Consider the following 144,179-nt stretch of genomic DNA (forward strand, 5'->3'; position numbering starts at 1 on the left):
AGATGTAAGGGGGCAAATTTCCACCGCCAACGTATGTGGAATTGTGCATTATTGGACCGCAAAAAAGCCATATACTGTTCTTTCACAATGACCCTCCTCTATTAGGCCGGCTTCTCACTCAGCGTATAAAAATACGGTCTGTAATTTACGGCCGTAATACGCTGAAAAGTCCCCAAAATAGTGGTCCGTATCTCTTCCGTAGGCAGGGTGTGTCAGCGTATTTTGCGCATGGCATCCTCCGTATGTAATCCGTATGGCATCCCTACTGCGAGATTTTCTCGCAGGCTTGCAAAACCGACATACGGACATACAAGGGATCCATCTGCTCAAAAAATAATAAAAACATATGTACTGTCTATATATATATATATATATATATTTAGTGAGACACATTAATATATATATGTATATATATTAATATTTGATCCAGCGCGAGATAGCTTTAAAGCCGGTAACTCAATTGCCGGCTTTTGCTATCTCCTTCCAAAACCCGACATGATATGTAACATGGTTTACATACAGTAAACCATGTCATATTCCCATTTTTTTTGAATATTCCACTCTACTGTTAGTAGTGTGTATGTGCAAAATTTGGCTGTTCTATTAAATTAAATGGTTAAATGGCGGAAAAAATTGGCGTGGGCTCCCGCGCAATTTTCTCCGCCAGAGTAGTAAAGCCAGTGACTGAGGGCAGATATTAATAGCCTGGAGAGGGTCCACGGTAATTCCCCCCCCTGGCTAAAAACATCTGCCCCCAGCCACCCCAGAAAAGGCACATCTGGAAGATGCGCCTATTCTGGCACTTGGCCACTCTTCCCATTCCCGTGTAGCAGTGGGATATGGGGTAATGAAGGGTTAATGTCACCTTGCTATTGTAAGGTGACATTAAGCCAGATTAATAATGGAGAGGCGTCAATTATGACACCTATCTATTATTAATCCAATAGTCTGAAATGCTTAAAAAAAAAAACACATTATTAAAAAGTCTTTTAATGAAATAAAAACACAGGTTGTTTGAATATTTTATTATTCTGGTAATCCACCTGAAGACCCTCGCTCTGTGACAAAGAAAAAATAATAAACCAACAATATACATACCTTCCGAGGATCTGTCACGTCCCACGATGTAAATCCATCTGAAGGGGTTAATTTTTTTTACAGCCAGGAGCTGTTGTGAATTCTGTTGTCGAACTCCCTCCTGTGGTCGTGAATGGTACTTCGGCGAGTTCTGTCTATGGGCTCCCTCTGGTGGCTATGAGTGAAGCTGCTGCTTCTGAGGTTCCTTACACAGGTGACGTGGCTTATCCTTTGGTTGGCTGCTCTATTTAACTCCTCTCAGATCGTTACTCCATGCCAGCTGTCAATGTTTTTGCATTGGTTCAGTTCGCTCCTGGATCTCTCTGGTGACCTGCCTTCTCCTGCAGAAGCTAAGTTCCTGATAGTCATTATTTGTTCACTGTTTTCTTGTCCAGCTGGTTATCATGATTTTGTCTTGCTAGCTGGAAGCTCTGGGATGCAGAGTGGCACTGTGAGTCGGTGCGGAGGTCTTTTTTGCACACTCTGCGTGGTCTTTTGTAGGTTTTTGTGCTGATCGCAAAGTTACCTTTCCTATCCTCTGTCTATTTAGTAAGTCTGGCCTCCCTTTGCTGAAACCTGTTTCATCTCTGCATTTGTGACTTCCATCTTTACTCACAGTCAATATATGTGGGGGCTTCCTTTACCTTTGGGGAATTTCTCTGAGGCAAGGTAGGCTTTATTTTCTATCTCTAGGGCTAGATAGTTCTTAGGCTTTGACGAGGCGCCTAGGTCTGGTCAGGAGCGCTCCACGGCTATTTTTAGTGTGTGTGATAGGATTAGGGCTTGCGGTCAGCAGAGCTCCCACATCCCAGAGCTCGTCCTGTATGAGGTTGAGGTTTAACTATCAGGTCATTCTGGGTGCTCCTAACCACCAGGTCATAACAGTACAGCTGGCCCGATTATTAAGGGCGAACTCCGCCAAAGGCAAGAAGGACACCCAATAATCCTGATCAGCAGAAACAAAGCATCTCAGATATGTCTCCAAAGTCTGATTAATTTGTTCGGTTTGGCCATTAGTCTGAGGATGGAAAGCCGAGGAAAAGACAAATCAATGCCCATCTTAGCGCAAAAGGACCGCCAAAACCTCGAAACAAACTGGGAACCTCTGTCCGAGATGATGTTCTCTGGAATGCCATGCAAACGAACCACATGCTGGAAAAACAATGGCACCAAATCAGAGGAGGAAGGCAATTTAGATAAAGGTACCAAATGGACCATCTTAGAGAAGCGATCACAAACCACCCAAATGACCGACATCTTTTGAGAAACAGGGAGATCAGAAATAAAATCCATGGAAATATGCGTCCAGGGCCTCTTCGGGATCGGCAAGGGCAAAAGCAACCCACTGGCACGAGAACAGCAGGGCTTAGCCCGAGCACAAGTCCCACAGGACTGCACAAAAGAACGCACATCCCGTGACAAAGAAGGCCACCAAAAGGATCTAGCCACCAAATCTCTGGTACCAAAGATTCCAGGATGACCAGCCAACACCAAACAATGAACCTCAGAGATAACTACTAGTCCATCTATCAAGGACAAACAGTTTCTCCGTAGGACAACGGTCAGGTCTATCAGCCTGAAACTTCTGCAGCACCCGCCGCAAATCAGGGGAGATGGCAGACAAAATTACCCCCTCTTTAAGAATACCCGCCGGCTCCGGAACACCCGGAGAGTCAGGCATAAAACTCCTTGACAGGGCGTCAGCCTTCACATTCTTAGATCCCGGAAGGTATGAAACCACAAAATCAAAAAGGGAGAAAAAGAGCGACCATCGAGCCTGTCTAGGATTCAACCGTTTGGCAGACTCGAGATAAGTCAAATTCTTGTGATCCGTCAAGACCACCACGCGATGTTTAGCTCCTTCAAGCCAATGTCGCCACTCCTCGAATGCCAACTTGATGGCCAACAACTCCCGATTGCCCACATCATAATTGCGCTCAGCAGGCGAGAATTTTCTAGAAAAGAAGGCACAGGGTTTCATCACCGAGCCATCAGAACTTCTTTGCAACAAAACAGCCCCTGCTCCAATTTCAGAAGCATCAACCTCAACCTGAAAAGGGAGCGAAACATCTGGCTGGCACAACACAGGGGCAGAAGCAAAACGACGCTTCAATTCCTGAAAAGCCTCCACAGCCGCAGAAGACCAATTGACCACATCAGCACCTTTCTTGGTCAAATCAGTCAACGGTTTAGCAATACTGGAAAAATTAGCGATGAAGCGACGATAAAAATTAGCAAAGCCCAGGAATTTCTGCAAGCTCTTCACAGATGTCGGCTGAGTCCAATCATAAATGGCCTGAACTTTAACAGGGTCCATCTCGATCGTAGAAGGGGAAAAAATGAAACCCAAAAATGAAACCTTCTGAACTCCAAAGAGACACTTTGACCAATTCACAAACAAGGAATTCGCACGAAGGACCTGGAACACCATTCTGACCTGCTTCACATGAGACTCCCAATCATCCGAAAAGACCAAAATGTCATCCAAGTATACAATCATGAATCTATCCAGGTAGGAAGATGTGATGCATAAAGGACTGAAACACAGATGGAGCATTAGAAAGCCCGAATGGCATAACCAGGTACTCAAAATGGCCCTCTGGCGTATTAAATGCCGTTTTCCATTCATCACCCTGTTTAATTCGCACAAGATTATACGCACCACGAAGATCTATCTTGGTGAACCAACTAGCCCCCTTAATCCGAGCAAATAAATCCGACAGCAGCGGCAAAGGATACTGAAATTTGACTGTGATCTTATTAAGAAGGCGGTAATCAATACAAGGTCTCAAAGAACCATCCTTCTTGGCCACAAAAAAGAACCCTGCTCCCAATGGTGACGAGGACGGACGAATATGTCCCTTCTCCAAGGATTCCTTTATATAACTCCGCATAGCGGCGTGCTCTGGCACAGATAAATTAAACAGACGACCCTTAGGAAACTTACTACCAGGAATCAAATTAATAGCACAGTCACAATCCCTATGAGGAGGTAGGGCACCAGATTTGGGCTCTTCAAATACATCCCGGTAATCTGATAAAAACTCAGGGATTTCAGAAGGAGTGGAAGGCGAAATTGACAGCAATGGAACATCACCATGTACCCCCTGACAACCCCAGCTGGACACAGACATAGATTTCCAGTCCAACACTGGATTATGGACCTGTAGCCATGGCAACCCCAAAACGACCACATCATGCAGATTATGCAACACCAGAAAGCGAATATCCTCCTGATGTGCAGGAGCCATGCACATGGTCAATTGAGTCCAGTACTAAGGTTTATTCTTGGCCAAAGGCGTAGCATCAATTCCTCTCAATGGAATAGGATACTGCAAGGGCTCCAAGAAAAAACCACAGCGCCTGGCAAACTCCAAGTCCATCAAATTCAGGGCAGCGCCTGAATCCACAAAAGCCATTACAGAATAGGACGACAGAGAGCAAATCAGAGTAACGGACAAAAGAAATTTAGACTGTATCGTACCAATGGTGGCAGACCTAGCGAACCGCTTAGTGCGCTTAGGACAATCGGAGATAGCATGAGTGGATTCACCACAGTAAAAACACAGCCCATTCCGACGTCTGTGTTCTTGCCGTTCAGCTCTGGTCAAAGTCCTATCACACTGCATAGGCTCAGGCCTATGCTCAGAGTATACCGCCAGATGGTGCACAACTTTGCACTCACGCATGCGCCGATCGATCTGAATGGCCAAAGACATAGACTCATTCAGACCAGCAGGCGTGGGAAATCCCACCATGACATCCTTAAGGGCTTCAGAAAGACCCTTTCTGAAAATTGCCGCCAGGGCACATTCATTCCACTGAGTAAGCACAGACCACTTTCTAAACTTCTGACAGTACACCTCTGCTTCATCCTGACCCTGACACAAAGCCAGCAAGATTTTCTCTGCCTGATCCACTGAATTTGGTTCATCATAAAGCAATCCAAGCGCCAGAAAAAACGCATCAACCTCACGCAATGCAGGATCTCCTGGCGCAAGGGAAAATGCCCAGTCTTGAGGGTCACCACGCAACAAAGAAATAATGATTTTTACCTGTTGAACGGGGTCACCAGAGGAGCGGGGTTTCAAAGCTAGAAACAGTTTACAATTATTTTTGAAATTCAAGAACCTAGATCTATCCCCAGAAAATAAGTCAGGAATAGGAATTCTAGGCTCTAACATAGGATTCTGAACCACAAAATCTTGAATGTTTTGCACCCTTGCAGTGAGATGATCCACACAAGAAGACAGACCTTGAATGTCCATATCTACACCTGTGTCCTGAACCACCCAAAGGTCTAGGGGAAAAGAAAGACAAAACACAGTGCATAGAAAAAAAAATGGTCTCAGAAGTTCTCTTATCCCTCTATTGAGATGCATAAATACTTTGGGCCAGCTGTACTGTTATGACCTGGTGGTTAGGAGCACCCGGAACGACCTGATAGTTAAACCTCATACAGGACGAGCTCTGGGATGTGGGAGCTCTGCTGACCGCAAGCCCTAATCCTATCACACACACTAAAAATAGCCGTGGAGCGCTCCTGACCAGACCTAGGCGCCTCGTCAAAGCCTAAGAACTATCTAGCCCTAGAGATAGAAAATAAAGCCTACCTTGCCTCAGAGAAATTCCCCAAAGGTAAAGGAAGCCCCCACATATATTGACTGTGAGTAAAGATGGAAGTCACAAATGCAGAGATGAAACAGGTTTCAGCAAAGGGAGGCCAGACTTACTAAATAGACAGAGGATAGGAAAGGTAACTTTGCGATCAGCACAAAAACCTACAAAAGACCACGCAGAGTGTGCAAAAAAGACCTCCGCACCGACTCACAGTGCCACTCTGCATCCCAGAGCTTCCAGCTAGCAAGACAAAATCATGATAACCAGCTGGACAAGAAAGCAGTGAACAAATAATGACTATCAGGATCTTAGCTTCTGCAGGAGAAGGCAGGTCACCAGAGAGATCCAGGAGCGAACTTAACCAATGCAAAAACATTGACAGCTGGCATGGAGTAATGATCTGAGAGGAGTTAAATAGAGCAGCCAACCAAAGGATAAACCACGTCACCTGTGTAAGGAACCTCAGAAGCAGCAGCTTCACTCATAGCCACCAGAGGGAGCCCATAGACAGAACTCGCCGAAGTACCATTCACGACCACAGGAGGGAGTTCGACAACAGAATTCACAACAGGAGCTCTGCTATAATGCTGCTGTGTTCCTGACTGTAAAAACCCAGGGAATGAATGGAAACCAGGTCAATGACCTGTAGTTACCTTAATTCGTGGTGAGGCGCCCTCTGCTGGATGTCCTTCGAGCGTGGGAAAAAATCAGACAAGTTCCCAGGCTCGAGTTCATATGAGGACAACCAGCAGAGGGCGCCTCACCGCGAATGAATGTAACTACAGGTCATTGACCTAGTTTCCATTCATTCGCTGGAGTTTTATATATATATTATATACACATTTATTCTACCTATTCTCTTGTAAGCTGTCAGTGTGATATTACTGTACACCGCACTGAATTGCCAGCTTTTCTCTCTAACACTGCTGCGTATTTCTCGCAAGTCACACTGCTGGTTCATGTGTAATCCGTATTTTTCTGTCTTCCATAGACTTTCATTGGCGATTTTTTTTTGCGCAATACGGTGACAAACGCAGCACGCTGTGATTTTCTACGGCTGTAGAAGACCGTATAATACGGATCAGTAAAATACGGCAGATAGGAGCTGGGGCATAGAGAATAATTGGGCCGTGTGTAATGCGTGTTTTATGGACGTATTTTATGCGCTCATACGTCCGTAAAACTCGCTAGTGTGAGGCCGGCCTTAGTGTTCACTCCTCTTGTCAGAGAAAACACTTATTAGATCACTCAGAGCTCACCGCTGCCACCAGTTTGTCAGGATTAACAGCTCCGTTGCACCAATCATCAGGGCAATTACACAATTGATTAAAGAGTGATGGACAAGGCCATGGCTGCATCCATGAAGTAGTCCACAATAACAAAAGGAACTACTGCTGCCACCACCAATCGTTTATACAGGCCGATTGGACACCCGTTACACATAGCATATGGATTCAGGGGTGCGGTTTACAGAGCAAGAGGATCAGAGCTATTAAAAGTATATATTTAATCCAGAAAGGTGGGCAGTGTTAATAAAACAGCTTAAAAAAACTATATTTAACATTAAAAAAAAACCTGATTTCAACAAGAGATCATTTCCTGGTGACACATTCCCTTTAGAAGATTTTTCTTTCAGAGCTCAAAACTAGTTCTATTGTTTGCTTTGCCTGTAGTTACACCCTCTGGTGATATGTTTCTTAGTATATTAAGGCATGTTATTTGTACTTCACTGGAAAACAACCTCAAGGAAACCGGCCAAGTTGAAATGTTCAGGAAAAAAATTTATTTTTTTTAAACTTTGCTCAACAAAACTGGAGTGGTAAAAAACAAACAAAACAAAAACAAAGTGGGGAGGTAGCAGCAGTAAAACAACCCTCCGACTATCCTGTCTCCGAAATTATCAAGTGATCAATACTTGTTATTAAATAAGAGGTATATATTATATTGACAATACACAACATATTAAGAAAAATTATACAGAAATTATATCAAAAGCTATAGAAGTCTTATGTGATTATACTAAAAAAAAGTGGTGCTGTTTATGCCTTACCAGACACGATGTCTAGAGAAGAGTGGCGCTGTTTATGCCTTACCAGACACGATGTCTAGAGAAGAGTGGCGCTGTTTATGCCATACCTGACAGTGTATAGAGAAGAGTGGCGCTGTTTATGCCATACCTGACAGTGTATAGAGAAGAGTGGCGCTGTTTATGCCATACCTGACAGTGTATAGAGAAGAGTGGTGCTGTTTATGCCATACCTGACAGTGTATAGAGAAGAGTGGCGCTGTTTATGCCATACCTGACAGTGTATAGAGAAGAGTGGCGCTGTTTATGCCTTACCAGACACAACGTATAGAGAAGAGTGGCGCTGTTTATGCCATACCTGACAGTGTATAGAGAAGAGTGGCGCTGTTTATGCCATACCTGACAATGTATAGAGAAGAGTGGCGCTTTTTTATGCCATACCTGACAGTGTATAGAGAAGAGAGGCGCTGTTTATGCCATACCTGACAGTGTATAGAGAAGAGTGGCGCTGTTTATGCCATACCTGACTATAGAGAAGAGTGGCGCTGTTTATGCCATACCTGACAGTGTATAGAGAAGAGTGGCGCTGTTTATGCAATATCTGACTATAGAGAAGAGTGGCGCTGTTTATGCCATACCTGACAGTGTATAGAGAAGAGTGGCGCTCTTTATGCCATACCTGACAGTGTATAGAGAAGAGTGGCGCTCTTTATGCCATACCTGACAGTGTATAGAGAAGAGTGGCGCTGTTTATGCCTTACCTGAGTGTATAGAGAAGAGTGGTGCTCTTTATGCCATACCTGACACAACGTATAGAGAAGAGTGGCGCTGTTCCCACCTTTTAGCATATTCACAGAAGATCAGGTTCACTTTTGTTTCAATATCAGACACATCAACAAATAAACACATTTTTGGAATTTTTAACCATTTTGCATACAGAGACCCTAGTAGAGCTCTCATCATCCAGGTCTCTATACCAGCGCCTTTGCTTCCTCCCGACATGTAGTGTAAATGACTTGATGTAACCAATTCCTACACAACATAATCATTTTTATCATTTTACGTTTGGGTATTGTCAGAAGGAACAAAGAGCGAGAGATCCGGCCCCGGTGTAATGCCCGTATCGTTGGCCCGGTGCAGGTCTTTGGATTCACAGTAACACCATCTGAATCTGCAATGTCCGCCCTCGTGTCCTGCTCATGTGGGTCCGAGCTGTATTGTGACCAGCGAGTGGTAGACCCCCTTCATCTGCAGGAGCTGCTGATGTGTCCCCTGTTCTACAACTTTTCCGTTCTGGATGACGGCGATTTTATCTGCGTTCTGAATGGTGGACAGGCGGTGGGCGATAACGATACACGTGCGACCTTCCCGAGCTTTGTCCAGAGCGTCCTGTACAACCTGAGGGGGGCGGGGGGGAACATTATATTGTTAGAGACACAATAAATAGAATGAAAAATCCAAACATAACACAAAAATTAGAATTTCAAGGAAAGGCTCCAATTGGTGCCTATGTTGTGGCTGACCGCTGTTCTTCCAGCCCCACTATAACCGTGCACGTTCAGTATGGCTGAGTGTGCATAGAGGAGGGAGTAAAGGAAATCGCTGCCAAATGCAAATGGTGACTTGCTGCTCTTGAGAGCACAGGACTGGGCATATGGAAATTCAACATGTCCGATTCTTATTTTCATGGCTAGACTATATGCAATGTTTGCTTTTGCAGAGATTGCAGCAGGGGCGACAGTGAGATTCACATGACTCTATTCACCACTTGCTGCCATCCCACTCTGTATAAGGCTACGTTCACATTTGTGTTGTGTGGCGCAGCATCGGCGACGCAACGCACAACGCATGCAAAACGCATGCACAATGCAGCGTTTTGTGACGCATGCGTTCATTTTTTTTTGCATGATTTTCGGCACAGAAAAAACTGCATCATGCAGCGTTCTCTGCGCCCTGACAGTTGCGCCAAAATGACGCATGCGTCACAAAACGCAAGACAACGCATGTCCATGCGCCCCCCATGTTATATATAGGGGCGCCGCACAACGCTAATGTGAACGTATCCTAATAGTGTCCTTCAGCTCGGCGCCCCCTATCTGCACAATATCAAATGACTGCCCCTTTGGTGTCCTTCTGTTTAATGCCCTATTTAACCCAATTGCCATAGATTGCTATGGCCATCAATTTCCCTAAGATAGAAACCTGTTCACCCATGTGTCCTGAGGAGACTGAGTACAAAAATAAAAAAACAATGGGGTGGAGACACCAAAGGATAACTTTGCATAGGGCACCGTTAGGCCAAAAGTACAGTTTTTTCCCTCTTGAGACCATGAAGTTTTGGTGCAATGCAGGGCAGGTAACATTTATGTTCATCATTTTATACTAATTTTACCTTCTCACTCTCTGTATCCAGAGCAGACGTGGCCTCATCCAATAACAGGATTTTGGGTCGACGGACCAGAGCTCGTGCTATGGCGATTCTCTGCTTCTGACCTCCGGAGAGCTGCGTTCCCTTATCTCCAACACGGGTGTTATATTTCTGTAAAATAAAGGGATTTTTAGGACACTTTTAAATTATTTATCAATTCTGCATTATGTATATGGATAATAGTTTGAAGCACCACTCACCGCTAGAGTGGGGCAACTAATCTAAGTTCCCTGACCCTGGTATTATACTCACCAACCGCCGTCCTTAGCTGTTTCCGGCATGGCTCCGGTCTCGCGCCACCAACTTGTGACGGCAACTTCTGACTGGCCGAAAGTCAGAGGTAACGGTCGCAAGATCTCAGTGAAAGTCTATGAGTGCCTCGTTCTGGCCTCGTTCAGGCTCTCATAAACTTACCTTGAATTTTTACTTCTGGCCGGTCATATCTAGTGATGAGCGAATATACTCGTTACTCGAGATTTCCTGAGCACGCTCGGGGGTCCTCCGAGTATTTTTTAGTGCTCGGAGATTTAGTTTTCCTCACCTCAGCTGGATGATTTACATCTCTTAGACAGCTTGATTACATGTGGGGATTCCCTAGCAACCAGACAACCCCCACATGTACTTATGCTGGCTAACAGATGTAAATCATTCAGCTGCGGCAATAAAAACTAAATCTCCGAGCACTAAAAAATACTCGGAAGACACCCGAGCGTGCTAGGGAAATCTCGAGTATATTCGCTCATCACTAGTCATAACTCTAATAAGAATAAAAAGTTACAGTGGGTTCACTGCCATTGGAACAGCTTGACCACAGTGTTCAGAATGATTATCAAAACAGAGGTTATGTAATTTATAATAAATACAATGGGCCCAATTCATCAAGACCGGCGTGTTATGATGGGGTGTTTTGGAGTCAGACGCTTCTGTTTTATTAAGAGGTGCATGCCTGAAACAGCTGAAGAGTGGCGTGTTCCTCTGTGCGCTACACCAGTAATTTACTTGTGTCAGTTTTGGAACACCACAATTCATCATGAATTAGACAAGCTGGGGAGGCGGGTACTTCTTCTCCCTGTATGAGTTACCCAATCATAAGTGGGCAACAACACAGCTTAAAAAAAACACGGCCCCACCATAGCTTAGGTTCCACAATGTGTCAGATGAAAGGATATCCCTGATCTCCTAGTCTAACCTCCTGCATGGCTAGAAAGTGCTGTAAAATTGGAGCAGATAACTATCCCTTTTCACATAATGTGAGTGTGAGGGAAAGGTCAGCACAGCTGAGTTTAGCAGTGTTACATTGCACATCCTTTTATCAGCTTTCCTCTTGTCATAGCTCTGCTGTACTGCCCTTTCCACCCACACAGCCTGTCCAATGAGTAATACTTACGGCCGTTCTGCTCAAAGCAACTTGTAATCGTTCTGCAGTGAGAACAGAGCAAACAACTCCAATGTGAAACACATAATGACAGGCTGCTCTGCTCATGTAATGAGCTTAACTGAAAGCTGTGAATCCTCTGAGCTCTAATTTGCCAGCATTTTTTAATCATGCAGGAGGTTAGATCAGGAGATCAGAGCTGTATTCTTACATTGTGCGGGGGTTGTTCTTTCCCCAGTGTGTTGCAGACGGCTTATGATTGGTCAGCATCAGAATGAGGATGAAGTACACGCCCCCAGTGAAATCTTTCTGGTAACGCCCACTTGGGCTTAAATTTTTTTTAACCTTTTAGATGTCAAATACTTTGATCGTTAATATCTCCGCAACGGAAAGGCGAAATTATGAAAAAACAAAAACCTTTTATTTGGATCTGCAGCATCTATTACATCGTGTCCAGTTGAACACAAAAAATTGGTGAAAGGTTTTCTTTAATCTAGGGTTCGCTGTATTTAGAAAAGAGTTGTGGAACAATATTGTTGTAGTGTTAGAATTATTGTAACTATCACAAGTCAACCACGATTTGATCCAATGATCAAGAGTCACATAGAATATGCAATTTTGTTGACTTACATCAGGGAGTGATTCAATGAAGCTCTGGATATTGGCCTCCTTGGCTGCTTTCTCCACTTCTTCGAATGGCACCACCCGGCTGTTATCTCCATAGGCGATATTATCCGCTATACTGCAGTCAAACAGCATGGGCTCCTGAGACACAATACCCATCTGTGCCCGGAGCCACTGGATGTTCACCGCCCTGACGTCAGACCCGTCCACACTCTATAAAGAATACACCAAGTGGCTAAAACCTTGGAAACAGTTGCCAGTGGGCACTAAGACGTCCATTACAAAAAAAATTTCCATTGGGTTTACTTACCACTTCTCCATCCAATGGGTCATAGAATCTTTCTAGAAGTTGAACCGTGGTACTTTTCCCACATCCACTGCTGCCCACTAATGCCAGGGTTTCTCCTTTCCCTACGTTGATATCCAATCCTCGAAGCACGGGCAAATCTGGTCGTGTCGGATAATTAAATCGGACTCCTTGGAATCTGACGTTCCCATAACAGTGAGACTGTAGGCAATGACAAGAGATTTTTATTGAAGTGCTCCTGTGGCAAAACTTATAGGAGTTGTGCAGAATTAGAAAATCATGGATCTACGTTGAGTCTGGTATTGCAGATCAGTTCCCGTGAAATGAATGGAGCCCACTAGTAATACCATACAATCTATTACAGAGATTTGGGGCTTTAAAGAATTAGGAGCCTTAGGCCGGTGTCACATTTGCGAGTGCAATGCAAGAAACTAGGCGCGAGTCTCTCGCATATCAATACCCGGCATTGCCGCTGGCGGTTCGGACCGGAGTGTTCAGCTGCATAGAAATACATACAGCCACACGCTTCGGTCCCGAGTGCCGGCAGCAGTGCCCAGTATTGATGCGCGAGTTTCTCGCATTGCACTCGCAAGTGTGACCCCGGCCTTACTGTCATTACCCCCTTCTCACGTCATATGGTTGCCACTTCTAGACGGCTATAGATATGTCTTCCATTTAACATAGCAAATAGACAAGTCATGAAAAATAATTCCACTTATTCATTAAAGATCTTACAGGTTTGTCTCCGGCCGCATTGTAGCTGTCTATAAGAGGCTGCCTCTCCAGCAGATTGAATATATGAGCTGCTGATGTCTTGGCTTTTGCATAGTCTGGAGCAAAGGAGCTGGTCTGACCCAAAGCCATGGCACCGAATACAATGGCTGAAAATACCCTGTATGAAAAAAATACAGAAGCGTAATAATTATCAAAACTATAGAGATGTTGGTAGAAAGATAAACAGACAAAGGATCATAAGATAGCTAGATAATAGACAGATAAATAGATAACCGATATACTGTATAGCTATATAATAAACAGATAATAGATAGTTAAAAGATAGATAATAGATGATAAATAGATAATAGATAGATGATAGAGAATAGGTAGATAGATAATAGATGATAGATAATCAGTAGATAATAGATATATAATAGATAGATAATAGGTAGATAGATAACAGATGATAGATAATAGATAACAGATAGATAATAGATGATTAATAGATAGATGATAAATAGATAACAGATATAGATAGATAATAGATGGATAATAGGTAGATAATAGATAGATAGTCTTACAAGAATACATCCTCCATATCCGTGTGATTATTTGCTACCAACCAAGCCCCAAAGCGGAAACATCCGGCGTACGCAAAGAACATGATGGCTTGAGATAATCCAAAAGTCACTCCATAAATGTGCGCTTTCTTAATGGAATTCCTAGGCAAAAAGACAATACATTCTTCAGTGTCAGATGAGGGATCTTTGTGCTGCGTCTCGGCCGGTATCGTACAGACGCACAAGCGCACACATTATGGCTTCTCTTACTTGTAGGGTCCGACCAGTTTTTCATCATACATTGCCTCGAACTTCCTCTCTCGGGTTAATGAGACCACGGTGCGAATGTTCTCTACAGCCTCAGTGGCGATCTATGACAGAAGGAGCGGAGATCGGTAAGTAAGAGACTCCGGTGACGCGCCCGGGAACTGCCAGCAGAATGCAAGCACCAATTATGGCAACGTGTGACCCTATAATTACACAGTATGGGTTCGAGGAAGGCAGAGGGTTGGACATCAGCAGTATTGGGGAGATATCTGCTCATCTGAGGCTGCCCCGCCACTAGGGGGCAGTAAGATAGGACATCCTGGCCTGTATGTCTTCGGTTCTGTTCACATGTCCAGTAGTTATTTATGGTTTTGGGGTCATAAAAATGGAAATAAAATGTTCCAGTACAGGACGCATTTATTTCAATGGAATCGGAAGTATCATAAAATGTTTACCATTTGCCTCCTTTCCAGAAAAAAAATGGATAGCAACTGGATCTGTTTTGTTTAGCACTGAAGTCTGTGAATTATATGGATCATAACAGATGTTTTTGCTTTGTATGTAACTGATCTATTTTTTTTAATACTGAATCTTTTACAAACAGATGACAACTGGATGTGTGAACATTGACTTAGCGTGGTACAGGCTGACAGCACATATTATGGTAGACATCGCTCACCTTTCCTGCTACTTCCAGTTCCTCTTTGTCCTTCTTTGCGTGCCCAGCAAACGCTTTCATCTGCAGCAGGGCAGAGACGGCGATGACTGGTACAATCGCCAAGATAAGGAGAGTTAGCTGCCATCCGTAGATGAAAGATATTATGGTGGCAGTGCCCAAGTTGGCAATGTTCTGTGCCAGTAAGGCCAGTCTGGATCCGGTGGCCTGCAATAAAGACACACAGGGAAAATATGGTAAATAACGTCTCATTTCATAAACCATTTTCAGCAGCATTATAATAGCTGTAAGTAAAGATCTAAGGTAGGGACCAAAACTAGAGATGTTAGGAGCATCTGAAAGGCTCGATATTTAAGAGCTCAATTCATTGTCTATGAGACTACTGGCGATATCCAAGCACTTTCCCTAAATCTATCAGGGGGCTCATATTCACGGGGTAGGGCCGACATTAACCCAATGCATCACGAGTAGGGCCAACATTAACCCAATGCATCACGGGTAGGGCTGACATTAACCAAATGCATCACGGGTAGGGCCAACATTAACCTAATGCATCACGGGTAGGGCTGACATTTACCCAATGAATCACTGGTAGGGCCGACATTAACCCAATGCATCATGGGTAGGGCCAACATTAACCCAATGCATCACGGGTAGGGCCAACATTAACCTAATGCATCACGGGTAGGGCTGACATTTACCCAATGAATCACTGGTAGGGCCGACATTAACCCAATGCATCATGGGTAGGGCCAACATTAACCCAATGCATCACGGGTAGGGCCAACATTAACCTAATGCATCACGGGTAGGGCTGACATTTACTGTTATGAACTGGTGATTCAGAAACACAATGGACCTGGTGGTTAAGAGCACCCAAAGTGACCTGATAGTTGCTAATAACATAGGACGAGCTCTGAGACGTGGGAACTCTGCTGACCGCAATCCATAATCCTATCACACCACACTAGAGGTAGCCGTGGAGCGCTCCTGACCAGACCTAGGCGCCTCGGGCACAGCCCTGAAGATAGAAAAATAAGCCTACCTTGCCTCAGAGAAATTCCCCAAAGGAAAAGGCAGCCCCCCACATATAATGACTGTGAGTAAAGATGAAAATACAAACACAGAGATGAAATAGGTATTAGCAAAGTGAGGCCCGACTTACTGAATAGACCGAGGATAGTAAAGATAGCTTTGCGGTCAGCACAAAAACCTACAAACAACCACGCAGAGGGCGCAAAAAGACCCTCCGTACCGACTAACGGCACGGAGGTGCTTCCTCTGCGTCCCAGAGCTTCCAGCAAGCAAGAAAAACCAATATAGCTAGCTGGACAGAAAAAATAGCAAACAAAAGTAACACAAGCAGAACTTAGCTTATGCAGGGCAGACAGGCCACAAGATGATCCAGGAGAGAGCAAGACCAATACTGGAACATTGACTGGAGGCAAGGAACAAAGAACTAGGTGGAGTTAAATAGAGCAGCACCTAACGACCTAACCTCGTCACCTGAGGAAGGAAAGTCAGAAGCCGCAGCCCCACTCACATCCACCAGATGAAGCTCATGGACAGAACCAGCCGAAGTACCACTCATGACCACAGGAGGGAGCTTGACCACAGAATTCACAACAATTTACCCAATGAATCACTGGTAGGGCCGACATTCACCCAATGCATCAGGGGTAGGGCCAACATTAACCCAATTCATCACGGGTAGGGCCAACATTAACCTAATGCATCACGGGTAGGGCTGACACTTACCCAATGAATCACTGGTAGGGCCGACATTGACCCAATGCATCATGGGTAGGGCCAACATTAACCAAATGAATTGCAGGTAGTGTCGACATTAGCCCAATGCATCACTGGTAGGGCCGACATTAACCCAATGCATCACGGGTAGGGCCGACTAACTCAATGCATCATGGGTAGGACTGACATTAACTCAATGCATCATGGGTAGGGCCAACATTAATCCAATGCATCACGGGTGGGGCTGACATTAACCCAATGCATCACGGGTAGGGCCGACATTTACCCAATGCATCACGGGTAGGGCTGACATTAACCCAATGCCTCACGGGTAGGGCCAACATTAACCCAATGCATATGTTTTTGTTGTCACTCTTTCCATCATCTACAGTGGTCACCAACAGCTCCTCATTCCTCTGAGTATATGTGGCTGCAAGACCCCATAGTAGCTTCAATGTCGGTATATAACTCAAAGTATCTTACTACTGTCCTCATATTAGGTTTTAGTTTTGAGCGCCCTCTAGCAAGGTAATTTTTTGAATAGTCAAAGCCAAACACATACCCCCTGCACTTGGGAGGCGTCGGAGGCCAGTCTTGTCGTTAAAGCACCAGTACTATTCTTCTTGTCATCAAACCAGCCCATTTCCTGAAATACAAAAGACGCCATGAAATAATCCACGTCATGAAACCTCTATTATCCGTGTAAGTAGATCGCAGTACCTAGACCTTGGCCTGAATACAGATTGCTGCCTCCATTCTTATTTTGGGGTTCTCCCATCGTAATAAGATCATCATTGTAATTATGTACCTAGAAACCCGAGGAAAATGTTGGCTAATCTTTACGGAAGATGGATAAATTAACCATTGGATGAGATGACATTTTTCTTCATGTACTACCGTTCCCAGCCAGCGGAGGCAGCATTGTGGGAGATATGACATTGCTGTACAACACCATGACCTGTCTCTGACTGAATGGACAATACTATAAAGCTGCATTTTTTTTAAACAAATATTCTGCCTTAGAAAACCCTCGCTTCATGTCCTAGGGGTGTCAACCCTTCTAAAGTAAATGCCATAGATCATACCTGTCTTAACATCGCTTTAAAGGTAAATAGCCTAAGTCTTGTTGTAAGAATTTCTCCGGCTTTTCCAAATGTGAATCCCTGTAAAATTAGGAATAGAAAGCGTTAGGAAATGATCATTAGATTAGAAGAACGTGGTTACTTTTATCCATAGACAGTGCCACACTTGTCCGGAGGCTGTGCTTGGTACTGCAGCTCATCACTATTAAAATCAATGAGTCTCAGCTGCATTACCTTTCATAACCTGTCGGTCGGCGTGGCACTGTTTTTGGAAGAAATCAGCCATGTTTTTGTAATCCTACAAACTCAGTACCGAGTTTCTTCATACGTCATTCCAAAGTGAATGAGGCTGTTAAAACGCAGCTCCATCCATGGGGCGGGGATGTCCCAGAGATTGAGGCACCGGATCCACAACAAAATTAGCATGAAATATGAACACACCTTTAGAGAATGTTCACACGATGCGTTGTAGAAGCTGGTTTTATCACTTTTTCATAAAATTCAGGCAAAAACTATGCGTTTTTAATGCATTTTTGGAACAATGCTGCAAAAATGCAACAAGTAAGTATTGTATTTGTCCCTTGTATGTGCTATTTGCTCATTAAGTGGTGGTAATATGTGCTCTTGACATGGTGCGGTGGTATTTGTTCCTTGTATGTGATATTATTCGATCACTGTGGTTGTAATTTGTGGTCTGGTCATGGTGCGGTGGTATTTGTTCCTTGTACGTGATATTGGTCATTTTAAAAATTGAAAAATAAATCAAAATATACCTAAATTGTATTGCATATTTGAACAAATATTTAATAGGTTACAGTAGAGTAGGGCCCGACCATTTTTCTGGAATAATCTGGTTCAGGTATATCATGACCCCCGTCACATGACCCCCGTCACATGACCGGGGGGCCCACAGTGTCTGAACAGCCCGGGGCCCTGGCTACCCTTAATCCACCCCTGGTCGGTAGCCTAAGCAACGAGCAGTAAACAATAAAATTACAATTCCTTCAATTTAAAACACAGAGGATTTTTAATAAGAGGTTAACTGCAAAAGTGCTCGTTTTTACAGGCGTGCTGCAATTTTACTGTCTTAAGACAACCTCTTTAAAATAAAAAAAATGCTCAAACTGGAATACCTGGAGGAAAAATGTCACAAAAGAGATGCCTCCGAGTCCCAGGAACAGCAAACAAAACATGTTACTTTGGGATCTCATCTCATCTGGCTCACCGGCAAATACCTACAATTTAAGAAAACGATAATTACTATGCGCTCTGTTAACATCGAAGAATGAAGAACACAATACGTGAGCAACAACATTCCCGTGGCTCCGCACATAACAAGAGATACGTAATTTAATAAGAAATTACTAATGAGGAATTTGCATAAAAAACCTTCAATAATCCTAAAAATGAAATGTTAAACTTTGTAATATTTCTTTTTAGTTGAAGTTGATATCTTCCTCACTTACCAAAAGCATGTAGATTCCTTTTAAAAAAAAAATGTTCAGAGACCTTACCAGTCACTAAGAAATCAATCTTTGGTAGCTAAAGGAAAAAAAAGAGGTGTGGGGAGGAGGAGGGGGATGGTGCTGCAGAATTTCATTCTCAATCTCAGAGGCTCATGCCATCAAATAGGAAGAGGGGCAGCACACGTAGTGACTGGTCAAAGCACAGCGCAGCTTTTCATCTTTACACCAAGAAACCCCCCCAGTTAAGGAGATATGATGTACTGTACACTCGGAACTCAGTATTATTTGGCTTCAATTTGATGCAATAAAAGACAAACACAAGTCAATTAGAGGTGTCCTGAACTACCGCTATTTACTTACCGCAATAATCTTGGAGAATATAATTGCGAAGGCGGGCTGTATGGCACCGTTTATAGCGGCGCAAATGATCCCAACCACAAAGTACGGCCATTCGGGTTTGTTAAACTTCATGATTTTGAAAAAAGAGACTGGAGGAACTTTTTCAGCCTGAAATATACATGTCCGATATATGAGTTGGGAAGCGAGGAGATCGACAATTGCCAAACCCTTTTATTTATACGAATGAACAGTAGAATCCTTTATCGAAATACATTATAATTCTATGAAATTAGGACGTTTACGTTTTTGTAATCTCCACTGGGTCTACATGTGCAAATATAGAGGAACCTGCGCTAGCAAAGATGGCTGCTGTGTAACCATTTACATGCTGACTGATACTGGTTGTACTTGGGCGCACCAGTTTCCATCCCCTCTCCCATCAGCGGGGAGTCGAAGAATGACCATGGCAGCTGGATTCCTGTTGAAAGCCCCATAGCTGCCATTTCAGTCCTCGCAGCTGTAACTGCGCCCCCGGCCTTGACTGACACTCGCTCTGCATTGGGGCCCACTGTCAGTCAGGGCCGGGGGCGCAGTTACAGCCGCCGCTTTGTATACTCAGAGTGGTGACTGGACCAGCGCCGGCGTCGCCCCATGACTGAAACCGGAACGCTGCCAGGGAGAATAAAGTTCATTTTCTCCACGCAGAGATGGGGTAAGTGCAGGTGCCGGGCAGGTCAATTATGCTCTTAACCTGCAGATTAAACCCCATATCTGCAGGTTAATAGCATTATTTCTGGTGAAAAGTTCCCCTGAAACGCCAAAAAAAGAGAAAAATAAAAATAAAAACTGCCAGAATTGCTGTTGCAGTTTTTCCACCTCCCTTCCAAAGATGCTATAAGAAGCAATCAAAACATTGTATGTACTTTAAAATGGTATCTAGAGAAATTACAACTTACCAAACCAAAAAGCAAGCCCTGATGCAGCTCCATCAACAGAAAAATAAAAAACAGCTACAATTATCCAAAAATGGCGACACTTTTTTTTTAAACCATTGAAATATAAAAAGAACTTTATAAGTTTGGTTTTGCCATAATCCTACAGACTTGAAGAATCCTGCTGCCAGCTAATATTTACAGCACAATGAATGACAAAATAAGAAAACCCTCCAAACAATGGCAGAATTGCCGGGTTTATTCACCATTTCACCCCAGTTGGAGGTTTTATTTCCCATTTTTCAGCACATTATATGGTAAAGTGAATGATGTCATTCGTAACTACAGCATTGTCTTTATGTGGCGGCACGGTGGTGCAGTGGTTAGCACTGCAGCGCTGGGGTCCTGGGTTCTAATCCCACCCAGGACAACATCTGCAAAGAGTTTGTATGTTCTCTCCTTGTTTGCGTGGGTTTCCTCCGGGTACTCCGGTTTCCTCCCACATTCCAAAGACATACTGATAGAGAATTTAGATTCTGAGCCCCATTGGGGACAGTGATGATAATGTGTGCAACCTGTAAAGTGCTGTGGAATATGTTAGCGCTATATAAAGATTATTATTATGTTATTCATTCAACTTTTCCAGCTAAAATAGAAAAGGCATTTATGGTGTTTTCTAGCACTCACCTCCTCTTTGTCCTTCTCCTTATCTTCAACCTCTGTTGTTTTCTTGTAGCTGCTGTGCCGACTTGATTTCCTCCTTATTATGTTGGTATCAGGGTCTTTTTCATAGCCATCTATAACTTGGTATTCATTACCTTTCCCTTCACTTTCCTTATCCTCAGCATCTATTGTCTAATGATGAAGGAGAGTACATATTACATTATATAACATGGAGATTGGTGGGATGGATGTCCGTATATGGCATATTGATGTGTTTTGACTAGTGGGATCTCCACCAAGCTCAGAATGGAAGTGTCCATCACACTGTCTTAGGCTGATAAGTAGCTGTGATGGTGGATTCGCCCTCTATTGATGTCTAAGTGACATATGCCTAGCATTCCATCATAGAGGCCTACCAGAGGATTCTCCTGTAGGCCAGTCCGAGTCTGTCCACCAAGCTCAGAATGGAAGTGTCCATCATCCTGCTGTCTTAGGCAGGGTTCACATTGCGTCAATGGCAATGCGCTGACGGCATCCGTTACACAGCGGCACTAACGCTATGTAACAGATGCGTTAGCGCACCCATTGACTGCCACTGTGTAGAGCCTCGCTAACACATGTCATAATCGGCATACGTTAGCCATGTGCCGTCATTCTGTGACGGACCCTCGGACGCGGTCTGCAGCGTTTCCGGGTCCATCACCAATAGCGTAGGTGGAGCATCTGCGCTATCACGATCGCATAACGCGATCTTTAAAAGGCACTAGCGTTGGTGCAGTCCGTTTAACGCATGCGTTGAACGGACTGCACCAATGCAATGTGAACCCAGCCTTAGACTGATAAGTAGCTGTGACTGATTCACCCTCTATTGATGGCTGAGTGACATATCCATCATAGGGGCCTACCAGAGGATTCTCCTGATCTTCTGTAGGCCAGTCCAAGCCTGTCCACCAAGCTCAGAATGGAAGTGTCCATCATCCTGTCTTGGACTGATAAGTAGCTGTGTCTGTTCATTTGCCCTCTATTGCTGTCTACAGATCTGAGATATGCATGCAGTTCAATAAGTGTGTAACATCTTCTATGATGGGGATGGGAGAATAAAGAGGCCATATATCTGGCCAGGCAGCATAAAAACCATGTTTGTCAACTGTTCTTGCTGCAAGTCGCTGTAAATTGTGCATGGCTTTGCCTTGCAGATCTCTGTTGTGTGGCACACTACCACTGCACATCTACTATGTGAAGATGCAGACTTAAAGGTGTACTTTCATCTCCAGGATCCTATCCCAATATGCAGTAGGTGTAATAATAATAATATTAGCAAATACCGTACATCTAATTAGAAATGTAGTATAGTTTTCCTGATTCGCTATGTCTCTTTCCTCATGTGCGTTGCAGGACCTTAGGTGTCCATGGCTACGACCACTAGCAACTACCTAACTGTCACTATAGTAATGATCGGAACCATGGATACATAAGATCCTGCAACGCACATAAGGAAAGAGACATAGCGGTTATCTTTTTAACCTACTCCATATTTTGGCTTAAAAAATGAAATGAAAAACTTTAATAAAAACCTGCATGTCTACTGGCACCTTTTCCTGGCCATGCACTTCAGATGTACATAGGTTGATTTGGCCTTGGCTTACTATTTAATGTGCATAGGAAGCTCATGAGGTCTTCCATCAGGGAAGATAAGGATGGGGTAGATGAATCTTAACTACCTGATCCTTTTGCTGCCATCAAAAGAGTCTAGAGAAGATCAAGAGAAAAAAATGAGAGCCAGAGGAGCATTCAGCAATAACTGTCCAATGTGTATGGTCAACTTTAAGGTACATCCATGGGTGCAGGTTTGATGCCTGCAGATGCCGGTTTAGCAAAATGCTTTTTAATTCATACTGCTTTTTATTTTTTTCCACAATTCCATTTATTGAATTCTAAAATTTAATAAGAAGGATTTTGTTAAAAAGAAAAAACCCAATAAAGCAAGCAAAACACAATGATATTTCCAGGCTCGGACTGGCCCACAGGAGAAAAGGAGAATCCTCCGATGGGCACCTGTGTAAGAGTGAGCAGTTCTTGGCACAATATACTTGAATCACTATGTACAGACAGAGACGCCATCTTATTCATTTACCAATCTACCCAGTTCATTGTTATACTGTATACATTTTTAATTACGGATGATGTTACATTTGCATGTAATTGAAAAGTGGCGCCGTGGAGTTGGTTACTGGGGAGCCCTTGGCACCCCAGTCCGACACTGGATGTAGCATATAATAGGACAGCCACAGATTACATTCTGGAGATGCGAAAATTTTACAATTTTTATTGCACCCATAAGACAACTCGTAAGCTGCTTTTTAATTCATTGGGTTTTCATTATGTTACTGAAAAAAAAGTGAAATGTCTTAAAAAGGGGGCGTTTTGATACAGATTTTCAAGCCAAAATAAGGAGTATATCATAAATGAAAGTGAAGAAACAAGGGTCAGCTATAACAGAGCATATAAGATGCACTGTCATGAGTTGTTATGATTTATGGCCCCCGTACACAACAGGATAAAGTCAGCCAAACCCATCGATATTGGCGAGATCGGCCAACTGTATAACGCCTATAGGGGTCTCCCGACTCTCTAATGAGACATGATGTTGGGGGACATAGTGTTGATTTGCAAAGTGATCCTATGTTCTCCCTGGAGATAATCTTCTACCTGAGGAGTTTAGCAGCTGAAGAGCACAGGAGTCGACAGCTATGACAGCTGTCTGATGTGTATGGGGGGAATTTGGACTTCGGTAAAATTATGGCTAACTTAAAATGACTAACATTTCAGGTGCAAGTGGTGGATTGGTAAAATATATTCTGCATGTATAGTTTTTTTTACCTGCATAGTGACCAGCTTATAGTAAATTCCTTCCTTCTGCATGAGCTGTCCATGAGATCCTTCCTCAGTTATAACACCTTCAAAAAATCCAGCAATAGTATCTGCGTTCCTGATCGTTGACAATCGGTGGGCAATGACAATAGTGGTCCGTCCTTCTCTAGCCTACAGAAAAATTAATAGTAAAGAGCTTAGAGGAAGTCATACCGAATGCTTAGTGACCCAGAGAATAATATGGATTGGAAATTTGGGTGCAACTTTTTTGTCCGGCCACCGTGACGTTATGACATGTAAGATACATGAGCCAAATGACTTGAACCCTGAACAATTACTAATAAACCTTTCCCCAGAAGTCGTTAAAGGGCTTTATGCCATAGTGTCATGTCACAGGGTCACAATGAGTTGTCATGTAGGCCGATGAGGGCACCATAAATAAAAGCTAAAATAAAAAAGCTGAAAAAATTTTTGGGAAAAAAAAAGTTTTGGCTTTTGGAATGATTTTGTAAAAAAGATAATTGATTGATCATTAAAGTAAACAATATACCTGTCACTTTACCTTATCCAGAGCTGCCTGGACAACAGATTCACTCTCAGTGTCCAGAGCAGATGTGGCTTCATCAAGAAGAAGAATTTTGGGGTTGCGAACCAGTGCCCTGGCAATCGCAATTCTTTGTTTCTGGCCTCCACTGAGCTGAGTTCCTCTCTCTCCCACAAGAGTCTCAAATTTCTGCAAAATCACAAAAACATGGTCAATCAAACATCTGTACCATGTATGTCCTTGGACAATAGTCTCGCAAACATTTCGGGACCCGTCTACAATGTCCATATTTCCCAACAGGCGCTGAACTCATGAGTCAGCCCATTTTAATTGGAAAGTCAAGTCATAACTATTGGTATCAAGATCGAGATAAACACAATGTCCTCCATACATCTGTGACCTCGTCTCCCGGTACTTACCTACCCGCAACCTCCGATCCTCACAAGATCTCCTACTCTACTCCCCTCTTATCTCCTCTTCCCACAATCGTATACAAGATTTCTCTCACGTATCACCCCTACTCTGGAACCCTCTACCACAACACATCAGACTCTCGCCTACCATCGAAACCTTCAAAAAGAACCTGAAGACCCACCTCTTCAGACAAGCCTACAACCTGCAGTTACCACCGATCGACCAAACCGCTGCATGACCATCTCTACCCTCACCTACTGTATTCTCACCCATCCCTTGTAGATTGTGAGCCCTCGCGGGCATGGTCCTCATTCCTCCTGTACCAGTTATGACTTGTATTGTTTAAGATTATTGTACTTGTTTTTATGTATACCCCACCTCACATGTAAAGCGCCATGGAATAAATGGCGCTATAACAATAAATAATAATAATAATGTCAAAAAGAGAGTATGGTAATTAATTGACTGTATAAAAAAGATAAAATCAAGTAGAGCTTACATCTGGAAGCTTCGTGATGAAGTTATAGGCATTGGCTTCCTTAGTGGCTTGTACAATTTCCTCCATGGTTACATCTTCCCGGCCATAGCGTATATTATCAGCAATGGTGGTATCAAACAGGACTGGTTCTTGACTCACCACCCCAATGACTTCTCTTAAGTGTCTAATATTCAGAGTCCGAATATCTTGTCCATCAATGGTGATCTTCAAGAAGAAGAGAGTGAAAATCTATCCAAGGATGGCAGAAAAATTCAGAAAATGATGTAAAAAGCCTCCTTACCGTGCCTTCATCTGGGTCATAGAATCTCTGAATAAGCTGGACCGTTGTACTTTTTCCACAACCACTGCTCCCCACGAGGGCCACCGTCTGACCGCTGGGAACCGTAAGGTTCAAGCCTTTCAAAACCTTCAGTGAGAAATATTCTCATTACACGTCACTTGTATGTAGATAATGCTGCCATCATGTACAGATAGGTAATACCACAGTACATAACACATTAATAATACGGCCATACTGTAAAAATAAATAATACCACTATACAGTGCCCAAATAAAAACCCTATATAATGGTGTCAGCTATTATTACCGTCATAGAAGTATGGTTGAGGTAACACAAGTTACTAACCTGGATGTCAGGCCTGGATGGATATGTGAACTTCACATTTCTGAACTGTATGTCTCCCTTAATCTTGTCAGGTTTGAACCCCGCAGAGGAAAAGCTGTCTATTTTGGGTTTCTGTAGTAAAAAAAAAGATGTGTAAATATGTATAGACAAAATATATAAATTTATCGGACCCCTTAATTAATTAGTAGCTCGTAGAGATGATGATCTGCAATAAAACAGGCAGCGCAAATAAGACGCACTAGCATGGTAGGATTTACCTATAGGCATTGTAGACCTGTACGTATATAGACAATGTAGGTCTATACTGGCGCCATAACAGCAACACCTCTCACTTTCCGATACATACAGAAAGTGAGACACGTTGGATAACCCCTTTTGGTTGTGAATTATTTGAGTCTAAAGCACAAGACAATCTGTACCTACAGAATTCTGCAATGTAAATCCAATATTGGGCTCCACAAACATAGAGAGAGATGGGCTTCAGCTGCATCTCCCTGCTCCCTCCCACCATTCCTTTACTCAACATTTGCTTACAAATCCAAAGATTGCACAAAGAAGCTGTCTTTGGCCAAAAGATATAGAAGGCCAGGAGCCACCAACACTGAGACAACGTGTCTAGCCACACTAGAACATAGATGACGCTATTAGTGGTCAGAAGCCCCCAAAAAACGCTCCACGTACCAACCCCACATTTAATAAAAAAGTCCTATACACGGTCACAAACAGTAAAGATTCCTGCAAATATAAAGAATCTACAAAAAAGAAGTCTTACATTGTCGATAATGTTAAATACTGCATATGCGGCCCCCCGAGCGTTGGAAAATGCTTCAATATTGGGGGATGTTTGTCCAACGGCAAAAGCTCCGATAATGACAGAAAAGAATACCTAAGAATCATAAAAGAAAGACATCTCAATAGTTCATCATGACACTGATAGAGATAAATACAAAGTTAATTTACAGGGAGTTGTCTAGTTTTGATAAACTTGTTTTGTAGAAGGGTCTCAATATCATAAGCTGATAACAGGACCACAGGGAGTCCTTCTTCTGGATTTGTAGAAGGGTCTCAATATCATAAGCTGATCACGTGGCCACAGGGAGTCCTTCTTCAGGATTTGCAGAAGGGTCTCAATATGATAAGCTGATCACAGGACCACAGCGAGTCCTTCTTCAGGATTGTAGAAGGGTCTCAATATGATAAGCTGATCACAGGACCACAGGGAGTCCTTCTTCAGGATTCGTAGAAGGGTCTCAATATGATAAGCTGATCACAGGACCACAGGGAGTCCTTCAGGAATTGTAGAAGGGTCTCAATATGATAAGCTGATCACAGGGCCACAGGGAGTCCTTCTTCAGGATTTGTAGAAGGGTCTCAATATGATAAGCTGATCACAGGGCCACAGGGAGTCCTTCTTCAGGATTGTAGAAGGGTCTCAATATGATAAGCTGATCACAGGGCCACAGGGAGTCCTTCTTCAGGATTTGTAGAAGGGTCTCAATATGATAAGCTGATCACATGGCCACAGGGAGTCCTTCTTCAGGATTTGTAGAAGGGTCTCAATATGATAAGCTGATCACATGGCCACAGGGAGTCCTTCTTCAGGATTTGTAGAAGGGTCTCAATATGATAAGCTGATCACAGGACCACAGGGAGTCCTTCTTCAGGATTGTAGAAGGGTCTCAATATGATAAGCTGATCACAGGGCCACAGGGAGTCCTTCTTCAGGATTCGTAGAAGGGTCTCAATATGATAAGCTGAACACAGGACCATAGGGAGTCCTTCTTCAGGATTCCCAAGTAATCAAATGCAATCTGCTGAGGAAACCGTCAGTAAGTGCCCAATTCTTCTGTAGCGTGGCCGCCACAGGAGAAATGAAGTATGAACTGTCTGTGCAAAGTGTGCTCAAAGGAGCCAGGCACTCCGGATTAGGGGACGCTTTCTGTACCTAAGCTCCATTCTGAATTGTGGACAAGTAGAGATAACCAAATCTCTCAAAATTAATTTGCTCATATTGACCTGTAGTTTCGATTTGGTCTGAATAAAATTCATTCCATATAAACTCTGTCTTGAAAAGACATTTATCTCTCCTTACCCAAACTTAAAATAACGGGGAGGAGGGGGGGGAAGGCGATAAGAGGTTAAAAAATAATAAAATATTATATTCATATGTGCTACACCTCACATGTCCTCCAACTGCAATTCTCATCCAGGTCCTCTGCTTGATTTGTATTGGTCTTCAGATCGGACTTTGGTTCAGATCTTCACTAAATTGTACCCAATATGAGGGCTAATCAGATCTGGACTGAGGGCCGAGGTCCAGAGACTGATCCAGAGCAGAGGATCGGGTTGGTTGAAGTGTCCCTAGCACAGGTTAGTGTAATCTTTTTTTTATTTCTACTCTTTTCTCGGGACTCAAATATTCCTCCGAAATGGCGACTGGTAAATTTTGGAAAATTCGGTAACGAATCTGATTATGAATCTAGGTGATTTGCAAATGGGTTTGTTAAATCTGATAATCAAATTAACACATCCTAAACACTGACAAAACCCCAACTGCGAATGTGCTTCCAGATGTTAACAAATGCGCTTTACATCCTAGCTATCCTTCTATCAATGAGGCCTTTTTTAGAAGGAGAATTCATAGGCATCTGTACTCACCGTCAGCACGCTCCCAATAGTGTAGTCTCCTTCTATGATCAGGGTGGTACCATACCAAAATGCCAATGCATAAGATGCATATATCATTAAAAACGCAAATCCTATCGCGACGTTAGCCGTGATTGCCTTCCTGATCCCTATCTTTTTGGCTTCCTCTAAGTTCTTTTCATACCTGGGTACACAAAATGGTTAAACAAGTCAATCAACTGATGCTGTGACGGTCACTGTCTATTTTCGGCCTAAAACAGTATTACAAGAAGAGAGTTGCACCCACCTCTGAATTTCCTTATCTTGTCCGCCAAAGGCTATAACAGTCCTGATGGCGGCGAGCACTTCCTCGGCCACGGCTCCAGCTTTGGCATATGCCGTCAGCTCCTTGTTAGTAAATGCTGACAATATCTGCAAATAAATTGTAAGATTTATACGGACCTCGCCTATAGGCATCATATAGAGAATCTGTCTTTGTTTGTTTTTTTTACCTTTGCCCAAATAGCAGCTGAAAGTCCCATTACGGGGCTGATTGCCAGAATGACCAGGGTCAGCTTCCAACCCTTAACAAAGCCAATGATAAATCCGGTCAAAAAAGTAGCCAACGATTGGACCAGCATGGCGATCTTATCTCCGATGCCTTCATTGATTTTTTGGACATCACTGAATAAAAATAGAAAAGAAAGGTAAAATCAAAACAGACCAAGCTGTAAAGTTGAAGGGATGATGAAGAAGACATGTTGTACAACAATAGCATGGAAAGCCTGCTCAAGGAATAACCTAGAATTACGGGTATATGTACCACAGAGGCATCTAATGCAGAAGGTTACGGGTCCTCAGAGGGTGATGTTATCCTTGTTCCTCATGAAAACTAAAGCAAGGTCTCACCTAAACAAAGATAATGGAGAACTAATAAAAGTGTAATTTGGCAGATTGTGCCACTATCTTGTCCAGCAAGTAACAAAACGATCACACTTCCTTCACTATCTCTCGAGCCTCCTGGGGTGTAACTATAGTAGGTAGCACCTGGGTCATGAAGCCTAGAGAGGTCCAATAGGTAAAATCAGAAGTATTAAAAACTTGTGATGGAAGTCCTATTGGAAAGTAGGGCTCACGAACTGAAGGCTCTAAAACCTGCCTCAAACAGTTATGTTCCCCACGAGGGTGGTGGTGGTGAAGTGTCATGCTGTTCCTCGGATTTTAGAATTCCTTATCTCACCCACAAATAGTTCCCTTTTGCCATTTGAGAAAAAGGTCAACAGATCACTCCAGATCAATGATTTATTTGTACATGGGTCATCATGAGATCCATATGGCCACAATCTCCCTTCTCCAGAAACGGGTACACTGATGGTGTACCCAATTAAATTTAAACATGGGAAACACCTTTAATAATAATAACAGTAATTATTATTACTATTGTTATTATTTATTAATTATACTTTTGTTTTTTTTTCATGTTTATTATTCATTTTGATTTCTTTTTTAAGATCTGAAGGCTGTAAATTCTTTGTAAGGATGGCCTGTTGTCTGTGCTTCTCTTTTCCCCTCGTCCTCTGTCTAGTCAGTAAACAGATTAGATCCGTTTTAGATATAATTATATCTTCCAAAGTCTCCATAGAAACCAAACAGGTCATCATGTAATTCAGGACAATAAGATGTAACAACAAGACAGAACATAAAAAGAACATAATAACATAAAAAATATCAGAAAAGATAATAAATCCGTGTCGGCCTTTTATTACGGACCTGAATGCCTTTCTTATATGAATACACAAAAAATAAAAATAACGTTCTGGACGTCTGGCTGCAAGAAGTCCAACATCGTCCAACATCGCACTTTCTTCTAACCATGTTACAGCCATAAAATCCAGGAAGCTGAGATGTGGAGGGTTGTTTGTTGAAGTTTCTATTTTTAATTTTCCAGTATTCTTTAGATTTTGTTTCTCTTTCGTAAGAGGACCGTGGCAAACAAATTACAATTTCTCAGCTTCCTTAATTCCTATGCATGCAACATAATAAGAAGAGTATGTTGGGCTAAGTCAGCATAGGGAGACTTATAGGCCAGGAAATGCTCCCTCAATGAAGAAACTATTTGCCTAACTTTACCAGGGAGCAAATCCTGGTCTATAAGTCTCCGTCTGCTGACTTAATGAGAAACTTTAGCCAAGAAAGCCATCAATGGCTTTCTCCCACTCCTACTTTGCATTGATGAGGGACAAGAACCCTCAAAACAGCTGCTTGCAAATGGAGATCTTTTAATTTTGGAGAAGATTCTGGTTCTGGCATGAGGCACAGGTCAATATCCACTTCTAGAATGACTACCTCCAGTAGATGGCATTAGAACCCCTGTTCTCTTCCTGCATGAAGATTATGACCCCCATAAAAGTAGAATTATTTTCTAGTTTGGGGTGGTCTACTTTGGGGGAAAGTTAGTGAAAACTCTTTGGATGGCAAAAAGTGAAACTCAGAGTAGCTGTCATACTTTTACCCCTTGGGGTGACCCAAGTAATACCCTAACCTCCAAGGTGGCATGTTTGGAGCCATATGATTACCGTATGTAAAATCTGAGTAAATAGTGTCGGTGAGTACTCACTCAGTCAGCCTGGTGTTCAGTTCTCCAGCGTCATTGATGTCAAACCAACTGATTTCCTGCCTCAGCACCGCATGGAAGAAATTCTTTCTTATTTTCTTGATCTGTCGGCCGGCAGCCAAGGTCCAAAATGAAACCTGGATATAGCCGGCAAGAAGCACTCCGAATCCTAACCCCGAATAATAATAGGCATACCTGCATCAGGAAAGGATAATGGTCAACGCTACGTACAACGATGATTCTGGGTACACCAAGTTGCCCTTTTTGTGTTACATTCTAAAAGTTGTAAAACTTTCTAACTTACTGTTCTAAAAGCCGTTCTCTTATAAAATATCTTACCAGTCATGTCGCCTGGTGTTTCATTGCTACTAGTTACGACCTGTCACTGTGACTTTTCACAATTGGTGGTCGAGCATTCACAGTACCATGTTCACTATTTAAGAAGCTTTGTAAATGTGCACACTACCGCACTGACCAGTAGGTCCACTGATATGCAGAGCCCTTTCCCATAGTCCTGTACAGTAGGGAATTAAGGGACTTGTAGTAGGAAGAGGGCTTTGGCCCGTCATGAGACTCATGGTGAGCACAGCCAATCGGCTTGTGAGTCAGTGACAGAGGGGTGTAAATTGGGGTGATTTACGTAAATTGTACATGTGTGAGGCTGGGTTGGCTTTAAGATATTCAGAACAACGCATATGTTGATATTTAAAAAATACTTTCTCTATCAAAAATACCCCTTTAATTTTGCCTTGTCCTACTGCACTAATACCATTGTGTTAGTGTTCAGTGGACAAACTTAAAGTGGACCTGTCACTTGTCATAAATAAATATGTAATTTTCTTTACCAGGTGTAAATGCTGCTGCTCTCCTGAATCCGGCGTTGTTTTTGTTTTGTTTCTGCGCCTCTCTGTTCCTGAGATATGGCCCTCTTTTCCCTTCACATAAATCTAGTCTTGTTAAACAAGTGGGTGTGGTCCTCAAGTTTCCTCTGAGGACGTCTTCATGAGAACCACTCCTTGTTAGCTAAAGAGACCTATATACAGAGAAAAGTGGGCCGTATCTCAGAAACTGAGAGGGGCAGGGACGAAAGAAAAACTTCGCTGGATTCAGGAGAACGGCGACATTTACACCAGGTAAAAAAAAATTGCATATTTACTGTAAGGACTTCTTAGAGCTTCTACCCTGTAAGGTATATTTGTGGTAGGTTATGGTCCCATCGCTGAGAGGGAAATAGTGATCATTTACATCTATATACTGGAATAAATATGGGCAACAAAGAATAGACGCTGGTATTATTATTTATTAATATTATAGCGTCATTTTTTTCCATGGCATTTTACATGTGAAAGGGGATATACATAACAAAAACAAATACAATAATCCTGAACATAACGAGTCACCGACTGCTACAGGAGGACAGAGGATATATGGTATATGACAATATGCTGTTTTAGCCTATATACTAATGGAGAATGCATATACTGTAAATTCAGGGCAAATAGAGGCCCCTGTTACTGTGATTATTCTATAGGTACAACCCGGCTGGCAAATTTATATCCTATGGGAATGCCGGTAATGATTTTGGTTGGATAATCCCTTTTAAGAATATCTGCCATAATGACAGTATCTGTAAGAGCTAGAATAATTAATATAGCTTGGTCTCCTCAAAATACCCATTGCCTTCACCTCCTTAGGGTGAGTACTGGACGTCTTAGGGCAAGCTTGCAGTATATTCATCAGTTTATACATTACAGTATACTGCCTTTACCTGATAATCTCCATTACTAAAGGTGTCATGGAGTCAATTCATTCCTCATAGCTAAATGTAGGGGTATTTAAAGGGGTCAACCACACAAAGTAGAGTGACTCTATCGGGGTATATTATGGATGCCATTATGTTAGTCATATGAAAGATCCCTTTAAATGAAAAGCCGCAGTTTTACTACCATGCAGTGGAATCATATTTAGCGGTGACCTTTGCTTTCTGCTTTTATGACCGTGTTGCTCAGTTTGTTCTGCCCATCTCTGCATACAGTGAAGACGGCTAATCAGATATACACGGATAGTGGGAATAACTTATTGTTAATAGATAACCTGCAATATTTGTACTTTGCCCCATGACATATAGTATCACCGCACCTCGGGAAGCTGATAAACGCAAGAAAGAAACATTTTTATCTTAAGTCCAAGAATTAGTTATGCGACACCCTTCGAAGGCCTCGAAGACTTACGAAGTCCATCAGATTATTGTAATGCTCGGCTACATTTAGGGGGAGCATGTACCCCTGAGGTCGAATAAGAGTCCATGAGACTGGACAGAAAACTGGTGCATGGTAACTGTGCAGAACAATGAGTCCTGATCATGTCCTGCTGACAAAGGCACCGCTACGGGGGGTGAAGAGGAACAGGCTGAACCTGGGTCCTGGAACTTGTGGGGGATCAAAGTCCACTCTTGTGCAAAAGAAGATGTGGGCACTATAAATGGTAGATGGAATATAATCATAGCTCTGAAAAAGGATAATTTCACCAATAATGACCATATTTCTGCAGAACTAACAGGCTGGTAGTTGCTAACTATTTGCCTGTTGTGCTTGGCGCGGATCTCTGCTGGCACAGAGCAGTTACTGACCGCTCCTGCCGACAATTCAGCTTCCTCCGCTGACAGAGCAGCGGCTTCTTTTTCGCTCTGCACTGTCGACGGTACTTGACTGCCAACATCAGGCTGACTGAAAGCCGGCTCCCTGCTGCCTCACTGCGGGAAGCCAGCTGTGTCCTGTCGACAGAGCAGCTTTGAAGAAGAAGAGCTACTCTTGACTTGGAGCAGCTAAATCGCCGGCAGTATCAGTCGGTGACCGCTCTGAGCCAACGCCGGGTACAACAGGCAGGTAGTTAGCAACTACTTGTCTATTAGTTTTTAGGCACATAGTAACAAAAAAAAGGCCTGAACAACCTTTTTAAAGGTCTTGCTTAGATATCCTTTTGGTCCATGTGTTGTCCCTGATCCAAACATGCCACACACAGGCCAACAGGGGTGACTGATCTAGTACAGAAAGAAAGATCGCAGCATTGTTTTTTTCGGATCAGACTCGCCTGTTAAGCCCAATGGATGCCATATCATCACCATCTGTACTACTGTACATCTGTTTTTAATGGCTCCATTGCAATTGTTAACAGTGAAAACTGTAATGTCTTTGTAAAAGAAATGTAATTACTAATGAATAAAACCAGATATTATATGAATGTCAAAAAGGGATATGTGCTTGCCTGAACCGGGCATAAAATCACGCCCACACATGACAGGCTGCCACGGGCAAACTGCTGCCGCACCATATCATTACGTGTGCACTCAGCCTTATCAGCCATATACTTTTGCCAGTTAACCCTTTTAGGCCCAGGTAGCTTACTTTTTTACTATTTTCTGCAAAATTACTTTAGTTAGTTTTTCATATCTTACTTTGCAATTTTGAAATAAACTTGTAAAAGTCTATTTATTTGAGTTCCTCCATATCATTTGCACAAGGGCCTAAAAGGCTCGGCTTATGTGAAGGTGTATATTTCAGATGTCACGCTTGAAGGCAAATGTTTCTTTTCTTCACTGCCAGAAAGCAGAGTTCCTAAAATATGATTTGGAACATAACTATATATATATAACTATATATATATATATATATGTATATATATATATATATATATATATATATATATAAACACGTTTTTCAATACAGTTCTTACTTTTTTTTTTTCAGTAAAACGTTGAGAAGCACCACCTGAGTTGCAATAATTGGGGAATCTATGGGCAGCGTGGGATGTTGGACTCAAGTTTGGAAAGTATGACTTTATCACATCGGAAACTTAAAATAAACACTAAGGAAGAATGGGAGGAAGTCTCCTGGAGCCGATAAGGAAGGAAACTTCTGCACCTCCCATAATGACCCCACCCCTCCGAATACCACTGAATTCACCGCATTTTCTGAAATTGTAATAAGTCCATCAGTCTGCGCTGGGTCATTTTATAATCTTTATAGGACAGCGATTGCTAAGAGTTTGATTTCCAGTTTTTGCAAAACTACAGCTCACAGTGTAGGCAGGACGACGACTAGCCGCACAACGTCAATTCTCAGATTAGTTACCGAAACCAAGACATTTCAGGGACTCTTCTTTAATTGAATAATAAAAATAAAAGGGATGCATGTCATTTGCAAGTTGTGGCCATGTTCACAATCATCAGAGGGCACGTTATACTCCAAAACTGCAATCTTCGTTTTGCACGACGCGCGCTGCTCGGCAGCTCTAGCATAAACCATTTACCGTCACTTATGATCTCACAACATCTAGAGACCACCAGGGTGATACAGGGGAGAGCTTGATTAGGCCTCGTGCACACGTTGAGTATTTGGTGAGTTTTTCAGTATTTCAATATTTTGCCTCCATGGTCTCACACAGTGAGCTGGTGAAGCTGGGGAGCGTACACCTGGCTTCATTGTGCATGAGCAGGGAGGCGTAACGTTCGGACACATGCGCTGAGACAGGGATGTCCATACTAGCATCTGACTCTGGACTAGTTTGGGGGAATAAACGCTCCATCCAACTAATCCTGACTAGCCTTTATAACGCAAGCAAGTCTTAGAGGGTTATTCCCATCTCCAAGCTCCTATCCCAATATGTAGTACATGTAATAACAATAATAATATTAGCAAATCCCTCCAATTAGAAATGTAGTATAGTTCTTCTGATTCACTATGTCTCTTTCCCCATGTGCAGGACCTTAGGTATCCACGTTACGACCACTGATCTAGTGACGGTTAACTAGTTGCTAGCAATCGTAACCATGGATACCTAAGGTCCTGCAATGCTGCACATGAGGAAAGCGACATAGTGATTCAGAAAAACTATACTACATTTCTAATTTGAGGGATTTGCTAATATTATTATTATTACATCTACTACATATTGGGATTGGATCTTGGGGATGGGAATACCCCTTTAAAGCTTTATTTTTCCCATTTAACAAGTTTGTCGCACATGAAGGAGTTTATTGCAATGCAAAAATAGCGTTATATATTTAGTCATAATATCTGTTTATAGAAGGTTAGGGGAGCTGACAAGTTCCCTTTAATCAGTTGATAACATGTTTTTTATTAATTTTGCCAACAAAATTCTACTTACGTTGTCATATCGTCTTGGAACGCATTGGATGCATTTATAATTTGTTCAACTGTACAGGACAAAAAGAAAAAAAAAATGTATATAATATCATCCGACATGTCTCAGAGCAAGAAACTCACCGAGGAGAGGTAGCTACTCTTTAAATCAATGTCTGAGCCTTTAACAAGGAATAACTGCCAAGCCAAAAACTCATCTACAGAAAGCCTGTTTCATTGGTTGGTGCCGGGTATTTGCCCCTCTTTAGTGTAGAGCAGATGGTGTCTCCATACTTAGCTGGTCTCCTTAAGGTACCGGATATTTCAGGAAATTTTTCAGAATAGGTTGGCATGTGTGTGTACATGTGGAATAACAGTATATCTATCCATTATGTAGTTTATCATATGTTTTTCTTATGTTTTCACCTCTGCAGGATCCATCTCTAATTCTCTCATTTTCAGTTGTCTCTGAGCTAGAGCGTGGAGACTATCAGCTATGATGTCTCCCAACACCGCACAGCACACACTGACATGAGGGATTCCTGCTCTTCTTCCTTATGTTGCACAGTCAGAAGCAGCAGCAGCAGCGTGAAGGGCATTAAATAATAGTACTGAACTGTGTGGCTGTGAATCCAGCTCTGTAAAAAGCTAAATCTTTTGTTGGAAAGCAGAAAGATGTGTCAGTGTGCTTCCGTGCCTGTGTATCCCTCAGCTCCTCCTCGTCCTTCCCTCTCCATAGAGTATGACAAGATGTTGGCAGTCCATCTTGATTTGACCAAGACAGATTAGAGTTTTGTTTTTTTCCACAGCAGATGGTAAGTTCAGGAAGCAGGGGGGTAAGAAGTGGCTCATAAGTGGAGAAAGAAGTTGACTTCTCTAATAAGATATATTATAAAGTTTGTTATTTTTGTTTGTACTATTGTTTTATGCAAAGCTTGTTGAAAGGACAGTGACCATTTAAGAAGAAGCAGTACTTCTCCCACTAAAAAAGTCTACAATAACCTTGTTTTCCCATCCAATTGTGAGCCCTTTTACGCTATCCGGATTCAATAAGGATTTCAGCACGTTTTGTACATCAAAGAAAATCTGGAGTGTGTGAACATGCCTTTAGAAAACCAAAATGCTGACTTTTCCCTATAGAAAACAAGGTCACTTTCCACAATTGGGTTTTGTAGGCCCATATTGTACATTACAACAGGGTTTTTTTGATGGCGTATGATAGAATATTGAATAGTCATCATTATTGCAAGTCATGTGATTATACTGTATACTCACGGGTCATATTTTTCCCAAAGTCCACAAAGCTGTCTGTCATGTCTCCAAAGACGAGCATCATGAGCGGTAGGCCGGCACCATGAGCCATCGCTGCTATTGTTCCCACCAACATTAGAAGTCTGTCTACTCCTCCAGAATATCGGAACTGAAAGAAAAAGAAATAATCTAATGGAATTAAAAGGATTTTCAATAACATCGGACTACATCAGTCCTGGTAATGAAGGTTAATATAGGATATCCGTTAAGACCTTATATTTAGAAAGCCTTGATAGAATAAATGGGGTAGAAAGTGAGGAATGATAAGGGATTCTCCAGGATCTCTAAGATAGATCATCACTGTTAAAATGGTGGAGGTCCAACCATCACCGATCTGCAAAGTATCATAGCCACGACCCTGTCACTGAGACGTTCTGCTGGTGTCGTGGACGTTGGATCTCTACTGATAGAAAACAAGAATAATTTCCCAATAACTACTGATTTATGCCAAAGATAAGAAACATATATCTGCTCTCATTCAGAAAAAGCACAACCCCTTGACCATGGGTAGAGGGTAGTATTTCAGACCAGCCACATTTACTTCAATGGAGTTGAGTTACAACACAAGACAAAACAGATGGTCAGATGTTAGCATGTGCAGTAAGACTGTTAGCACTGGTGCCTGTGAGCATGTGCAGTAAAAATGTCAGGACAGGTTCCTGTGAGCATGTGCAGTAATAATGTTAGTACAGGCACCTGTGAGCATGTGCAGTAAAACTGTTAGCACTGGTGCCTGTGAGCATGTGCAGTAATAATGTTAGTACAGGTGCCTGTGAGCATGTGCAGTAATAATGTTAGTAGAGGCGCCTGTGAGCATGTGCAGTAATAATGTTAGGACAGGCACCTGTGAGCATGTGCAGTAATAATGTTAGGACAGGCGCCTGTGAGTATGTGCAGTAATAATGTTAGTACAGGCGCCTGTGAGTATGTGCAGTAATAATGTTAGTACAGGTGCCTGTGAGCATGTGCAGTAATAATGTTAGTAGAGGCGCCTGTGAGCATGTGCAGTAATAATGTTAGTACAGGCACCTGTGAGCATGTGCTGTAATAATGTCAGTACAGGCGCCTGTGAGCATGTGCAGTAATAATGTTAGTACAGGCGCCTGTGAGCATGTGCAGTAATAATGTTAGTACAGGCGCCTGTGAGCATGTGCAGTAATAATGTTAGGACAGGCACCTGTGAGCATGTGCAGTAATAATGTTAGGACAGGCGCCTGTGAGCATGTGCAGTAATAATGTTAGGACAGGCACCTGTGAGCATGTGCTGTAATAATGTTAGTACAGGCGCCTGTCAGCATGTGCAGTAATAATGTTAGTACAGGCGCCTGTGAGCATGTGCAGTAATAATGTTAGGACAGGCACCTGTGAGCATGTGCTGTAATAATGTCAGTACAGGCGCCTGTGAGCATGTGCAGTAATAATGTCAGTACAGGCGCCTGTGAGCATGTGCAGTAATAATGTTAGTACAGGCGCGTTGCAGCATGTGCAGTAATAATGTTAGGACAGGCACCTGTGAGCATGTGCAGTAATAATGTTAGGACAGGCGTCTGTGAGCATGTGCAGTAATAATGTTAGGACAGGCACCTGTGAGCATGTGCAGTAATAATGTTAGTACAGGCACCTGTGAGCATGTGCAGTAATAATGTTAGGACAGGCACCTGTGAGCATGTGCAGTAATAATGTTAGGACAGGCGTCTGTGAGCATGTGCAGTAATAATATTAGTACAGGCGCCTGTCAGCATGTGCAGTAATAATGTTAGTACAGGTGCTTGTGAGCATGTGCAGTAATAATGTTAGTACAGGCGCCTGTCAGCATGTGCAGTAATAATGTTAGTACAGGTGCTTGTGAGCATGTGCAGTAATAATGTTAGTACAGGCGCCTGTCAGCTTGTACAGTAATAATGTTAGGACAGGTGCCTGTCAGCATGTGCAGTAATAATGTTAGTACAGGTGCCTGTGAGCATGTGCAGTAATAATGTTTGTACAGGCGCCTATGAGCATGTGCAGTAATAATGTTAGTACAGGCGCCTGTCAGCATGTGCAGTAATAATGTTAGGACAGGCACCTGTGAGCATGTGCAGTAATAATGTTAGTACAGGCGCCTGTGAGCATGTGCAGTAATAATGTTAGTACAGGCACCTGTCAGCATGTGCAGTAACAATGTTAGGACAGGTGCCTGTGAGCATGTGCAGTAATAATGTTAGTACAGGCGCCTGTGAGCATGTGCAGTAATAATGTTAGGACAGGCGCCTGTGAGCATGTGCAGTAATAATGTTAGGACAGGCACCTGTGAGCATGTGCAGTAATAATGTTAGGACAGGCGCCTGTGAGCATGTGCAGTAATAATGTTAGTACAGGCGCCTGTCAGCATGTGCAGTAATAATGTTAGGACAGGTGCCTGTAAGCATGTGCAGTAATAATGTTAGTACAGGCGCCTGTGAGCATGTGCTGTAATAATGTTAGTACAGGCACCTGTCAGCATGTGCAGTAACAATGTTAGGACAGGTGCCTGTGAGCATGTGCAGTAATAATGTTAGTACAGGCGCCTGTGAGCATGTGCAGTAATAATGTTAGGACAGGCGCCTGTGAGCATGTGCAGTAATAATGTTAGGACAGGCACCTGTGAGCATGTGCAGTAATAATGTTAGGACAGGCGCCTGTGAGCATGTGCAGTAATAATGTTAGTACAGGCGCCTGTCAGCATGTGCAGTAATAATGTTAGGACAGGTGCCTGTAAGCATGTGCAGTAATAATGTTAGTACAGGCGCCTGTGAGCATGTGCAGTAATAATGTTAGTACAGGCGCCTGTCAGCATGTGCAGTAATAATGTTAGGACAGGTGCCTGTGAGCATGTGCAGTAATAATGTTAGTACAGGTGCTTGTGAGCATGGGCAGTAATAATGTTAGTACAGGTGCTTGTGAGCACGTGCAGTAAGAAGCTCAACATTCTAAGACATATTTCTGTAAGTGTAACAAGTCAGCAACAATCTTCATTAGGCCAGTGTCACACGTCCAGATAATTCCGGTACCGGAAAAATCGGTACCGGAATTATCCGTGTGTCCGTGTGCTCACGTGGCACATCAGTGTGGCACATGTGCGGCATCCGTGTGCCGCCCGTGTGCCGACTGGGTACCACACGCACCGTGCAGGAGACAGCGCTACAGTTAAGCACTGTCACCTGCATCTGGTGCTGAAGCCGCAATTCATTTCTTCTCTCCAGCAGCGTCTTTTCTTTTTTTATTTTGGTGTTTAAAAAAAAGATCCATGTCCCCAACCCCCTCCCACCCCCTGTGCGCCCTCCCGCTGTTAATAAAATACTTACCCGGCTCCCTCGCTGCTTCTTCTCCTCGCCGCAGCTTCTCCTGTGTGAGCGGTCACGTGGTGCCGCACATTACAGTGATGAATATGCGGCTCCACCCCTATGGGAGGTGGAGCCGCATATTCATCACTGTAATGGGCGGCACCACGTGACCGCTCATACAGGAGAAGCTGCGGCGAGGAGAAGAAGCAGCGAGGGAGCCGGGTAAGTATTTTATTAACAGCGGGGGGGGGGGGGGGGGGAAAGAGGGGCGCACAGGGGGTGGGAGGGGGTTGGGGACATGGATATTTTTTTTAAACACCAAAAAAAAAAAAGATTTTTCATATCTTCTCTCCAGCGAACGCTGCTGGAGAGAAGAAATTAATGGCGGCTTCAGCACCATGCTGGGGGGACAGCGCTTACAGTAGCGCTGTCTCCTGCACGGCACATGGACTGCACACGGACAACATCCGTGTGCGGTACGTGTTTTACACGGACCCATTGACTTTAATGGGTCCGTGTAATACGTGCGCTCCCACGAACACTGACATGTCTCCGTGTTTTCCAAACGGACACACGGTCCGTGAAAACACACTGACATGTGCAGAGACACATTGATTTTAATGTGTCTACGTGAGTCAGTGTCTCCGGTACGTGAGGAAACTGTCACCTCACGTACCGGAGCCACTGACGTGTGAAACCGGCCTTATATAGTGATTACCACCAAGACAAAACTATTGTGATTTTCTCATTAAAAGCATTTAGAAATTTATTTATAATGACATTTTCTTTAGTTCTTTTTTTTTTCTATTCCCAGAGAGCCCTTTTTAGAAATGGAAACAGACTCTTAGCAGTGGGTGTTCATTACAGATGCAAGAAGCCTGAATCATTAGCGATAAAAGAACGTTTTTTGGTAATTAAACTAATTGGATCAGACATTAGGCCCTGGCCACGTGAGACTCCCTAGAAGAGACCGTACACCACGTGCTCAAGTGCCCCCCAAATCATCACCTCTGGACAAGTGTCAGTGACTTTTAGATATTTAATGAGAAATTTCATGATATCTTTCCTCCAACTTTTAATTATATAATCTGAAATCTGAAAGTTAACAGATGAGATCAGAGGATGTGTGCGGGTTGTAGCAGAGCAGAATTAGCCATTAAAATGATCTTTAGTGCACCATAATAGCTCTTTGAGCTAAGAGGTAATAGTTGCCAATTGTCTCAATTTTTGAAGGATTCTTCCCAGGCCAAAATGGAGTTTATATCAGTGATGTGTGTGTTCTCAGTAGGGACGGGGCTATAAACAACCCCAAAAATGTTGGCAATGTTGCAGGGGTCGTGAAGAACCTATTTTTGTTAGAAAGGTTAAAAAAAATTAGACTATCAAAGGGGATCCACTATAGTGACCCCCCCCCCCCCCCCTCTGTGAGCTGCTATATTCCATGGAAGATCCTAGCCAATAAGTGTTCAATTTCCTTGCAGCGCCTCTGCAGGAAGGATAAGGCACTACATGGTGCTCTCTGAGCAATCCATGTAATGCATGAGAAAGCGAGAGAGGATGTGTGGCAGGGGTTAAAATACCGGATAGCCAGCTGGTTCACATGCACAAGGGCCCATGCTATAAGGGGGTCAAGTCACTCTGCAAATTTCTCAGGTGATGCTGTGGCCATTCTACTTTCTCTTTTTGCAGATTCTCCTCCTCTGGCTCAGGACATTGGACGAAAAAACCCCAGCATATCTTTACGCATAGCAGGCAAAAGCTTTATCAATGAACCACAGGCTGCACTGGTAAGTTTAGGAAGATTTTTTTTCTAAAGAGCCAAATTATATTCTTCTCTACAGGCATATTGTCCTGGTAAATAGACATACATCCCTATAACCCAGCAAATCTCTGTACACCCGTATATTAGAAGTAAAACACAAGTCAAGGAGGTTTTCATTCCTACAAAATTATTAAAGAAATAATAAAAACAATCACAATAATCGCACTTTTAATACACTTTTTAAAAATAAATGTCACAAAACAGTAAATAACACAGATGTATTTGATACCACTGTAATCGCAACGACATTTACAATGTAGTCAACAGTTTATATATGGTGATTGTAAACGTCGTAAGAAAATAAAAAAAAGTTGTGATTGTTTCTTTTTCTCCATTAAATTCATAAAAAAAAGTTAACAAAAATGTAACTGTTACAAAATGGCACTTAAAATAATTACAGCTCATCTCTAAAAAAAAACACTACCTTTATGGGGTATGTGCACATGATGACCTTTTTAAGGCGCATTCTGTCTAAAAACCGCATGAATAAGCGCAGAAAAAAATGAATGAACATATACAATGTCAAAATGACTTGCTGTGCACACGTTCAATCTTTATGAACTTCTTTTAACCGCTTTAGGCCTCCAGAACATTATTCTGGCGGTTTCCGCTTTGAAGTCACTCGATATTAATACATAGGATTTAAAAAGAAAAGAAAAGACACCTACGAAACCACTGCAAAAGGTATCAGAGGAGACCAAACAATAATTTCAGAAAAAACGCGTTGCCCTGAAGCGTCTTTTGCAGCAAAATCTCAGCGGGTACGTCAGCATCTAAAAGATGTTGTGTGCACATACCCATGTAATGAAAACTTACGTAAAAATAACAAGTCAAAAAAGTCATAGCTGTTGCACCTATGAGTGAAAGAGCAAAAAAGTAACAAACAATTTGGTTGTCTGGAGAAGCGCTTCCGAAAAATGTCATTATGTGTATGCATGTATTATGTGTGTATTTTATATGTGCTTGTGTGTATGTTTGTTTGTAAGTGTCCTATGTTATTTACATGTACTATTACTATTTACTGATTTGCTAGTTGTAGGGTATATGCACATTTTTTTGGAGGGGGGGATTTTTTTCTTGGGTCTTGTTAGGGCATGTTAGGTTAGGATATGGGTTGAACTAGATGGACTTAAAGTCTTCCTTCAACTATAATAACTATGTCACTATGTCGCTATATAATGCATATCTACATATCTCTTTGTTAGACATAAAGATCAGAGGTATATACAGGATAGATAGATAGATAGATAGATAGATAGATAGATAGATAGATAGATGGATAATCGATACATAGGTGATAGAAAGATAGATAGATAGATGGATAGATAGATGTATTATACAGTGCCTTGCAAAAGTATTTGGCCCCCTGGAACTTTTCAACTTTTTCCCACATATCGTGCTTCAAACATAAAGATACCAAATGTTAATTTTTGGTGAAAAATCAACAAAATTATTATTTGAAATTTTTGTGGAAATTCAAAAACTGAAAAGTGGGGCGAGCAATATTATTCGGCCCCTTTACTTTCAGTGCAGCAAACTCACTCCAGAAGTTCATTGTGGATCTCTGAATGATCCAGTGTTGTCCTAAATGCCTAATAATGACAAATATTATCCACCTGTGTGTAATCAAGTCTCCGTATAAATGCACCTGCTCTGACAGTCTCAGGGTTCTGTTTGAAGCACAGAGAGCATCATGAAGACCAAGGAACACAACAGGCAGGTCCGTGATACTGTTGTGGAGAAGTTTAAAGCCGGATTTGGATACTAAATTATTTCCAAAACTTTAAACATCCCAAGGAGCACTGTGCAAGCGATCATATTGAAATGGAAGGAGGATCATACCACTGCAAATCTACCAAGACCCGGCCGTCCCTCTAAACTTTCATCTCAAACAAGGAGAAGACGGATCAGAGATGCAGCCAAGAGGCCCATGATCACTCTGGATGAACTGCAGAGATCTACAGCTGAGGTGGGACAGTCTGTCCATAGGACAGCAATCAGCCGTACACTGCACAAATCTGGCCTTTATGGAAGAGTGGCAAGTAGAAAGCCATTTCTCAAAGATATCCATAAAAAGTGTCATTTAAAGTTTGCAACAAGCCACCTGGGAGACACCGAACAAGTGGAAGAAGGTGCTCTGGTCAGATGAAACCAAAATCAAACTTTTTGGCAACAATGCCAAACGATATGTTTGGCGTAAAGGCAACACAGCTCATCATCCTGAACACACCATCCCCACTGTCAAACATGGTGGTGGCAGCATCATGGTTTGGGCCTGCTTTTCTTCAGCAGGGACAGGGAAGATGGTTAAAATTGATGGGAAGGCGGATGGAGCCAAATACAGGAAGAAACCTGTTGGAGTCTGCAAAAGACCTGAGACTGGGATGGAGATTTGTCTTCCAACAAGACAATGATCCCAAACATAAAGCAAAATCTAGCGACTTGCAGCTGTAATCGCAGCAAAAGGTGGCACAACCAAGTATTAAGCTAAAGGGGCCGAATAATATTGCACGCCTCACTTTTCAGTTTTTGAATTTCCACAAAAATTTAAAATAACTAATAAATTTCGTTCAACTTCACAATTGTGTTCCACTTGTTGTTGATTCATCACCAAAAATGTACATTTGGTATTTTTATGTTTGTAGCATGATATGTGGGAAAAGGTTGAAAAGTTCTAGGGAGCCGAATATGTTTGCAAGGCACTGTGTGTATTTATATATATAAAATCAGTAAAAATAAAAGGGCTCCACTTCAGATAAATGTTAATTTATTTTTTCTCCAAAAATTGAATTCAATTATTTCTGATGCCGCTGCTTCTTACCATTGTGAACGTGCCGACTTTTGGTTTTTCTACTTTGTCTTTGTCTTTGGACTTGGAGAAAAATCCTTTCTTTTTGCTGCAATGAAAAACAACATAATGTTAGAGATCCCGATGATACGTAATGTGCAACAGTAATGAGATCATATCTGAGGGATGCGAATATCAGTCCTTAGGATATAATTGTATTGTAGGGTATTAAAGAATGCAGAATGAGGGGAAATAGGCTGCTGGGGTCATCAGTGGAATTACCAGTCAGGAAGTCATCGGGGTATGGCAGAAAATGATGGCGTCTTAAGTTACAGTGATTGAGTAGTTACATGATACTCATGATCTCTTAAAGAGGACCTGTTCCAGGGAAATAAATTTCGCCCCAAAACATAAACATAAAAATCTCTGGCCCAGGCCCGGATTTAGGGGTGGGCCCAAGGGGCCCGGGCCCTGGGCCACCCACCAAGCAGGGGCCTCCCACCAATATAGGGATAAATATCTCAAAACATGTAAAATACACGTCTCTTTGCTGTGAACCATTTCTAATGATAAGGAACCTTTAACAAAAGAGAAACTATTGAAAGTGTAGGGACCTGGCTATGGTCCTACATCTCAGTGGCTGGCGCAGAGCGGCAGAGTCATGGCACCTGACCTGCGTCACCATCCACTGACCTGGCTAGCCTAGCCAGACTTCCTTAGTACCCTCCCTGTACCTAATGCTTAGCTTATGGCATGCGGCAGCCTTCTCCGATCCCAACAGAAGCTTCTAGGCGCTACCTATTCAGCTATATGATCGCTCCCTCGGATTAGATCAGGTGAGAGTTTGTTCAGCTACTGTACCTTCGAGGAAGGAGGTGGAGCCACGATGTCGGCGCAAGAAGAGGATTCTCCACCGCGGAGCGCGGCAGGACTTCACTCTGGATCTTCAGTCACTGCGGATCCAGAGGTGAAGTGGTTCAATCTTTACAGTGTCGTGGTGGGTGAGTATGATCTATGTCTGTGTGTGTGTGTCCGTGTGTGTCTGTCTGTCTACCTTTCTTGCAGCTCCTGTCTTACACAGTACCACACTGTATATACAAGTCTACACTATATCCTGGATTACAGTGTGTCTGTGTATACTGTATGTATATAGTGTGGACCTGTTTACAGTATAGTGCTGTGCATACACTTTACACAGCCCCTCAGCCTTTATTCTATATACAGCCAGCACAGCAACAGCCTCTGATCTATACAGCCCGGCAGCAGCCCCTCATATATATACAGCCCAACAGCAGCTTCTAATATATACAGCCCAGCAGCAGCCCCTCATATATATAAAACCCAGCAGAAGCCTCTCATACATATACAGCCCAGCAGAAGCCTCTCATACATATACAGCCCAGCAGAAGCCTCTGACATATAGAGCCCAGCAGAAGCCTCTGACATATAGAGCCCAGAAGAAGCCCCTCATATATATATATACAGCTCAGCAGAAGCCTCTCATACATATACAGCCCAGAAGAAGCCTCTCATACATATACAGCCCAGCAGAAGCCTCTCATACATATACAGCCAGCACAGCAACAGCCTCTGATATATACAGGTAAACAGCCTCTGATCTATATACAGCCCGGAAGCAGCCCCTCATATACATATACAGCCCAGCAGAAGCCACTCATATATATAGCCCAGCAGATGCCCCTCATATATATACAGCCCAGCAGAAGCCCCTCATATATATACAGCCCAGAAGAAGCCCCTCATACATATTCAGCCCAGCAGAAGCCTCTCATACATATACAGCCCAGCAGAAGCCTCTCACACATATACAGCCCAGCAGAAGCCCCTTATATATATATATATATATATATATATATACACAGCCCAGCAGAAGCCTCTCATACATATACAGCCCAGCAGAAGCCTCTCATACATATACAGCCCAGCAGACGCCCCTCATACATATACAGCCCAGCAGAAGCCCCTCATACATATTCAGCCCAGCAGAAGCCTCTCATACATATACAGCCCAGCAGAAGCCTCTGACATATAGAGCCCAGCAGAAGCCTCTGACATATAGAGCCCAGCAGAAGCCCCTCATATATATATATATACAGCCCAGCAGAAGCCTCTCATACATATACAGCCCAGAAGAAGCCTCTCATACATATACAGCCCAGCAGAAGCCTCTCATACATATACAGCCAGCACAGCAACAGCCTCTGATATATACAGGTAAACAGCCTCTGATATATACAGCCTGGCAGCAGCCCCATATATACAGTGGGGCAAAAAAGTATTTAGTCAGTCAGCAATAGTGCAAGTTCCACCACTTAAAAAGATGAGAGGCGTCTGTAATTTACATCATAGGTAGACCTCAACTATGGGAGACAAACTGAGAAAAAAAAATCCAGAAAATCACATTGTCTGTTTTTTTATTATTTTTTTTGCATATTATGGTGGAAAATAAGTATTTGGTCAGAAACAACCAATCAAGATTTCTGGCTCTCACAGACCTGTAACTTCTTCTTTAAGAGTCTCCTCTTTCCTCCACTCATTACCTGTAGTAATGGCACCTGTTTAAACTTGTTATCAGTATAAAAAGACACCTGTGCACACCCTCAAACAGTCTGACTCCAAACTCCACTATGGTGAAGACCAAAGAGCTGTCAAAGGACACCAGAAACAAAATTGTAGCCCTGCACCAGGCTGGGAAGACTGAATCTGCAATAGCCAACCAGCTTGGAGTGAAGAAATCAACAGTGGGAGCAATAATTAGAAAATGGAAGACATACAAGACCACTGATAATCTCCCTCGATCTGGGGCTCCACGCAAAATCCCACCCTGTGGGGTCAGAATGATCACAAGAACAGTGAGCAAAAATCCCAGAACCACGCGGGGGGACCTAGTGAATGAACTGCAGAGAGCTGGGACCAATGTAACAAGGCCTACCATAAGTAACACACTACGCCACCATGGACTCAGATCCTGCAGTGCCAGATGTGTCCCACTGCTTAAGCCAGTACATGTCCGGGCCCGTCTGAAGTTTGCTAGAGAGCATTTGGATGATCCAGAGGAGTTTTGGGAGAATGTCCTATGGTCTGATGAAACCAAACTGGAACTGTTTGGTAGAAACACAACTTGTCGTGTTTGGAGGAAAAAGAATACTGAGTTGCATCCATCAAACACCATACCTACTGTAAAGCATGGTGGTGGAAACATCATGCTTTGGGGCTGTTTCTCTGCAAAGGGGCCAGGACGACTGATCCGGGTACATGAAAGAATGAATGGGGCCATGTATCGTGAGATTTTGAGTGCAAACCTCCTTCCATCAGCAAGGGCATTGAAGATGAAACGTGGCTGGGTCTTTCAACATGACAATTATCCAAAGCACACCGCCAGGGCAACGAAGGAGTGGCTTCGTAAGAAGCATTTCAAGGTCCTGGAGTGGCCTAGCCAGTCTCCAGATCTCAACCCTATAGAAAACCTTTGGAGGGAGTTGAAAGTCCGTGTTGCCAAGCCAAAAGCCAAAAACATCACTGCTCTAGAGGAGATCTGCATGGAGGAATGGGCCAACATACCAACAACAGTGTGTGGCAACCTTGTGAAGACTTACAGAAAACGTTTGACCTCTGTCATTGCCAACAAAGGATATATTACAAAGTATTGAGATGAAATTTTGTTTCTGACCAAATACTTATTTTCCACCATAATATGCAAATAAATTGTTAAAAAAACAGACAATGTGATTTTCTGGATTTTTTTTTCTCAGTTTGTCTCCCATAGTTGAGGTCTACCTATGATGTAAATTACAGACGCCTCTCATCTTTTTAAGTGGTGGAACTTGCACTATTGCTGACTGACTAAATACTTTTTTGCCCCACTGTATATATATATATATATATACACAGCCCAGCAGAAGCCTCTCATACATATACAGCCCAGGAGAAGCCTCTCATATATATACAGCCCAGAAGAAGCCCATCATATATATACAGCCCAGCAGAAGCCTCTCATACATATACAGCCCAGCAGAGGCCTCTGACATATAGAGCCCAGCAGAAGCCTCTCATACATATACAGCCCAGCAGAAGCCTCTCATACATATACAGCCCAGCAGAAGCCTCTCATACATATACAGCCCAGCAGAAGCCTCTCATACATATACAGCCCAGCAGAAGCCTCTCATACATATACAGCCCAGCAGAAGCCTCTGACATATAGAGCCCAGAAGAAGCCCTTCATATATATACAGCCCAGCAGCAGCCTCTCATACATATACAGCCCAGCAGAAGCCTCTCATACATATACAGCCCAGCAGAAGCCTCTCATACATATACAGCCCAGCAGAAGCCTCTCATACATATACAGCCAGCACAGCAACAGCCTCTGATATATACAGGTAAACAGCCTCTGATATATACAGCCTGGCAGCAGCCCCTTATATATATATATATATATATATATATATATATATATATATATATATATACACAGCCCAGCAGAAGCCTCTCATACATATACAGCCCAGGAGAAGCCTCTCATATATATACAGCCCAGAAGAAGCCCATCATATATATACAGCCCAGCAGAAGCCTCTCATACATATACAGCCCAGCAGAAGCCTCTGACATATAGAGCCCAGCAGAAGCCTCTCATACATATACAGCCCAGCAGAAGCCTCTCATACATATACAGCCCAGCAGAAGCCTCTGACATATAGAGCCCAGAAGAAGCCCTTCATATATATATACAGCCCAGCAGCAGCCTCTCATACATATACAGCCCAGCAGAAGCCTCTCATACATATACAGCCAGCACAGCAACAGCCTCTGATATATACAGGTAAACAGCCTCTGATATATACAGCCCAGCAGCAGCCCCTCATATATATATATACAGCCCAGCAGAAGCCGCTCATACATATACAGCCCAGCAGAAGTCTCTCATACATATACAGCCCAGCAGAAGCCCCTCATATAAATACAGCCCAGCAGAAGCCTCTCATACATATACAGCCCAGAAGAAGCCTCTCATACATATACAGCCCAGTAGAAGCCCCTCATATATATACAGCCCAGCAGAAGCCTCTCATACATATAGAGTCCAGCAGAAGCCTCTGACATATAGAGCCCAGCAGAAGCCTCTCATACATATACAGCCCAGCAGAAGCCCCTCATATATATACAGCCCAGCAGAAGCCCCTCATATATACAGCCCAGCAGAAGCCTCTCATACATATTCAGCCCAGCAGAAGCCTCTGACATATAGAGCCCAGCAGAAGCCTCGGACATATAGAGCCCAGCAGCAGTCTTTGATATAGACAGCCCAAATTTCTACAATATACATACATATGTACATATTTTAATCTTTAACGCCCTTTCAGGACTTCAAGGGTTGACAAGGTCAGATATACTGCGTGAATTGAACTTTAGTGACATCATTAGTGATTTTGCAGCACACAAATCAAGGAAAGTGCCCGGATTGTAAAAAATGAATGATTTTACTTAAATTACTCTGCGTAAATGATTTTTGTAAATAAACTTGCGCTTGTTTCATTTTGTATTTGTGCATTACATATTGCAGCACCTTCAAAAATGGGCCTCCCTCCAAAATGGGCCCCGGGCCACCCACCTCTTCAATCCGGCCCTGCTCTGGCCGCTACACATATTAGAGGGCAAGGAATAAAAGTAATCTAATTATACAGAGGTTTTTTCATGCTTTTCAGAAATGGAATGAAGTACAATATAGAGATAGTAAAGAAAAGATGGAGCCCTGCCGAAGCAGTGGGTGAAGGCCAACATGACTTGGTTTGGAAGGAAGGGAGGAGTACAGGGTGGAGCTCACCCAAACCACAAATGGGCGTTTCTGGATGCTATTGGGGATGGACAAAAGCGTCCCTAAAATGCAAACACCATCCTATGGTATATATGGGGTTCATAAAGTCCAAGAAATAAGGTAAAATATTCAGATCATAACAGCCTTGATGGGTAGGTGGCCTTTGTGGTAGATGATAAATTGTTTAACAATTTGGTTTGCCTTCGAGTATTTGATAGGTGGTATCTTTATAGGTTGGTGTCCTTGGGAATCGGTGGTGGTGTCCTTGGGAATCGGTGGAGGGTAAATCAGTCAGTTATGGTGCCCCTAAACCAGTGGGTAAAAGTGGGGTATGGGGTAGGTTGGGTTTTTCATTTATGGGGCAGGTTGATTTTTTTCACTTATGGGGTAGGTTGAGTTTTTCCTTTATGAGGTATGTTGAGTTTTTCATTTATAGGGTAGGTTGGGTTTTTCATTTATGGAGTAGGTTGGGTTTTTAATTTATGGGGTAGGTTGGGTTTTTCACTTATGGGGTAGGTTGAATTTTTCATTCATGGTTTAGGTTGAGTTTTTCAATTATGGGGTAGGTTGAGTTTTTAATTTTAGGGATAGGTTTAATTTTTCATTTATGGGGTAGGTTGATTTTTTTTCTCTTATGGGGTAGGTTGAGTTTTTCATTTATTGGGTAGGTTGAATTTTTCATTCATGGGGTAGGTTGAGTTTTTCAATTATGGGGTAAGTTGAGTTTTTCATTTATGGGATAGGTTGAATTTTTCATTCATGGGGTAGGTTGAGTTTTTTCATTTATGGGGTAGGTTGAGTTTTTTATTTATAGGGTAGGTTGGGTTTTTTATTTATGGGGTAGGTTGGGTTTTTCATTTATAGGGTAGGTTGAATTTTTCATTCATGGTTTAGGTTGAGTTTTTCAATTATGGGGTAGGTTGAGTTTTTCATTTATGGGATAGGTTGAATTTTTCATTTATGGGGTAGGTTGATTTTTTTCACTTATGGGGTAGGTTGAGTTTTTCATTTATTGGGTCTGGTTGAGTTTTTCATTTATGGGGTAGGTTGAATTTTTCATACATGGGGTAGGTTGAGTTTTTCAATTATGGGGTAGGTTAAGTTTTTCATTTATTGGGTAGATTGAGTTTTTCATTTATGGGGTAGGTTTAATTTTTCATTCATGGGGTAGGTTGAGTTTTTCAATTATGGGGCAGGTTGAGTTTTTCATTTATGGGATAGGTTGAATTTTTCATTCATGGGGTAGGTTGAGTTTTTCACTTATGGGGTAGCTGAGTTTTTCATTTATGGGGTAGGTTGAATTTTTCATACATGGGGTAGGTTTAATTTTTCATTCATGGGGTAGGTTGAGTTTTTCAATTATGGGGCAGGTTGAGTTTTTCATTTATGGGATAGGTTGAATTTTTCATTCATGGGGTAGGTTGAGTTTTTCATTTATGGGGTAGGTTGAGTTTTTCATTTATTGGGTAGGTTGGGTTTTTCATTCATGGGGTAGGTTGAGTTTTTCAATTATGGGGTACATTGGGTTTTACATTTATGGAGTAGGCTGAGTTTTTGGAGGTATAGTACTTTTTTAGGCCATAGCAGCTTCAGTGGGAAATTTTGGAAGACGGTTGAAGTCAAGGGCGTAACTATAGTGGGTGCAGGGGTTGTAGTCGCACCCGGGACCTAAAATCTACGAATGTTTAAAAGGTCACATTTGCCCATATGAGAAGAATAAAACTATTAAAGACCCGAGATAGTGGGGGTCCAGTTGGAGATTTTGCATTAGGGCCCTCAGCCTTCAGATGTTGGAATGATCATCGCTCGGACTCTACAATTCCGGTGAGTCACATCTGGCTCATACACAGCTCATTCCACTCCAGAAATGAAACAGTTACGTTACGAGATTTAGTGCAGCCATTTTTGGAAATGTTTGGACACTTGTTAATATAACACCCTTGAAAAGATTCAGATTACTGTCCTGGAGAAGAACTAAATTTTTCCAAACATGAAGAACACAAACGTTTGTTTTTTTTTTTTAAGTCAAAATATTCTAAAAGAGTACAATAAACAAGACATATTTTTAAAAAATTCAGCAATTTTATTTTTTCGTCTTTGGTATTTTTTTTCATTAAAGTGTGAGGCTCGAGGCTCTGTTTTATGTGTAACAAATTTAAATGTATGTAGCCGCCATAATAATAAAAAAAAAGTGTAAAATTTATTGTTCGGGTTAAAAGGAATCGGGTTTAAAAGAGCAGCATGATGTAGAGAAAGAGACCCTGATTCAAGCGATGTGTCACTTACTGGTCTGCTTGTTTTCAATCAAATCTGAGTTTTATCATCAGGAAAGTATCAGTACAGGACTAGTTCTCTCATGCCAAGTAGTCCTCCTGCTCTATATAACCACGCCCACACCACTGATTGGCAGTGCACAGTGTATACAGAAAGCTGCCAATCACTGGTGTGGGCGGGGTTATACAGAGCACAGCATTAAGAGAACTGCTAGATCTGCAGCAGAGAAAACTGTGATTGTATCAAAACAATTGCACACAGCCAAGTAAGGAACACATCACTGGAATCAGGTTATCTGCCCCTACATCATGCTGCTCTCAGATTACATAGCAAAAACCCGTTGATAGATTCCCTTTAAGGCAATATTATTGTCACAGGACCTGTGCAACCTATGCCAAATAGGTGAAAGAAAGCGATCACACAAGATGTTCACAGTAAGCAAAAAAAGGGGGCACCTAATGATAGCACTTTTAGACATAAACATCTGGAATTGGAAGTTTCCATTATTCTGGTCCTTAGTGTAGGAGTGCAGAGGTCAATCAGAGCCCCCTCCCTGTATCTGTACATCTGATCTAAGCCCCAACTTCCAGGACCCCCGCCGATCAAGGCAGGCGTGCGACGGTCCAGCGACCAAAACATCTTCATTGTTTACCTTCATTCAGGATAGACCATCGCAAATACAGTCCCCAAAAAAAACTTTAATGTCCCAAGAATCCAGCAAAACATACAAATGAATATCACAATGTACCAAATGCTGCTCCTACAGTGAATTATTAGCTTTTTCCCTTCGGCACAATCAGACACCCTGCGATTCCGGATAAAGGTTTTATTCCTGATAAAATCCACAGCTGCGAGTGACCGGGAAACACAAAGATGTTGTTTCCTCTAAACCACATGGAAATATATATATATATTTATTTTTTAATAGATGAAGAATGTAGAATATATCTATAACAAAGGGGTAACGTAATTTTAGCCCAGAGGAAGCGCTGTCAGATTTTGCTCCTTAAGGGGGCTACAGTAAAATGCTGATATAATGATATATCACTAACATACTATTGATCACATGGAGGTCTAAGTGAAATCCTTAAAGGGGTTGTCCGGTCAAAAACAATAAGTCTGAACTCACTTTGTGGGAGTGCAGATTTATGAATCCCCCCAGCGAATGCACTGTGCGCTGCGGGGATTCACCGGTTTCAGACCATGGATGTATGAGTTATACATACTCCCGGCCTCACTCTCCATACACTTATATTGAGCCGACGCCGCGCCCCGACCAATGACGCTGACGGTTAGCAGGCATAGCCAACTAGAGCGCACGGCCTCACTCCATATTGTCCGTTCCATGGTCTGAAACCGGTGAATCCCTGCAGTACACATTGCGTGCATTTTGGGGATTCATAAGTCTGCAGTCACACAGAGTAACTGCATACTTATCGGTTTTGAACGGACAAGCCCTTTATTGCAAAAAAGGGTAAAAAAGTATAGTGAACTAGTATAGGAAACTATTATATCCTATAGGCAATAGCGCAGAATAATTTTATTTGAACCAATTTGTGTTTCTTTTCCTCTCCTTCTTTCAAAATACATAACTTTTTTTAATATTTTTATATTTTTGTATATTCAACTGTATGAAGGTTTTTTTTGTTGAGGGATGAGTATGACACCATTAATGTATTGGAAAACAGGAAACAAAAAAAAACTGGAAAAAAAATCACATGTAGTTACATTTTCCAGCTGTAGTCTTCACTTTGATTGCATTTTATTACATTCATGGAAAGTGGCTAGCTGAAAAAAAAAAAGGCAATTCCGATGTTACGATTTATTTTCTCGTTGACTGTATGAGATCATTAATTTTATATTTTCATAGATGGGACATTTAAGAACTGCGGCAAAAGTAAATGTGTTTATTTTTATTATTATATTTTTTTTTAGATTGGGAAAAGAGAAGCAAGTCAAACATTTATATTGTTATTTAATTTTTTTTTTCATTTTTGTTTTATTACATTTTCACTTGGATACTTTAACCTGACTTGTAACGTACAGTCATAGCCGAAAATGTTGGCACCCTTGAAATTGTTCCAGAAAATGAAGTATTTTGGTTCTTAGACAGTCCTCTTCTCCTCTTTCTGTTCTCCATGTGGCACACACAGACACACACTGCTAGGATGGAGTCCATTTCTTCTCTTTTTAATTGGTTTCAGGTGTGATTTTCATATTGCCCACACCTGTTACTTGCCACGTCACCACTTCTGCCACATGCTTGAAACAAAGTGGTTTACCCACAATCAGGGCCGATTTTAGACAAAGTGGGGCCCTAGGCAAAAATTTAAAGTGGGGGCCCCAAATGATAACATTGCACTGTGGCCCCCATATTTAACCCCTCTGTGACCTTAGACGTACTATCCCGTCGAGGTGCCCTGGGCTTATCTGACCCTGGACGGGATAGTACGTCATAGCGATCGGCAGCGCTCACGGGGGGAGCGCCGCCGATCGCGGCCGGGTGTCAGCTGCTTATCGCAGCTGACATCCGGCACTATGTGCCAGGAGCGGTCACGGACCGCCCCCGGCACATTAACCCCTGGCACACCGCGATCAAACATGATCGCGATGTGCCGGCGGTGCAGGGAAGCACCGCGCAGGGAGGGGGCTCCCTGCGGGCTTCCCTGAGCCCCCCGCAGCAACGCGATGTGATCGCGTTGCTGCGGGGGTCTTACCTCCCTCCCTCCCTGCTCTAGCCCCGGATCCAAGATGGCCACGGATCCGGGTCCTGCAGGGAGGGAGGTGGCTTCACAGAGCCTGCTCAGAGCAGGCACTGTGAAGCCTGCAGCGCTGCTAGTCAGATCAGTGATCTGACAGAGTGCTGTGCAAACTGTCAGATCACTGATCTGTGATGTCCCCCCCCCCCTGGGACAAAGTAAAAAAATAAAAAAAAAATTTTTCCAAATGTGTAAAAAAAAAAAAAAAAATATTCCAAAATAATGAAAAAAAAAAAATTATTATTCCCATAAATACATTTCTTCATCTAAATAAAAAAAAAACAATAAAAGTACATATATTTAGTATCGCCGCGTCCGTAACGACCCGACCTATAAAACTGTCCCACTAGTTAACCCCTTCAGTAAACACCGTAGGAAAAAAAAAAAAAACGAGGCAAAAAACAACGCTTTATTATCATACCGCCGAACAAAAAGTGGAATAACACGCGATCAAAAAGACAGATATAAATAACCATGGTACCGCTGAAAACGTCATCTTGTCCCACAAAAAAACGAGCTGCCATACAGCATCATCAGCAAAAAAATAAAAAAGTTATAGTCCTGAGAATAAAGCGATGCCAAAATAATTATTTTTTCTGTAAAATAGTTTTTATCGTATAAAAGCGCCAAAACATAAAAAAATGATATAAATGAGGTATCGCTGTAATCGTACTGACCCGAAGAATAAAACTGCTTTATCAATTTTACCAAACGTGGAACGGTATAAACGCCTCCCCCAATAGAAATTCATGAATAGCTGGTTTTTGGTCATTCTTCCTCACAAAAATCGAAATAAAAAGCGATAAAAAAATGTCACGTGCCCGAAAATGTTTTCAATAAAAACTCGTCCCGCAAAAAACAAGACCTCACATGACTCTGTGGACCAAAATATGGAAAAATTATAGCTCTCAAAATGTGGTATTGCAAAAATATTTTTTGCAATAAAAAGCGTCTTTCAGTGTGTGACGGCTGCCAATCATAAAAATCCGCTAAAAAACTCGCTATAAAAGTAAATCAACCCCCCCTTCATCACCCCCTTAGTTAGGGAAAAATAAAAAAAAAGTATTTATTTCCATTTTCCCATTAGGGCTAGGGTTAGGGCTAGGGTTAGGATTAGGGCTAGGGTTAGGGTTAGGGTTAGGGCTAGAGTTAGGGTTAGAGTTAGGGCTAGGGTTAGGCTTATGGCTAGGGTTAGGGCTAGGGTTAGGGCTAGGATTAGGGCTAGGGCTAGGGTTAGGGTTAGGGCTAGGGTTAGGGCTAGGGTTAGGGCTAGGGTTAGGGCTAGGGTTAGGGCTAGGGCTAGGGTTAGGGCTAGGGTTAGGGCTAGGGTTAGGGTTGGGGCTACAGTTAGGGTTCGGGTTGGGGCTAAAGTTAGGGTTAGGGTTTAGATTACATTTACGGTTGGGAATAGGGTTGGGATTAGGGTTAGGGGTGTGTCAGGGTTAGAGGTGTGGTTAGGGTTACCGTTGGAATTAGGGTTAGGGGTGTGTTTAGATTAGGGTTTCAGTTATAATTGGGGGGTTTCCACTGTTTCGGCACATCAGGGGCTCTCCAAACACGACATGGCGTCCGATCTCAATTCCAGCCAATTCTGCGTTGAAAAAGTAAAACAGTGCTCTTTCCCTTCCGAGCTCTCCTGTGTGCCCAAACAGGGGTTTACCCCAACATATGGGGTATCAGCGTACTCAGGACAAATAGGACAACTTTTGTGGTCCAATTTCTCCTGTTACCCTTGGGAAAATACAAAACTGGGGGCTAAAAAATAATTTTTTGTGGGAAAACAAAAAGATTTTTTATTTTCACGGCTCTGCGTTATAAACTGTAGTGAAACACTTGGGGGTTCAAAGTTCTCACAACAAATCTAGATAAGTTAATTGAGGGGTCTAGTTTCCAATATGGGGTCACTTGTGGGGGGTTTCTACTGTTTAGGTACATTAGGGGCTCTGCAAACGCAATGTGACGCCTGCAGACCAATCCATCTAAGTCTGCATTCCAAATGATGCTCCTTCCCTTCCGAGCCCTCCCATGCGCCCAGACGGTGGTTCCCCCCCACATATCGGGTATCAGCATACTCAGGACAAATTGGACAACAACATTTAGGGTCCAATTTCTCCTGCTAACCTTGGAAAAATACAAAACTGGGGGCTAAAATATAATTTTTGTGGAAAAAAAATATTTTTTATTTGCACGGCTCTGCGTTATAAACTGTAGTGAAATACTTGGGGGTTCAAAGCTCTCACAACACATCAAGATGAGTTCCTTAGGGGGTCTACTTTCCAAAATGGTGTCACTTGTGGGGGGTTTCTACTGTTTAGGTACATTAGGGGCTCTGCAAACGCAATGTGACGCCTGCAGACCATTCCATCTAAGTCTGCATTCCAAATGGCGCTCCTTCCCTTCCGAGCCCTCCCATGTGCCCAAACGGTGGTTCCCCCCCCACATATGGGGTATCAGCGTACTCAGGACAAATTGGACAACAACTTTTGGGGTCCAATTTCTCCTGTTACCCTAGGGAAAATACAAAACTGGGGGCTAAAAAATAATTTTTGTGGGAAAAAAATTTAGTTTTATTTTTATGGCTCTGCATTATAAACTTCTGTGAAGCCCTTGGTGGGTCAAAGTGCTCACCACACCTCTAGATAAGTTCCTTAGGGGGTCTACTTTCCAAAATGGTGTCACTTGTGGGGGGGTTTCAATGTTTAGGCACATCAGTGACTCTCCAAACGCAACATGGCGTCCCATCTCAATTCCTGTCAATTTTGCATTGAAAAGTCAAAAGGCGCTCCTTCCCTTCCGAGCTCTCCCATGCGCCCAAACAGTGGTTTACTGCCACATATCGGGTATCAGCGTACTCAGGACAAATTGGACAACAACTTTTGGGGTCCATTTTCTCCTGTTACCCTTGGTAAAATAAAACAAATTGGAGCTGAAGTAAATTTTTTGTGTAAAAAAGTTAAATGTTCATTTTTATTTAAACATTCCAAAAATTCCTATTAAACACCTGAAGGGTTAATAAACTTCTTGAATGTGGTTTTGAGCACCTTGAGGCCGGCGTCACACATGCGAGTTTTACGGACGTAAGAGTGCAGAATCTACGTCCGTAAAACTCGCAAAAAATACGGCACAATTATTCTCTATGCCTCTGCTCCTATTTGCCGTATTTTACTGATCAGTATTATACGGCTTTCTACGGCCGTACAAAATCGCAGCATGCTGCGTTTGTCACCGTACTGCGCAAGAAATACGCCAATGAAAGTCTATGGAAGCGTGAAAAATACGGATTACACACGGACAAGCAGTGTGACTTGCGAGAAATACGCAGCGCTGTTAGAGAGAAAAGCCGGCAATTCAGTGCGGTGTACAGTAAAATCACACTGACAGCTTACAGTCCAATAGGTAGAATAAATGTGTACACATAGAATAGGTATATATATATATATATATATGTCAGTGAGACACATATATGTATATATATTAATATTTATTCCAGCGCTAGACAGCTTGAAAGCCGGTAATTCCAATACCGGCTTTTTCTTTCTCCTTCCTAAAACCCGACATGATTTGAGACATGGTTTACATACAGTAAACCATGTCTTCTCTCCATTTTTTTTGCAGATTCCACACTACTAATGTCAGTAGTGTGTATCTGCAAAATTTGGCCGTTCTAGCTCTTAAAATAAAGGGTTAAATGGCGGAAAAAATTGGCGTGGGCTCCCGCGCAATTTTCTCCGCCAGAGTAGTAAAGCCAGTGACTGAGGGCAGATATTAATAGCCTGGAGAGGGTCCACGGTTATTGGCCCCCCCCTGGCTAAAAATATCTGCCCCCAGCCACCCCAGAAAAGGCACATCTGGAAGATGCGCCTATTCTGGCACTTGGCCACTCTCTTCCCATTCCCGTGTAGCGGTGGGATATGGGGTAATGAAGGGTTAATGCCACCTTGCTATTGTAAGGTGACATTAAGCCTAATTAATAATGGAGAGGCGTCAATTATGACACCTATCCATTATTAATCCAATTGTAGTGAAGGGTTAAATAAAACACAAACACATTATTTAAAATTTTTTTAATGAAATAAAAACAATGGTTGTTGCAGTATTTTATTCAACGCCCAATCCAGTCACTGAAGACCCTCGTTCTGTGAGTAAAAAAACATAATAAACCAACAATATACTTACCCTCCGCAGATCTGTAACGTCCAACGATGTAAATCCTTCTGAAGGGGTTAAAACATTTTGCAGCAAGGAGCTGTGCTAATGCAGGCTGCTCCTCGCTGCAAAACCCCAGGGAATAAGGCTAAAAATAGATCAATGATCTATATTTAGCTTTATTTGCGGTGAGGCGCCCTCTGCTGGCTGTTCATAGATCGTGGGAAATTACCTAGAAAGCCAGGGAGCTTTCTAGGTAATTTCCCACGATCTATGAACAGCCAGCAGAGGGCGCCTCACCGCAAATAAAGCTAAATATAGATCATTGATCTATTTTTAGCCTTATTCCCTGGGGTTTTGCAGCGAGGAGCAGCCTGCATTAGCACAGCTCCTTGCTGCAAAATGTTTTAACCCCTTCAGAAGGATTTACATCGTTGGACGTTACAGATCTGCGGAGGGTAAGTATATTGTTGGTTTATTATGTTTTTTTACTCACAGAACGAGGGTCTTCAGTGACTGGATTGGGCGTTGAATAAAATACTGCAACAACCATTGTTTTTATTTCATTAAAAAAATTTTAAATAATGTGTTTGTGTTTTATTTAACCCTTCACTACAATTGGATTAATAATGGATAGGTGTCATAATTGACGCCTCTCCATTATTAATTAGGCTTAATGTCACCTTACAATAGCAAGGTGGCATTAACCCTTCATTACCCCATATGCCACCGCTACACGGGAATGGGAAGAGAGTGGCCAAGTGCCAGAATAGGCGCATCTTCCAGATGTGCCTTTTCTGGGGTGGCTGGGGGCAGATATTTTTAGCCAGGGGGGGGCCAATAACCGTGGACCCTCTCCAGGCTATTAATATCTGCCCTCAGTCACTGGCTTTACTACTCTGGCGGAGAAAATTGCGCGGGAGCCCACGCCAATTTTTTCCGCCATTTAACCCTTTATTTTAAGAGCTAGAACGGCCAAATTTTGCAGATACACACTACTGACATTAGTAGTGTGGAATCTGCAAAAAAAATGGAGAGAATACATGGTTTACTGTATGTAAACCATGTCTCAAATCATGTCGGGTTTTAGGAAGGAGAAGGAAAAAGCCGGTAATTGAATTACCGGCTTTCAAGCTGTCTAGCGCTGGAATAAATATTAATATATATACATATATGTGTCTCACTGACATATATATATATATATATATATACCTATTCTATGTGTACACATTTATTCTACCTATTCTACTGTAAGCTGTCAGTGTGATTTTACTGTACACCGCACTGAATTACCAGCTTTTCTCTCTAATATATGTGTCTACTGACATATATATATATATATATATATATATATATATATATATATATATATATATATATATATATAGACAGTATATATATATTTTCTTTTCTTTTTGGGACACATGGATCACTTCTATAGCGGTATGTTGGTTTTGCTAGCCTGCGAGAAAACCACGCAGTACGGATGCCATACGGATTACATACGGAGGATGCCATGCGCAAAAAACGCTGACACACCCTGCCTACGGAGGAGCTACGGACCACTTTTTTCGGGACTTTTCAGTGTATTACGGCCGTAATATACGGACCGTATTGTTTTACGCTGTGTGTGACGCCGGCCTGAGGGGTGCAGTTTTTAGAATGGTGTCACACTTGGGTATTTTCTATCATATAGACCCCTCAAAATGACTTCAAATGAGATGTGGTCCCTAAAAAAAAAATGGTGTTGTAAAAATGAGAAATTGCTGGTCAACTTTTAACCCTTATAACTTCCTAACAAAAAAAAAATTTGGTTCCAAAATTATGCTGATGTAAAGGAGACATGTGGGAAATGTTACTTATTAAGTATTTTGTGTGACATATCTCTGTGATTTAATTGCATAAAAATTCAAAGTTTGAAAATTGCTAAATTTTCAAAATTTTCGCCAAATTTCCGTTTTTTTCACAAAAACGCAGGTACTATCAAAGAAATTTTACCACTATCATGAAGTACAATATGTCACGAGAAAACAATGTCAGAATCACCAGGATCCGTTGAAGCGTTCCAGAGTTATAACCTCATAAAGGGACAGTGGTCAGAATTGTAAAAATTGGCCCGGTCATTAACGTGCAAACCACCTTTGGGGGTAAAGGGGTTAAGGGCCTTATATCGGCCAATGGGTCTGCCACTATTAGCTGTACGAAGGGGCGTTGCTAGGGTCAGAAAAGATTGGGGGCCCAAGACAAAGAATTGCCCCAACCCCTCTTAATTTTTTTTAAAACTCTTCAGATAAAAAAGTGCTAACTCTCTGAGAACAGATAATTTAGTAGATGTCACCTGCAGTCCTATGTAACACCACAGATAGACAGCGTTTCAGAGTAAGACTATGTTCACATGCAGCATTTTTTTTCAGTAGCCAAAACCTATTAGCAGTAAAAATGTTGCGTTCAAAACACCTGTTTTTCAGCTTGATTTGTGGTGATCTTCACACTTTTTTCAGCTTTTTTTGGAGTGAGGATGTTTGTTTTGTCTACAGTATGTTTAAGGCCACGTTCACACGTTGAGTATTTGGTCAGTATTTCAAATCAGCATATGTAAGCCAAAACCAGGAGGGTGAGAACTACAGAAGTAGTGACGTGTTTCTCAGGCTATGTGCACATGTTGCGGATTTTGCTGTGGATCTGCAGCAGTTTTCCATGCGTTGTACAGTACCATGTAAACGTATGGAAAACAAAATCCGCCATAAACATGCTGCGGGAAATACCGCGCGGAAACGCTGTGTTGTATTTTCTGCAGCATGTCAATTCTTTGTGCGGATTCCGCAGCGTTTTACATCTGCTCCATAATAGGAATCCGCAGGTGTAAAAACACTGTTGAAAACCGCACAAAAACCGCGGTAATGCCACGATAAATCCGCGGTAAATCTGCAGGTAAAACGCCCTGCAGATTTTTAGGAATCTGCGTGGAAAAATCCGCAGCAGACTCCGCAACGTGTGCACATAGCCTCATTGTTCCACTGCTGTTTCTGCATTACAAATACTGACCTAATAGTTTAATTCACCAAAACCACTTAAAAAATTGCAGCGAATAATGCCGTTGCAATATCTGCAGCTTTTTTATTCTTTCATTGCTTTCTACGGGTGAAAACACACTGAAAGAAGTGACACGCTGCAGATTTAAAAAGCGCTACAGTTCTGAAATCCAGTCAGAAAAAAAACAAGCGCATGCAGGAGATTTCGGAAATCTCATGTTTTGCTGGCACTTTGAAAAGCAGCTTTTCGCCATGTTCATATGCAGAATTTTTGCAGCTTTTTCTTCTGCAAATAAGAAGTTGACAGCATTTTACAGCACAAGCAAAAACCCTTTTATTTTCTCCTGACTGAATTTCACAACTGCAGCGTTTTTTAAATCTGCAGCGTGTCACTTCTTTCAGCAATTTTTTTCACCCGTAGAAAGCAATGAAAAAGATTAAAAAATGCTGCAAATGTTGCAACATTGTTTTTCGCTGCGTTTTTTGTGAATAACACTAACTTTATTAAACATGTACTGTAAACAAAATGCATACTGTAAAAAACAAACAGCAAAAGCTCTAAGGGTGTGTGTCCACAATGAGAAAACGCTGCGGGTCGGCTGCTGTGTACTTGTGCAGTGTCAAACCCGCAGCGGCCACATGTTACAGTATAGTGGAGGGGATTTCAAGAAATCTCTACTATGCGTGCACTATCACCTGCACCTCACCTGCGGAGACGGACATGCGGCGCGTCTGTCCAGGCTGCAGCATGTCAATTTATATGGCGTAGACGCGAATCTCCACAAGAGAAATCTCACCCCTGCAATGTATAGGACGCAGGGATTCCACACAGATCAATGAACACACGCGGAATCTTCTGTGTTCAAAAGATGGCAGCACTTTGGACACCGCACATGTCCGCTGCATCCAAAGGGCTGCCATTTCCAGATCCTCTGCACATACCCTAAAAAATGGGTGTTTTGAAAGCAGTGTTTTTACTGCCAAGAGAGCAGGCTTTGGCTGCAAAAAAAAATGCAGCAAAAACGCTGATTCCTATGCACACCTGTACTATATGTGTATGGTTTACCCTTATTATTTCACATGGGAATTAATTTATTTCTATATAATAAATACCCTTATTCAGCAGACAATATTCCTGTCTTGTGTCATCCAGACAGTAGTGACAGGAGGTCGCCCTGTCAGATTGCAAGCAGTAATTCAGTGACTGTGGTGAGAGCCTATGCTGATGCCTGCTGTATCTGACTGTGAAACTTGATCCTACAGCAAACAGCACAGAGCTCCGGACCACATGAGTAAATCAAAGCACTGAGAGGGTCTCAAGGGGGGTTTGGGAGAGACATTCCAGAACAACAGAGCAATGCACAGCATTATTCACTGCTGTACACCCTTTGGGCACTTCATACAGGGGCTGCAGAAGCAGGGGGCCCCCTTTCTAGGTGGGGGCCCCAGGCATCTGCCTGGTCTGCCTGTGCCAAACGCCGGCCCTGCCCACAATTTTGGAAAAGTGTCAACAATTTTGTCCAGCCAATATTTTTTTTTTTGTGAAATTATGTCCAATTTGCCTTTTTTTCTCTGTTATTTTTTTGGTGTTGTTCCAAGCAAAACAGGTGTAATTGCAATAATTGCAATAATTTTCTGGCAGAAATACTTCATTTTCTGAAACATAATGTATACAGCAATACATTATTATTGCAGTATATAGTAAAAATCGTGATCTTTTATGAAGTTCAGACAGCCAGTAACACAGCCAGCAGCCACCATGTGTGGAGTTGTGACCAACATATATGTCACGTCAGGAAAGGGTTAACATAATAGACTATGAGTGACAGGTGTCACTGTATGGCACCAGACACAGGCGTCTATTTAACGTATATATCAGGTTCTGCACTCAATATATACTGCAAATAGAGCCCCAAAATGTAATTTAAACCCAGCCTTAAGAAGGGCTCTCCTTAAAGGGTCGTCCATTTTCAGTCAAAATAAGGCCACATACTGGTAATGCTTTAAAATCACAACATAAGAATTAACTGCACCTACAATGCGCGACAGCTACAGCCAATCACAAGGTTAGATGGCATGAGATTGCTGAGGCCAGTGATTGGCTGCAGCGATTATTATATAAGGTTCTGGGGCAAAAAAATATCTCTGCTTTTCCACTTGGAATCTACTACAATAACATAATGTGGATTAAAATCTGAACCAACAAAACACAAATGGAAAAAGCATCTAAACCATGACATGTGAACGTGGTTTAAGAAAATTAGAAAGTTATAGAACTTTTCACTTAGGCCTCACTCATACGTCTGTTTTTCACATACATGTTCTATCCGTGTTTTTTTTTGTTTACTGTAACTGATATCTATAACTCTGTATGTAACCCCTTCTCATGTACAGCACCATGGAATTAATGGTGCTATATAAATAATAATAATAATAATAATAATATACATTATCATCTATGTAGCTGTTCACATGACCATGTTTTTTGCAGACTATGTGTGCACAAAAAAAAAAATCCCAAAGACTTGTCCGTTTTTTTCAGCGTCACGGATCTCTGACAGTGTACAGTCCGGACACTGCCCAAGATTAACACTGTAAAGGATGCAAGAAGCTTTGTCATTTATTCAAACATAAAAATCACTGATGAAACAAAGATGGTAAAAACTGACACACGGACCAAACATTTATGAGACTGATAGAAAAAAACTGATGACACTCATACCATTTTTTGCATGCTTGAAAAATCACTCATGTTTGAACTAGGCCTTATACGAAGATAAGAATTATTTCCACAAGGCCATGTTCTCACATTCAGTATTTGGTCAGTATTTTACATCAGTATTTATAAGCCAAAACCAGGAGAGGAACAATCAGAGGAAAAGTATAACAGAAACTTCTGTATTTATCACCCTCCTGGTTTTGGCTACAAATACTGATGTAAAATACTGAACAAAAACTGAACGTGTGAACATGGCCTAAAACTAGAATAATTCTTAACAACTAAGCATATTTTATGGCTTGCTTTTTCCTCCCATTCCAATAACTAATTTATGTACTTTTCCATCGATGTTGCTATAGGAAAGGTTGACTGTTTTTAAACTATGTGACAAGCAGTATAAATTATAGGTTGAAATTATTCTATAGATTCTTAGAATATTTTTGTGGATTAATTTTATTATGATGGACGATTTAAAAAATAAAACAGAAATAGCAAATTATTTGTGTATTTTTGGAGACTTTCTTTAAGACACTTTACTCAAACTAACATTACTTTTTTCTTTCTGGCACACTCGAAAACTTGAGGCTGCAATCATTTGATTGCTTACTTTTTTTTAAGCTCTTGCCTGTGCTGGTAACCTATCGACACTCAATAAGGACGCTTAGGAGGACCCATTGGATGACAAAGAGGACACATAAAGAGGTTGTCCACTACTCTTCTATTGATCACAAAACCTAAGGATAGGTCATCAGAGTCTGATCGATTGGGACCGATACCCGGCATCCCTGACGATCAGCTGTTCTTGGCTTCGGTAGCTGCTGGCCGGAACTGTTCGATTGCAGAGTTGCAATATCTTCTGTTAGTGGCCACGGAAGAGTTCTGCCTATCCAGCCCCTATTCAAATCAATACCCAGTACCCCACTTCGTCGAAAGACAGAGCAGCTCTGCAATCTTGTAGCTCTGGCCTGCAGCAGCTGATGCTGACGCCAGCTGATTAGTGGACCCCGACCGATCAGACATTGATGACCTATAGGTCATCAATGAAAAAGTAGTGCACAACCTCTTAAAATAAGGTAGGGATTCATGCTCTGAGGTTTGGGCCAAACGTGCAGTTTTATTGCTTACTTAAAACTCAAAATGATTCAAAATCAAAAACAGCCTCTTCTGGGCACAAAACTATAACAGCAAAAAAATAGCTCATTCAGCAGGCACATAAATGTCAGTGCAGGCTCGCCCAAACAGATTACAGTCCTTTCTCCCGAGGCAAGTTTTATACACAGAAGAGTTACGACTTACGGCCCTTCCAGTCTCAGTATTCCCTTCAGCCTGAGCTCCAACACCAAACAGAAGTGTTCAGCTCTGTGCACAGTTCACACTGAACAGACTGCAGCTTCCACACGTAACTCTACAGCTCGAACACACAGACTGCTCAGCTTTCCATGCTGACCCGTGCCATCTCCATTCAGAGAAAGACCCTGGCTATAGCTCACATTTTGGCTGGTCACTCACCAGCTTCAACACACTTTACCTTGCTCAAAATCCAACAGACTGACACAAGGTGGACCCAATACCTGGTTATAAATCAAAGCTAGTCAGGTGCATCTAATAAGACCTCCAGTGCTAGGCTTTGATAAAGTGGTTAATCTGCCAGGATCAGATATACCTCTGGTCCCTTTTATTTGCAGTCTTTCAGAACTCCATTATAGCAATGGTGACAGTGCTTAAAGATTTGAAATACTAGGACAATATTCGGGCCTGGCATATCGACACTGCACAATCACAGGGATGACAAGGTGAGTTATATCTGATCCTATGACTTGTGCCACATCGGTAACCACAATTGCAGGGATGAACCCCTGAGGAGCTGACTACCAGGATCAGAGTTATCTCCGATCCAGTAACTTGAGGCAGAAGCAGGGCTTTATAACATAGAGTTGCTCTGTACGATAACGGCACAATGGTGAACAATGTAAAGAACCAGCACCCGACCGTGATGGACAATCTTGTCGCTGCCCCGCAACCTATTAATGTTATTAACTGTCTACATGAATGGAAATGGGCTTTCTAGTCATTATTAATTAGCCACTTATGGTTCTAGGGTTATAAATATTCATGATACAATCAGCTTGCCCTATAAAGAGGCAATCAGGTAATATAATGTTCTTTTTACAGAAGGAGAGCAAACATTGAGCTAAACAAAAACTGCTGAAAACACTGAACACTGTTTGCTGTGCAATGAAAAATGATCATGTGGTGCCATAAAAACTCCTGACCATGGAGGCCTTCAGAGAAAAAAACAACATTCAGGATCCATGTTTATGATGGTGTGACCATGAACATGACACTGAGTTGCTGGATAAAGAGCGATCGCTGGAATAATAAAAGTCATCCCGAAAAGCAGGGACTTGTTGGAAAATTTCTAACCCCATTATTAATTTTTGAAGTTTGGATTTTTCTTTCCTTTCTTCTAAGAGCCATAACTTTATTTTTCTGTCCAGATAGACATATGAAGGTGTATTTTTTGCGGCACAGGTTTTATTTTTCAATCATTTTACCAATCAATCAATGGACTGGAAAACGAGAAAAAAAATCCAAGTGGGTGAAATGGTTAAAAAAATTGCAATTCTGCCTTTTTAAAAAATTTAATTACGGTATATTATTCATTGTCTACTAAAAATGACCCGTAACTTTTTACATTTTTCTGATGATGAAGTGTGCGAGGGGTTGCTGCTTCCATGGCGGGCTGAAGTTTTTTATTTGTACTTTATTGGGATATAGATGAACTTTTTAACTTTTTATTGCATATTTTGGGGGAGGTACAGGCGGTGGTGATTATGACATTCATCAGGTCCAAGGCTCCAAAAGGAAATTGTCGGTGCCCTGCATCATGGGGGGGAGGGTGATCGGTACACAAACTCCCCACCGCTGCCCTTTGGGGTGCAAGCTCAGCCCCTTGGTGCAACAGTACGTCGTGAAACTACAGGGGGTTAAAAAAGTTTAAGACTTGATTCCCACTTAGAGGTGAGTCAACTAAATACATCCTTTGAATAATAATATATAATAATAATTTTTATTTATATAGCGCCAACATATTCCACAGCGCTTTACAAATTATAGAGGGGACTTGTACAGACAATAGACATTACAGCATAACAGAAATACAGTTCAAAACAGATACCAGGAGGAATGAGGGCCCTGCTGCTCGCAAGCTACAAACTATAGGAAAAGGGGAGACACGAGAGGTGGATGGTAACAATTGCTTTAGTTATTCGGACCGGCCATAGTGTAAGGCTCAGGTGTTCATGTAAAGCTGCATGAACCAGTATGTAGCAGTACAGACACAGAGGGCTATTAACTGCATAAAGTGTATGAGAACATGATGCGAGGAACCTGATTGTTTTTTTTTTTTTAAATAGGCCACACAGGGATCGTTAGGTTAATGCATTGAGGCGGTAGGCCAGTCTGAACAAATGAGTTTTTAGGGTACGCTTAAAACTGTGGGGATTGGGGATTAATCGTATTAACCTAGGTAGTGCATTCCAAAGAATCGGCGCAGCACGTGTAAAGTCTTGGAGACGGGAGTGGGAGGTTCTGATTATTGAGGATGCTAACCTGAGGTCATTAGCGGAGCGGAGCGCACGGGTAGGGTGGTAGACTGATACCAGGGAGGAGATGTAGGGTGGTGCTGAGCCATGGAGCGCTTTGTGGATGAGGGTAGTAGTTTTGTACTGGATTCTGGAGTGGATGGGTAGCCAGTGTAATGACTGGCACAAGGTAGAGGCATCGGTGTAACGGTTGGTGAGGAATATGATCCTGGCAGCAGCATTCAGGACAGATTGGAGTGGGGAAAGTTTGGTAAGAGGGAGGCCGAAGAGAAGATAATTACAGATTGTCTCCCTGCTGATTGGCCCGAGGATGGGCTGTAATCTATGAGAAAGTCTGATAGTAAGTGTTCGGTTTCTCTGCAGCGCCACTGCAGGGGAATCTAGGCATTGCACAGTGCCCATTCACATCAATAGGTCGTCCGCGTAACTCAGGACAGGACAGGTCCTCCACAACGAGAGACGCTCTTTGTAATTAACCACGACTCCAAAGAGATGTGAACTTTTTTTAGGTGATCTCTAATGATTGATTTTGGCTGTAGAGATGGATTTGTTTGTGAGAAGTCAGAATTACACTGTGTGGGACCAACCACTTCCTGAGGTGCTGAGGTGACTGTGCTGAGGCCTTGCGTGAGCGGCTGTAGCTGCTTCTATAGTAACAGAAACCATTAAAGCTCCAGAGGTAAAAATGCAATTAGTCATTTCCTGCAACAACAACTTCCCCTCCTTTTACTGTTTGCCACTTGTGCTGGCAGACTTGCCATCTCTTATATGCCATAATCACCAATACTAGGAAATATTATAGAAATGTCTTATAGGAACATCCCTGCAAAATAAATCCCACCATCGTGATGGTACTGGTGACGGTCAGTGTACATGGCAGCTCTTCTCCCTACATTATATACAGGCTGCCACAATCAGCAGCTCTGCCCTCCTGGCCACACAGCGAGGGGGCACGTACTTATTTCCTACAGGTTTATCGTCAGGTTCACTGCTGTTATCAAATAATCAATCGTGAAATAATAATTTGTGAGCAAGCGCTGACAGATCAATCAGAACGAAAGAAAGAATGAATTGAAAGAAAGATCGAAGGAAAGAAAGAAAGAAGGAAGGAATGAAAGAAGGAAAGAAAGAAAGATAGAAACAAATAAAGGATGAAAGAAAGAGGGTAGAAGGAAATAAAAATGGAATGAAAGAAGGAAAGAAAGAAAGATGGAAGAAAGAAAGAGGAAAGAAGGAAATCAAGAAGGAATGAACCAAGGAAGAAAGAAAGAAAGAGAGAGAGAGAGAGAGAAAGAGAGAGAGAGAGAAAGAAAGAAAGAAAGAAAGAAAGGAGGGAAAGAAAGGAAGGAAGGAAGAAAAAAAGAGAGAAAGAGAAAGAAAGAAAGAAAAAGGAAAGAAAGAAGGAAAGAAAGAGAAAGAAAGTAAATGGAAAGAAGGAGGGAAAGAAAGAAGGAAATAAAAGAATATTTAGATCAGGGGTGTCAAACTGCATTCCTCGAGGGCCTCAGACCATGCGTGTTTTCAGGATTTCCTTAGCATTACACAAGGTGCTGGAATCATTCTGTGCAGGTGATTAAATTATCACCTGTGCAGTACAAGGAAATCCTGAAAACATGACCTGTTTGCAGCCCTTGAGGAATGCAGTTTGACACCTCTGCTATAGATGATAAATACATATCAGCTATATTACTTTTATATATATTACATAGATAGCTATTGGAGACAGAGATAGATAATAGATTCCAAGACACAGCGTTATTTTCTTGATGCTACGACAGAGAGATCTCACTAAATCTGAGCCGTGTATCACAATATCAGTGTGACCTAAGGCCAATTTAAATAGCTGCAAAATATCTGCAGTGTAGCGTCCTTCTCACCGCCGTGCTTATAAGTAAATCCCGCCTACTACAATATAATATTCTTTATTTGGTGCCAGATAACTGATATATGCAGTATATCTCATGCTTATAAATTCTTGTGCTCAGGAAAAAAAATGAGCAAATATGAACTTGGGCCTCGTGCACACAACAGAGGAGTCCGCACAGACACTGAAAAGCAGAACATACAGAGAGTCGCACAGGCATTCCATGTGCCGCCATATCGTGCCTCGGTGCAGCACAGTGGTGCCAATATTCTATTCTAGATACAATGCAGTGTAACATGTCGCACTTGCTTGGTCAGATTTCTTATGAAACCAAGAAAAAAACAACTACCGTAGATGGCTGTGGTACAGCCGCAGTCCCATAAACCTGCCTACTTGTACAGCGCCATATCACAGCTGTGTGCCGCCAATCCCTGTTGACATTTTATTTGTGATCAGTATATGCGCCCATATACCGAATGTATCCGTAGGGCCACAACTGAACGACTGTTACATGTTGGTATCATTTTTTTTAGATGCATACGGTACAAAAAATAAAATCACGCACTGCATCAATTTTTTACTATAGTGCTGTATAATAGATATATGCCTCTATCTTGAGATGTAACAGTTGTTCTTATGTAACATAGCCACCAATTCTTGTATTATTATTATTATTATTATTATCTTCTTCAATTTCTATTAATTTATTTATTTTAGTTTTATGCATTTATATATATATATATTTTCTCCATATAATAATCAATAGATCTATAAAACTCACCTTTTTGGTGGGTTAGGGTCTGCAACATCCACTTGTACTTCTCCACGGCCATTGGCTTTCCCTTTCCCCTCGATGCCATTGGCTGCGCTATTCGGATTACTTGCCATGTTCAATTACTAGAAGAAAAAATATATATATATATTTATGGCATATATGAACCAAATAATCAACAGGAAAAGTCTTGTAGATTAAGTTGCGAGTACCTACTTGCACTTACACAGTCTGAAAATTCCTTAAATGACAATCACTTAATATAGATTTTTTCACCTGACTTTTGTTCAAAAATGTATACAAACAAAACACCAGTCCATAAGGTAAAGGTATATAAAAGTAAGCTTTAATTAATATTATATATCGTTATTATAAATATATATATAAACAATGATATAATATATTAAAGTTTAATATATGTAGATTTTTTTTAAATCCGTTCACATTGCAAGTCTACATTTTTATGACATTTATATTCTGTATTACGCAATAAATTAGCTCGCAAGCGAATGAGTAAAAGATTTTAAAAAATAATCAATGTATGAAATACTGCATACTTGTAACGAACATAATTCTAGATATGTAGCAGAGCTGAATTGTTTGTTTCACTTTCTGAGACTAAATTGCAGTCCTATGTAAAACCAGACTATGTTGCAATTTTTTTTAATTTTTTTAACAATATCTTTTTATTTGGTTTTAAGAAAATAACAACAAACAGTGTATAAATGACTTTAGTATGACGAACATTGAATCTGTTGCAATCTTAGGTCAATATTGAAAGTAACAAGCTGCGTCTTTCCAGCTCCGCTTTGCTACTTTCCACTTACCCTTGCGGTTCCTTTAATATAAATGTTGCAGATATTTCCACAGGGGATGCTGTATAGTCCTGATGTTACAACGTGGAGGAGGACTGAGGAATAGAGGCTTAAAGTACCGTGCTAACGGGGAAAACGTGCTTAGTTCCTCCTCCCTGTATGGAATAAATTGCAATAATTCTCCTAATATGGCCCGGATTGGGTGTCCCTGGCTGCGGCTCCTCCTCGCCCGGTGACGAGTTGCTGCTCTTTCTGTTAATATTTGCTGGAGATAAGGAGTAATATTGTGTTTCTCACGCACACTGTCATGTCTGCTACTCCTCCCATACTTATATATACACTCCATCCAGCTCTCCACCCTCTCCGCCTGCTCTCTATGAAATTTGTGGCCTCTTACATCATCCTCCAGCCCTCCAGGTTTCCTTTGTGACTTCTAGTAGATTTCTGTGGATTGCAATCCCATTTCTGTATCCTTTCCGCACTGATTCCAAGATCTCAGCTTTCTGTCAATCACTTTCATTGTCATATCTGGCCGCTGCACAACTCTTCTCTGAAGAACCCTTTGCAATGAAGCATTTCCACAACACAGTCTGTAGGATTTGGTGCAGGATAAGTTATAACTTGCTCATCAGTGGGGGTCCAATTTCCTGGACTCCTACCGATCCTCGTCAAAATGTCTCATCGAAATAGAGCGGTCAGCACCACAGAGAATTTTAATCCCCGTTCTCAGGATCAGTGGGTTTCTCAGCAGTCAGGGAGTGATCACAATGGTTAGGTAATAATTTGCAACATTGCAAAATAGACCTTTAAAGCAGGGGTGTTAAACTGCATTCCTCGAGGGCTGCAAACGGGTCATGTTTTCAGGATTTCCTTGTACTGCCCAGGTGATAATTTAATCACCAACTCATTATTTGTGTAGGTGATTAAATTATCACCTGTGCAGTACAAGGAAATCCTGAAAACATGACCTGTTTGCAGCCCTCGAGGAATGCAGTTTGACACCACTGCTTTAAAGCGAATCTGGCACCAGAAAAAGACCCATTTAAAAAAAAAAATTATAAAGAGATTTCAAAGAATGCTTTATAATTTTTCAATTTTACATATTAATATCATTATTGTAAAAAAAAAAAGAAATATTGCGGTTTTCAAACTGACCACTAGACCTTATATTCATACTGCTGTTGTCACGAGTGTGTCATGTCCTCCTGGGAGATCTGGGGTTAAAAGATCACTACGTATTGTGAATCACAGATCTTCCATTTAGCCTGTTTGTGTCCCATATTAAATGGATTTGGTTTCCTTTGGTGTTGAAGAGGTTAATGACCCATTCTATGCTGGCGAGAAACTTGCAGCTCCATTCCTGCTGCTTTTGATCTGGTCATTATCTCTACCTATAAAACCTGGCCAGACCTTCTCTGCATTGCCAGTGAAAGTTTTGCTTCCTAGTTCCTTAGCTGAAAAGGAGATCATTGTTGCTACTGGAGATTGTTGTGTGCTGTTTTGGGGTGTATGCTTTCCTCATTGTCCTATTCCCATTTTGTTGGTACATTCCTATCCTTCCCTATATATCTCTCTACCTTTGGTGAGTGTTTGTATGTTTGTTGCTTTCTGTTATCCTTGTTTTGTCTTTGTGCCTTGTTTACCTTATAGTTCTGTCCCATGCCTCATGAGGTGGGGGAAGGGACAGATCAGGGTTTAACAGGAGCATAGTAATATTGGAGACTCGGACCTCTCTACATTCAAGACTACGCCCGGAACAGGGATAGTTAGGGTCCCAGTTCCAGGGACAATTTGAAGCCCCCCTTCCTTACCAAAGATCGTCACACATCTATACACTATCAATAAAACAGGATTCACAATTCATAATATGTGATATCACAGCTTACCTTCTCTTCCTACTGTACAATAACACCTCAATATACAGTAGACAACACGGGATCCACCATTCACAATACGCTATGTTACAGCTCACATCCTCTCCCTCCAGCAAAATGACTGATAACACCGCAATACACTGGGGATAACACAGGATCCACCATTCACATTAGGTCATGTCACAGCTCACCTCCTCTTCCTGTACAATGACTGATAACACCTCTATATACAGTAGATAACACAGGATCCACCATTCACATTAGGTCATGTCACAGCTCACCTCCTCCTCTTGTACAATGACTGATAACACCTCTATATACAGTAGATAACAGAGGATCCACCATTCACAATAGATGATGTCACAACTCACCTCCTCCTCCTGTACAATGACTGATAACACCTCTATACACAGTAGATAACACAGGATCCACCATTCACAATAGGTGATGTCACAGCTCACCTCCTCCTGTACAATGACTGATAACACCTCTATATACAGTAGATAACACAGGATCCACCATTCACAATAGATGATGTCACAACTCACCTCCTCCTCCTGTACAATGACTGATAGCACCTCTATACACAGTAGATAACACATGATCCACCATTCACAATAGGTGATGTCACAGCTCACCCACTCCTCCTGTACAATGACTGATAACACCTCTATATACAGTAGATAACACAGGATCCACCATTCACAATAGATGATGTCACAGCTCACCTCCTCCTCCTGTACAATGACTGATAGCACCTCTATACACAGTAGATAACACATGATCCACCATTCACAATAGGTGATGTCACAGCTCACCCACTCCTCCTGTACAATGACTGATAACACCTCTATATACAGTAGATAACACAGGATCCACTATTCACAATAGATGATGTCACAGCTCACCTCCTCCTCCTGTACAATGACTGATAGCACCTCTATACACAGTAGATAAAACAGGATCCACCATTCACAATAGGTGATGTCACAGCTCACCCACTCCTCCTGTACAATGACTGATAACACCTCTATACACAGTAAATAACACAGGATCCACCATTCACAATAGGTGATGTCACAGCTCACCTCCTCCTCCTGTACAATGACTGATAACACCTCTATATACAGTAGATAACACAGGATCCACCATTCACAATAGGTGATGTCACAGCTCACCTCCTCCTCCTGTACAATGACTGATAACACCTCTATATACAGTAGATAACACAGGAATCACCATTCACAATAGGTGATGTCACAGCTCACCGCCTCCTCTTGTACAATGACTGATAACACCTCTATACACTGTAGATAACACAGGATCCATCATTCACAATAGGTGATGTCACAGCTCACCCACTCCTCCTGTACAATGACTGATAACACCTCTATATACAGTAGATAACACAGGATCCACCATTCACAATAGATGATGTCACAGCTCACCTCCTCCTCCTGTACAATGACTGATAGCACCTCTATACAGAGTAGATAACACAGGATCCACCATTCACAATAGGTGATGTCACAGCTCACCCACTCCTCCTGTACAATGACTGATAACACCTCTATACACAGTAGATAACACAGGATCCACCATTCACAATAGATGATGTCACAGCTCACCTCCTCCTCCTGTACAATGACTGATAACACCTCTATATACAGTAGATAACACAGGATCCACCATTCACAATAGGCGATGTCACAGCTCACCTCCTCCTCCTGTACAATGACTGATAACACCTCTATATACAGTAGATAACACAGGATCCACCATTCACAATAGATGATGTCACAGCTCACCTCCTCCTCCTGTACAATGACTGATAACACCTCTATATACAGTAGATAACACAGGATCCACCATTCACAATAGGTGATGTCACAGCTCACCGCCTCCTCTTGTACAATGACTGATAACACCTCTATATACAGTAGATAACACAGGATCCACCATTCACAATAGATGATGTCACAGCTCACCTCCTCCTCCTGTACAATGACTGATAACACCTCTATATACAGTAGATAACACAGGATCCACCATTCACAATAGATGATGTCACAGCTCACCTCCTCCTCCTGTACAATGACTGATAACACCTCTATACACTGTAGATAACACAGGATCCATCATTCACAATAGGTGATGTCACAGTTCCCAGAATTGGTGGGTTTCCCAGATGTAAGACCCTCACCAATGATAAAATGGTGTCAAATCCTGGTGATATGTCATCACATGGAAGGGAAAAGCCCAAGCTAAAAATAAAGGTGTGGAGTGACAAGTCTCTTGCAACCATGAGACTTAACAGGTTAAACCAGTGGCTGTATTTACCATGCACACAGCTGAGTTCTGATCTGCTCCCTGCTGGCCACTAGAGCTGCTGACAGGATGATTGATTGATGGGAAACACAAAATTTCCCTGAGCAGGCTGTATATGCAAGTAGTTCCAGTATACTCTCATAGGCTAACTTGGAGCGCTCCACATGGAAAACTTCAGCCCTTTAGACCCCCTGTCAGAGGCCTCTCACTCCGCCAACTCATATTGACTCTTAGGTTTGCTACCTCCAAGAGGCGGCACTAGAGACCTCGCTCTCTGCAAGGTTAACCTTAGGTTAAGGTAATACCACATACAATGCAGGTGTCATTCCGAGGGCCAAGTTCATCACCTTATAATGGTACTTTGCTTTCTCTGTGCTTGAGTTTATTTATTTACTAGATGGTGGCCCGATTGTAACGCATCGGGTATTCTCGAATATGTATGTATATAGCAGCCACATAGTATATAGCACAGGCCACGACATATTGTTGAATACCCGATGCGTTAATACAGGCCACGCAGTATATAACAGTGGCCGCGCAGTATATAACACAGCCCACACAGTATATAACATTTCCCACGTAGTATATAACACTGCCCAGGTAGTATATAACATTGCCCACATAGTATATAGCAGCCACGCAGTATATAACACAGCCCACGTAGTATATAACACAGCCCAAACAGTATATAACATAGCCCACGCAGTATATAACATTGCCTGTTATGGTCTGGTGATTTAGGAGCAACATGCGTCTAGCTCTGAGCAGGTGGCAACTATACTGACCGCAGTCCCTAAGCTCAACACAACACTAGAAGCAGCCGTGGAATGCTCCTAACGCTGCCTATGCATCTCGTCACAGCCGGAGAACTAACTAACCCTAAAGATAGAAGCAGGAAAACTATCTTGCCTCAGAGAAAATTCCCAAAGGGTAGATTAGCCCCCCACAAATAATGACTGTGAGAGGAGAAGGAAATGACATACGTAGTATGAAACAAGATTTAGCACAGGAGGCCACTTCTAGCTAGATAGGAAAAAGTACAGGACAGAGAGCTGTGCGGTCAGTAATAAAAACTAGAAAAAGTCCACCGCAGAGAAATACAAAAATCTCCACACCTGACAAAAGGTGTGGAGGGCAAACTCTGCTGCCCAGAGCTTCCAGCCTAGCTGAATAGATCCATACTGATAAGCTGGACAAATGAACAAAACATAGAAAGTGGATAACCACAAGTCAAAAACAAGAGAACTGCAAAATAACAAGCAAGGACTTAGCTTTAGCTGAATTGGTCAGAATGTCAGGAAAATCCTAAGAGCAAAGACTCCAGGCAGGAACAATGACAACTGGCATTGAACGAGGGAAAAGGCCAGACTAATATAGCCGAGCCAGAAAGACGATCAGTGAAAACAGCTGCTGAAGCTAAATCCAAGAAGCAGCCATACCACTCAAAACCACAGGAGGGAACCCAAGAACGGAATTCACAACAATTGCCCACATAGTATATAACACTGCCCACATAGTATATAGCAGCCATGTAGTATATAACGCAGCTCAGGCAGTATATAACACAGCCCACATAGTATATAACACTGCCCATGTAGTATATAGCAGCCATGTAGTCTATAACACTGCCCATGTAGTATATAACACAGCCCACGCAGTATATAGCACAGCCCACATAGTATACAACATTGCCCACGTAGTATATAGCAGCCATGTAGTATATAACGCAGCCCATGCAGTATATAACAGAGCCCACATAGTATATAACACTGCCCATGTAGTATATAGCAGCCATGTAGTCTATAACACTGCCCATGTAGTATATAACACAGCCCACGCAGTATATAGCACAGCCCACATAGTATTCAACATTGCCCACGTAGTATATAGCAGCCATGTAGTATATAACGCAGCCCACGCAGTATATAACACAGCCCACATATTATGTAGCAGTGTGGGCACCATATCCCTGTTAAAAAAAATAATTAAAATAAAAAATAGTTCTCTGTCGATGCGCGCGCGGTTGCCACCAGCTTCCGTTCCCAGGATGCATTGCGAAATTACCCAGATGACGTAGCGGTCTCACGAGACTGCTAAGTCTTCTGGGTAATTTCGCAATGCATGTTTGGGAACGGAAGCTGGCGGCAGTCGCGTGCGCCTTGGCGGATGACGGATAGTGAGAATAAGGTTTTTTGTTTTTTTTAATTATTTTTAACATTAGATCTTTTTACTATTGATGCTGCATAGGCAGCATCAATAGTAAAAAGTTGGTCACACAGGGTTAATAGCAGCGTTAACGGATTGCGTTACCCGCGGCATAACACGGTCCGTTAACGCTGTCATTAACCCTGTGTCAGCGCTGACTGGAGGGGAGTATGGAGCGCGCGCTGGGCACTGACTGGACGGGAGTAGGGAGGGACTAATTCTCGGCTGGACTGTGCCCGTCGCTGATTGGTCGCGGCAGCCAGGACAGGCAGCTGGGCGAGACCAATCAGCGACGCGGGATTTCCGTGACGGAAGTTGCAGACAGAAAGACGGAAGTACCCCTTAGACAATTATATAGTAGATTTACACAGGATTGTAGATAGACAGACCAAGAAAGGTTCAGTTTGTGTTGAGCTGAAACATCAGAACAAATAAACAATCCACATGGATTTGGAAGGAATGAAGAAAGGAAGGAAGGAAGATAGGAAAGAAGGAGAAAAATATAGACGTTAGAAGAAAAACTAAGAAAAAGAAAAATAGATACAAAATAGATATTAGATAAATTGCTAAAAAAATAAAACGAATGATAGATTTAAAAATAGAGAAAGAACGAAAGAAAGACTGAAAGAAAGAAAAGATAGATACAAAAATAGATATTAGATGAATTGATGAAAGAAAAAGAAAGAAAGATAATAAGTAAAAAAATAAATAGATAGTTCTTAGGTTCATGTAAGAAAGATAAAAAAAATAGATGTTAAGGGTATGTGCACACGTTCAGGTTTTTTAGCTTTTTTTCCACGTTTTTTTTGCGATAAAAACGAAATAAAAGTGCATTACAAACTGCAGACAGATGCATCCTATCATTTGGAATGCATTCTGCAATTTTTGTGCACATTATGCGTTTTTTTCCGAAAAAAAATGCACCAAAAACGCGTCAAAAACGCGAAAAAACGCATGCGGATTTCTGGCAGAAATGTTCGTTTTTTGTCAGGAAATTTCTGCTAGAAAATCCTGACGTGTGCACATACCCTTAATGTTAGAAGGGTAATGTTAAAAACATGTGGAAGAAAGATGATGTAAGGAAATAAAAAAAATAGAAGAAATTATAAAATGAAAGATGTTCTTAGATAGATAATAGATAGATAGATAGATAGATAGATAGATAGATAGATAGACAGACCACACCAAGTCTTGTAGGCTTGGAATGAATAAGTTGGTAACATATCTGTCTTTTTCCATTTTTCAAGAACAAGCTCTTTTAGAGCCTGGATGCTGGATGGAAAGTGATGATGACAACTTGTCTCTGTAGAACTCTGTAGGTATTCGGGTGGATTCAGATCAGGAGACATACTTGGCCACTGAATCACTTTCACTCTGTTCTTCTTCAGAAATGCAACAGATGTGTGCTTTAGATAATTGTCATGTTGGAAACGTGCAAGGGCATAGAGTGATGACAGCATCTTATCTTTTACTAAAGTACTTCTGTGAATTCATGATACCATCAATGAAATGCAGCTGCTCGACACCAGGAGCTCATTCAGCCCCATATAAGGACACCGCTACCACCATGTTTCACTGTAGGCATCATGCACTTTTCCTCAAAGTGTTTTGTCTCCCCCTTCTATCCGTTATGACAGTTCAATAAAGAAGAATTTTATGGAGCCATGAGAGCGAGTGGTTTTATTTTTTCATGTTACATTTTTGGCTTCCAATTATCTGGGTGAGCACCTGTAACTCCTCCTGTGTGGCTCAGACTGATTTTTTTCCACATAAGGACTAATCAGTGGGTTGTGATCAGCGTCGGACTGGAGTACCTTGGGCCCACCAGAGAAAATCATTCTTGGGGCCCACCATGTAGCTACATAGAAATAAATACAAGACCACCAATTGTGCGGTAAAACACGCTAATATCAGGGTATAATATAAGGTAATACACATCTTAATTATACAACAACAGTCAAAACCAGTAAAATAGCTGGTAGGCGGAAGAGACCCAAACTATACTTAAAACCAAAAAGCTTTTATTTTCAACATGTAAAAAATAAATTAAAAAAAGGCTGAAGACAAATAAACACAAGATGTACCCTGTAGGAGGAACTACGGTGATATCCTGAAAAATAAATAGAGTAGCAAACAGTATTGAAAATACACTACCTGTATCCCTGTCCTGTGTCTATAAACACATACTCAACTGGCAAGTACCAATAATAATTACATAGCATGAATCTAATAAATGTAATAAAGCATGAGAGTGACTATAAAGGCCACATAGTAAGGACATAGGTACTGCAAGAAATGGAAAATGCAACAGAAAGGCGGCCCAATGGTGACTAATGTACAAGGTAGGTGACCATTATAATTTATAATATAGAAATGACATATGTATACTGGTCATACTACCTCACATCACTGTGACCGCAGGTAGAACAGTATAGTCCCGAAGTTCCCCCTGACCCCGACGCACGTTTCGCTCTTAGCTTCTTCCGGGGGGGGGGGGGGGGGGGGGAGGGTGTTTGGATCTCTTCCGTTGTTGTATAGTTATTTGAAGTGCCAGCTCTGTTACTTATGGACATTTCTTGAATTATACATCTTAATTATGTAGCAGGGGTTGGGTAGCCCCCTCATAGAATATGAAGTAACTCCCTCATAGAATATAATGCAGCCCTCATATAGTATAATGCAACGCCCTCATAGAATATAATGTAGCCCCCTCACAGGCTATAATGCAGCCAACCCGACGGATAGAATGTAGCCCCCCCAGAGTATAATGCAACCCCCTCATAAATTATAATGCAGCCTCCCATAGAATATAATGTAACCCCCTCATAGGGTATAATGCAGCCCCCTCATAGAATATAATGCAGCCGCCCTCATATAGTATAATGCAGCCCCCCCCCCACAGAACATACAAATGCTTCTCACAAAATTAGAATATCATCAAAAAGTTAATTTATTTCAGTTCTTCAATACAAAATGTGAAACTGATATATTATATTATCATTACAAACAGAATGATCTATTTCAAGTGTTTACTTCTGTTAATGGTGATGATTATGGCTTACAGCCAATGAACACCCAAACGTCATTATCTCAGTAAATTGGAATAATTAACAAAAAACACCTGCAAAGACTTCATAAGCGTTTACAAAGGTCCCTTAGTCTGTTCCAGTAGCTCCACAATCATGGGGAAGACTGCTGACCTGACAGATGTCCAGAAGGCAGTCATTGACACACTCCACAAGAAGGGTAAGCCACAAAAGGTCATTGCTAAAGACGCCAGCTGTTCACAGAGTGCTGTATCCAAGCATATTAATGGAAAGTTGAGTGGAAGGAAAAAGTGTGGTAGAAAAAGGTGCACAAGCAACCGGGATAACTGCAGCCTTGAAATGATTGTTAAAGGGACGCCGAAACGCGCCGAAATGCACGTCGGGGACTGGCACATCCAGGAGACAGGTAGCACCACAGGTAACGCCTGCTCTAGACACTTTATTTAAGCCAACATGCTGCAATATATGATTTATTTCATGTGACACGTGTCTTAAATTCATTTAGCAGTGTCCTGTACACATTATTAGTGTAAGCATATATGTAGCCGCACAAATTTGCATTTTCAAATACTTTTTTTACATATATATTTATATTTCCACGTCCTTTATTGCAATTACAGTTATTGTATTTGCCTTGGCCTGTTAACCTTTTCAGGTCTTTTTAAAGTGTACTATTCCCCCCTTTTTCCATCAGTTCAGTGCGTGCATACTTTTTCAGTTCTGTGTTTGGCTATAGATTTATTTATTTATTTATATTACGCCATCACTTTACTATTTCAGGACTGTATTTTGCCCTGTCTCCTTTGTGTTGTGCCTTTTTCTTTGGTTTCTTTTCCCCCCTACCAATTGGTGTATTCTTGTATTAATAAATTTATTTGAATTGATTTCTTGGGCATTAGTTCGGTTGTGTGTTCTTTGTTTTCGCCTTATTACAGGGTCTGACTATGGGGGCTGCATTATTACAGTGTCTGCCTATGGGGGCTGCCTTATTACAGGGTCTGATTATGAGGGCTGAATTATTACAGGGTCTAACTATGGGGGCTGCCTTATTACAGGGTCTGCCTATAGGGGTGCTGCCTTATTACAGGGTCTGACTATGGGGGCTGCCTTATTACAGGGTCTGACTATGGGGGCTGCCTTATTACAGGGTCTGACTATGGGGGTGCTGCCTTATTACAGGGTCTGACAATGAGGGTGCTGCCTTATTACAGGGTCTGACTATGGGGGCTGCCTTATTACAGGGTCTGACTATGGGGGTGCTGCCTTATTACAGGGTCTGACAATGAGGGTGCTGCCTTATTACAGGGTCTGCCTATGCATTATACTATATTGTGGACTATTTGGTGCATTATGCTATTGTATATGGAGGCTATCTAAGGGGCCATCATACTCAGGCTACTAAGGAGTCAGTATACTGTGTGGGTGCATTATACTGTGTATAAGAGAGCATCATACTGGGTATAGGGGAGCTGTACAGGGGGAGACTCGGAACATTAATAAATGTAAAGTGGGCAGTTATTGTTATGGGGGAATTCAGGTTACTGTGGCTATCAAAGGGGCACACAGGGCAATATTACTTTCTAGGGGGCAAAATATGGTCACTGTTTTCTAGGGCACTTGCACCCGGCATTGCTATATTATAGAGGGGTGCTTTAGAATTTAGAGGGCACAGAGAATCACACAGCAGGTGTAGTAATAGGGACACATACGGCAGCAGTGGCTCAGTATTGGGTATCAAGTGCAGTAATAGGGACACATACGGCAGCAGCGGCTCAGTATTGGGGTATCAGGTGCAGTAATAGGGTCACATACGGCAGCAGTGGCTCAGTATTGGGGTATCAGGTGTAGTAATAGGGACACATACGGCAGCAGCGGCTCAGTATTGGGTATCAAGTGCAGTAATAGGGACTCATACGGCAGCAGCGGCTCAGTATTGGGGTATCAGGTGCAGTAATAGGGTCACATACGGCAGCAGCGGCTCAGTATTGGGGTATCAGGTGCAGTAATAGGGACACATACGGCAGCAGAGGCTCAGTATTGGGGTATCAGGTGCAGTAATAGGGACACATACGGCAGCAGCGGCTCAGTATTGGGGTATCTGGTGCAGTAATAGGGACACATACGGCAGCAGCGGCTCAGTATTGGGGTATCAGGTGTAGTAATAGGAACATATACGGCAGCAGCGGCTCAGTATTGGGGTATCAGGGGCAGAAATAGGGACACATACGGCAGCAGTGGCTCAGTATTGGGGTATCAGGGGCAGTAATAGAGACACATACGGCAGCAGCGGCTCAGTATTGGGGTATCAGGGGCAGTAATAGAGACACATACGGCAGCAGTGGCTCAGTATTGGGGTATCAGGGGCAGTAATAGGGACACATACGGCAGCAGCGGCTCAGTATTGGGGTATCAGGTGCAGTAATAGGGACACATACGGCAGCAGTGGCTCAGTATTGGGGTATCAGGGGCAGTAATAGGGACTCATACGGCAGCAGCGGCTCAGTATTGGGGTATCAGGTGCAGTAATAGGGTCACATACGGCAGCAGTGGCTCAGTATTGGGGTATCAGGGGCAGTAATAGGGACTCATACGGCAGCAGCGGCTCAGTATTGGGGTATCAGGGGCAGTAATAGGGACTCATACGGCAGCAGCGGCTGAGTATTGGGGTATCAGGTGCAGTAATAGGGTCACATATGGCAGCAGTGGCTCAGTATTGGGGTATCAGGTGCAGTAATAGGGTCACATACGGCAGCAGCGGCTCAGTATTGGGGTATCTGGTGCTGTAATAGGGACACATACGGCAGCAGCGGCTCAGTATTGGGGTATCAGGAGCAGTAATAGAGACACATACGGCAGCAGCGGCTCAGTATTGGGGTATCAGGGGCAGTAATAGAGACACATACGGCAGCAGTGGCTCAGTATTGGGGTATCAGGGGCAGTAATAGGGACACATACGGCAGCAGCGGCTCAGTATTGGGGTATCAGGTGCAGTAATAGGGACACATACGGCAGCAGTGGCTCAGTATTGGGGTATCAGGGGCAGTAATAGGGACACATACGGCAGCAGCGGCTCAGTATTGGGGTATCAGGTGCAGTAATAGGGACACATACGGCAGCAGTGGCTCAGTATTGGGGTATCAGGTGTAGTAATAGGGACACATACGGCAGCAGCGGCTCAGTATTGGAGTATCAGGGGCAGTAATAGGGACACATACGGGAGCAGCGGATCAGTATTGGGATATCAGGTGTAGTAATAGGGACACATACGGCAGCAGCGGCTCAGTATTGGGATATCAGCAGGATGAAGAGTTTGTGCAGGTTGGGAATAGATGGTGATGGCTGGAATATGAGAAGTGAAATGTGTCTTTGTTGTAATCTCTGCAGACGAGTCCTAGCTGGAAGATGTTGTCATGTCGGTCGGGGCCAGATGGAAAAGATGGGAAAAATGAACGATTCCATCAGAAAGGACGTCAGCGGTAAGTCATTATCTCTAACTGTGCAGTAATCTCTTATATGTTCTGTAGGACTGGTATCTACCACTGACCATATGGCGGTAATATCAGTGTTGGTCTTTATATAGAGATTATCTTCAGTAACAGCACTGTCATCTGCTGAGGTTCTCCTCCAGTATTACGGCACGTCACCGAATTGTATTCAATGTTACCTGGTTAGGGGCCCACTCAGAAGTTTCGACCCCCGTTGATCCAAAACCCTAGCTACGCCTCTGGGTGTAATGCAGCCTCCCTCATATAGTATAATGTAGTCCCCCCCCACAGAATATAATGTAGCCCCCTCATAAGGTATAATGCAGCCCCCTCATATAGTATAATGCAGCCCACTCATAGGGTATAATGAAGCCCCCTCATAGGGTATAATGCAGCCACCCTCATAGGGTATAATGCAGCCACCCTCATGGGTAAAATGCAGCTCCCTTATAAAGTATAATGCAGCCCCCTCATAGGGTATAATGCAGCCCCCCACAGAATATAATGCAGCCCCTCTCATAGGGTATAATGCAGCCCCCTCATAGAGTATAATGAAGCCCACTCATAGGGTGTAATGCAACTCCCCCTCATAGGTGCAGCCCCCTCATAGGGTATAATGCAGCCCCCCTCATAGGGTATAATGCAGCCTCCCCCCCACAAAGTATAATGCAGCCCCCCAGATTATAATGTAGACCCTCATAGAGTATAATGCACCCCCACATGGAATATAATGTAGACTATAATGCATCCTCGCAATCCTACAGTATTATGGCCACCAGAACTCACTGATATATATATACAGTATATAAAAAGCATAAACACAATACCCACCTCTCCTCCTCATTCCCACGCTGCTCTCGGCTCTGCTCCGGTCTCAGCAGCTGCTCTGCAGTCTGCCCAATACACAGCGGGTATGCGATGAAGTGACATCATCACAAACCCGCAGTGTCGGAGGGCAGAGGGGAACGAAGGGAGAGGGAGTGTCATCTGACTCCCTGTCCTCCATTATTGCTTTCAACTCTATCGACATCTATGATAAAATTGAATGCGGCATGCACTTGGGGGCAGCGCTGACGCCGGGCCCCCCTGACTTACAGGCCCCATAGCGACCACATTGGCTGGGGCCCCTGGGGGAGCGGGGGCCCTGCTCTGCCGGCCCATATAGTGAGCAGTCAGGGGTGGACACTGACAGCTTTCTCCCCCACCACTCACATCATTGCCCTCTCCATCTCCTCCATCATTGCCTTCTCCCCCACCACCAGGGTCGGACTGGGGTGTCGGGGTCGCACAGGGGGAATTGAATCTAGGGACCCACCCTACAGCTATATGCAAATATCTGTAAACTGTTATCGCCATTATAGTGGAGCATCGATTCTAAAACACAGGCGGCTCCTGCACATCTACTGGGCGCCACCATAACTGAGATGTACAATTATAGTAGTTTACATGAAATGGGTTATTTTGTTAAAACAAGTTATCACCGATCCATGGACTCCACAGCGCTCCAGTCTAAGGCTTCTTTCACACTTCCGGTGGTACGGGTCCGTCGCAATGCGTCAGGCTGACATACCGATGGACGTTGTGAAAGTTTTGCACGAAGTGGGCAGCGGATGCAGTTTTCGACGCATCCGCTGCCCATTCTGCAGTCCAGGGAGGAAGGGGCGGAGTTTTGGCCACGCATGCGTGGTCGAAAATGGCGGACGCGACGGACAAAAAAACATTTACTTGAACTTTTTTTGTGACGACGGTCTGCCAAAACACGACGGATCAGTCGCGCGATCGACGCGACATGTGGCCATCCGTCGCGATCGGTCGCTGATACAAGTCTATGGGCAAAAAACACATCCTGCAAATACATTTGCAGGATCCGTTTTTTGCCCAAAACGACGGATGCCAAATGACGGAAGTCTGAAAGAGGCCTTATGGGGATAAAAGTTCCTCATTCTGCCAATTGGCTCACAGCAGTCAGACCCCACAAATCAGTACTTTATCACTTATCCTGTGGAGAGGTGATTGCTTTTTTCACAGGAGAACACCTGTAAGGGAATCTCTACCGCTGTGTTCCAAGTATTTAATCACTAATGGAATTAAAGAATCTAATTAATATCAGAGAGAACAAATGACCGCCATACACAACACAATCCATTATACCAAGACCAATAATACCACATACAGGGAAGAAATACCACCACATCAAGACCAGACCACATAGTGACCGAATAATACCACATACAAGGAGAAATACCGCCACACCATGACCAGACCACATAGTGACCGAATAATACCACATACAACGAGAACTACTGCCACACTATAACTAGACTACATATTCCACCGCATAGTGACTGAAAAATACCACATACAAGGGACAAATACTGCCACACCGTGACCAGACCACAAATTACCACCACACAGTAATTGAATAATGCCACCTACAGGGAATTAACACCACCACTCCGTTATCAGACCACAATTTACCACCACATTGTGATCGAATACTACAATACTGAGCATGAATACAAATCACAATACTAACAACACTGTTATTACCACCAGTGAAATTATACACCGGAGTACCAACAAACGTTTCGGTTCCAAATTCGGGACCTTCATCAGTTACGTACTAATGGACGTTATAAGAAGAACCAATGATAATAGACTGCGTCAGTTACAAGTTTAGGGCCATCAGATGAATGAGCTTAAGCAGCGTGTGTTGCGTGTGTTCCTGGCCGAGACGCGGCATCCACTGCTCGTCTTCTGGTTGTGCTAAAAGCTGCAAGTTCTTATCCACAATTCAGGACAGTTACCTCTCTCAGCTGGTAGATGAACCGACCAGGAGAGGTAATTGGCTGGATCTAGTTTTGTCAGGCAAACCAGATACAATTTGAGATCTACAGATCAGGGAGCATTTGGGCTGCAGTGACCATAATATGGTACATTTCAAAGTAATTTTCAATCAAACATTCAAAAAGGGGAAATGCGAAAACCTGGAAATTTTGGAAAGCTGATTACAACAATTTAAGAGAAGACCTTTATCATGTAGAATGGGACCATCTCATGGTAACTGTGGATACCGACCATAAATGGAGCATGTTTAAGGATACACTACTAGAATCCTGTAGAAAACTTACACCCTCTGGTAATAAAATGTCCAGGAATAAAAAGAAACCATTGTGGATAAATAAGACAATACAAAGTTTAATCAGACTTAAACAAAGGGCATTCAAAATCCTGAAGGCCGAGAATACAGAAATAGCATTTCAGGAGTATAAAGATCTAAAAGTTGGGCTTGTTTAGCTTAGAAAATATACCATGCTAAGGACCAGGGTGCACTCATTACGGATGGAAGAAAGACGATTCCGACAGCTAAGTAGGAAAGGGTTCTTTACAGTTAGAGCAGTGAGACTGTGGAATGCCAACCACAAAAGGTAGTAATGGCCGACACTAGAACAGCTTTTATACAAGGGCCGGATGATTTCCTCAGTACACAGAACATTGTGGGTTATGGTTAATTTAATGACAAAAAAAAATAATTGGTGGAGAAGGGTTGAACTTGATTCAAATGCTACTTTTTAAAAGGGGGTGTACTCATTTATGTTGAGAACTGTAGACAGATAGATTCATAGATATAGGTAGGTGTCAGTATTTTCTCCATCCTGCATGATGCAAGATTTCTATGAAGCCAGTAACACTGTACACTGTATATTCATTTTGCTGCCATAACTATTGTGAAATCCATATTCTGGTAACTAATGTCAGCATGTGACTGTTTATAACTTGTACCTTGAACGTAACCCTTGAATAAGGGTGTGCGCTCGTTACATGGAGTCATTTATTTATTTATATCGGGCTTGGGGATCAGATCCAACCCCCTCATCCTGCCAAAAAGGAAGGAAACATTATAAAAATACAACTTAAGACAAAAGATTTTATAGGGTTACTACTTTTTCCTTTTCTTATAGAAACAGACAACTTTGCTATTTATTTTTTTCCCTAAAACGTATTTTGTTGGGGTTTTGGTTGCCAACAATTTGGTTGACATGACATCTACATTACAGTCACACTCCTCTTGCTCGGTTGATGGAGCTGCTTTTTGCGTTGTGGGCTGACATGACCATTAGGATAATTTTAGGGAACATCCTTGATGTTTTGACCATTTTTTGTTACATTTTTATTTAGAGGTTAAGTGACCAGAAAAAAAACAGCAATTCTGACATTTCAATTTTTTAAAGCTTTATAGAGTGTACCATATAAGTGAAATAATTTTAGAATTTGATAGATCAGACTTTTACGGAAACGATGATACCAAATATCCCGTATATATTTTTTCTTTATTTTTGTATTGTTAAAAGGGGGGTATGGCTGATTCACACTTTTAAACTTTATCTTTTTTAATTCTTTTTTTATATATATATATATTTTCCAAGCTTTTTTGAATATATTTTTTTGCTTAATTTCCCTTGAACCTGTGATTGTTTAATCTCTTGTTCTAGAATGTTGCAGTATATAGTGACATTTACAATCTCATTTGCTGCCAAACAACTAAGACAGCAAGGATAGGGGCCTTCAATAGGCCTCTGACTGTCACATCAACCCATTAGCACTCTGATATCGCAGTGGAGAATTGGTGTATGAGTGGAGAAAATGACAGAAGCATTTACAGGGAAACTGTCATCTCATTCATGCTGTCAAAACCGTGGGCAGCACAAATAATGCATGATTGCAGCCAGGTATATTTTTCTCTGAAATGCAGCAGCGTTTAAGAAAATATATACTTTAAAGATCTGGAAACAAGACTGGTCTTTCTCCACTTCCGGACGGCTCTTCTTAGCAATGCTGGAGATGATTGACAGGTCTCTCCCATAGCACATAAAACGTAATCGTGCAGTCAGCCTCTGACTCCTGCTGTCCATGATTTCGGCAGTATGAGTCAGTGATTCATCAGCAGAAATTGGAGATAGCTCCAAATGCTTCTGTTGGAGGTAGATGCCGACTGTATAGCTGTGGTGCTAGTCGCTATTCACGGGCAAGCCACAAAGCTAGTTAGTCAAGAGGTCCGAGGTCAAAAGCCAGGAGGGTACATCATAGACAGAGGGGTGTGACAAAAGCATAGTCAGGTCACAGTCAGAATTCCAAGAAGGTAGCGTATCACGACAAGGCGCTAGGCAAACGGATGGTCAAAGCCAAATCCAAGGTTAAGCAACAATGATCAGAATACATCACTAGGCGCACAGAGCAAAGACTAACCTCCTAGGCAAAGCTACAATTGGCAGAAATCTAAGGCAAAGAACCGGCTAATAGTCAGGTAATTACTCCAAACAGGAGACACACGGAGGAAGCCCCGACATACCCTGGCCCTGATCGGATGGCTAAACTGTTACTCAAGACACTGACTGCTGTACATGTATGATGAAGTTCGAGAAGAGGTTAAGAATAGACTGTTCACACGCTGTCTAATATATTTGACTCTTTGATGGGTGCCATTGTCATGAGAAAATCAATGTTGTGCTGCAAGTTAGTATAGTTTTGTATATTATGAAATATACAATCTTTCAATCTAACTTCTGTGGTTCTCACAGTTCTTAAAGACATTGTCCAGATTTTTCACGAAAGTCTGCAGTCACTATACGTGCTGTGAGGATTCTCCAGTCCCAATGGCGAGACCCAGCGATCAGTATGTGATGTGCATACTCATGGCCACATTCCAACTAGACATGCATGGCGTCTATCAATTCGAGTGACTCAATAAGAACTCTACTCTGTCCTTGGTAATGAGATGGGGGCCTAAATCAGTTCCTATAAAACATGCTGGAGCCCCATGTGGGGTTATAGGAGGTGCAGAGGCAGCAGTCATATCAGGGCATCCGAGGGCATCCAAAAGATTTTGCATCTTTGGTCGTAGCTCCATGTGGCTCCAGAATGAGGGTGAAGGTACATATAAACTATGGCAGGATGAAAACCAGTATATATTGTTGGACCATGTTCACATGTTCAGTATTTGGTCAGTATTAAATATCAGTATTTGTAGCCAAAACCAGGAGAGGAACAAATAGAGGAAAAGTACAATAGAAACACGTCACTGTGACAGGGTATGCGACAGAGCAGGAAGAGACACCAGGCTGATAAAAAATCCAATGAGATTTATTGGAACAGGGAGCTGGGAAGCACAAATAAGGGTAATGCTACTGAGTCCGTAATGAGTCCACAATGAGTCCACACAAAGGGAGTCAACCCGGGGGCACCAACCGGTAATCCGACGCCAGGAAAATATAGAAATAGTCCTTGGATGAGTTCAATGTATCCAGCAGATGAGGGATACAATGCAGTCCTACGTGGCTCTTTCTAACAATACGCACGGTCACCAGGATCTCGCCTCAGCATAAGATCCCAGCCCTTCGCAGGTCACCACCAACTGACTTGGCCAAAAACATGAGTCTATTGTCCTGTGTCCTTGGATCAGCCCATCCATGGGGAAGGTTAACATCAACTTTTAAAACATGTGGCTACATTGATAAGTTTCCAGAAGCTACTGGCTCTGTTCTGTTTTACAGGTTTGTGTATTGGATGAGTCCCATGCTGAGAAGAACAAAGACAGAATCCCCCACCAGATGCAGAACAAGCAAGGTGGACCCAGGCCTGATTACATTACAGTCCAGGAACACAAGCCGGGGAAGGGACACGCTTTTACAGTCACCACTTCTGTATTTTTTACCGGCTCCGGGTTTTGGCTTATAAATACTGACCAAATACTGAAAGTGTGAGCGTGACTTTATTATGTAATACCGGATAATACAAAACCATTAATTACACATCACTCCGCCCTAATAATCAGCCTCTCCCCCTCCTGTTGCAACCGGTATACATAGATAAAGTCACTACTTGAAGTTCTCTTACGTTACATCTGTTGTCCTGGAATATAAAACATATCCTGTATAACCTCACTACAATAGGCACAAAACTACAAGGAATTTGCAATTAAGCACCATTATTTTATTTTCTACCGTAGAAGTCACTGACAAATCTGGGCGACGACATGTAACGCACAAATGCAATTCCCAGAAAATATTACATGCATAGGTACATCAGAAAGTCATTGACAGCCGAGTGAGTTCTATACTTAAAATATCTTTAAAGGGGTTCTCTGTTCTTTAGACATACCACGTGAGTACGGTCCAATTTTCATAGACGTTCACAAACAGAAGGTCGAGAAACTTTTTTTCTCCATGTACTAGAAAAACTGCTGATAACACTCTGATCAAAGTGTGATCAACGTGACTGGTTTGTTTTTCTCATACCTGGAAAGTACTGACTTTTGGATGGGGACTTCGTTGTATCTGTGCCAGTTATTGCGTCCCTAAATACACCTGTCGTCACATTGGATTTTTAACCCTGATCTTTCACTGAGCTTTGTGTGACTACTCTTCTGCTCTTTTTTTTGACTGTGGACTGTTTGACCCTTCATCTGCCAGAGTGTTCTGCCTGTCTCTCCAGGATTTTGGTTTAAAGGGAACCTAACACCAGGTTTTCCTATATAAACTAGGGCCACCTCTTTTATAGTAGTCTAGAAACCTGTTGTAAGAAAGAAGGTCCTGGATAGAATATATGTGTCACTGAGGTGCCTAGCCTCGGTGATGTGAAACCCAAAGAAGCAGGATCCAGCAGGTATAGTGCTGAGAAGTGTGTTAATGAGCTCGCATTTTGGGTCCGGGTTTTAGGAATGACTGGAAGAGCTGGGTGGGACTGGTTATTACCATCTTCCAATCCAAAAGGTGCAGCTGGTGTAAAAGGGGAGCTGAGCTGCTTCAGAGATGTATGGCAGTAGAGGTGGAAACACTTTTGAGGCTTGACTCTGTAAAGGTGAAGGAGCCTGTGTTTCTTTGCAGACTTGTATGGACTTGTTAGTAAACAGGGGACCTTGTACTTGCTGAGAACATTGATTTCTTATGCTTTATGTCAGAAAGGCTGTTTAGTTTTGTCTGGGGAGATAATAAACTTCTCCTGCTTGGGCTCAACCGCGTTGCTTTCTTGTACCTGTGTGAACGCTACCAGCTGCCTGAAAGCGAGTGAACCCCTACACTGTACATAAACCCCTAACCGACACTGCATATGCCAAAAAGTATCTTTTATAATCCCCCCATATGGCACGATTTGGTCCAATGGGTGCAACTGTCAACTGTTATTGTCATCTGTTTGAGAAAAATAATAAATATTTTTAATAAATCATTTAACCCGACCTGGCTTTTGGACCTGTTCTGATGTTGTTCAGTTACTCTCCGCAGCTCGCTCTATCAGTCAGTGACGACTGCAGATAAAACATGCGACTGAGACTCGCTGCAGAAGTTTACTGTGAAAGCGGCTTTTGAGCTGTCGGGAAATATTACGCTCTTGATCTGGGGCTGTAGGACTTTATTTTTACTGGCAACCTACAATTTCTAATATTTCTACCTCTTTTTCTTCGACTGATTAGGGCATCCTTTGAGGAGCAATTTTAGTTACATGGCCAATGCGATTATGGTAGGTAAACGCAGTGTGAACCTTTTGTGTGTCATATGAAGACTGAATAATGTAAAGTCAGTGGAAGTTTTCTCTTATTGCTAGCAATTACAGTATAATATAGCCGGGCACAGAGACCTATAACATGTAGCCAAACACAGTGCCCCATATCACTGCCGGGGACAGAGACCTATAACATGTAGCCAAACACAGTGCCCCATATCACTGCCGGGCACAGAGACCTATAACATATAGCCAAACACAGTGCCCCATATCACTGCCGGGCACAGAGACCTATAACATATAGCCAAACACAGTGCCCCATATCACTGCCGGGCACAGAGACCTATAACATGTAGCCAAACACAGTGCCCCATATCACTGCCGGGCACAGAGACCTATAACATATAGCCAAACACAGTGCCCCATATCACTGCCGGGCACAGAGACCTATAACATATAGCCAAACACAGTGCCCCATATCACTGCCGGGGACAGAGACCTATAACATGTAGCCAAACACAGTGCCCCATATCACTGCCGGGCACAGAGACCTATAACATATAGCCAAACACAGTGCCCCATATCACCGCCGGGCACAGAGACCTATAACATATAGCCAAACACAGTGCCCCATATCACTGCAGGGCACAGAGACCTATAACATATAGCCAAACACAGTGCCCCATATCACTGCCGGGCACAGAGACCTATAACATGTAGCCAAACACAGTGCCCCATATCACTGCCGGGCACAGAGACCTATAACATATAGCCAAACACAGTGCCCCATATCACCGCCGGGCACAGACACCTATAACATATAGCCAAACACAGTGCCCCATATCACCGCCGGGCACAGAGACCTATAACATATAGCCAAACACAGTGCCCCATATCACTGCAGGGCACAGAGACCTATAACATATAGCCAAACACAGTGCCCCATATCACTGCCGGGCACAGAGACCTATAACATGTAGCCAAACACAGTGCCCCATATCACTGCCGGGCACAGAGACCTATAACATATAGCCAAACACAGTGCCCCATATCACCGCCGGGCACAGACACCTATAACATATAGCCAAACACAGTGCCCCATATCACTGCCGGGCACAGAGACCTATAACATATAGCAAACACAGTGCCCCATATCACTGCCGGGCACATAGACCTATAGCATATAGCCAAACACAGTGCCCCATATCACTGCCGGGCACAGAGACCTATAACATATAGCCAAACACAGTGCCCCATATCACTGCAGGGCACAGAGACCTATAACATATAGCCAAACACAGTGCCCCATATCACTGTAGGGCACAGAGACCTATAACATATAGCCAAACACAGTGCCCCATATCACCCCCTGGCACAGAGACCTATAACATATAGCCAAACACAGTGCCCTATATAACTGCCGGGCACAGAGACCTATAACTGTCATGATCCCAATGGCAGGGGATCACAAAAGGACAAGCACAAAAAACAAAACAAGCTCTAGGGTGATGGAAACTGAGCTGACCGCGATCCTGAACCTAAACACACAACTAGCTGTAGCCGGGGAACGTGCCTACGATGATTCCTAGACGTCTCGCGCCAGCCGAAGGACTAACTTTCCCTATTAGAAGAAACACAGACCTCTCTTGCCTCCAGAGAAACACCCCACAGAAATAGCAGCCCCCCACATGTAATGACGGTGAAATGAGAGGAAAGCACATACGCAGTTATGAAAACAGATTCAGCAAAATGAGGCCCGCTAAAGCTAGATAGCAGAGGATACAAAAGTGAACTGCGCGGTCAGCGAAAAACCCTACCAAAAAACCATCCTGAAATTACTTGAACTCATGTGCCAACTCATGGGACATGAGGAGTAATATCAGCCCACTAGAGCAACCAGCAAAAAGGAATCACATATCTGCAAGCTGGACTAAGACAAAAATTAAGCAAAACGTGGAACAGGAAAATCAAAAACTTAGCTTGTCCTGAAGAATACAGAAGCGGGAAGCAGAGGTAACAAGACACACTGATTACATTGATAGCCGGCGAGGAAAAGACAAGAAAGCCAGGTTAAATAGGAAACTCCCATATCCTGATAGAACAGGTGGACACCAGAGACCGCAGAGAACACAAGTCACCCAGTACCATCTGTAACCACCAGAGGGAGCCCAAAAACAGAATCCACAACATATAACATATAGCCAAACACAGTGCCCCATATCACCCCCTGGCACAGAGACTTATAACATATAGCCAAACACAGTGCTCCATATCACCCCCTGGCACAGAGACATATAACATATAGTCAAACACAGTGCTCCATATCACTGCCAGGTACAGAGACTTATAACATATAGCCAAACACAGTGCCCCATATCACTGCCGGGCACAGAGACATATAACATACTAGATGGTAGCCCGATTCTAACGCATCGGGTATTCTAGAATATGTATGTAGTTTAATTATGAAGATTTTAGAATACATTGAATACACAGGATTCGGCCGGCAGCGACCAATTAGCGAAGCGTGGTTCAAATCCCGCGCCAATTCGTGACCAGACTGCGCCTGTCGCTGATTGTTCGCGGCCGGCCACATAGTATATAGCACAGCCATGTAGTATATAGCACAGCCACGTAGTATATAACAGCCATGTAGTATATTGCACAGCCACATAGTATATTGCACAGCCACGTAGTATATAGCACAGCCATGTAGTATATAACAGCCCACGGAGTATATAGCATAGCCATGTAGTATATAGCACAGCCCACGGAGTATATAGCACAGACGCGTAGTATATAGCACAGCGCACGGAGTGAATAACAGCCCACATAGCATATAACACAGCCACGTAGTATATAACAGACCACGCACGCAATATATAACACAGGCCACATAGTGTATAACACAGGCCACGTAGTGCATAACACAGCCCACGTTGTGTATAACACAGCCCACGTAGTGTGTAACACAGCCCACGTAGTGTATAACACAGCCCACATAGTGTATAGCACAGCCATGTAGTATATTGCACAACCCACATAGCATATTGCCCAGCCCACGAAGTATATTGCACAGCCCACACAGTATATTGCACAGCCCATGTAGTATATTGCACAGCCCACGTAGTATATTGCACAGCTCACGTAGTATATTGCACAGCTCACGTAATATATTGCCCAGCCCACGTAGTATATTACACAGCCACATATTATATTGCACAGCCCACGTAGTATATTGCCCAGCCCATGTAGTATATTGCACAGCCACATAGTATATTGCACAGCCTACGTAGTATATTGCCCAGCCCACGTAGTATATTACACAGCCACATATTATATTGCACAGCCCACGTAGTATATTGCCCAGCCCATGTAGTATATTGCACAGCCACATAGTATATTGCACAGCCTACGTAGTATATTGCCCAGCCAACATAGTATATTGCCCAGCCAACGTAGTATATTGCACAGCCACATAGTATATTGCACAGCCCACGTAGTATATTGCACAGCCCACGTAGTATATTGCACAGTCCATGCCCATGTAGTATATTGCACAGCCCACGTAGTGTATTGCCCAGCCCACGTAGTATATTGCACAACCCACATAGTGTATTGCCCAGCCCACATAGTATATTGCCCAGCCCACGTAGTATATTGCACAGCCCACATAAGTATATTGCGCAGCCCACGTAGTATATAGCAGCCCACGTAGTATATTGCCCAGCCCACATAGTATATTGTACAGCCCATGTAGTATATTGCACAGCCACGTAGTATATTGCACAGCCAATGAAGTATATTGCACAACCCACGTAGTATATAGCAATGTGGGCATCATATCCCTGTTAAAAAAAAGAATTAAAATAAAAAATAGTTATATACTCACCTTCCGTTGGCCCCCGGATTGAAGCGGTTACTGACGCTCCTCGCGCACTCCGGTCTGAAGAGTGCATTGTGGTCTCGCGAGATGATGACGTAGCGGTCTCGCGAGACCGCTACGTCATCATCTCGCGAGATCGCAATGCATGGAGCGGTCACCGGAGCGTCGCGAGGAGCGGGAAAGGCCTGTTCTGGATCCGAGGGGCTGACGGATGGTGAGTATATAATGATTTTTTTAATTATTTTTAACATTAGATCTTTTTGCTATTGATGCCGCATAGGTAGTGCAGTACGGACCTTTCACCCGGACATTTGGCCACTACAAGATACAGGTATATCTTGATAAAGGCTCATAGTCAGCAGAAATGTTTAAATTGATACCTGATATGAAACTGATGCCTGATATTTTCAGCTTGTTTTGCTACCGTGTGCAGACTCTACTTTTTGCATTTAATTCTTGAATTATGAGATATTAAGAAGATTATAATAAACTTCATCATTCATTTGGATTCCTCTTGTGTGCCGGAGTTTTTCTCTGATACAATCGTGCAGCCAGGCTCTGATTCATGATGCCCGTGGTTTAGGGAGCAAGAATCTAGTGACAGGTTCCCTTTAAATGGTAATAAGCGTATATTAGAACATGTGTTTTATTTTATCATTTAGACATTCATGGCACAACCACAAAATATGTCATAAACTAGTTGGCCCGTGCAAAATTTTCGCACATTGGTTGTCAGGGCCCAGGCAATTTCAGGAAAATCAAGCTGGTCAAATGTTAATGTATTTAATGAGATGATGAACACAGAGATATATTTATATATCTAGATTGGTAATACAATAAATTGGTTTGATAAGTAGAGGCTAAAAAAATGTCAAAGAGGTTGTGGTGCCACCTGCAGGTTATTGTTTTGTTCTGCAGGTTTCAGAAAATGAATGTTTAAACTATATTTATTGATCAAAACATGAATGTGTGGTTTGTTTGTGTCTTTTCTTGCTGAAGGGGCAAGTTTACCTTTCAAATGGTGTATTATTTGTGTGTGTGTGGAGAAGTAATCACCGAAAAAGCAGTGCATGTTTACAAATGTGTTTGCATATGTGACTCACCTGCAGTGAAGTGTGTAATCCTCGAATTTGCCTGAAATAAGCTGGGCAAGCACTTCGGCAAGCTGGAAAGACCCCAAGGCAAATGCCACCTGCACGTAATTTGTTCATTGAAATGGTGTATCATTTGTGTTTGTCGGTGGAGTATAAACGGAGCAAGTGTGCAAATAAATAGGCAGTGCATGTTTACAAACATGTTTGCATATGTGACTCACCTGCAGTGAAGTCTGCAATCCTCCAATGTGCCTGAAATCAGCTGGGCAAGGAGATCGGCAAGCTGGAAAGCCCCCAAGGCAAATGTTAGGATTTGTTTGTGATGTCAGTAAGCAGCTTTGTGGTAGTGTGCTTTGGGGTGCCGCCTGCAGGTCATTTTTCTTACTGCAGGTTTATGAAAATTAATGTTTAAACTGTATTTTGTGATCAAATTGGGGATGTGTGGTTTGTTTGGTTATTTTCCTGCTCAACGGGGCAGGTTTACCTTTCAAATGGTGTATGATTTGTGTGTGGGTACAGTATGAACGAAGATACAAAGTAATCACCTAAAAAGAGTGCTTAGGATTTCTGATAGGTGGAGGTCAAGAATGGTTTCATTTGAAGCTTTGGCAGCAGCATTTAAATGACTGGGTTGCTGGTGTATATACATGCACTGGCATCCATCACCACATCTACAATGCGATCAAACCACAAGAAAAAAACTTAAGTTTGGTATCACCATACCTGTACTAACTGGAACAATCATATTGTCACTAAGTGAACTCTGTTCTGGAAAAAATAATTTTTAGTAAGAGGTAAAATACAAATTTGCTTATTTTTACAAGCACCTTGTAATTGTAGCCATTAACGAAGTTGAGACAAACCCTTTAAATGTAAAGTCCACTTGTGAACTGTCTGGGACCAGAAAGGGGAGATATATTACCAGATTAAGTTTTAGAGGAAAAAATGTAAAATGGCTAATAAATTAACAAATGTCGATTATCACTGCTGATATTAGAAATTACATTAGGGTTCCCGGATAAAAACATGATTGCATTTCCTTTCTGCAGGAAGGACTAGATTTTGGAGAACAGGACTTTTCTATATAAACTAAGCACACAGTGCCTACGTTTGACCTTGTACCAGGCTTCTGCCAATAGTCGAATTCCCATAGAAATATTGATTCAGTCACCTTGTACCAGGTCTCTACCAATAGTCGAATTCCTGTAGAGATATTGATTTGCGTAAAGCAAGAAACAAAAAGTAACGGAAATACAGTCCAGTATTCTGGATCTACTATTGGCATCTTCTCAGTTTTCCCAAAATCAAGAATAGCATAGAAATAAAATGTCCTGTTCTTTCAAGAATAAACAGAGAGAAAGGAAAACAATTTTTTCTCCCTCTTTCCTTGTCTCTCCTTTATTTAATAGGACTAGCCATTGTGAAACATCTGTAAAGTAATCAGTGCTAAACATAAATTGTATAATTACTCTAAACGGGGTTGGGTAGGACCATTGGAATATGACAAACCACATCATACCATGCCCTATCAGATCCAAAGTGCCCCTAGGAAAAGTTTCAATACATTAGCAACTATTTATATGGATAGGAGCATTGCATGGCGAATAAGACCTCCTTAAATTGGCATGCCAGGACTGGTATGCCAAGGAGAAAAGTTAACCCTTATACCTGATTAAAACCAAACACAGCACAAACACCTGAAGTCAAGCATGGTGGTGGAGGGATGAGGATTTGGGCTTGTTTTGTAGCCACAGGACCAGGGCACCGTGCCATCGTTGAGTCAACCATGAAACCCTATGTACAACAGACTATTCTAGAGTCAAATAGGAGGACAACTGTTCAAAAGCTAAAGCTTGGCTGAAACTAGGTCATGCAACAGGACAATTCTCCCAAACTTACGAGTAAATCTACGTCAGAATGGTTGAAACAGGAAATAATCAAGGTGTTACATTGGTTGAGTCACTGTCCAAACCAAAACCTAGCATAGATGTTGTGGTGGGACCTTAATATGCCTGTGCGGAAACGAATACCCGCAAACCTCAATGTGCTGAAGCAACGTTGTACAGAAGAGCGGGACAAAATCACTCCACAGCGATGTGGGCAACTGATAAAAGTCATACTGAAGACATTCCTTCAAGTTATTGCTGATGAAGGTTGTTCTACAAGCTATTGGTAAATGGGGTGTACTTAATTTTTCATACACTGCTTCTGTACTTTGGATTGTTTGGCAAATAAATAATGACTTGGTGTACTCTGCAATGTGTTGTTGTTCATCGGAGGTAGTATTTAAAGAATTTTAAGATTTTATAAGGCCACAATGTTTTTTCTTGATGTCCTGATATACAAGACAATTGAATTCAAAGACGGTGTACTTATATATGCAAGCAGCGGCTTCTCTACTGGTCTTCTCTGTTGGCAATGGCAAGATTGCCGACGTCTTCCTAATTGATAGCCGGCTCCCTGTTACTTAACTCTGGCCATCCTGGATGCCAAAACTGTTTTAAGTAATGAGGAAAGAGGGAGCGTCAGCTGAAACTTCTTCCTCGATCATTTTTCCTCTGCACCTGACGTCTCAGCACATAGATTGGGGAAGTGGAGGAATGAGGAGATGTGAGTATTGTTATTTGTTTTTTAATCTGGTGGCCATCATACTGTATGAAGGATTATGGGGAGTGCATTATACTGTATGGAGGAGTATGGAGAATCCATTATACTATGTGGTGCATTATACTATATAGAGGACTATGGGGTACATTATACTATATGGAGGACTATGGGGAGTGTATTATACTATATAGAGGACTATGGGGGTGAATTATAGTATATGGAGGACTATGGAGGATAGTATATGGAGGACTATAGGGAGTGCATTATACTATATAGAGGACTATGGAGTGCATTATAATTTATGGAGGTCTTTGTGGGGGGCCATTACATTTGAGGGACTATGCTGGGTCTTTATAATATTTGGAGGGCTATGTGGGGGCCATTATACTGTATGCAAGCAATTATACAGAGTGAAGTTTGGTGTGGGGTCCATTATACTGTGTGGAGCGCTGTGTGCGGGCCAATATACTGTTTGGAGGGCTAGTGGGGACTATTATACAGTGCGGTGAGGTGTGGGGCTATTATAATAGTATTATTTATTTATATAGCACCATTGATTCTATGGTGCTGTACATAAGAAGGGGTTACATCAAAATACAAATATCACTTACAGTAGACAAACTAACAAAAGTAGACTGGTATAAAGGGAAGAGGACCCTGCGAACTTACATTCTACAGGATGATGGGGAAGGAGACAGTAGGTCGGGGGTTGCAGCAGCTCCGGTGGTGTTGAGGTGGCAGAGTGGTCATTGCAGGTTGTAAGCTTTCTTGAAGAGATGGTTTTTCAGGACCCGTCTAAAGGATCCAAATGTGGTGGAGAGTCGGACGTGTTGAGGCACAGAATGGGGGATATTTAGAAGTCTTGGAGGCGATTGGGTGAGGAGTGAATAAGTGTGGAGGAGAGAAGGAGGTCTTGGGAGGACCGGAGATTACGTGAGGGAAGATATTGGGAGATTAGTTCGGAGATACACAGAGGAGAAAGGTTATGGATGGCTTTGTAGGTCAGTGTTAGTAGTTTGAACTGGATACGCTGGGAAATTGGGAGCCAGTGAAGGAATTTGCAAAGAGGAGAAGCGGAGGAGTAGCGAGGGGAGAGATGAATTAGTCGGGCAGCAGAGTTAAGGACGGACTGGAGGGGTGCGAGAGTGTTAGAAGGTAGGCCACAGAGGATGTTGCAGTAGTTGAGGCGGGAGATGATTAGGGCATGCACAAGCGTTTTGGTAGATTGAGGGTCGAGGAAAGGACAGAATCTGGAAATATTTTTCAGCTGGAGGTGACAGGAGGAGCTTGGATGTGTGGTTTGAAGGACAGGACAGAGTCAAGGGTTACTCTGATGGAGCGGATTTCCGGGACAGGTGAAAGTGTGATGTCAGTTATTGTGTAATTTATTGTGATAGATAGATCAGGTAGGGAAGATATGCGAAATGGAGGAAAGATAATTAGTTCAGATTTGTCCACATTGAGCTTGCAGAAGTGAGAGGAGAAGAAGGAGGATATGGCTGATAGACACTCCGGGATTCTGGACAGCAGAGAGGTGACATCTGGGCCAGAGAGGTAGATCTGAGTGTCATCAGCATATAGATGGGACACTATAGTTGGCATCATACTTTATGGGTGCAATGAAAGGGGAATCTAGGACTTCAGTAGGAGGAAAATTACTTTGTAAAGGCTGCAAAGTTTTGAGATATGCTCTACTGTGACCCAGCAAAATATTAATTATTATCATTTTTTTGTAGGGGAATTAGAACTTCTGCTATGGGACCCATGATTTCTATGTAAGCCCCTGATTGTCCCATTCACTTTCATGGCAAAATGCTGCAAAACCTTGCACTGCTACCGCTACCACTGAGGCCCCTTATTAAACCACTGGGAACGGAAAGATGACCGTAATTGTGTGTCTCCCTCCATTTACAAATGCTCTTGCTTAACAATCTTCATAAGTGCCATAAACATGAATGGGAAGAAGCACTCATGTGGTGCTGGAGCAAAACCAGGTGGCACCCAGAGGTGGGACACCAATCTACCAGACATTTAGGCCACATACTTATGATATGTTATAATTACCTTAGATGTTAATACCCTTAAAGTTCCCAACTCAATTTCTCATTAGTTTTTGTAGGACAGAGTTATTAAAACTGTCTCTAAGCAAAACTGTCTTTGCTGCCCTTAGCAACCAATCATAGTGCAGCTTTTATTTTTCAAGAGGACTATAGGAAATGAAAGCTGTGTTGTGATTGGTTGCTATGGCCAACTTTTTTTAGACAGTTTCATCAATCCATAACTGTGTATTACATCTGTAGATCTGTGTTTCCACTGCCGCAAAGATATACTAAGAAATTATTTTAATATATCTTAGTAAAAAATGATAATTTTAAGCACAAAAATTAATTAAAGATGTTAGCCCAAGACAAACATTTCATTACTCATCTATCCACAATATAGGTAATATATTTATAAGCACCAAGAAAAAAAGAAAAAGGTAGCACTCGCCGTTCCTAATGCAGTCCTTTATTCAAAACAATTAAAGCATGGCGACGGGAGACATGATCGGACTATGGCTGTTTCTGCGCTTGTATGAGACATGTAATGACTGACAGTCTGCTCTCCTGATTTACATGTCTCTGTGAGATCTATGTCCGACCCATAGATCTGAATAGCTCATTTACATATTAAGAAAAACGTGTATTTCTTGGGAATGATACATCAGATCGCAGATATCAAGTTATCATTTTTAGGGTATTTTATATGCATCTTTTATAATTTTTTTCCGCAAATTTTGGAAGATTTTAGTTGATATTCTTACAATATTTTGCATTTCTTGGTGCAAAATTATTTTTTATAATATTTTTACAATATTATACATATATATATATATATTTTTTTTTTTTTTTTTTTTCTGGAAAGACAGCTACGGTAATTAAATAGTACAATCTAATAAAATATCACATATACAGATGGTGGTGTTGACCTTTTATGTAAAATAATCTGACAATTTTATTAGTTTGGTACTACTATGGATGTGGAAATAATTTTTTTCCTGACATCTTTTGATTTGTTTGTCGTTAGCCATAATACATCTGTCTACTCTTCTGTCTGGAGGTCGCTGACTGTCGGTGATTGTTTCTTTTACTCCACTTGCAGTACAAGTTCAATTTTTTTTTTTTATTTCACCATTTTATAAATTTGGAGAAAAGTTTAGGTAAAAAAAAAGTGACACTCCTAAAAAGTGACTTAAAGGGGTTGTCCAGTCTAAAAATATTGAGGATGTATTCTAGGGATAGGTCATCACTATCAGATAGGTTAGGGTTTGACTTTTGGCATCCCCACCAATCGGTCAGATGTTAACACATTGAATTAGATCTGTTCTGCAGTACCCATCAACAGCAACTACACTTTGAATTGATCTGGACAATTCAGCACCATGCAATGTGTTTACATCACGCCGCCGGAGCTTAGCGTGGGGGTGTGGGTGCCGGGCTCCAAAGATCTGATATTGATGACCTAATCCTAACGATAGCTCATCAATGTCTTTAGACCAGACAACTACTTTAAAAAATTCCCTTGACACTACATGACCACCTATGTTTGAGAAGACGTCCCAGCGTTATTTCATGGGGAAGTATTCACTAAGGCTACTTTCACACTAGCGTCGTACTCGGCCCGTCGCAGTGCGTCGGGCCGAGATACCGACGCTAGCAGTGAGTGCGCCGCACAACGGGGACAGTGGATGCATTTTTCCAGCGCATCCACTGTCCCATTGTGAGGTGTGGGGAGGTGGGGGCGGAGTTCCGGCCGCGCATGCGCGGTCGGAAATGGCGGACCGTCGGCAGCAAAAAACGATACATGTAATGTAAACGTTGCAGCCGACTGTCCGCCACAACACGGCGTAACCGTCGCATGACGGTTGCGACGTGTGGCAAAGCGTCGCAATGCGACGCTAATGCAAGTCAATGGAGAAAAAACGCATCCTGCAAGCACTTTTGCTAGTGTGAAGTAGCCTAAGACAGACATGTCAGGAGCTCCAGGTTTCCATTAATAACATTTTCTGGCTACTGTCCCAGTAGCGGACACAGATTAGATCAGGGTGTTGCGTACAGAAAGTGTCCCACTGTTCTACATACAATTGCTTTCCGTTTTATAGTTGATTCTGGCAGGACCTCGTAAAAGGGATGTGCAGAAACAATATACCGTAGTTATTTTTGAGTCAAAATCTTAAAAAAGTCGAAATATTCATTCCATAAATATTATTTTATTATTGGGCCGTGTCGTGTCTGTTTACTTAGGAAACACTGTAGGACTTTCTTTGGTTCACATCATTGTAACATCGTTCTGAAAAAAATAAAAGAGCGTGGTCCATCAAAGCTACCCTCTTCTGAGGCTGCCCCCTAAAGGTCAGACAGCAATACTTATTATCACCATAGAGTGCAGCAGCCACTGTGAGCACCAAAATCTGTCTATCAATCTATGAGTTTTTAATTCGGGCTGGATCCACCTGCCGTTCAAATTTGTAGGCAATTAGCCAGAGATTCATGTTTGATATATACAGTATATTAGGTTTAGGGTCCCATAAAAAAAGGTACGCCTTGTCATGGCTGATGGGCTCTCATAAATTGGCCAATTTGTGCAATTTCTGCAGCTTGCAGCAGTTCACACATTCTTTATTCTGTTCAGAAGTGGTAATCAGTTTTTTTGTAGTATACTGTTGGAGGTGGTCACTGTCCATACTTTACTGAGAACGTCTCCTGTCACCCTAAGGCCTCATTCACATGTCAGTATTTTGCATCAGTGCTTCTATGCCAAAACAAGGATTATAATTTAGAGAAAAACATTGAAAGATTGACACTTGTCCTGTCTTTTGCAAATACTCCTTTTTTGCCATAGAAATACTGATGAAATACTGATAAAAAATGCTGAGGTGTGAATAAAGCCTAAAGCTGTATTTACTTAGTGCTGAATCCTACCTGCCCTTTAAATTTGTAAGTTTTTAGCCTGGTATGGGAATGTTTGATACATATTAGACTTACGGACTCAAAGAAAGGTCGCCTTGTCATTGCTGGTGGGCTCTTATGAATTGGCGAACAAATATTTAACGTTTGCATACATATTAGCGCTTACAGAGTGCTGTTGTATTCTTTTATTTGTAGATAGATAGATAGCTAGATAGATAGATATGTAAAAAGAAAACACGGCAGCCCTCTGTGAGGGCCAAGATATATAGAAATACTGGAAACATTACATCTAAGCTGTATTGTTACTCAGCAAGATGTGCTTACAAAAAAATAAACATTCTTACTGCATAAATTGGTCAATTCATGTGTGCCCATCAACCATGGCAAGGTGAAACTTCTCTGAAGGGTCCTATCATACCATTTTCCTATCCTACTAAACATGCCACTCTCGGGCTAAAACACCTACAATTATATGGACAAACATGTCTCTCTTGGACTATAAGTCTACAATTTAAATGGTCAAGTAGAATCGGTTAAAAACACCTGCAGGTTAATGGGAGGAGTGCAGTGTCAGACTAGATAGGACTAGGGTTGAGCGAAACGGGTCGTTCATTTTCAAAAGTCGCCGACTTTTGGCAAAGTCGGGTTTCATGAAACCCGATCCGACCCCTGTGCGGGGTCGGCCATGCGGTACGCGACTTTCGCGCCAAAGTCGCGTTTCAATGACGCGAAAAGCGCCATTTCTCAGCCAATGAAGGTAAACGCAGAGTGTGGGCAGCGTGATGACATAGGTCCTGGTCCCCACCATCTTAGAGAAGGGCATTGCAGTGATTGGCTTGCTGTCTGCGGCGTCACAGGGGCTATAAAGGGGAGTTCCCGCCGACCGCCATGTTACTGCTGCTGATCTGAGCTTAGGGAGAGGTTGCTGCCGCTTCGTCAGAAGCAGGGATAGCGTTAGGCAGGGTCCATTAACCACCAAACCGCTTGTGCTGTAGCGATTTCCACTGCCCAACACCACCTTCGGTGTGCAGGGACAGTGGAAGCTACATTTTTTTTTTCCCCTCAGCGCTGTAGCTCATTGGGCTGCCCTAGAAGGCTCCCTGATAGCTGCATTGCTGTGTGTACGCCGCTGTGCAAACCAACTGCTTTTTTCAAAGCACAAATCCTCTTGTTCCTTCCTTTCTGCACAGCTATCTTTTTGGTTTGTCCACACTTTTTATTTAATTTGTGCATCAGTCCACTCCTTATTGCTGCCTGCCATACCTGGCTGAGATTACTGCAGGGAGATAGTAATTGTTGGACACTCCCTGTTTTTTTTTTTTTTTTGTGGGAGATTAAGATTGACATTTCTGCTAGAGTGCCATCCCTGTGTGTGCCATCTCTCACTCAGTGGGCCATAGAAAGCCTATTTATTTTTTTGCTTGATTTGGGTTATAAAATCTACCTGAAAAAATCACTACATCAATCAGTGGGAGAAAAATATTGCCCTCAGGGCTTGTGTGCCACTCTTGACTCCTGTGTGCATCATCACTCACTCAGTGGGCCATAGAAAGCCTATTTATTTTTTTGCTTGATTTTGGTTCTAAAATCTACCTGAAAAAATCACTACATCAATCAGTGGGAGAAAAATATTGGCCTCAGGGCTTGTGTGCCACTCCTGACTCCTGTGTGCATCATCACTCACTCAGTGGGCCATAGAAAGCCCTTTTTTTTTTGCTTTATTTGGGTTCTAAATTCTACCTGAAAAAATCAATAAATCAATCAGTGGGAGATTAATATTGGCCTTTGGGCTTGTGTGCCAGTCCTAAGCGTGCCATCTCTCTCTCTCAGATAGTGGGCCATAGAAAGCCTATTTATTTATTTTTTTTTTTTTATTGGGTTTATACATTTTCCCTGGAAAAAAAAAAAAGTGGGAGATTAATATTGGCCTCTGGGCTTGTGTGCCAGTCCTGAGCGTGCCATCTCTCTCACAAATAGTGGGCCATAGAAAGCCTATTTATTTTTTTTTTTTTTTGTTTTATAAATTCTCCCTTAAAAAAAAAGGGAGATTAATATTGGCCTTTGGGCTTGTGTGCCAGTCCTAAGCGTGCCATCTCTCTCTGTCTCTCAGATAGTGGGCCATAGAAAGCCTATTTATAATTTTTTTTATTGGGTTTATAAATTTTCCCTGGAACAAAAAAAAAAAGTGGGAGATAAATATTGGCCTCTGGGCTTGTGTGCCACTCCTGACTCCTGTGTGCGTCATCTCTCACTCAGTGGGCCATAGAAAGCCTTTTTTTGTTTTATTTGTTTTCTAAATTCTCCCTGAAAAAATCATTTTATTTTCTTTGGTTTCTAAATTCTTCCTGAAAAAATCATTTTATTCTATTTTTTTTTTTTCCTAAAGTCTCCCTGAAAAAAAAAAAAACAAAAAACAAATCAGTGGGAGATTAATATTGCCCTTTCTGCTTGTGTGCCAGTCTTGACTCCTGGGTGTGCCATCTCTCTCTCTCTCTCTCCAATTGTGGGCCATAGAAAGCCTATTATTTTTTTAGCTTGATTTGGGTTCCAAAATCTACCTGAAAAAATCACTACATCAATCAGTGGGAGATAAATATTGGCCTCTGGGCTTGTGTGCCACTCCTGACTCCTGTGTGCGTCATCTCTCACTCAGTGGGCCATAGAAAGCCTTTTTTTGTTTTATTTGTTTTCTAAATTCTCCCTGAAAAAATCATTTTATTTTATTTGGTTTCTAAATTCTTCCTGAAAAAATCATTTTATTCTATTTTTTTTCCCTAAAGTCTCCCTGAAAAAACAAAAACAAAAAACAAATCAGTGGGAGATTAATATTGCCCTTTCTGCTTGTGTGCCAGTCTTGACTCCTGGGTGTGCCATCTCTCTCTCTCTCTCCAATTGTGGGCCATAGAAAGCCTATTATTTTTTTTAGCTTGATTTGGGTTCCAAAATCTACCTGAAAAAATCACTACATCAATCAGTGGGAGATAAATATTGGCCTCTGGGCTTGTGTGCCACTCCTGACTCCTGTGTGCGTCATCTCTCACTCAGTGGGCCATAGAAAGCCTTTTTTTGTTTTATTTGTTTTCTAAATTCTCCCTGAAAAAATCATTTTATTTTCTTTGGTTTCTAAATTCTTCCTGAAAAAATCATTTTATTCTATTTTTTTTTTCCTAAAGTCTCCCTGAAAAAACAAACAAAAAAAAAACAAATCAGTGGGAGATTAATATTGCCCTTTCTGCTTGTGTGCCAGTCTTGACTCCTGGGTGTGCCATCTCTCTCTCCAATTGTGGGCCATAGAAAGCCTATTATTTTTTTTAGCTTGATTTGGGTTCCAAAATCTACCTGAAAAAATCACTACATCAATCAGTGGGAGATAAATATTGGCCTCTGGGCTTGTGTGCCACTCCTGACTCCTGTGTGCGTCATCTCTCACTCAGTGGGCCATAGAAAGCCTTTTTTTGTTTTATTTGTTTTCTAAATTCTCCCTGAAAAAATCATTTTATTTTCTTTGGTTTCTAAATTCTTCCTGAAAAAATCATTTTATTCTATTATTTTTTTTTCCTAAAGTCTCCCTTAAAAAAAAAAAAAAATCAAATCAGTGGGAGATTAATATTTACATTTGTGCTTCAGTGACAGTCCTGCGTGTGTGGCATCTCTCTCATTTGTTGCCACCAACAACAGAGTGTGTAACATTGTGCCTGATTTTCGTTGTGGTCTCACTCACCTGTAAAGGGGTAGCTAAATCATACTGAAGTTATAGCTCACCGTGTAATATTGGCCTTTGGGCTTGTGTGCCAGTCCTAAGCGTGCCATCTCTCTCTCTCAGATAGTGGGCCATAGAAAGCCTATTTATTTTATTTTTTTTTTTTATTGGGTTTATACATTTTCCCTGGAAAAAAAAAAAAAGTGGGAGATTAATATTGGCCTCTGGGCTTGTGTGCCAGTCCTGAGCGTGCCATCTCTCTCACAAATAGTGGGCCATAGAAAGCCTATTTATTTTTTTTTTTTTTGTTTTATAAATTCTCCCTTAAAAAAAAAGGGAGATTAATATTGGCCTTTGGGCTTGTGTGCCAGTCCTAAGCGTGCCATCTCTCTCTGTCTCTCAGATAGTGGGCCATAGAAAGCCTATTTATTATTTTTTTTATTGGGTTTATAAATTTTCCCTGGAACAAAAAAAAAAAGTGGGAGATAAATATTGGCCTCTGGGCTTGTGTGCCACTCCTGACTCCTGTGTGCGTCATCTCTCACTCAGTGGGCCATAGAAAGCCTTTTTTTGTTTTATTTGTTTTCTAAATTCTCCCTGAAAAAATCATTTTATTTTCTTTGGTTTCTAAATTCTTCCTGAAAAAATCATTTTATTCTATTTTTTTTTTTCCTAAAGTCTCCCTGAAAAAACAAAAAACAAAAAACAAATCAGTGGGAGATTAATATTGCCCTTTCTGCTTGTGTGCCAGTCTTGACTCCTGGGTGTGCCATCTCTCTCTCTCTCTCTCCAATTGTGGGCCATAGAAAGCCTATTATTTTTTTAGCTTGATTTGGGTTCCAAAATCTACCTGAAAAAATCACTACATCAATCAGTGGGAGATAAATATTGGCCTCTGGGCTTGTGTGCCACTCCTGACTCCTGTGTGCGTCATCTCTCACTCAGTGGGCCATAGAAAGCCTTTTTTTGTTTTATTTGTTTTCTAAATTCTCCCTGAAAAAATCATTTTATTTTCTTTGGTTTCTAAATTCTTCCTGAAAAAATCATTTTATTCTATTTTTTTTTTTTCCTAAAGTCTCCCTGAAAAAAAAAACAAAAAAAAAACAAATCAGTGGGAGATTAATATTGCCCTTTCTGCTTGTGTGCCAGTCTTGACTCCTGGGTGTGCCATCTCTCTCTCTCTCTCCAATTGTGGGCCATAGAAAGCCTATTATTTTTTTTAGCTTGATTTGGGTTCCAAAATCTACCTGAAAAAATCACTACATCAATCAGTGGGAGATAAATATTGGCCTCTGGGCTTGTGTGCCACTCCTGACTCCTGTGTGCGTCATCTCTCACTCAGTGGGCCATAGAAAGCCTTTTTTTGTTTTATTTGTTTTCTAAATTCTCCCTGAAAAAATCATTTTATTTTCTTTGGTTTCTAAATTCTTCCTGAAAAAATCATTTTATTCTATTATTTTTTTTTCCTAAAGTCTCCCTTAAAAAAAAAAAAAAATCAAATCAGTGGGAGATTAATATTTACATTTGTGCTTCAGTGACAGTCCTGCGTGTGTGGCATCTCTCTCATTTGTTGCCACCAACAACAGAGTGTGTAACATTGTGCCTGATTTTCGTTGTGGTCTCACTCACCTGTAAAGGGGTAGCTAAATCATACTGAAGTTATAGCTCACCGTGTAATTTGTGTGACAGCAACAAATACCGTTAGTTTGTTTACGTTTTTAAAACAATGAGGAAGTATGGTGGAAGAGGTCGTAGCCGGGGGCGTTCATTGTCAGCTGGTAATGAGGGTAGTGGTAGTGGTGGAGCATCAGCTGGTCGTGGGAAAAAAAATATTGCACCTAAGTCTGGAGCTGTGGAGCCAGGTTCGTCGTCTGGCTACACAAGGCCTCGAACGCTCCCTTTTCTGGGAGTAGGAAAACCGCTTTTAAAGCCGGAGCAGCAAGAGCAAGTTTTGGCTTATCTTGCTGACTCAGCCTCTAGCTCTTTTGCCTCCTCTCGTGAAACTGGTAAATGTCAAAGCAGCGCGTCGTTAGTGGATGTTCACGGTCAGGGACAAGTCGCTTCCTTGTCCTCTTCAGCAAAAACAACAACAGAGAAGAATGCAGCAGGCGACACAACGGGTTACTCCATGGAGCTCTTTACACATACCGTCCCTGGCTTAGAAAGTGAAGCAGTTAACAGTCCATGCCCATTACAAGTTGAATCTGACATGGAGTGCACTGATGCACAGCCACAGCCAGACTACTATGCTGGTCCTTTGACTCAGACCACAACATTGCCCTCGCAGGGTGCTGATCAAGAATCAGACCCTGATGAGACTATGTTGCCCCATCACGAACGCTATACCACCGACCGACACGGTGACACAGACGAAGTTGCACACGAGCTACAAGAAGAGGTAATAGATGACCCAGTTCTTGACCCCGATTGGCAGCCATTGGGGGAACAGGGTGCAGGCGGCAGCAGTTCTGAAGCGGAGGAGGAGGGGCCGCAGCAGGCATCAACATCGCAACAGGTTCCATCTGCCGGGCCCGTATCTTGCCCAAAACACGTGGCAAAGCCAAAACCTGTTGGAGGACAGCGTGGCCATCCGGTTAAAGCTCAGTCTGCAATGCCTGAAAAGGTATCCGATGCTAGAAAGAGTGCAGTCTGGCATTTTTTTAAACAACATCCAATTGATCAGCGCAAAGTCATCTGTCAAAAATGTTCAACTACCTTAAGCAGAGGGCAGAATCTGAAAAGTCTCAATACAAGTTGCATGCATAGACATTTAACCACCATGCATTTGCAAGCTTGGACTAACTATCAAACGTCCCTTAAGGTTGTAGCACCCTCGGCCAATGAAGCTAGTCATCAACGCAACATCCCTTCCGGCAGTGTAGGGCCACCATTTTCCGCACCACCTGCAGTATCTGTGCAGGTTTCTTTGCCAGGCCAAAGCAGTCAGGGTCAGGGAATCACCAGTTTCGTAGTAGGAAACACTGCATCTAGGGCACCGGTGGCAACAATACCATCTCCCACCGTCTCTCAGTCTGCCATGTCCACCGGCACCCCCGCTAGTTCCACGATCTCCAGCTCTCCAGTCCAGCTCACCCTACATGAGACTATGGTTAGAAAAAGGAAGTACTTAGCCTCGCATCCGCGTACACAGGGTTTGAACGCACACATAGCTAGACTAATCTCGTTAGAGATGATGCCCTACCGGTTAGTTGAAAGCGAAGCTTTCAAAGCCCTGATGGACTACGCTGTACCACGCTACGAGCTACCCAGTCGACACTTTTTTCCAGAAAAGCCATCCCAGCCCTCCACCAGCATGTTAAAGAGCGCATCATCCATGCACTCAGGCAATCTGTGAGCACAAAGGTGCACCTGACAACAGATGCATGGACCAGTAGGCATGGCCAGGGACGTTACGTGTCCATCACGGCACACTGGGTAAATGTGGTGGATGCAGGGTCCACAGGGGACAGCAAGTTTGGGACAGTTCTGCCTAGCCCACGGTCTAGGAAACAATTGGCTGTAGCCGTTCGCACCCCCTCCTCCTCCTCTTCGTCCTCCTGCAGAAGCGAGAGCTCGTCCACAGACCGCAGTCGCACAACCACTCCATCCGCAGCTGCCACTGTTGCACACCAGGTCTCCCATTATGGGGCAGCTACTGGCAAACGTCAGCAGGCTGTATTGGCTATGAAGTGTTTGGGCGACAACAGACACACCGCGGAAGTTCTGTCCGAGTTCTTGCAGAAAGAAACGCAGTCGTGGCTGGGCACTGTAGATCTTGAGGCAGGCAAGGTAGTGAGTGATAACGGAAGGAATTTCATGGCTGCCATCTCCCTTTCCCAACTGAAACACATTCCTTGCCTGGCTCACACCTTAAACCTGGTGGTGCAGTGCTTCCTGAAAAGTTATCCGGGGTTATCCGACCTGCTCCTCAAAGTGCGTGGACTTTGCTCACATATCCGCCGTTCGCCCGTACACTCCAGCCGTATGCAGACCTATCAGCGTTCTTTGAACCTTCCCCAGCATCGCCTAATCATAGACGTTGCAACAAGGTGGAACTCAACACTGCACATGCTTCAGAGACTGTGTGAACAGAGGCGGGCTGTTATGTTTTTGTGGGAGGATACACATACACGGGCAGGCAGTAGGATGGCAGACATGGAGTTGTCAGGTGTGCAGTGGTCGAAGATTCAAGACATTTGTCAAGTCCTTCAGTGTTTTGAGGAATGCACACGGCTGGTTAGTGCAGACAACGCCATAATAAGCATGAGCATCCCCCTAATGCGTCTGCTGATGCAAAGTTTGACGCACATAAAGGATCAGGCGTCTGCAGCTGAGGAAGAGGAAAGCCTTGATGACAGTCAGCCATTGTCTGGCCAGGGCAGTGTACAGGACGAGGTAGCGGGCGAAGAGGAGGAGGAGGATGAGGAGGATGATGGGGATGATTATATTTTTAATGAGGAAGCTTTTCCGGGGCCACTGGAAATTGGTGGCGCGGCAAGGCCGGGTTCTGGTTTTTTGAGGGACACAAGTGACGTGGATTTGCCTGAAACTGCCCCTCAACCAAGCACAACCGCAGATTTGAGAACTGGAACTTTGGCCCACATGGCGGATTATGCCTTACGTATCCTCAAAAGGGACACACGCATAACTAAAATGATGAATGATGACGATTACTGGTTGGCCTGCCTCCTTGATCCTCGCTATAAAGGCAAATTGCAAAATATAATGCCACATGAGAACTTGGAACTAATATTAGCAACCAAACAATCAACTCTTGTTGACCATTTGCTTCTGGCATTCCCTGCACACAGCGCCCGTGATCGTTCTCACACGAGCTGCAGGGGCCAGCAGACCAGAGGAGTTAGAGGGGCAGAAATCAGAAGTGGCGTTGGCCAGAGGGGTTTTCTGACCAGGTTGTGGAGTGATTTTGCTATGACCGCAGACAGGACAGGTACTGCAGCATCAATTCAAAGTGACAGGAGACAACATTTGTCCAGTATGGTTACAAACTATTTTTCATCCCTTATCGATGTTCTCCCTCAACCGTCATTCCCATTTGATTACTGGGCATCAAAATTAGACACCTGGCCAGAATTGGCAGAATATGCATTGCAGGAGCTTGCTTGCCCGGCAGCTAGTGTCCTATCAGAAAGAGTATTCAGTGCTGCAGGTTCAATACTAACAGAAAAAAGGACTCATCTGGCTACCCAAAATGTAGATGATCTAACCTTCATTAAAATGAACCACAACTGGATTTCGAAATCTTTTGCCCCACCTTGCCCGGCTGACACCTAGCTTTCCTATGAAAAGGTCTTGCCTGTGGACTATTCTGAATGCCTTTTCCAATCTCGTAATTTTCTGCACCTGATTGTCCAGCATACGACATGTTTACACCTCACTAAATGGCCAAACTCCCCACATGGGGCCGTGGTATCGACACTTGGCGACAGCACCCGTGAGAGTGCAGTTTGTCTGAAGAGGTGGGTGAGCCCGCTTTTGGTCGACGGCACTGCCACTGGGTCCCTCCTAGTACAATAAAGTGTCTCTGGCGGTGGTGGTGCGCACCCAACGTCAGACACACCGTTGTAATATGAGGGGCCCTTGGCCTGTACCGCCGGCCACAAGACAGTTTCCCCCCACCCCAGCTCAAACAGTGCTCTACCACTTGCAAAATTATCTCACAGCTCCACCAATGTTTAGTCTATGCGCTGACATCCTTCAATGCCTGCCACTGACAATACCATTGTATTGACATTTTTGTTATGTTAGGCCTTCGATGCCTGTCTGTGGTCACTCCTTCCACTAGGCCTCCACTGACCACACCACTGCTGCCCGTGTACCCCTGGAACCAATTTAAAATTGCCTACAGCCATGTGTTATTATTTTAGGCCTTCGATGCCTGTCTGCGGTGACTCCTTCCACTAGGCCTCCACTGACCACACCACTGCTGCCCGTGTACCCCTGGAACCAATTTAAAATTGCCTACAGCCATGTGTTATTATTTTAGGCCTTCGATGCCTGTCTGCGGTCACTACTTCCACTAGGCCTCCACTGACCACACCACTGCTGCCCGTGTACCCCTGTACCCAATTTACAATTGCCTACAGCCATGTGTTATTATTTTAGGCCTTCGATGCCTGTCTGCGGTGACTCCTTCCACTAGGCCTCCACTGACCACACCACTGCTGCCTGTGTACCCCTGGAACCAATTTAAAATTGCCTACAGCCATGTGTTATTATTTTAGGCCTTCGATGCCTGTCTGCGGTCACTCCTTCCACTAGGCCTCCACTGACCACACCACTGCTGCCCGTGTACCCCTGTAACCAATTTAAAATTGCCTACAGCCATGTGTTATTATTTTAGGCCTTCGATGCCTGTCTGCGGTCACTCCTTCCACTAGGCCTCCACTGACCACACCACTGCTGCCCGTGTACCCCTGTAACCAATTTAAAATTGCCTACAGCCATGTGTTATTATTTTAGGCCTTCGATGCCTGTCTGCGGTGACTCCTTCCACTAGGCCTCCACTGACCACACCACTGCTGCCCGTGTACCCCTGGAACCAATTTAAAATTGCCTACAGCCATGTGTTATTATTTTAGGCCTTCGATGCCTGTCTGCGGTCACTCCTTCCACTAGGCCTCCACTGACCACACCACTGCTGCCCGTGTACCCCTGGAACCAATTTAAAATTGCCTACAGCCATGTGTTATTATTTTAGGCCTTCGATGCCTGTCTGCGGTCACTCCTTCCACTAGGCCTCCACTGACCACACCACTGCTGCCCGTGTACCCCTGGAACCAATTTAAAATTGCCTACAGCCATGTGTTATTATTTTAGGCCTTCGATGCCTGTCTGTTGTCACTCCTTCCACTAGGCCTCCACTGACCACACCACTGCTGCCCGTGTACCCCTGGAACCAATTTAAAATTGCCTACAGCCATGTGTTATTATTTTAGGCCTTCGATGCCTGTCTGCGGTCACTCCTTCCACTAGGCCTCCACTGACCACACCACTGCTGCCCGTGTACCCCTGGAACCAACATCAGAAAATATAAAAATAAGTATTTTGCTTATAAAAAAGAAAATACTGGAGAGATATCAAATGCAGACATTTTAACATTAAAAACAAACACATACAACAAAAATCTGGTACAGTACTAAAAATGGCCACCAGCTACAATAACTTTCTCCTGCAAGTAGTTAACTGAAAGGTTTTTTCAATTTTAAACACAGATATGGCATCCACCGAGTGTTGTCCTGTCGCGTCTTCTTTATATTATTGCCAAGAAGATGCAAAACAATGAAAATAATAAAATCATTATTTACCAAAAAAATAGAGTAAGTCAAAACCACATTGCAAATAAACATTCATTACAAATAAAGAAGCAGGGCGCGTCCGAGGGTGAGTATATACCTAATAAGAATATAATCACCCTCGGACGCGCCCTGCTTCTTTCCGACAGCCTTCCTTCCTAAGAATCAGCCCTTCCGTGGTGTAGAGAGAGGGTTTGTTACACTCCAAGGTGTTCCCCAGGTTGCCTTTCCTGAGCTTCGATCTTCCGGCTCTCGTTTAGTAGTTGTTGGAAACTACGCTGCATTAGGCCTACAAATTGGGTATGGGGTGTAGAGAGATGGTGTGTTCCACTGTAGAGAGATGGTGTGTTCCACTCCAAGGTGTTCCCCAGGTTTCCTCTCCATTGCTTCGATCTTCCGGCTCTCGTTTAGTAGTTGTTGGAAACTACGCTGCATTAGGCCTACAAATTGGGTATGGGGTGTAGAGAGATGGTGTGTTACACTCCAAGGTGTTCCCCAGGTTTCCTCTCCATTGCTTCGATCTTCCGGCTCTCGTTTAGTAGTTGTTGGAAACTACGCTGCATTAGGCCTACAAATTGGGTATGGGGTGTAGAGAGATGGTGTGTTACACTCCAAGGTGTTCCCCAGGTTTCCTCTCCATTGCTTCGATCTTCCGGCTCTCGTTTAGTAGTTGTTGGAAACTACGCTGCATTGGGCCTACAAATTGGGTATGGGGTGTAGAGAGATGGTGTGTTCCACTCCAAGGTGTTCTCCAGGTTGCCTTTCCTGAGCTTCGATCTTCCGGCTCTCGTTTAGTAGTTGTTGGAAACTACGCTGCATTAGGCCTACAAATTGGGTATGGGGTGTAGAGAGATGGTGTGTTACACTCCAAGGTGTTCCCCAGGTTTCCTCTCCATTGCTTCGATCTTCCGGCTCTCGTTTAGTAGTTGTTGGAAACTACGCTGCATTAGGCCTACAAATTGGGTATGGGGTGTAGAGAGATGGTGTGTTACACTCCAAGGTGTTCCCCAGGTTTCCTCTCCATTGCTTCGATCTTCCGGCTCTCGTTTAGTAGTTGTTGGAAACTACGCTGCATTAGGCCTACAAATTGGGTATGGGGTGTAGAGAGATGGTGTGTTCCACTGTAGAGAGATGGTGTGTTCCACTCCAAGGTGTTCCCCAGGTTTCCTCGCCAATGCTTCGATCATCATGCTCTCGTTTAGTAGTTGTTGGAAACTACGCTGCATTAGGCCTACAAATTGGGTATGGGGTGTAGAGAGATGGTGTGTTCCACTCCAAGGTGTTCTCCAGGTTGCCTTTCCTGAACTTCTATCTTCAGGCTCTCATTAAATTGTGGTTAAACGGAACAACTGCATTTGGCGTACTAGTTGGTTTGGGGCCTACTATCGGTGTCTGCCGCTCCTTGCTGTTCTCCTGGTTTCCTGTCCTGAAATTCCGTTTTCAGGCGCTCGTTAAGTAGTTGTTAATGTTAGACTGCATTTGGCCTACTAGTTGGGTTGGGGCCTACTATCGGTGTCTGCCACTCCTTGCTGTTCTCCTCCACTGAACAAAGCTGTGCCGCCTGTTTACTACTGTTGCCATTTTTGAACTGCATTTCAACTACTTACTGATTTGGGCCTACTCTCTGTGTCAGCCTCTCATTCCAGTTGTCCTCCACTGCAATGCCCCCTGATTAGTCCTGTGTTACCAATTTTGAACTGCATTTAGCCCACTTTATTCTTTGGGCCTATATCTGTGTTTCCTCCTCATCCTGCCCATTGCCCAGCCAGTGATAGATGAGTCTGCTGGTACATTGACCCATAACGCAACATTTCCCGTGCACGCTACACTGCAAGATTGTGACCCTGCTGAAAGTCAGGTCCCCCTTCCCGCATACCATACCACCTTACACGGGGACAAACAGGAAGGTGCAGATGAAAGTGCAGGTTCCTTCATCAGGTGGGGGGAGGAATACTAGTTGGCGACGTCACTGGCACAGGGCCTCTCATGGTACGCAAAAGTGTTGCTGCCGGTGGGAGGCGCCCCCCGCCATGCAAACACACCGCTGTACTTTGAGGGGCCCTGTGCCAGTGCCAATGCCAACGAGTGGGCCCCCCTGCTTGCTCAGGTTCACAGCACTTGCAAAGTTGAAATACTTACCTCTCCCTGCTCCACTGCCGTGACGTGGTCCAGATTTCCTGGGCCCACTAATTACTTGAACCAGCCCTACCCACCACAACTTTAGCCAAATGACCCCCAATTTCAAATGCCTTCCAATTATTATAAGGTAAATTACGCTTGACAAGCTTCATTAAGAAGAATGGATGGTTTTGACATTAAAATGGGCACTCTAGGTGTTTTCCTGGCCCCCACTCACTGCCGACTATGCTGCCCCATTGACTTGCATTGGGTTTCGTGTTTCGGTCGATCCCGACTTTACGTCATAATCGGCCGATTTCACTCGACCCGACTTTTGAGATAGTCGGGTTTCGCGAAACCCGGCTCGACTCTAAAAAGGTCAAGGTCGCTCAACTCTAGATAGGACCCATCAGAGAAGTGTCACCTTGCCATGGTTGATGAGCACGCACAAATTGGCCAATCTTACTGAGTAACAGTACAGCTTAGGTTTAATATTTCCATTGTTTCTATATATCTTGACCCTCACAGAGTGCTGCTGTGTTTTCTTTTTACATATTGTGCAGTCATTACAGCTTGCACCTGTTCACACTAAGAAGGTGCTGGTCAGGCTTTCTTATTATAGTCTACTATTGGAGGTTATTAGCTCCTGCTGGCTAATAGGTGTAAGATATGATTCCACAGCATAATTTTAGTATTTTCTTGTAAAGTGGGTGCTGATGACTTCATATCTTACTCAGATCTGGCATCGCTCCAAAAACTCAATTAGTCTGTGCTAAGTGTAATGTGTATGAGATCATCCCTCGTGCAATTTCTTCATTACTAAAGGATGAGAGAAACTGACAATGTCCCTCATGTCCACGGCTTCCTCTTTCACAATGACAAACGTCCAAAGACAGTACAAGATGCATCACATGTCACTGAGGAGGTCAGCATTTATCCCTTACATCAGCGGTGACTAGATGTCTTTCCATTGTCCTTTTTTTATTATTTTTGGAGGTATAGGAAAACAATGTAGCCCTCGTGTGGTATGGATGAATTGCAGGAATTCTAAACAAAATAAATTACAAACCATATGGAAATAGTAATAACTACAGGTGCTTCTCACAAAATTAGAATATCATCAAAAAGTTAATTTATTTCAGTTCTTCAATACAAAACATGAAACTCATATATAATATAGTCATTACAAACAGAGTGATCTATTTCAAGTGTTTATTTCTGTTAATGTTGATGATTTTGGCTTACAGCCAATGAAAACCCAAAAGTCATTATCTCAGTAAAATAGAATAATTAACAAAAACACCTGCAAAGGCTTCCTAAGCATTTAATAATGTCCCTTAATTTGTTTCAGTACCTCCACAATCATGGGGAAGACTACTGACTTGACAGATGTCCAGAAGGCAGTCATTGACACACTCCACAAGGAGATGAAGCCACAAAAGGTCATTGCTAAAGAAGTTGGCTGTTCACAGAGTGCTGTATCCAAGCATATTAATGAAAAGTTGAGTGGAAGGAAAAAGTGTGGTAGAAAAAGGTGCACAAGCAACCGGGATAACCGCAGCCTTGAAAGGACTGTTAGGAAAAGGCCATTAAAAAATTTGGGGGAGATTCACAAGGAGTGGACTGCTGCTGGAGTCATTGCTTCAAGAGCCACCACCCACAGACATATCCAGGACATGGGCTACAAGTGTCACATTCCTTGTGTCAAGCCACTCATGACCAATAGACAAGGCCAGAAGCGTCTTACCTGGGCCAAGGAGAAAAAGACCTGGACTGTTGCTCAGTGGTCCAAGATGAAAATAAATTTTGCATTTCATTTGGAAATCAAGGTCCCAGAGTCTGGAGGAAGAGTGCAGGCCACAATCCAAGCTGCTGGAGGTCTAGTGTGAAGTTTCCACAATAAGTGATGGTTGGGGAGCCATGTCATCTGCTGGTGTACGTCCACTGTGTTTTATCAAGACCAAAGTCAGCGCGGCCGTCTACCAGGAAATTTTAGAGCACTTCATGCTTCCCTCTGCCAACACTATACTGTGTTGGGGCATTACACTATGTATAAGAGAGCATCATACTTTGTATAGGAGGAGACTCGGGACATTATTAAATGTAAAGTGGGCACTTATTGTTATAGGGGAACTCAGGCTATTGTGAGTGTCAAAGGGGCACACAGGGAATTATTACATTCTAGGGGCAAAATGTGGGCACTGTTTTCTAGGGCAGTTGCACAAGGCATTACTATATTCTAAAGGTTTGTTTTACCATTTAGAGGGCACATAGTACCACACAGCAGGTGCAGTAATAGGGACACATATGGCAGCAGCGACTCAGCCTTTGGGTATCAGCAGGATAAGGAGTTTTTGTAGGTTGGGAATAGATAGGGATGATGCTGAAAATATGAGAAGTGAAATGTATCTGTGTTGTATTCTCTGCAGCAGAGTCCTTCCTGGAGAGGTTGTCATGTTGGTCTGGGCCAGATGGAAAAGACGGGAAAAGTGAAGATTCCATCACAAAGAACGTCAGCAGTAAGTCACTATTTATAACTACGATGAAACAAGAAAAGAAAACAGTGCGGCACTCACCCTTATTATATGAAGCTGTGAAATCGTGCTCTTTATTGGAGAAAAATGTATAAAACATCCATTAGGACATCAGGTCAGCGAGAGGGTGCGGAGGTTCCAGTTCCTGGACCCGTTGAAGCACATACCGTGCGAAACGACCGTCGTCCACACTCCACCTCCGCACCCTCTCGCTGACCTGATGTCCTAATGGATGTTTTATACATTTTTCTCCAATAAAGAGCACGATTTCACAGCTTCATATAATAAGGGTGAGTGCCGCACTGTTTTCTTTTCTTGTTTCATCGTATTTACTCTGGATTGCCTATCAGTGCTGAGCACCATATACCCAGAACATTCGTGCCACCTGCGTATTTTTCGGATGTTCTTTAAGGAGTGTATGTCCATATTGATTTGTGCTTCTCTAGTGCCGTCCATTGCTCATTCTGTGTGTTAGTTGTACTATTTATAACTGTGCAGTGATTTGTTATATGTTCTGTAGGGCTGGTATTTACCACTGACCATATGGCGATAATATCCATGTTGGTCTTTATATAGAGATTATTTTCAGTAACAGCTCGGTCATCTGCTGAGGTTCTCCTCCACTATTAGGGTGCGTCACCTAGTTGTAATCAAGGTTACCCGGTCAGTAGTTTTGCCACCCCTGAACCAAAACCCTAGTTACACCTCTGTGCACAACACAATGGTTTATTGCATCTTATTGACGTCATAAATCATGTTATTGCAACACACAACAGAACTGTCCCCGTTCTTGTGTACGTCACTGGTGTAATATGCCACCGCTCTGGGACAACAGTGTGCCCTCTGATGCTGGGTAGTGTATATGCTGCCCAACCAATGTGATTGACAGGTCTGCGAATGTCATAATGCCCTCCTGGCTGGCCAATCACTAGATCCAGTCAGTGGGCTAATCAGGAGGGGGGTTATGCGGTCTATGAGAGTGCACCACACCCTATTTCAATCAGTACACCTGTTGCCATTGTTAATATGTGCGGTTGGTTTAGAGCTGGCACCATATTTCCCCAATGTGCAGGGGTGTAGTTAGGGTAATGGAGAGGTAGCAGTTACACGTTTGGGGGGCTCAAAAATGTCTTTGAACTCGACAATTGGGGCCTATTTGCATTGGGGCCCAGAAGTTTTTGCTATGACTTTGCTATCAAGACTCTCAGCTACTCACCTCTCCTGGCTTTAGCACCAGGCTCACCTTTTTCTGACCTGCCACTCCTTACTACCTCTGTTCTTCATCACATAATTTTACCATGATAACCTGGCACACTCACTAGCCTGATAGGTCATCTCAACTAGTCAACCAACCACCTGAGTCTTTGGGTAGTTGGCATCATCGCCAATACTTTACAATATTGGGCTCCGCATTATTATTATTATGATGATACTGCTTGATATCACCACTTTGCTACAAAGCTGGGCTCTGCTACATTGCAATAGTGAGTCACATGACCAACTCAACTCTGCTGCAAAGCTGGGCTCTGCTACATCGGTAAACTTTATTGAGCACCTCTTGACTCAGGCACTTGACGTATCCAGCATTGCTGCATAGTTCGTCTCTGCCACATTGATCAACTCAGCTGATCTTCTCTCCATTGAGTCTTCTGACGATTCCAGCTCTGTTACATCGTTAAGTCTACTCTGCAACTATTTCAGCTTTGCCTCATCTGTCTGTCTACACTAAATCTCTGGCTTCCAAGCGGTCTACTTCTCAGCTCCTGTAGTTATTTAGTTATTGTCCTGCCTCTCAAGTCTCCGTTGGGTCAACCAGATTGTCCCGCTGCGTCAACGTTATCTGTCTGTGCTGCACAACAACTGCTCATCTGGACCGAGAGCCTTGAGGATCCACCTCACCAGGTGAGACATAGCACTTCCCAATTCCCAAAACCACTCCTCTCCCCCACTCCCCAAAAAGACATTTCCATGGCCCTTATCTTTGTTTCCGTGAAAGATCCATATTTTATAGACTTCTTTGAAAAATAATTGACAGGTATGTTTTCATTACTTTACTCCACGGTGCGAAGATTGTAATATGTGTATATATATGAATATATTTCTTTTTTATCTTAACATTTCATTTTGTAAAGTTTACTGATACAGTTTTTATGATCAGAAGTGTCGGGGTGCGTAGCTTTTAGGTTACTTTGGATTAGATGGCAGTGACACATCAGCACCTGACCTGTACAGGTAGGGAGCAATGACAAAGAAGTAAATCTTATGCAACCACAAGCATAATTTCCTTTTCAGGACACAAAGATTCAGTGTAACAGGAGGAGCTACGCTACAAGCCATAGATATAACATTTACTGGATGGTTACCATATTGGGCATGGTTGTGGCATGTCTACAGTAATATGTCCCAATTAGGAAGTGTTATAATATCACTTATCGAGGAGGCGACATGTGCCCTTACCAATGGTGTGCAGGAAGGGCTGGGTGTATATGATTACCGCTATCTGTTCCTGGTTAGGTAGAGCAAAGATGCCCATTCCGAGCATCTAGTCCATGACCTACGCAACTGGAGATTTTCTAGCATGATGATTGTTAAAGGTAATCTGTCACCCCATTTTTCGACTATAAGCTGCGGCCACGGCCATCAAGGGCTTATCTACAGCATTCCGCATTCCGCATTCCGCAATGCTGTAGATAAGCCCCTGATGGCGGTGGCCGCAGCTTGTAGTCAAAAAATGAGGTGACAGATTCACTTTAAGGTGGCTACTGTACGTGTTGCTTGGCTGACCTCGGTCCAAACTGAGTAAATGGTTCTGAGGACTCACACTTTAGAGCAAGTGCATGTCTACATTTTACCCCTTGGTGACCAGCCTATTTTGTTTTTTTAAGAGGTTGTTCCACAATCATTACCGATGCACAAGATTGCTGCAGGTCCCATCATCAAGTCACGAGAATGGAGCTCCTGAACCACCAGAGAAGTAGCTGACCATGCTTACTACTGCTGCAGAAAAAGTTCATGTGTTTGATGGACGTAGGTGAGCGCAGTTATTGGCTATCTCCATATTCTCCATAGGCCTTTTATGGAGCATGGTCAACTGCCACTCCATTCAATCCCAGGACCCTCAGTCTCCTGATTCATGTGGGTTGCACTGGTAGACAGGTGACAAGCGTGCTTGTGGGACTATCCTTATACAGTGCTTGCATGGACGTCTGTGGCCTCTCTACTACGAAGCATACGAGCCACCTCCATTACCGTGTTTGTCGTGACAGAACTGATAGACCTTGTGATGAGCCGACTTGTTGATATTTTACCTGGACGTCCACCTCTTGATTTTTGAATGGATAGATGGACTTCATTTTGTATTCTTCCAACTGTCATGGCGCTCACGTGATGCAGTTTGGTAATTTTCATGGCCAAGAGGCCTCTGTGAATGAGCTGGATGACACTGTTTCTCTTTTCTTGGGAAATCTTCTTCATCACTGCTCCTCGATTGTAACCAGTGATCTTTTGCTTCAAAATCAACCAAACAATACACTGAGCTATTAAGGAATCTGAGAACAGGTTGTACATTGTAATATTCAGGAACAAAATTATTCCTCCACCACCAGGAGCAAAACAGTAACAATGCAGTGACATGACAAGAATCTGCATGGCTAATAATATGCTAAATAGCTGCAAGTCAAATTTATGTATGAGATAGCTGAGATGATTGTCTATAAAATGATGCTAGTCTAACGTTCAAAGCAAAAGTGGATGTCGCTCATCTTGGTATATATGTTCCCCATCCTGGTATATATGTCCCCCTTCCTAGCATATATTTCACCCATCCTGGGTTCATCTTGGTATATATTGCCCATCCTGGTATATATTTCCCCATCTTGGTATACATGTCCCCCATTCTGCACCCCATCCTGGTATATATGTCCTCCATCTCGGTCTATATCCCACATCCTTATCATGGTTAGGACATGGTAATGTCCGTCTCTCAGGGTTAATTTTGCTGGCCTCCCTTTGGATCTGGGAGGGGTATTTATACTCACTCCAGACTAGGATTCCCTGTCAGCTATACTTTCGTTCTAGTCTGTGTGCCTGACCCCTGGAGTGTGTGCCCGGTTTGCAATGGTTACCCTTGTTCTCCATGCTTTACTCTGCTTGTTCGTTCTCTTGGATTTCTGACCTCTGGCTTCTTTTCTGACAATCCCCTATCTCACCCCTTTGGTATGTGATGCCCCAGGGTCCTGGTCATAACAGTGACATTGCTTTCCTCTCGGGGAGAGTGATGTTACGCTTGGAAGCGATGAAAGATCTTCTTTATCAGGTACCACAATGCACACAACATGTTCACACTCCAGGCCAGAAGGGGGAGCTCTAAACCTGGTTTAGGGTGGCTTTCCTATGTAAATTCTGGTTTGGAGGGAAAAGGAGTTCAGTCAGTCAGTTAGTTCCTGTCAGAGAGACAGAGGGGAGCGCAGACAGACACAGAGTGTCAGAAGGTCTGAAGGGGCCCTGTAGTCTGAGGTACTACAGCCCCTGGAAAAAGAGAACAGAAAAGGAAAGAACATCGTTCAGTGAGCGTGAAGGAGAGCGAGGCACAGGAGAGTGACAACAGGGGAGGACAGCTGCGAATTAGCTATCTCCCTGTGAAGCGCAGATTACCGGTAGCCAGAACACCGAGGCTGTGAGGGACTCTATGACTTACAGCAGAAACCAGCAGGACAGCTGAACTGCGAGTTACCTGTCCGCCATAATACCCAGGAGAAACAGTGACACATAGAGCCCGGGTTGTGAAAAAGACCCTGTAAAAAGGCTTGAGTCACCTGTCATATGGGTTTGTGTCCTAACCTATATGGAGGACAGAGAAGAACTGTGAGGACCCTATCAGACGCCATAGGCAGTAAGGGACTACAACACCACTGCGCTATAGGAAGGCTTTTAACTCCACCTGGTAAAGGAGAACTCTGGATTCACTTCCAAGCCGGCTGGACCCTGCATGTACCTGTGATCTGGTGCCCTGGACTGTGGCTTCCTGCTACCATCAGTAAAAACCAGGTAAAGAGACTGCAAACCTGTGTTCTCTGTTCTTTACTGCACCGTTCACCATCTCCATTTACATACGGGAGCCCTGGGGACCTACTTCACCTGTGGGAAGTTATACCATCTAACTGCCATACCATCACCCCAGAGGAGCTCACTAGGCAGCGTCGGTCCCTACTGACCGAATACCACAGGTGGCGTCACAAACAAATTTTATTCCTAAAACCCCTTTAAAGACTTTTCCCTTTTATATTAGCGCCCAGGGCCGCGGACCAAGTCGCCGCCACGTGACATCCCCCTATAAGCTGACCGGACCCAGTGCTGAGTACCCCACGGCCCTGGTGGGTGACTCAGGTACCTCGTGATTTCCTGGCTCTGATCTTAGCTTGTTTGACAACTCTCCTGTGTTCATCTCTCCTCTGCACCCCGGCATCTGGCTCCGCCCCAACCACCTTTTACTCTGTCACATGGTTAAGGTCCTGGTTGGTACCTGGTTAGTTCCCGGTGCTTTGCTCAGCTCCCTTGCTGCTGTGTGCAGCGCTCCCTGCAGCAGTAATACCCGGGAGTCGTCACAGTCATGTTATATGTGTCTCCCATCATCGTATATATGTCCCCCATCCTGGTATATATCTCCCATCCTGGTATATATGTCACCCTTCTTGGTATACATGTCCCCCATCCTGGTATATATGTCCCCCTTCTTGGTATATATGTCCCCCATCCTGGTATATACAGTTAAGTCCATATATATTTGGACAGAGACAACATTTTTCTAATTTTGGTTACAGACATTATCACAATGAATTTTAAACAAAACAATTCAGATGCAGTTGAAGTTCAGACTTTCAGCTTTCATTTGAGGGCACCACATAAAAATTGGATGAAGGGTATAGGAGTTTCAGCTCCTTAACATGTGCCACCCTGTTTTAAAAGGGACCAAAAGTAATTGGACAATTGACTCCAAGGCTATTTCATGGACAGGTGTGGGCAATCCCTTCGTTATATCATTCTCAATTAAGCAGTTAAAAGGCCTGGAGTTGATTTGAGGTGTGGTGCTTGCATTTGGAAGGTTTAACCCTGCTGTTCTGTTCGGTCTGGGGAGACCTATTTTGAACTTTGGTATTTTTTGGGGTGTTCAAGTTGCGGTTCTGAAACTTGTGGTTGATTGACTTAAATGAGGATGGGTTGGTCGGCCACGGGTTTCAGAGCCGCATCTTGAATATTTTAAAGAATATTGAAGTTCAAAGTCGGTCATTTTTGACCAACAGAACAGCAGGGTTTTAACTGTGAAGTAAACATGCAGTCATAGGAGCTCTCCATGCAGGTGAAACAAGCCATCCTTAAGCTGCGAAAACAGAAAAAACCCATCCGAGAAATTGCTACAATATTAGGAGTGGCAAAATCTACAGTTTGGTACATCCTGAGAAAGAAAGAAAGCACTGGTGAACTCATCAATGCAAAAAGACCTGGGCACCCACGGAAGACAACAGTGGTGGATGATCGCAGAATAATCTCCATGATGAAGAGAAACCCCTTCACAACAGCCAACCAAGTGACCAGCACTCTCCAGGAGGTTGGCGCATCAATATCCAAATCTACCATAAAGAGAAGACTGCATGAAAGTAACTACAGAGGGTTCACTGCACGGTGCAGCCACTCATAAGCATCAAGAATAAAAAGGCTAGACTGGACTTTGCTAAAAAACATCTAAAAAAGCCAGCACAGTTCTGGAATAACATTCTTTGGACAGATGAAACCAAGATCAACCTCTACCAGAATGGTGGAAAGAGAAAAGTATGGTGAAGGCTTGGTACAGATCATGATCCAAAGCATACCACATCATCTGTAAAACACGGCGGAGGCAGTGTGATGTCTTGGGCATGCATGGCTGCCAGTGGCACTGGGTCACTAGTGTTTTTTGATGATGTGACACAGAACAGAAGCAGCCGAATGAATTCTGAGGTATTCAGAGCCGCCATACTGTGTGCTCAGATCCAGCCAAATGCAGCAAAACTGATTGGTCGTCATTTCATACTACAGATGGACAATGACCCAAAACATAAAGCCAAAGCAACCCAGGAGTTTATTAAAGCAAAGAAGTGGAATATTATTGAATGGCCAAGTCAGTCACCTGATCTCAACCCAATTGAGCAGCATTTCACTTGTTAAAGACTAAACTTCAGACAGAAAGGCCCACAAACAAACAGCAACTGAAAACCACCGCAGTGAAGGCCTGGCAGAGCATCAAAAAGGCGAAAACACAGCGTCTGGTGATGTCCATGAGTTGAAGACTTCAGGCAGTCATTGCTAACAAAGGGTTTTCAACCAAGTACTAAAAATGAACATTTTATTTAAAATTATTGAATCTGTCCAATTACTTTTGGTCCCTTTAAAAACAGGGTGGCACATGTTAAGGAGCTGAAGCTCCTAAACCCTTCATCCAAATTTAATGTGGATACCCTCAAATGAAAGCTGAAAGTCTGAACTTCAACTGCATCTGAATTGTTTTGTTTAAAATTCATTGTGGCAATGTCTATAACCAAAATTAGAAAAATGTTGTCTGTGTCCAAATATATATGGACCTAACTGTATGTCTTCCATCCGGATATATATGTACCCCATCATGCTCCCCATCCTGGTATATATGTCCCTGTCCCTCATCATGGTATGTATGTACCCCATCCTGCACCCTGTCCTGGTATATATGTCCCCCATCCTGGGCACATCTTAGTATATATGCCCTCCATCCTAACTTAAAAATAAATGTCCCCTATAAAAAAATGATTCTACTCATCTTCCTCGTGCAGCATCCTGTTCAGTAGTTGGCGCAAAAGCCGGTAACTGACTTTAATGTTCAAGCAACAGGCAGCGTATGATGTCACTACCATGCGCCACCAGTGATTGTGCGCCGATTTCAGTTGCCGTCCTCTGATTGGCCGCAGCTTGTAATATAGTGCAGGGACCCAGCGGGTCTCTGCGCCACAATGCATTTAAGCTTAATGTGCGACCTCGGACACACATCTAGCTGAAATATGGCGGCCCCCTCAAGCACGGGCCCGCTTGCCCCTGTTGGGATACCAATGACTTTTAATACCAGGGGTCCTCAGTCCAGTTTTGAGGTACAGTTCGTAATGATTTAGAGCAGGAAAACAATGGGTAACAAATGAAACACAATTATTGTGCTCCGTACTATAAGGCATGGAATAAGCATGGAAACTCAGGGTGTTTTACTGTCAAGTAACAGCACAATTATCATGTAAACTGGTCACATTTTTTAATGTTTTGCCAAGAACTGTCGAATCGATGCATTCCTTTATGTGATAAAGCTAAGTTACAAAAATCATTAATCGTAATTGTCTAACAGTCATATTTATTTATAAGCCAGGGCTGGGCATAAAAGTGTTCTGAACAAGTACATGATATCTATCGCTGCCAAGACACCTGGCAAGGGGCCGAGCAAACGGGAGAGTTCATCTGGGGCCACGTTCTTGGTCACATATTAGTTTTTGCGCTATGAATGGAGTATCCAGACCGTCTACGGTTTAACTAAACAGAAGTTAGATCACCATAGGATTTTATGTGATCGAGTATTCCAAGGTGTTCCTGATTCCGTAAAGGCAGCCCTGTTATGATCTGAATGTGGCCCCACTCAGTATAACACACTTTTCACTTTGGAGCTGATTCATTAAGACTGCCTTAGCGTACGGCAGTCTTAATGAAGGGATCACTGGAGTATGATGAGTCAAACTCATAAAGAAGAGCACTTAATAAATTCGGCACATCTTCCCAGTAGCATTCACCTTGCCAGAAATGCTACTCCAGTTAGAGACTGAAGTACCATTTTTGATGTAAAAAAAACCCACTGGTATGAAAAAGAAGAAAAAAATGACAGGATCCGCAAAAATAAGTACATTAAAACATCACATTTATTAAAGTACATAAAAAAATAGGAGATTAAAAATGTATATAAAATATGAAAAATATTTAGAATTGAGAGTCGTTAGTGGTTGATACAGTACCTTTAAATGGCTAACTGAAAAGATGGTAACAAATTGCAAGCTTTTAAGACTACGCAGGTCCCTTCATCAGGCATAGACTAAATATTGTATCCACTGGCTAACACGCTACCAATATATATATCTTTCCTGTATAAAATATGAGACACTGCATGCCGGGAAAACCCCACAAGACCTCTATTTTGGAGATCCTTTAACCCAGTCATCGAGCCATCACATTTGCTCATTTTTCCTGCCTTTAACATGTCATGTCTCCTAATGTTATTAACCCACAGCCGGGAGGAAATTAACTGAAATCCTTCTGGCAGCCTCCAGCTTTCAGTCATAGAGGCTCAGCCGCCACAACGTCAGTCACCGCTCATTATATCGTGACTAGCGGTAGTAAGGACGTCCGAGCATATTGATTGACAGCCTTTTCTGTACTGATTCTCTGCATAGACTGAAGTCGTGCTGGTACGCCTCTATGATCTATGGATCAAGTCACTTACGGGGACTAAAAAATATATGTAAAAATAGTTTACAATTAAAATCCCATAAAATAAATGTTTGTAACTAAATTTAAATTAAACATAAAAATGTAAAAATGTTTGGTATCGCAGCAACTAAAAAAAAAAAAGTTTGAATTTTAAAATAAAATAATATTCACCGTGCACAATGAACGCAGAATTTGCTGCCAAAAACAATGGTATAAAAGCAAACAAAAAGCCGTATAAGCCCCAAAATGGCACAAATAAAAATTACATCTCTTGCTGCAAAAAATAAATACTGTAAATAAATTTCCCCAACCAGCTCCAGCAACAACAACAAAAAAAGTTTATAGGTTTAATGTTTATAGGTTCATAGGTTTAATGTTTATAGGTATACATTTTCAAAGCGTTTTTTTAGCAGTAGTAAAACAAAAACAACTATATTAAGTTGATATGACAGTAAAATGCTCCCATCACCACACAATAAAGGTTTTGAAAATTAAACTTTTAACGATGTTTACTCCATTCCACAGACAATTATTTTTTTTTCCAATTTTTCAATATAATATTCGGTAAACTAAAACTTATCCAGCAACTAAAACCCGAGCCATCCATGTATGGTTTAAGCTTCCCGAACTTGATCACCCGACATCCAACTTTTGTATTTTATTTAGAGTAATTTTACAAACAGAAGAAGAAGATTCTTATTTACTAGGTGAAATTCACATTACGACTGATTAATACAGCGGAAGCAGAAACCGTGATCCTCCCACGGTGAATAAACTTGTGCCGTGTGTAATGTGCAAGGTTTGGGGACTTTTGTTAATGATTGACTTAAATTGAGAGCGATTGTAGTTACTCTCTCAGGTCAAGTTACTGTTTTGTTTCACTGCCTCAGGAACATTGATCTGAAGGCACCAGCAATTAATGCAGCAATAAAAAAAAACAGAGTTATGTAATTACCAGAAATGTATGAAACCTATTTTCTTGAAAGAACTCCACAAGGACTTGATGGTTCAACTGTGTTCACAGGAGCATTCAGTTCGTTGCCTTTAATTGTCCTCCGTCTTTCTATTCTCACTATTCAGACGTTGTAAATGACTATTACAATATATATGTACAGGTGAGCTGTGTTCATAGGGTTCATGATGTATATTTAAAGGGGTTTTCTCATGAAGAATACCCATATGGATATACCGGATATGTCCCATTAGAGTAGTTATCCAGCTTCTACAATAATGTAAAAACAGCTGCTGATACAATTGAAAGAAAAATTATATTCACTTGAGTTGGTAGTCCGTGGCCACCAGACCAGACCATGGACACCTTCTCCTACTTGACCGCATCACCACACATCTGATCGGTAGACCCAGCACCAAGGCATGGACACTCGCTGGAGTATTACACAAAGAGGGTGCCAGAGACACCGAGAGGTTGTAGGAGGTTTGCAGAGCTCTGGGCCAATGGCCATGGACAACTAATTCGGCCGTTAGACCACGGAACTGTGAATCTTTCTGAACTCTAATTACCTCTTATTTTTCCTAACCATCATCTGGTGGCATATAGTCCAATATGTTCAATGGCCCAAAATGTCCAACAAATGTCCAATATGTCCAATGGTCTAATATGTCCAATGGTCTAATATGTCCAATGGTCCAATATGTCCAATATGTCCAATGGTCCAATATGTCCAATGGTCCAATTTCTTGTTAATTATTCTAATTTACTGAGAAAATGACTTTTGGGTTTTCATTGGTTCTAAGCAATAATCATTAACATTAACCCCTGGGCATCATAGTACACCAAAGTTGGACTCCCTCTCTTTGATGTGGGCTCCAGAGCTGAGCCCACATCTTTTCCAGCACATGTCAGCTGTTTTGAACAGCTGACATGTGCCTCTAACAGCCGTGGGCGGAATCGCGATCCACCCGCCACTTTTAACTAGTTAAATGCCGCTGAAACTCTGACAGCGGCATTTAACATGCACTTCCGGAAATCCTGCACATCAGCGCCAGTGTCACATGACCACAGGTCGCCGATGAGTTGTCATCACAGCCATAGGTTTCCAGCAGAACTCAATGGTTGTCACTGCAGGATTGCTATGAGCTCCTTGGTGGTTGGCGCTCATAGCAAGTAAACAATTCTGCTACATACAGGCGATCTGATCACCGCCTGTATGTAGCAGAGACGATCGGGGTATTGCAGCTTCTAGTCTCTACATTGCATTAAAATACAATAACGTGTGATCAAAAGATCGCATCTGCAGCAAAATGGTATAATTAAAAGCGTCAGCTCGGCACACAAAAAATAAGCCCTCACACAGCCATTTTGACAAAAAAAAATTAAAAAAGTTATGGCTCTGGGAAGAAGAGAGCAAAAAATGAAAATGCAAAAAACGAAAATACCTCATGAAGGGGTTAACAGAAATAAACACTAGAAATGGATCACTTATGTAATGACTCTATATAATATAGGAGTTTTACTTTTTGTATTGAAGAACTGAAATAAATTAACTTTTTGATGATATTCTAATTTAGTGAGAAGCACCTTATCTATTTTCTATTTATCTATATCTATCTACAGTACAGACCAAAAGTTTGGACACGCCTTCTCATTTAAAGATTTTTCTGTATTTTCATGACTATAAAAATTGTAAATTTACACTGAAGGCATCAAAACTATGAATTAACACATGTGTAATTATATACTTAACAAAAAAGTGTGAAATTATGTCTTATATTCTAGGTTCTTCAAAGTAGCCACCTTTTGCTTTGAAGACTGCTTTGCACACTCTTGGCATTCTCTTGATGAGCTTCAAGAGGTAGTCACCGGAAATGGTCTTCCAACAATCTTGAAGCAGTTTCCAGAGATGCTTAGCACTTGTTGGCCCTTTTGCCTTCACTCTGCGGTCCAGCTCACCCCAAACCATCTCGATTGGGTTCAGATCTGGTGACTGTGGAGGCCAGGTCATCTGGCGTAGCACCCCATCACTCTCCTTCTTGGTCAAATAGCCCTTACACAGCCTGGAGGTGTCCAAACTTTTGGTCTGTACTATATTTATTATCTATCATCTATTATCTATCTTTATATTTATTATCTATCTATTATCTATCTATCATCTAAATTAGAAAACGAAAAGCAGCACAAAATTACAAAATAGGGTGCAAAAAGCCTCCCAAGCATATACCAAACCATTGTAATAGTTCCAAAAAATCAAAGGCAGCACACCAATAATTAGAATTTCATGGGCAATTTATTGGCACATGTGAAACATTTCGGTCCCAAGTGTGGTATTTTATAGCAAACAAATTGTTTAAGCATTTAGTGACGATTACCATGATTAGGTGTTATATCATAATCTTAGGAATAAAATACCAGCAAGATGTGATCATTAATACTGCATAAAAAGTGCTATACTGTGCAATTATACAGACATACAAAGATAGATGTAACCATAGCAATCATAATTGGTGATCAATGACAGCTATACAGTTGATTTTAGCCTCATTCATAATTCAAGACTAGCGCCAACACACGGCGTCCTAATTGTTCTACTGCACATGTCAGGAAATGTTAAAAACCTTAACACAGAATACTAGTGCTTCCGCTCGTGCGCGGTTATACATTAAATCCTCAGGCGCCATGTTCAAACACGCCGGCGCCGGCAAGTAACAATCCCAAAATTCATTGTAAGGATTGGAATATCGAGCACAACTGCCCTTAACATGTTTATACCAAAAATAGTTCTCAAATGGAGATTAAGTTCATCCATGTGCAATATTTCAGAACTTATAGTTCCTAACCGGGGATTTCAGGTTTATGGAAAAGACCCCCAATGGTACTGGGAACACCCCCCATGAGCTGGGACAGGTAACCCATAATACCACAGGGCTGTGGGAGAACTGCCCCCTTGTGAGGGGACAATTCTCAACCACAACCCAATTAGGTGAGTATCCAAATAATACCAGCATGTCACCACCGGAAACATATTACATAGAAAAACTATTTAATTCATGAATTTTAAAGCAAAGCAAAAAATGTTTTATTTGAAATATCTTTCTTTCAAGAAAATTTTCTTCCGAGGAATTTTTTCTTTATACAGGCTCCATCGATAATTGCATCATAGAGTAATACAATGGGTGAAGCAATTATATCAAACAATTATATAAATGGGAAGAGTCACACATCCAGACCGAAGTAAAGAGCCGTCAATTGATCTAAAAAGGAAAAAAAATAATAATAACTAGTTATAAGAAAATAATAATAAAAAATAATAAATAAAGAATACCTAACAATTACACCACAGAGTAATTAAGAAAACTCATTAATACAACAGAGGGCAAACCACAGACTTCTATAATGTAATACCAAGCTTATAATCCACATTCAAACCAAAAAGTTTTTAGTTTTTTAATCCACTTCAACTCTTTAATTTTAATCAGACTCTATCACCCCCTCCCCCCCCCAAGTGGGGGCACTTGATCTATCATTCTAAACTTCAGATCTTTCCCAGCACATTTATGCTCCACAAAGTGTTTTGGCATTGGTAGACCCATCCTCTTCTTTCTGATGGTATATCGATGTTCCTTCATCCTCGTTTTAAACTCACAAGTGGTCTCTCCTATATACAGGAGATTGCACGGGCATTGCAGAAGATAGATAATAAATTCCGAATAACAGGTAAGGTAATGATTAATAAAAAAGATTTCCTTGGTAATTGGAAGCGGAAAGGAGATACCCTTCAGCATATATGAACAATTCACACAATGTAAGCATGGAAAAAAAACAGTCCTAGACTTACCTGTTAAAAAACTCGGTATAGCCATTTTTTGAGGACCTATATCGGATCTATCTATCTATCTATCTATCTATCTATCTATCTATCATCTATCTATCTATCTGTTATCTATCTATTATCTATCTATTATTATTAGGATTCAGGGATAACCCGAGAGTGGACCCTCTGGGTCGTGGCTCTAGAGCCCCTGAGGGCGAGCGGACCAGATGGAACCACCCCCTATACAGGGAGCATTAGGAGCAGGCCCAAGGGGGATGGAGACACAACTGCTAGAGCCAAAGGGGCAACTACAGAGGACCGGAGGTAGAGGGGACTAGTTGGAAGAACTGGGAGGCGAGGCCTGAAGCCTGACCGGTAGGGTTGAGGCACAGGTGAGACAGAGCGGAGACACAGGGAAGATAAGGCAGTGACGCAGGACGAGTGCGGCAGTGGCACTAGGCTGGCACAATAGTGACACGAGGTAGGCACAGCAGAGACTCTGGGGAGGCACGGCTGAGACACTGGGCAGGAACGGCAAAGACACCAGGCAGGCACGGGAGAGGCACTGAACTGGAAAGGGCAGGGACACCAGGCAGGCACGATGGGGACCCAGAGCAGGCACGGGAGAGGCACAGGACTGGAACGGCAGGGACACCAGGCAGACACGACGGGGACCCAAGACAAGCATGGGAGAGGCACAGGACTGGAACGGCAGGGACACCAGGCAGGCATGGGAGAGGCGCAGGACTGGAACGGCAGGGACACCAGGCAGGCACGGCGGGGCAGGACTGGAATGGCAGGAACACCAGGCAGGCATGGGAGAGGCGCAGGACTGGAACGGCAGGGACACCAGGCAGGCACGGCGGGACAGGACTGGAATGGCAGGAACACCAGGTAGGCATGGGAGACTCAGGACAGGCACGGGAGAGCTAGAGGACTGGAACAAAGAGGGACCTGAGGAAGAGAGAATGCAGGCAAGATATGCTAAGCGATACCCTAAGAAGCACAGGCGTCTTACCCAGGAAGACGCCGGGAAGAAATACCTGATGGGTGCCACCATATTGGGGAGGAGCCATCAGGTCGCGACCTCCCAGGAAGCCCAGCGGCAGACGAGACGCAACAGCGCATGCGCGGGGACGCGTCGACACCCGGAAAAGACAGAAGAGGAGCGGCAAGGGACCACGTCGGAAGCGCGCCGAGGGATGGGAGAAGGCAGGTAAGTATCCGCGGATGTGACAATTACACAGGGGAACAATTTGAAAAAAATTTCTATTGAGTTAGGTTTTTGAGCTGATTTATACTAAAATTGGCATGCTGATTCCAAAAATGTAGTCAGTTTTTTTCTAGCACGTCAAGTTTTTCCTACACAACTTACTTGCCAGAGAAGCACAATTGCACTGATATCTGTAATAAGACTTGTTATCTGATTACAATTCGACTCATATAGAGCTACGTGGCAACTTGTAAGAGTAGCCACAACTTTGTCATGCCTATTTCTTATATATTTCATTTTTTGTTCATATTTGTACTATTTAAAAAAAAACAAAAACACTTTTTAGGTACAGTAGTTTACATAGTTTTGAGAAGACAAAAATCCTATAGTTCAAAAACTTGACGTGATAGAGAAAAATTGAGATCATTTCTGGATTCAGCATCCAAAAATTAATTAAGAACAGTTGTCTGACCTAACTCTTAAAAAATTGTGTTCCCCACTATCTATTATCTATCTATCTAAATCTATTATCTATCTATCTATCATCTATCTATCCATCTAATCTATTATCTATCTATTATCTATCTATAGATCTATCTATTATCTATCTAATCTATCTATTATCTATCTATATTTTTATTATCTATGTGATATTTCAGTTTTTCTTTTTTATTAAATTTGCAAAAATTACTACATTTCTGTTTTTTTTTCAGTGAAGATGGGGTGCAGAGTGTACATTAATGAGAAAAAAAATGAACTTTTTTGAATTTACCAAATGACTGCAATGAAACAAAGAGTGAAAAATTTAAAGGGGTCTGAATACTTTCCGTACCCACTGTATACAGTATCTATTTATTATCTATCTCTAATCTATCTATCGTCTATCTATTATCTATCTATCTATAATCTCTATCTATCTAATCTATTGTAGCACCCCAGGTAACCGGTTGCTACAGTGATGTTGCCTTTCCTTCGGGGAGGGTAATATCATGCTTGGAGGCAATGGAGTTCTCTTTACCAGGTAAGGCACTCACACACAACACATTCCAAATCCAGGCCAGGAGAGGGAGCTCAGGACCCGGATTCAGGGGAGCTTCCCTAAGCTATATGTAGCCTGACCTGGAGGAGGAGCTAGTCAGTCAGAGTTAGTCTGCAGGAGGGAGAGATAGAGGAAGGACATCTGGAACAGACAGAGAGGCCTAGCAGCCACGAGGGAGCTGCAGCCTCAGGAAAGAGAGAGAACCTGAAGGGTTGTTGTATGTGGTGGAGCTACAGAGGGAAGGAGAAAAGGAGAGAGAAAGGACTCAGAGGGGAACTGCGATTGGATACCCTCAGAGCTAGAGCGCAGCAGCCAGGTACCAGGAGCCCGAAGCTTTTGTGGGACTCTAAGACACAGAGCATAACCGGAGGGCCGAGAACTGTATGTAATTGGCCCACACCACACCTGATATGCAGCAGCACCTGAAGAGCCCGGGGCATGATAGAGTCCCTGTAAAATGGCTCAAGCTGCCCATCATGCAGGTACCTGTCCCAGGGCAGGGGGAAAGAACAAGGACCTTGTTAGAAAGCTTCAGGCAGCAGGGACCTCACAAAACAGCGCAAGGAGGAAAGGCTCACAAACCTCAAATGGGAAGGATATTCTCCCATTGCCTCTGAGCCGACTGGACCACAGGACGCCTGTACATGGTACCCTGGACTGTGGACTAGTACCATCAGTAAACCAGGTAAAGAATTTACAACTCTGTGTCCTTTACTCATTTACTGGCATACACCATCATCGCCACACACGTTGGGAGCCCTGGAGACCCCGCGGGACCCCGCTTCACCTGTAGGAAGCATCACCATCTGGCCACCATACCATCACCCCAGAGGACCCCTTAAAGCGGCGTCGGTCCCCACTGATCAAACACCACAGGTGGCGTCACAACAGACTTTATCACAAAACCCCTTAAAAGACCTTACCCTTTAATTGGGCGCCGAGGGCCACGGACAGGGTCGCAGCCACCGTGACATCCCCTTTAAGACCGGACCCAATACCGAGTACCCCACGGCCCAGGCGGGTGACTGAACATCATCAATCCATTATCTATCTATTATCTATCATCATCTATCTATTATCTATCTATTTATTATTTATCTATTATCTATCTACCCATCTATTATCTTTCTACTATCTATCTATCATCTATCTATCTATTATCTATCTATCTATTATCTATCTATCTTTCTATCTTCTATCTATTATCTATCTATCTATCTATCTATCTATCTTCTATCTATTATCTATCTATCTATCTATCTTCTATCTATTATCTATCTATCTATCTTCTATCTATCTATTATCTATCTATTTAGCTATCTATTGTATATATGTGTGTATATATATATATATATATATATATATATATATATATATACAACCCCTGGCAAAAATTATGGAATCACCGGCCTTGGAGGATGTTCATTCAGTTGTTTAATTTTATAGAAAAAAAGCAGATCACAGACATGGCACAAAACTAAAGTAATTTCAAATGGCAACTTTCTGGCTTTAACCCCTTAAGCCCCGAGGGTGGTTTGCACGTTAATGACCAGGCCAATTTTTACAATTCTGACCACTGTCCCTTTATGAGGTTGTAACTCTGGAACGCTTCAACGGATCTTGGCGATTCTGACATTGTTTTCTCGTGACATATTGTACTTCATTTTAGTGGTAACATTAATTCGATATAACTTGCGTTTATTTGTGAAAAAAACGGAAATTTGGCGAAAAATTTAGAAAATTTCGCAATTTTCCAACTTTAAATTTTTATGCCCTTAAATCACAGAGATATGTCACGCAAAATATTTAATAAGTAACATTTTCCACATGTCTACTTTACATCAGCACAATTTTGGAACCAAAATTTTATTTTGTTAGGGAGTTATAAGGGTTAAAAGTTGACCAGCAATTTCTCATTTTTACAACACCATTTTTTTTTAGGGACCACATCTCATTTGAAGTCATTTTGAGGGGTCTATATGATAGAAAATACCCAAGTGTGACACCATTCTAAAAACTGCACCCCTCAAGGTGCTCAAAACCACATTCAAGAAGTTTATTAACCCTTCAGGGGTTTCACAGGAATTTTTGGAATGTTTAAATAAAAATGAATATTTAACTTTTTTTTCACACAAAATTTATTTCAGCTCCAATTTGTTTTATTTTACCAAGGGTAACAGGATAAAATGGATGCCAAACGTTGTTGTACAATCTGTACTGAGTACGCTGATACCCCATATGTGGGGGTAAACCACTGTTTGGGCGCATGGCAGAGCTCGGAAGGAAAGGAGCGCCATTTGACTTTTCAATGCAAAATTGACAGGAATTGAGATGGGACGCCATGTTGCGTTTGGAGAGCCCCTCATGTGCCTAAACATTGAAACCCCCCACAAGTGACACCATTTTGGAAAGTAGACACCCTAAGGAACTTATCTAGATGTGTGGTGACCACTTTGACCCACCAATTGCTTCACAGAAGTTTATAATGCAGAGCCGTAAAAATAAAAAATCATATTTTTTCACAAAAATGATCTTTTCGCCCCCAATTTTTTATTTTCCCAAGAGTAAGAGAAGAAATTGGACCTCAAAAATTGTTGTCCAATTTGTCCTGAGTACGCTGATACCCCATATATGGGTGTAAACCATTGTTTGGGTGTATGGCAGAGCTCGGAAGGGAAGGAGCGCCATTTTACTTTTCAATGCAAAATTGACTGGAATTGAGATGGGATGCCATGTTGCGTTTGGAGAGCCCCTGATGTGCCTAAACATTGAAACCCCCACAAGTGACACCATTTTGGAAAGTAGACCCCTTAAGGAACTTATCTAGAGGTGTGGTGAGCACTTTGACCCAACAAGTGCTTCACAGAAGTTTATAATGCAGAGCCGTAAAAATAAAAAATCATATTTTTTCACAAAAATGATCTTTTCGCCACCAATTTTTTATTTTCCCAAGGGTAAGAGAAGAAATTAGACCACAAAAGTTGTTGTGCAATTTGTCCTGAGTGCCACGATACCCCATATGTGGGGGTAAACCACTGTTTGGGCGCATGGCAGAGCTCGGAAGAAAAGGAGCGCCATTTGACTTTTCAATGCAAAATTGACTGGAATTGAGATGGGACGCCATGTTGCGTTTGGAGAGCCCCTGATGTGCCTAAACATTGGAACCCCTCACAAGTGACACCATTTTGAAAAGTAGACCCCTTAAGGAACTTATCTAGATGTGTGGTGAGCACTTTGACCCAACAAGTGCTTCACAGAAGTTTATAATGCAGAGCCGTAAAAATAAAAAATCTTATTTTTTCACAAAAATGATCTTTTCGCCACCAATTTTTTATTTTCCCAAGGGTAAGAGAAGAAATTAGACCACAAAAGTTGTTGTGCAATTTGTCCTGAGTGCGATGATACCCCATATGTGGGGGTAAACCACTTTTTGGGCGCATAGCAGAGCTCGGAAGGGAAGGAGCGCCATTTGACTTTTCAATGCAAAATTGACTGGAATTAAGATGGGACGCCATGTTGGTTTGGAGAGCCCCTGATGTGCCTAAACATTAAAACCCCCCACAAGTGACACCATTTTGGAAACTAGACCCCCTAAGGAACTTATCTAGATGTGTTTTGAGAGCTTTGAACCCCCAAGTGTTTCACTACAGTTTATATCGCAGAGCCGTTAAAATATATATTTTTTTTTCTCAAAAATTATTTTTTAGCCCCCAGTTTTGTATTTTCACAAGGGTAACAGAATAAATTGGACCCCAAAAGTTGTTGTCCAATTTGTCCTGAGTACGCTGATACCCAATATGTGGGGGGGGAACCACTGTTTGGGCGCATGGCAGAGCTCGGAAGGGAAGGAGCGCCATTTGGAATGCAGACTTAGATGGATTGGTCTGCAGAATCACGTTGCATTTGCAGAGCCCCTGATGTACCCAAACAGTACAAACCCCCCACAAGTGACCCCATATTAGAAACTAGACCTCCCAAGGAACTTATCCAGATGTGTTGTGAGAACTTTGAACCCCTAAATGTTTCACTACAGTTTATAACGCAGAGCCGTGAAAATAAAAATTCTTTTTTTTTTCACAAAAATGATTTTTTAGCCCCCAGCTTTGTATTTTTACAAGGGTAACAGAATAAATTGGACCCCAAAAGTTGTTGTCCAATTTGTCCTGAGTACGCTGATACCCCATATGTGGGGGGGAACCACTGTTTGGGCGCATGGCAGAGCTCGGAAGGGAAGGAGCGCCATTTGGAATGCAGACTTTAATGGATTGGTCTGCAGGCGTCACGTTGCATTTGCAGAGCCCCTGATGTACCCAAACGGTACAAACCCCCCACAAGTGACCTCATATTGGAAACTAGACCTCCCATGGAACTTATCTAGATGTGTTGTGAAAACTTTGAACCCCCAAGTGTTTCACTACAGTGTACAACGCAGAGCCGTGAAAATAAAGAATCCTTTTTTTTTCCCACAAAAATGATTTTTAGCCCCCCAAATTTTTATTTTCCCAAGGATAACAAGAGAACTTGGACCCAAAAAGTTGTTGTCCAATTTGTCTCGAGTACGATGATACCCCATATGTTGGGGTAAACCCCTGTTTGGGCGCACGGGAGAGCTCGGAAGTGAAGGAGCACTGTTTTACTTTTTCAACGCAGAATTGGCTGGAATTGAGAGCGGACGCCATGTCGCGTTTGGAGAGCCCCTGATGTGCCT

General features: G+C 42.6%; 1 protein-coding gene across 1 annotated transcript; it reads right to left on the reverse strand.

Moving 5' to 3' along the window:
• Window positions 1–7,457: 7,457 nt before the first annotated feature.
• Window positions 7,458–73,441, reverse strand: ABCB1 (ATP binding cassette subfamily B member 1). Its single transcript, XM_069729458.1, has 28 exons — window positions 73,302–73,441; window positions 72,484–72,599; window positions 45,498–45,573; window positions 37,517–37,661; window positions 36,267–36,315; window positions 31,104–31,295; window positions 28,999–29,170; window positions 28,794–28,918; window positions 28,520–28,691; window positions 26,634–26,747; window positions 25,862–25,972; window positions 25,517–25,642; window positions 25,237–25,440; window positions 24,342–24,512; window positions 23,789–23,950; window positions 20,933–21,100; window positions 19,335–19,481; window positions 18,642–18,743; window positions 17,512–17,589; window positions 16,989–17,072; window positions 14,681–14,884; window positions 14,005–14,105; window positions 13,756–13,896; window positions 13,193–13,349; window positions 12,461–12,658; window positions 12,157–12,363; window positions 10,116–10,262; window positions 7,458–9,121 (listed from the first exon to the last, which is right to left on the reverse strand). Exons 2-28 carry the CDS (start codon window positions 72,588–72,590, stop codon window positions 8,921–8,923), a joined length of 3,861 nt encoding a protein of 1,286 aa, XP_069585559.1. The 5' UTR covers window positions 72,591–72,599; window positions 73,302–73,441; the 3' UTR covers window positions 7,458–8,920.
• Window positions 73,442–144,179: the final 70,738 nt, after the last annotated feature.

Source organism: Ranitomeya imitator, chromosome 6 (assembly GCF_032444005.1).
Source record: "Ranitomeya imitator isolate aRanImi1 chromosome 6, aRanImi1.pri, whole genome shotgun sequence".
In the NCBI taxonomy this organism is placed as follows: Eukaryota; Metazoa; Chordata; class Amphibia; order Anura; family Dendrobatidae; genus Ranitomeya; species Ranitomeya imitator.

What these genes read in the sequence shown, in the direction of transcription:
- ABCB1 (XM_069729458.1), bottom strand. Translation starts at nt 72,590, where the DNA reads ATGGCAAGTAATCCGAATAGCGCAGCCAATGGCATCGAGGGGAAAGGG. An exon ending in TATTCTCCAAGATTATTGCG is followed by an intron (nt 18,744 to 19,334) that starts GTAAGTAAATAG and finishes CTTAAATTGTAG; the next exon opens with GTATTTGCCGGTGAGCCAGA. An exon ending in GATATGGAGGATGTATTCTT is followed by an intron (nt 13,350 to 13,755) that starts GTAAGACTATCT and finishes TTTTTCATACAG; the next exon opens with GGTATTTTCAGCCATTGTAT.